The 144,179-nt window shown below is 37.8% G+C and overlaps 1 long non-coding RNA gene across 3 annotated transcripts; it reads right to left on the bottom strand.

Moving 5' to 3' along the window:
* Window positions 1-38,282: 38,282 nt before the first annotated feature.
* LOC120305496 lies at window positions 38,283-133,842 on the bottom strand. Of its 3 annotated transcripts, none has more exons than XR_005556056.1 (7): window positions 133,713-133,842; window positions 132,150-132,221; window positions 129,344-129,421; window positions 126,871-126,937; window positions 98,382-98,516; window positions 48,446-48,568; window positions 38,283-39,310 (listed from the first exon to the last, which is right to left on the bottom strand). It is a non-coding gene; the product is annotated as an uncharacterized LOC120305496 (long non-coding RNA). The 3 variants fall into 3 exon arrangements; XR_005556057.1 differs by lacking the exons at window positions 38,283-39,310; window positions 48,446-48,568 and adding exons at window positions 95,004-96,336; window positions 128,644-128,687; XR_005556055.1 differs by lacking the exons at window positions 38,283-39,310; window positions 48,446-48,568 and adding an exon at window positions 95,004-96,336.
* Window positions 133,843-144,179: the final 10,337 nt, after the last annotated feature.

Genomic DNA, 144,179 nt, shown 5'->3' with positions numbered 1-144,179 from the left:
CATCTTTCCATTTCAGGGAAATTGTTGCCAATTGCTTTCTTTCTTATGGGCAGATTTTAGGCTCCTTGTGTGTGTGTGTGTGTGTGTGTGTGTGTGTATACCATGCTCACACATACCTTCACATACAGTATATGTACACACTTCTATCATACTTAAAGTTTAAGCACCAGTTTGCACATATATGGAGGCACAGCAAGCAACTCTCTAAAAATGCCTTTCTTACATCCTCAACGGTTATTAGCTTTCCTAGTAATGAGTTCAAAATCCAATTATTTTAAAATTATCATTATTACTACTTTCCTTTCAGTATACTATCTAATTTTCCTTTCCTTCTTTTTAAAAATAAGTCCAGGTGAAACTCTTTTCTTCAAGTGACTGGAGAAATGATAAAATAGTGATGGTGGACTTGTTAAAAATATATCAGAGGGACACAGGGAAGGAAAAAACAGTAATAAAATATCGGCTGAATTTTGAACCAATAACTTCCTATTTACAAGTTACGTTTTGTGCTATCACAGCCTTCATAGCATTAATGGCAAGGACTGTTCTAGACTAGAGGATATTAGAAATACTGTGTGGTAACTACTGTATCAATTAAGAAAGTGTTTGTATCTCTGTGAAATAACCAATGAACTGTAGGCATTAGCTTGAAATGAAAGTAAAGGGCATCAGCTAAGGTAAATAAAAGCATTCAAAGTGAATATATAAGACGGAATAGAGTATTTTAAGCTTCAGCAGGAAAACACACCAAGAGGTCACATTTGCTATGGGATTGGACTGAGTCAGTGTGATGTCATCTGATCTTGTCTTCAAAAATGGTTGCTGGCCTGTTCTGTCAATGGGCCACCATGCCTGTGTAGATAAGCCTTTTGAGAGATACTGTGAGTATGGCTAGCTTAGTGTAAAAATATTAAGGTTGCAATGCAACAGTTATTTTTTAAAACTCAATTTGAGCTCTATCAAACTGAGACTTACTTTTGTACAGACTAAATCTTTAATCACGTCTCGGACACCACTAGTATTTTTTAAAATTACTGATGCAGTAAGATAGACCTTCATAGGGTTAATACCTACTGTAATTCATACTAATCTAATACAGAATTTGTGGAAGGGAATGATAGACTAAATATAGCTGCCTCTTTAAAAATCTCCCTGCAAAACAAGACAGGAAGTTAATTCTCTTATAAACTAGCTAAAGCTAAAACTATTATGTCATTGAAAAAAACAGAGCAATTAAATAGTTTCAACATGTTTTGTTAGTATTCCAAATTAATACCCTTCAATGTACTTGTAGAGATGCTATTGGTTTCCCAGTGTGCAAAATAAATAAATGCTACTCCTACTGTATGTAAAATCTAGCCAAGGTTTGCAAATCCTATTGATATTCAATGACAGTGCAATCAAGCTGCATTGAAATTGCCCTTTAAAATCATCTTAGTTTTAATTAGTGAATATTATGGCTGTCTCAACATGTTTCCCAAATACATGAATTGAACTATTCATTTTATAGGTTTACATAATGCACTGACTTGTAAATTCATCAAATAGATTGTATTTATATAATGTACTATGCCATAAAACCACCAATTTAGTTAAAATTAACCATGCTTAGCATTTTTCATGTGTACAGCCAGAGCCAAATAATCTGACAAAAACATTATGTGAACTCATTCTTTATGATCTTTTCTGGATCTTCATGTAGTTAATTCTGGACCCAGTTAGAGAGTTTTACCACCCATGAATTAATTTTGGTGTAAAATTATATTAATTGCTTTATGATTCTAGTAACCACAGAGTTCTATTCTAGTCTTGACCTGAATCTTTAAAATAATGTAAATCAAGTGTTGTTTCACTATAGTCAATAAAACTGCAGAAACATAAACAAATTGCATGTCTGGGGAAAAAATACAGATGTGGATGTATAAATTCAGGAGCATCCTGATTTTGATTTCAATGCCTGTTGCAAATATACAAGGAAAAAGAAAGTTGGCTGTGCTTTTGTTGCTATTGTTGCCAAGGTACATTTGGACTGATTTCCAAAATTTACCCTTTCATATTCAGTCTTTTAGAGCACTTACATAAGGCTGAGGCTAATTCAGGCTAATCATACGTAGCTTTGATTCCATCCTCCTAAATTATATTCTTAATTGGTTCTCTCACCAAACAGATAGTTCTAAAGGTTTATTATCTGCTTGCCTGAAATGGAGTAATGTAGAACAAGCAGGTGTTGAAGCCAACTGTGGTGAAGTCCAGGAGAACAGGACATTCGGAGGTGAGCTGTATGAGAAGAGTCTACGTTGAGAAGGAAACATATCTGCAATTTCTAGTTTAAAAAGAAATAACAGAAGCTGTTGTATTTTGCCCCCCTTATATGGGATTGAATAGCAACATGCCTACAAAATGCTTAAGGTATCTATTTTGTTCCTTATTTGTGAGGAAAGGAACAGGTAAAATCAATCTACTGAAACATCTATTAGAGGTGAAGGAGGTCTGGAAACCCCAAAGGTCTCCAGATGAAGGGACTTAGTGTTCAGCTAGCATGCCCATAGCCATTTGGCACATATTCTTCATGACTTTTTTTATCTATTTCATCTTTAATCAAGTTTCTCTAAAGGAACAGAACCATAATGTTAGTAGAGAAATACCAATGCATTTCATATAACCCTCATTTGACCCCACAAGGTAATAGAAAACAGCCTTTCCCACATTTAGTTAGTGTGCCATCTCTCTCTACCCCATAAATTATTTATTAACCACCATACTATTTGTGTTTTATTTCCTAACATCTTCTATTTCTCTTAGTTTTCTTTTTCTTTTTTGTCTAAAAAATTAACAGGATGGCTTCCTACTAGTAAATGCAAGATTGTTGTTAAAGATAAGACAACAGATTCCAATTTATACTTTATTCTTCTGGTTTCTCTATTCCTAAAACTGTTTCACGTTTTATAGACAACAAATATTTGAATCATTATCTGTTGCTTCCTTGAGATTTCAAGTTTAAATAGAAAATGGAAGCATGTTACACTGTTTCTCTTTTCTGCTAGGATTCTGTCCAATTTCCCATTCCTAATTTAGAGTACAAACTTAGAAAGCAACTCCAAACATTTACTGTGTTTGAAGGTCACGGAGCTATTGATTGATATCTAGTTATAAGTCTTGTTGTCCTAACACAAGGACTGGGTACAGCTCTTCCCCTCCCCTCCTATGTCTGGACGAAATCCAAAAATGTGAGGATCAAAGCATCTGGACTTATTGCTTTTATATTTGGCACACAAAGAGGCTGGCAGTCCCCAGTGTGGTCTTGGCTGAGCTCAAGTTGTTTTCTTTCTGTGATGTGAAACAGTTGAGACTCACAGGCTCTCCAACGCTTAAAGTGGACTGAATGAAAATGGGCTTTTAAACTTGCCAAGTGCAAGAAAGGGCGAGCCCCCACAATTTTTCAAAAACTGTAACCATGGCATATCTCTCTCTCACTTTTTCTCATTTTTAAAGAAAGTATTTTCTAAAATTTGGACTTAGGTAAGTTCTTCATTTCATAAATCTCAGGTTCCCTTTTGCCACAACTTGAGCCTGTCTGAATATTTGGATATTACGATAGATTTCTTGGAAACCTTCCATGTAACTCAGGAGCATGAACTTTTACAGTTGGGTTCCCCCCCCCCCCCCCGCAGAAGAGCACTGATGTCTGCAAAGAAGCTGAGATAACACAGCACCAGGTGGCTGCATGAAAGTAGAAATAATGTCGTACTTCTGGCATTTTTTTTTTGCCATTTTGCATCATTAACAGCTAATTTTGTGACAATATGCCACCAAATTACACTGGTGTGCTGTACTACCAAAAATATATCATGTTTCCAAAATTTAGTGGGCCAGGAAGGGACTTAAGACCCGAAAGTCATTAAGAATTGTATGTAATCCATAACTTATCCATTTTAAAAAGTATCTCAGGTTATCTCTGAGTTGATTCTAAATGAGGTTTATAGAGAATAGATCCTCCCTTTATTGGTACCACATTGTTGTTGTTGTTGTTGTTGTTAATTGCGAAGTCGTGTCCGACCCATCGCGACCCCATGGACAACGCTCCTCCAGGTCTTCCTGTCCTCTACCATCTTCTGGAGTCCATTTAAATTCACACCTACTGCTTCAGTGACTCCATCCAGCCATCTCATTTTCTGTCGTCCCCTTCTTCTATTGCCCTCAATCTTTCCCAGCATTAGGCTCTTCTCCAGTGAATCCTTCCTTCTCATTAGGTGGCCAAAGTACTTGAGTTTCAGCTTCAGGATCTGGCCTTCTAAAGAGCAGTCGGGGTTGATCACTTCTAGGACCGACCGGTTTGAACGCCTTGCAGTCCAAGGGACTCGCAGGAGTCTTCTCCAGCACCATAGTTCAAAGGCCTCAATTCTTTTGCGCTCAGCCTTTCTTATGGTCCAACTTTCACAGCCATACATTGCAACTGGGAAAACCATGGCCTGGACTATACGCACTTTTGTTGGCAGGGTGATGTCTCTGCTTTTTAGAATGCTGTCTAGATTTGCCATAGCTTTCCTCCCCAGGAGCAAGCGTCTTTTAATTTCTTGGCTGCAGTCCCCATCTGAGGTGATCTTGGAGCCCAGAAAAATAAAATCTGTCACTACCTCCATTTCTTCCCCATCTATTTGCCAGGAATTGAGAGGGCCGGATGCCATGATTTTGGTTTTCTTAATGTTGAGTTTCAAGCCAACTTTTGCACTCTCCTTCTTCACCCGCATCAAGAGGCTCTTTAGTTCCTCTTCACTTTCTGCCATTAGAGTGGTATCATCTGCATATCTTAGGTTGTTGATATTTCTCCCGGCAATCTTAATTCCAACTTTTGATTCATCTAGCCCTGCCTTTCTCATGATGTGCTCTGCATATAAGTTAAATAGGCAGGGCGACAGTATACAGCCTTGCCGGACTCCTTTTCCAATTTTGAACCAATCAGTGGTTCCGTGTTCGGTTCTCACTGTTGCTTCTTGACCCGCATATAGGTTTCTCAAGAGACAAATGAGATGGTCTGGTACTCCCATCTCTTTAAGAACTTGCCACAATTTGTTGTGATCCACACAATCAAAGGCTTTTGCATAGTCAATGAAGCAGAAGTAGATGTTTTTCTGGAACTCCCTAGCTTTCTCCATGATCCAGCGTATGTTGGCAATTTGATCTCTAGTTCCTCTGCCTCTTCGAAATCCTGCCTGTACTTCTGGTAGTTCTCGATCCACATACTGCTGGAGTCTAGCTTGTAGGATTTTAAGCATAACTTTACTAGCATGTGAAATGAGTGCAATGGTGCGATAGTTTGAACATTCTTTGCATTGCCTTTCTTTGGAATTGGAATGTAAACTGACCTTTTCCAATCCTGTGGCCACTGTTGAGTTTTCCAAATTTGCTGGCAAATTGAGTGTAGCACTTTTACTGCGTCTTTTAAGATTTTGAATAGCTCAGCTGGAATACTGTCACCTCCACTAGCTTTGTTGTTGCTCAGATTTTCTAAGGCCCATTTCACTTCACATTCTAGGATGTCTGGTTCGAGGTCAGTGACCATCTCATTGTGGTTATCTGGGATGTTAAGCTCATTCTTGTATAGTTCTTCTGTGTAGTTTTGCCATCTCTTCTTAATCTCTTCTGCCTCTGTTAGGTCTCTGCCATTTTGGTCCTTTATCATGCCCATCTTTGCATGAAACGTTCCCTTCATATCTCCAATTTTCTTGAAGAGATCTCTGGTCCTCCCTGTTCTGTTGTTTTCTTCTATTTCTTTGCACTGTTCATTTAAGAAGGCATTCTTATCTCTTCTAGCTACTCTCTGGAATTCTGCATATGAGCATCAAATGCCTCAGACAGCATGCAAATGGGAAAAATTTGCCTGCAGATACACTTCCACACTAGCACTGATTATATTGCCTAGTTTGGGTAATGAAACGTCTACAAGAAAACAAGCAAGTTCAGAGAGCACTCCTCATTTCAACCCTGATCTACGATTATTCTCCTTTATTGATCCTCCCTTTTGTATCATGAAAAATGAAAGCTTATTGAACAAGTATGATTTTAAAAACTCTAACTTAATGTGATGCACATTGACACACACACACACACACACACACACACACACACACACATAAATGCACATATACATTTAATAAATAGTGTGGGGGAAATGGGAGAATGCTACACATGCAACTTTTCTACATTCCAAACTTTGTGATCAGGCCTTATTACATTTATCTAGTGTGCATACTAGCAAAAGACATATACTAGCACAAGACAAATATATCACCCAAATCCTATGATCCACTTCCTAAGGTCAACATTTCAGTTGCAAGGGCATTTCTAAGACTTTTTTTAGTTCATCAGTAGCATTATAATTTCTCTGGTCCCCTAGGAGCTGCCTTTGGCTTGATCCTCCACATAAGAGATGAAAACATTTTGGATTGCTGCCTATTTCCTGTTTTGGAATTTGGGGGAAGAAAATCTGTACATTCTGAATCACAATTTTTTTTAAAAGAAGACTTTTATATTTGGCCAGGTGGGTAGTATCCAGGAATTAGTGTGTGATAGCTAAGTGAATAAAACATTGTAAAATCTACCTGAGAGGTGGCTGCATACATTTTAGTCAATCTGGAAACTAGTGCTGGTTTTATAGTGTGGCAATTAGAGCTATCAATCTTTCTATTGTATTTTGTTTTCTTTTGATATTTTCAACTAAAATAGTTGCACCACTACATTCTTTCCTTTTAAAATAGATTTGTAACAAATCTCAGTCAAGTGTTCACAACATGTCTCAGTATCAAGACATTTTTCAAGCAAAAGAACATTTTAATTATTTACTATTAAGCAAGCATATGTGCAATTGCCTTTTGGATTTGCCATTTCACACTATTTGGCATTTCATTTTTTCATTAACAGAAAGTTCACATATGGTTTCCATGTTTTCTGGTTGATGTTAAAGGTGGAACAACAGAAGGAAGCACTAATGAACCCACATAAAGTCTTTTAGTTAAGAAAACTCTGTTTTGATCTTAAAAAAAATAATTCAGATGGTACATTAAATAAATAGTTTCAATCATCTTGGGTATCAACCTCTAACAGGGGTTCTCAACCTTGGCAACTTTAAGACTTGTGGACTTCAACTCCCAGAATTCCTCAGCCAGCAAAGAGGAAATCTGGGAATTGAAGTCCACAAGTCTTAAAGTTGCCAAGGTTGAGAACCCCTGCCTAACATGTTATGAGAGAAGAGAATGCTAGAAATCCAGATAATGTTAAAATAAAGTTTCTTCTCCAATAAGATAATTTTGTCAATTTCCCTGTCTGGTTGTAGTGTGGCTGAAATCTCTTATATATCCATGAACATAATCTAAGATTATGGCAAAGGAAACACAAAAAGCTAATGTTATGAATGTTAGATATAATAAACTCAAGAGTTTATCTTGAAAGTTGGCATTGGATATTTAGAACACATTTGAGATGCTTTTAGGTGATATAGGTATTCCTTCACCACAAACTGAGATGAGAATTTCTCTTGCTAAGCACGCTGTTGTTAAGAGAGTTGTGCTCAATTGTATGACTTTTTCTGCTATGGCTCTTAAACGAATCACTGCAGTTGTTAAAGTGAATCTTAGACTGTGGGCTGGCAGGTATAGACCCACTATATGGACTATGGATGTCATGGTTCCGACAGATGAAACTCTTCAAAAGAACTTTGAGGCATTGTTTACCTTAAAGAATCTTTTATTCGAGAAACTAAGTATCAGCACTATATAGTTGAAACCAAAAATTAAATTCCCCTCCCCTGGATACAAAGTAACAAAGTACAATTCCCTCCTCCAATAAACCCTATCAGCTCTGGGCCCAATGTCCTTGGGTTCCCATGGCTAAGTTATTATTGTTATGACTAGCTGGACTCTCATCCCTATTCCCCCCCCCCCAGCATCAACTAATTCTAAAAGCAATAGAGAAAATGGCTGCATTTCCATCTAGTGGACCATGTTGTCAAACCAAGAACATCCGATGTTAGCAGCGTTGACATCAGAACTCGTTCATATCATACCGATATTTTGAGAATACAGTCAACTGAGCCGGAATGCTAGGAGATGTAAATCCAGCATATCTGGATTTGTGTTGGTCTTTGAGTGCACAGCATGTGAGATGTATCTGCTTGTATGTTGTTTTTACAGAGCTTTATTTAAAAAAATTTTTAAAAAAATTAGGTATCCTGCCTAACAACCAGAGTGTTTGAAGTGGATTGCTGGGGGGGGGGGGAGGAGGCAGTATTCCAGGAAGCAAAGAAACAATGCAATCTGTCAACACTTGAAAATCCATTACAGAATTCAAATAGGAAAACAGGTTATGGAAACATCAGCTTAAGACAAATGTTTCCATCAGTGGGACTCCATTTATTATATGTCTGAGTGGTTCCATGAACAACAAAAAGCCAAGTATAAGGAAGGCAATATGGATGTTCTCTTGAACTTCACTTGTTGCAACATCAGATATTTCATACTTTCTCTATTTTGAGCCACACCTCCAGTCTCCCTCTGCATTCTGGGGCTGATAGTTTTTCTTTGATCAAACTTCTGTCTCTTTTTCTTCTGGGATAAAGGCAATTTTGCACCCTTCCAGTTAATAAACAGATCTTGGCTTATTTCACTAACAATATTTTTTTCCTTGTAAAGAAAAAGAATTTTCTTCTTGTAAAGAAAAAAGAATTATTTTTTTGGCCTGGGATGATGTCTATTTAAATGTTACCTAATGTAGCAACTATTTTGCATTTTTCTTTTACCACAAATGAAATGTACCTTTGAGTTTCAGGAAAGAAAATAACAAACAAGCAAATGTAGTATACCCACTCTGTTTCTTTCTTCTAGTGCAGGGGTAGGCAACCTTGGCTCTTTTATGACTCGTGGACTTCAACTCCCAGAATTCCTGAGTTGAATTCATGGCTGGCTCAGAAATTCTGGGAGTTGAAGTCCACGAGTCATAAAAGAGCCAAGGTTGCCTACCCTTGTTCTAGTGGGTCTGGAAGAAAATAATATGACTTCAGAAACTGAAATCTAAGTCCATCCTCAGTGATTTATAGGTCAGAGTTCATAGTGTTTTTGTAGTATTTTTGGTCCAGGTTTAGTTCCCTGGTCAGTATAAAGAAGTTTGCAGAGAGAAGGTAATAGTGTTATGGTTGACTTTTTGCATGTAGATCTATGATCATCTGGAAAAGAATTAGACTGAAAAGTGTTTCCATTTCTGGCATGCTGTGATTTTTATTAAAATTAATTCTTCGTCACCTCATCAGCTTCTATGTGCAGCTTTACATGTGCATATTAATGGAAAGGTGTAGTTAACATTCCATCTTTCGGGGATATATATGTATTTCTTTTTTCCCCTCGTTTAGATTCCACCTACTGAATTCAAAGATGTTTTAGAAATATTCCAAACTGTTTTGTACAACTTGATTCATGATTCTGATTCAGAAAGTAATTTCTGTAGGCTGCCTGGACTCACACTATTTTAATTGGGTAGCCCTAGGTATTCCTGATCCACAGAGAAACTTCCAGAAAAGTGGAGATTATTTTATGATCCTTTGCTTTCAGGACCCAATATTTAGAATCATATGGCCAGCTATGTTAACATAGCTAAGGGTATGAATAAAGAATAACAGATGAGTTGGAAAGGACCTTGGAGGTCTTCTAGTCCAACCCCCTGCTCAAGCAGGAGACCCTATATTATTTCAGACAAATGGCTGTCCAATCTCTTAAAAGCCTCCAGTGATGGAGCAGCCACAACCTCTGTAGGCAAGTCATTTCACTGGTTAATTGTTCTGTCAGAAGATTTTCCTTAGTTCTAGGTTGCTTCTCTCCTTGATTAGTTTCCATCCTTCAGGTGTTTTGGAACAGGGCTTTTTAGCCAGTGGTACGTGTACCACCTGTGGTATATTGGCACCTGGCAGGTGGTACGCAACCCATCCTAGAAAAGTGGTAGCGAGGAAGGGGAATGAGCTGAACCAGTGGCAGCACTGCACAAGCCTGAGCGAGAAGTGGCTGGAGCTGCAGGGCTGTCAGGGCTCAGTGGAAGTGCCCGGATCAGTGCCAGGTTCCAGCTGAAGCTCAGCACTGATCCTGGCACTTCTGCTGAGCCCAGAAGAAGCATCGATCAGCTGGAATGTTGCAGCCTCTCCAGGGTCTTATGATTTACATTCAGATGCTTGGCAACTGATTCATATTTATGACGGTCACAGTGTCCCAGGGTCATGGGAAGTGACCCAAACCTGCTGCAACCACCCAGCAGATGGGGGGAATAAAAACCAAACACCCCCCCACCCCACCCCCGCTGCCAATCCTCAACAGAAATGTTCAAAACAATGAAAACCTCAGACAGGAGGAAGAGCACCGCTGGGTGGGCAGGCAGGTGTCTTGCTCGGCTGTGGCTTGGGGGGCACTTTTTTCAGTGCCATTGTAACTTCGAACAGTCACTAAGCGAACTGTTGTAAGTCAAGGACTACCTGCACTTCATCACTTTTTTCCTTTTTTGGAGGTGGTCATCAAGTTTTTGACACCTTGCTAGGCGACTGGTGGTACTCGGATGTTGCCATATCCTAAAAGTGGTACAATGGGTGAAAAGGTTGAAAAGCCCTGCTTTGGAGAATAGGTTGACCCCTTTGTTCCTTCTGACAGCCCCTCAAATATTGGAACAGCCAGTCCTCTAGAAATTTATGTAATAGCTTATCTCAAACCAACAAACCTAATAAAATTCATAGATTTCTAGGATTATGAGGATTTTCTCCTTCTCCATATCAACCATAATAAATCCCACATCTTTAGTCATGGAGTTTATTTATTTTATTTCAATCCTCAAATTTAGTATACTTCACATTATGAAAATGGCCCAAAATGCTGATATTGTCCAACAATTACAATCATATTATTCTAAATACTGCTGAATCACATAAGCTTCATGATGGATTTGCCTTTTATATATCAAAAAACCGTCATTTTCAATGAGAATATCTACAGTAACGCTTTCCTAAGTAGATAGTTTAAAATAGGCCACCTATCTGAGAAATATATACAACTTTTGTACTTAGAAATTATCATTATTCTCTACATTGCTCTAGAAGAAAAAGATTGCTATCGAATCATTTATTTAGTTGAAAATTAAATAAATAAGGGTGGGTTTTCTTGGGTTCATATATCTTCTTGTGGATAAAGCTCCTGAAATACATACTGAATCTTTTATTTATTTATTTTTTAAAAATCTTGAATTCATAGAAAAAATTGAGGCATCTATGATATTTCTCAGGTTTGTACTAATCACAAATCAGGCAATGACAGTTCATCAAGAATTAAAAAGCTGGAATGTTCACACAAGAGGCAGTTAATGCTCTCTTCTGATTGGCCAGTTGTATCTGTGAAGGCATCCAGCAGCCAATCTCTTCCAGAAGTAGCAAGATGTCTAACCCCACCTGACAATGATGATCAGCATAGTAAAAGCTCTGTTTGATCAAGCCAAAACCTTTCCTGGTAAGACAATTTAGAATAAACTCAGATATAGCTGAGATTTCAGTAGCATAATTTGGACTGCATCTAAAGGCATTAAGCTTGGCCAAAATAGAGGAACATCCCTTATAACTGCCTGGTCAGCCTGGAATTGTTGGATAAGGCATGTCTAGACATAAACAAATATGTTACAAAACGTGGTACAGTGAACTTTTTACACCATTTGGTGACCCTAGTCTGGACTCTCTTCCTCTTTTTCTTGTTTTGAAATTTTTTATCTTTTGAACGGAAAGACAGATTTATCTGTGACTGTGAATAGACTAGTGAAATGCAGAGTCCCAAAGTAGACATAAACTATATTAAAGATGGCTTGACAAGAGTTCAGATGCAAGCAAAGGAGAAAGGCGATGAACTCGGGACTGATGTTTTCTGAAGTAGCAAAAGGAGAAAAGGACATGAAGTCTTCTTTGTATTTATAGTTGTCAATTTCCCAGTGAGACAGTGCAAAAAGTGATGGATCGGTCAAGCTACCCTGAAAAAGTGGTGGATGGTTGGGCTCCTCTGGAACTATCCAGAGAAGTATTTGATCAGCTCTGTTTCCACTTTGGCAACGTCTTTTTGAGGTACGGTATCCAGAACTGCATTCAATTCTGAACTGTATTTACCCTTTAAATTTTGATATCAACACTATGATGATGCCAATTTTATTTTCCTTTTTAATTGTATTAAGGATTTCAGTTATTTATTATTGAATTTGTTTGCTGCCCATTTCATCACGAGGTGATTCTGGGCAGCTATAAAACTATAATTATAGTTTTAATTATATAACAAAATAATACAAACTAAACTTAGGAAAATAGAATGGAAAGAAAGAAAAAGGAAAGAAAGAAGGAAGGAAGGAAGGAAGGAAGGAAGGAAGGAAGTAAAGTATAAAGAAGTGACTTCCAACTTTCACTACAACAAATTTATTTATTTATTTATTTATGAGACTTATATACCGCTTTAAGTGCAAGCACTCTCTAAGCGGTGTACACCAGTAAGCAATGTGTGTATATATATATATATTGCCCCCAACAATCTGGGTCCTCATTTTACCTACCCCGGAAGAATGGAAGGTTGAGTCAACCTTGAGCCGGTGAGATTTGAACCGCTGACCTGCTGAACACAGTCAGCTAAAGTGGCCTGCAGTACTGCACTCTTAACTGCTGCGCCACCTCGGCTCCTTTAATAATTTAATAGCTCTTCCACCTCCTAATTAGGTTAAACAGATAACTTCCATTCTATATCCTGATATTTATCTATAGGCAAATCCAGTAAATTATCCTTTCCCAAATCATTCTCTTACAATCATCCTCTTCCAAATCATTCTGTACTTTAACTTGTTAGATACAATTTATTCGTATCTATCATTCTTTTATTAACATTGTTTAGACATAATCTATCCATAGAAGTGGACATCACTACTCATTGTGTTGATATTATAGTATACTAACCTCTGGCTCCATTACTCAAAAATCTACTTTAATATTTCTAGTGATATAATATTTTGTGACATTGTATAAGTCCCAATATTAACTGACATCAGGCATTTTTTTTCCTTCTGCTTAAAATCTTTACTACCCTCTAGTGTCCAGTTTCTAAAGTCATCTCTTACTGATCTTTGTTATGATTTGCAATAACCAGGATAGCCAAAATATATCTGTTTCCCAGAAGGTGTTTATTTTTGTATAGTTAATTCCAAAATCTTATAGTAAAAATAAATATTCCAAATTTATTTGGGAGCTTAAATCTATTTGTAACCCTCTTTAATCAAAATATTATTTAGCCTTGTGCTGTTTATTTCAAATTCTTTAGGTTCTTAAGCTTGTAGTTAGTCAATCAATGCTGCAGCACAGTATCTGGCCACGTGCGCCGTGATCTCTGCCTGCTCATCCTTAAGCAGCCATTGGAGATAGATGCTTTCCAAACGACCAGGATATCTATCCATTATGGGGAGGATATGGTTTTTCTGAATGGCTCTGTAGAAGGAACATCAAAGGAGTATGTGTCCAATGGTCTCCACCTCTCCTGAGCCACAGGAGCAGAGTCTTTCAGACAGTGGTGTCTTTTTGTACTTGCCGTACAAGATGGCCGATGGAAACACATGGCACCATGCAAGTGAGAATGCTTTCCGGTGGTTTACTGACTTCAATTGATTAAGATACATGGCAGGTGTAACCATGTATCTAATAGAATCTGGAGCCAGAAACAGCTTGTAGTTAGTTTACATTTAACAGAGAGAAAACATGCATTAAAATGAATTAAAGCAGATAAAATTGTCACTATTTATGGTAATATACCATTGTTTAAGTACATTAAACTTCTAGGTAGTAAGTGATAACAAATAAGATTGCCTCCCTTTACCCACTCCTCTGTGCCTAAGTGAATAATTAGTGGTCTCTATGCATTTTTAATTCTTACTGAGCAATTTTTAATTGAATATATTTGAAATCACCAACACTATGATGACAAAATATCAATGGCATACTGTCATATTCTCTCATGGACCTTCTAAGACAGTGGTTCTCAACCTGTGGGTCGGGACCCCATTTGGGGTCGAACGACCATTTCACGGGGATCGCCAAACAATGCAGTCCGCCAATTTTCCCCCCTTTTCCTTAGCTGTGATACTCCCTTTTATTCTATTGGCTTTTGAAAGCCAATAGAATAGACTCTCTTGAATAGAGTCTAATTCTATTGGCTTTCAAAAGCCAATAGGAATTGTCCAGGCTGTCTCTGCCCTGCTGAGCCCGCCAAAAGTCCCATTCTGCAAACGGTGCTGCACCAGTTGAATAGTCCTTGACTTATGACCGGTTGAGTAGTCTTCGACTTACGACCGGTTGGGGGTCACGGCATTAAAAAGGTTGAGAACCACTGTTCTAAGAGAAGGAGCATCTTCTTGATGCAGAATCTCGGGATTGTTTTTATATGAGACCTTTTTATAATTCAGTAACAAAGATGGAAATATTTCTACCAATTTGCATCTTTAAAAAAGCAAGTTGAGCTTTCCTTGACTGATAATAAGTCTGTGAATTTTTAAAATGCATGCTGCAGTTTTAAAACAAACAAACAAATAAACACCTACATGCCCATATAAATAAGTATTGGGAATGAGTGAGTGAATGAATGAATGAATGAATAAAAACGAATGAATGAATGAAAATCTGTCCTTAAAGTGAATAAATACAAAGAGAAAGCATAGTAGAAAATATTGTTCTAAATAGATGAAAAATTGAAAGCACCCTCCTTTGCCTGGAAATTGGCAAAAATGTAAGATGGTTTTGAATTTTATTGGTTCTTTTTGTGGTTTAATCACACAGTTTCAAAAAGGTTGCTTCAGAGTTTTCTTTCAATCTTGCAATAAAGCAGATGGCAGGAGGCATTTTTCCAAGTCTTTAAGGCAGCGCTTGCCATATGTGCTGGACTTAAATCACAATGCCCATAATCCCCAGCCAACAGGCTTTAGTCCAATGTATCTGCTGGACATTCATTTGGGGAAGGCTGACAGACTTTCCTAAATGAAAGTGAAGAAAACCCTCAGCCTCCCACATCTGTTACCATCATTCTCTTTTTCATATGTATTCTACAAATACATATTCTTAAAAGGAGGGAAAGAGATCTCCTTCACCTACACTAAAATGTCAAAATGATCAGGTAATTTGAAACCTCTTACTCTGGAAGGGACATGTGGAACCTTGCTCCAATTACCTTCTTGACTTATTTTCTTCAGCGCCAAGAAAACACAACTAGACTTTTAGTAACTCCTGGACTGAATCTGTGAAGCTTTTTCCTGCTCCTTTGGAGAAAACAAAGATCTTTGTATTCTTTTTTAAAATCAATCTCTGACAGTCAGAATTAACAAAAATGTGCACATAGAAAGAACAATATCATCATTACTAATCAACAATGAAAAATGTTGCCTGCAAGTCTAAATAGACCACAAGAATGTTGGAAGGAAGCAAGATTTGACTATAGTTTGTGGTGAAGAATGAGAATTTGCTTATGTTCTTATTTGGCTGGAAACAAAAACAAAATAGAAAGAATGTTGATGCTATATTAAGGCATCATGCTTAGCCTCATCTCCAAAAAGAGATGGAGGAAATCTCAGTGCTGATGTGACCAGTACTATGACTTACAGGCATAGTCAATTTTTAATAAGTACAACTTTAGACATGAAGTAAGAAGGCATGCAAGTTTATGACTAAATTGAGAACAAAGACCATAGAAGAACAGAGTTGGAAGGACCTTGCATGTCTTCTAGTCCAACTCCCCATCTGAGCTGGAGATCCTATACCATTTCAGATAAATGACTGTCATAAAAGTTTCCAACAATAGGGCACCCTCTACTTCTAAAGATAAGCCATTCCATTGATTGATTGTTTTCACTGTTAGAAAATTTCTCTTTAGTTTTAGGTTGCTTTTCTCCTTGACTAGTTTCCATCCATCAGATCAGATCAAAATCAGATCAGAACAAAAAAAGGCAAAATAGCAAGATAATGCTCAGGTATCTTTTATCCTAAGCTCCCAAATGAAGAAACTCAACTCAAAATTGCCACCCTTTTATTCAACTGGATAAACTTGGGGATGTATTTTAAAAAAAGAAACTCTTTTCTTCAATAGAGTCCTTTTTAAGGCTTGGTGAGGCTGGGATAAGGTGGCAGGTTTGGAAGATGAAAGGAGTGCTTCCAAACTATTTGAATGACCATTCTTCATTAAAAATGTGTGGACCAAATTTACAAGCAAGACTATATATGTTTTTTTTTTTTAAAAAAAGGTTGCAAGGACAGAGTGATAATTTAGAGGGGGCAATTAGAATTATCTGAAGAAACTCTGAAAGCTTTAACTGATAGATAATGCAGGATCTATCCTGGAGCTTCATCCACTCTGCTTTCACTACATTAGTTACCGGCAAATCAGTTCAAAGTTATGGTTATTTATTACCTTATACCTTACACAGCATATCCAGATAATCAAGAGGTTGTCTGGATCCAAACTGAATTTTCTTATCCTTTGAAAATCTATAGAGGGGCCCTTATCAGTGTCTCTTGGGGTGTAGTGAGTGGAATGTGGGTTAGAAGATAGATCTTCTTCATGATAGATCCCCATTATATTGTAACTCTTTGAGGTAGATAAGATCAAGAAACTGGCACAGCAATAAAGGATCCTTGGATAGGCCTCCCCTCTTTTTTCCTGGCATTCAAGTTGTTGAAAATGTTTGTTTGTTTTTTCTTTACGCAGAAATTTGGTACCTACGTGAAATATGGTGATAGAAAGGAAACATTTTGCAATTCTGTAATTGCATTTTGACTTTTAACTGAGACAACTGGGATGTTTCTGTTATGCTTTTTTTACATTGTTGTACACAATCCAGAAACTTGGAATGGTACAATGCGAATTTTTTAAAAACAATTTTAAAATAAGCAAATAAACAAGGAGGGAAGGCTCAAAGAGCTCATTCAAAAGTAAATCAAAACCAACAGCAGTTTTAACAGACAGACGTCACTTATTGATTTCACAGTGGTTCAGATTTTGTGATAAAATTATTGGCTCAGAATGAAAATAAAAATGCCCTCATGCACATTTTAAAAATAAATGCATATATTAAAAAAGTTTGCCTGAGAGGAAAAGATATTTACATACATTGTTTCAAAGTGACCACATGGTAATTGACATAAAAATAGACTTTGGTATTTATGATACTTTGTCAATTTTCTACAAGATGGCAATTGTTGATTCCAAGCTTTGCTTTTTATGTACATCATATGCGAAACATATAAAATCCATTTGTGAATGCAATAATGTCTTTATATTGATAATATTGCGTTGTTTGCGGGTGTTTGTATGTAGGTCTTTGGTTATTCGGGTTTTCTCCCACATAAAGTTGGAAGTGTCTTGGCGACGTTTCGACGAAGTCTCATTCGTCATCTTCAGGCTGGTGCTTTCGGCTTCGTGCTTCTAGGAGCAATGTGTGATTGTAGCTGTTTCCTCCTTTTAACTGCCAGTGGGGGTATGAACTGATTGGATGAGAGTTTGACTGTGTTCTGATTGGATGGAGGTGTGTTCTGATTGGTTACGAGCTTGGCTGTTCTCTGATTGGCTGGAGGGTTGGCTGTGTTCTGATTGGCTGGGGGGTTGGCTGAGCACAACAAAGCCCCCACCCAAACAGAACACTCCCCCAGCCAATCAGAGCACAGCCAACCCCCAGCCAATCAGAGCACAGCCAAGCTCCTAACCAATCAGAACACACCTCCATCCAATCAGAACACAGCCAAGCTCTCATCCAATCAGTTCATACCCCCACTGGCAGTTAAAAGGAGGAAACAGCTACAATCACACATTGCTCCTAGAAGCACGAAGCCGAAAGCACCAGCCTGAAGATGACGAATGAGACTTCGTCGAAACGTCGCCAAGACACTTCCAACTTTACGTGGGAGAAAACCCGAATAACCAAAGACCAACCCGAATAACCAAAGACCTATATATGTGGTAAGCACAGTCCCAGGTAATACATAGACTGGAAAAGAACATTTCTTCACAAAATGTTTGTGGCATTAGAAGTGAAATACATTATCATAAGGCAAATGAATATTCAAAAATATATTAAATTAATCAAATATGCTGAGCCATTCACATTATTTATGAGAAAATTACAAGCAATTTTCTAATTTATATGTTTTAACTCCACAATATGAAATTGATTTTTTTTTTCCTGGCTTTGCTTCCTGGTGATTTTGGCAGGCTTCAAATACGAAGTCTTATAATCATCAGCCTTCAAACCCGTTGCATGCTGTCTGTTAAATATTAGGTCTGGGTAGAGAAGTAACTTCATTTCACTTTGCTTTGTGAAGCAGCTTTACTGATGGAAAGCATTTCAGAAATTTACAGAGCTCCTTTAGCTGGGCATAATCTTACACATTTTACTCATATCCTTTCTCATTTGCTCCGTTTCCAGACTAAAAATTTATCTAAATTTCCAAGCTTTCTTCCATTCTTTTAATCATCTTAGCTCCTCTGAACCTAACTCCATATCTCACAAAGATATTTCCAAAAGGCAACTGAACTTTCTTGTTTTTTTTCCCCCTTGAAAACATTTCACTTCTCATCCAAGAAGCTTCTTCAATTCTGAATTGAAGAAGCTTCTTGGATTAAAAATGAAATGTTTTCAAGGAAAAAACAAGGAAATCTAGTTGCCTTTTGGAAAAGCACTTTTGGGACAGCCATGACCTGGATGACTGAGAATCTCTATAGACAACTCCACGATATTTTTGGGAGGCACAGCAAAGAAAACTATGGACAATATTCCAGATGTGATTGCATCATTGATTTACATTAGAACGTTTTGATATTGGCACTTCTGTTTTCAATACTATTTCTTATTATCCATAACACATTGTTAGAATTGTTTTACAATGGATACACATTGTGAACATTTTAAATGTTTCTGATTCAAAACAATTGTCCCCAATTTGAATTAGGCTATGCCAATTTCACTAGAACTTATATCACCATTCCAGAAATTTTCTATCTTTGTGGTAGATCCATTTTAAACATGGAACCTGGTGACACCAGCTTTAAGCTCAAATGTAGCCATTTTGAGTCCAGAACATTCCTTGTAACATTTTTCATAAATATTTTTTAGGCACCAATAAAGGAAAATATTTATAGCTCACGGTTGAAATGAGGTGCTTTCTGAGCTTGGCTGTTTTATTGCAGACATTTCACTACCCAAAGTAGGTAACATCACCGGTGCTACCATAGTAGTGAGGGGAGTTTGATATCAGTTCATAATCTAGTGGCGTGCCCTGTCAGTGTTGGTGAGAGTAGGGATTTTTAGATATTTTCCATTCCCTAGTTTTACTTTTGGAATTTGTGTTACAATAAATAGATTCTGAGAAAAAAATATGCATTCAATACATAACAATATGGACTAAATTGGTAGGTGAACACTGAATCCAAATTGCCTTCATCTTGAAGACTAGATTTAGGCAGAAATATTGTTATGAGTTTATGCCTTGTCACATCATTTTGCACTGTAACTGCTTTTGTGGCAATGATCACTCTCAGCAAACAAAAATGCTATTTGCAAATTATTCCAGAACTGAGCAGACTTCCTTGTTTCCTGCCCACTGGTAGAATGAATGAAGACTTAGATATTTTGCCTCCAGGTGTAGCTAAATATGTATTGTGCAAATGGACCATTTGTGAGAAATGTTCCCAAATGAATGAGAAGGCTGCCTTCTAATATTACAGTTTAATAATAACAGGCACCGTGCCACATAAATGGGCAAGTCATATGGTGTATTTGAGTATATATCTCCAATTCAGGGAATCTTATTGGAAGTCATTTTGGATTGGCTACTTATTGTTCCAAGCAATGCTAGAAACTGACGAGAGTCACTGTGTGCAATTCTAAGAGTTTCATCATTTTTGGTCTCATAGTAAGTGTTAGGTTTATCGAAATTTCTGGTTTCAGTTCAATGTGTTGGCAAAACATTCATTTTTATCACAGAATTCTAATCCAATTATGATACTGTAGTTTTAATTTCTCCTATCTTAACACGTCCTTCTTGATTTCATTCATTCTTCACAATTATTTTGGTATAATACACAATCCATATTAGTCATAATGATATTGAAGTATTTCATTTTTTTCATCAATGCCTTTAGTTAACACCTTTTAATTGTTAATTTTAAAGCCAGCTAACACCGCAAGGTCCTTTAATTTTTTTCATTAATATTTCTATTCCTCCAGAGAATCTGCCAAGATTATCACCAGGTCATCAGCAGTTGCAATTTATAAATCTACCCTTTAACCTTCACTCCAACTCTCATCTTGTATCTCTTTTCAGTACTTCCAAAGCATGAGGTGAATCTTAACAATCTTATTCCAACCAAATGCTAAGCAGATATCTATTTGTATATGTACTATGTCTAATAATTCCAAACACAAAAATCACACAATCAATAAAGCATTGCTCTGCCTTATTATTCTAATTCCTAGATGTCTGTCCAAGCCTTTGTTGATTTTACTGTGAGCATGTTAAATGAATCTTACCTTTTTTTCTTGCATTCCCTATCTTTCTCTTTTGCTCTCCTTGATTATAAGCCACACTGACTAGATTAACATAATATATTAAGCTAAAGATAAAATTATAAATGGCTTTGAAATTTTGGAGTACTAAAGGTAGGGAAAGTTTATCTCAGAGTAATCAGTTTAATCATTTTAGACTTTCTTAAAGTGAATCGAGTATCCCTGGATTTCTAAGAGATACTGTAAATCTTCAGTAGAAGTACAAATACAGCTAAATACTATGCTAGGCAAATAACATAGAGGCATATACTACTACCTGTTGGCAAACCCTTTGCTCATACATAAAATAACAATAACAATATACTAGAGTTGGAAGGGACCTTGGAGATCTAGTCCAACCCACTGCTCAAGCAGGAAACCCTATACCATTTCAGACAAACGGTTGCCCAGTCTCTTCTTAAAAACTTCCAGTGTTGGAGCATTCACAACTTCTGGAGACAGGTTATTCCATTGATTAATTGTTCTCACTGTCAGGAAATTTCGTCTTAGTTCTAGGTTGCTTCTCTCCTTGATGAGTTTCCATCCGTTGCTTCTTGTCCTGCCTTCAGGAGCTTTGGAGAATAGCTTGACTCCCTCATCTTTGTAGCAACCCCTGAGATATTGGGAAGACTGCTATCATGTCACCCCTCGTTATTCTCTTCATTAAACGAGACATACCCAATTCTAGCAACCGTTCTTTATATGTTTTAGCCTCCAGTCCCCTAATCATCTTTGTTGCTCTTGTTGCAAATATCTTGCAAGCAAGCTATGTTGTCCACTTTTATTACTAACAGGAAGCAGAAGAAAGAATAAACAAATTGGTGGCAAAATCTTGCTGAGCACTGAAGATGATCTTTTCTAAATTGCTCACAATTTTCTTAGCCAATCTTATTTTGGGGTGTAGGTGTAAAAGAAATTTAATGTTTGAAAAAAGAGAGGTTGGTGATAGTGTTGATTTTGGCATAACATTCTGATGGATGATAAGATTTCTTCTCATCATAACAACTGTTATGATGTATTTTTTCTATAATCCTGCGAAAACTGGAGTTTTCTTAAAATTATGATGATAAAAACATGAGATAGTTAGAGAAAACATTGAAGACCACTTGGAAATTTTAACAGGTCAAAAAACACATAGTAGATCCGGTGGTATTACTCCTATCCTGATGTCACTGCATTGGCTACCATTTTGCTTCTGGGCCTGATTCAAAGTGCCGCTTAATATTTTTTAAGCACTACATGGCTTGATACTCAATATCTTCAGGACCATCTTTTCCATCCAGTTTATTTATTTATTTATGAGACTTATATACCGCTTTAAGTGCAAGCACTCTCTAAGCGGTGTACACCAGTAAGCAATGTATATATATATATATATTTACATTGCCCGCAACAATCTGGGTCCTCATTTTACCTACCCCGGAAGGATGGAAGGCTGAGTCAACCTTGAGCCGGTGAGATTTGAACCGCTGACCTGCTGAACACAGTCAGCTAAAGTGGCCTGCAGTACTGCACTCTAACTGCTGCGCCACCTCGGCTCACCTCAGTTTTGGTCTGTTCTGTGTGATTGCTGAGGCAAAGGCTGCTAAGTAACCTCATCCTTTAAGAAGGGAAAGGGATTGACATCAAGATGTACTTGATGTACCTTTTCAGTAGCGTCTTTTGATTTGTGGAATAAGCTATCATTGAGGTAAGGAATCTCCCCAACCTTCTATCTTTTTAAAAAGGCTTTAAAAATGTAATTGTTCCATAGGAATTGTATGAATGAATGAATAAATAAATAAGGTACTGAAGCAAATGGATGGATGGATGGATAGATGGATGAATGAATGAAGACAGAGGTTAGAATGATTCAGTTTCCATCAAAAGAACATTTAATAAAAACCAATCTCCCAGAAAACCAGGATATTTAGACTAAGGCTAGTCCCTGATATCTAGTATCACATGTGGGGAGAATATGTCTATGGGGGAATAATTCAATTAACTGCAATGTGGAGTGCTATCTTTTAGACACTGGATTATCTCAGTTTTTAAAAGTTTGGTCTTGAACATTAGATGTTATATAAATGATTGTCAATATAGATGTTGTCAATTGAACAGCATTCTAAAATAGAATGTGAGATGTGCTATATTCAAATTGTACTTTATCAGAAAATAACGGCTGTAATTTGTATAGATCAGTAATGTAGAACAGTATTAAAGTACTTCAGAGCTCAATCTCTGCCTATCAGTTTTTGCTTCCCTTGGTGATCATCTTTTTAAGCCCTCAAGTTCCATTTAGGAAGAAACTTGTGGACTTTGGTAAGTCATCCAGAAACAAACTGAAGAAAATTCTTCTTTATCATAAGCTAAATTCATAAATATTGTCCTTGCCTGCCTTACAATTGTTAAAGATGAGGAATCTATCAAAGAAACAAGAGAAAGTAAGAGAATTTTAATTCAGTACCATAAATATAGTTAAATACTATACTCAAATTTAGACTTTTAAAGCTAAAGGGCTTTCTTAAACTTGGTGATCTTCCAATTCTTCAAAATATCCCCAGCCAACCATTTTGATTTCTCCCATATCCAGAATTTCCATTTCCTTCCCTCCATTCCCACATTTTTCTACCACACTTATGCTCCTTTTGTTGTGAGAAAATAATATAGTAAAAGTTGGAGCAGTGTGAATTTTGCAGGGTAATGCATTGATGAAGAGATGCAAATTTAGGTCAGAAGATTAAGGGCTTTCTTTCATCCATTTTTGATTCTTACCAAATGACATTTTACCAAGGTGCTTCAACATGCTACATGTTTGCACTTCTGTTCTTGTATTCATCTCAGTGCAATGCAGAAATATACCTATGCAATTTACCTGTGATTCTCCTTCACCACCTTCAGGAGATAAACAGGGATTCTTTTCATACTGAAGCTTTTGCAAAGTCTCTTCGGCTCTTGGGGAAGGAGTAAGAGGGTATAAATTACATGTTATCCCTGCTGGCAACTTCCAATCTTATGTTGCTTATTACTTAGGCAAACATAAACCTGCAGCCAATCAAAATAATATCCTTGGCAAGAAAGCTGGGCAAAGTTTAATAGCTCTGGTTCTTTAACATTAAAAAGATAAAAAAGGAATAATTCTGGCAGGGAAGAGCAGGGTATATTTAAAATTCTGATTGTTTTCCCAGGAGGTTGACATTGTAATTATTGAAGTCAGTCTAACCTAAAACATGTTGCTCTTTTCCCACATGTTAATATATAAATAGAGATCTATGCTCTCAAAGACAGTCAGATAGTGTAGTGGTTAAAGGTACCAGCCCAGAGACTAAGAGACTAGGATTCTAGTCCTGCCTTGGGAACAAAGCTATCTGGGTACTTTAGGCTTCTCTGTCTTTCATTTTTAGTCCTAGGAAGAAGGAAGCAAGCCAACAAAGATGATCAGGGGACTGGAAGCTAAAACATATAAAGAACGGTTGCTGGAATTGGGTATGTCTAGTTTAATGAAGAGAAGGACGAGGGAGGACATGATAGCAGTGTTCCAATATCTCAGGGGCTGCCACAAAGAAGAGGGAGTCAAGCTATTTTCCAGGGCACCTAAAGACAGGACAAGAAGCAACAGGTGGAAACTAAGCAAGGAGAGAAGCAACCTAGAACTAAGGAGAAACTTCCTGACAGTTAGAATAATTAACCAGTGGAACAACCTGCCTCCAGAAATGGTGAATGCTCCAACACTGGAGGTTTTTAAGAAGAGACTGGACAGCCATTTCCTGCCTGAGCAGGAGGTTGGACTAGATGACCTCCAAAGTCCCTTCCAACTTTACGTTGTTGTTGTTGTTGTTGTTGTTGTTGTTGTTGTTATTATTATTATTATTATTATTATTATTATTATTATAAACCACTTTCAGAAAAAGTTGCCTAGAAAATAGCCTGGACTTGTGCAGGTGGTCACAAGGACTTAAGATGACTTAAGAGCACTAGACACAAAAGTAAAAAAAAAGAAACACATGTGCCAAATCTGTTAGTTCTCCAGCTGGATGCCTCTCTGTTCCATTTGGATGTTTTCAATGGTCACTGAGCACAAAGGGTAAATGTTGTTCTCATTTTTTTTTCTTTGTACAGATCTATTCACCCAGTGATCTCTTCAAGATCTCCTCCTCATCCTTTTTGCTAGGCTCCCTTTCAAGAACGTTCATCTTCCTGCAAAAATATTGAAAAGGAACCCCATGGCAGCTTCCACTGATCTTTCTCAGCTTTCAAGTCATTTAAAGTTTCAAGAATGTGCTATGGGTGCTCTTGCAAATGGTTGCTGGAGTGGGGGAACACCTATCTACCAAATGGTTACTGAGGTCATAACTAATGACATTGATTTACCAGCTGCTATGTACTTTCTATTATTCTTGCTTATCTAGGGAGGTAGGCAAATACACAAAGCACAGGGATGTTGCTGCCCATCACTTCTATTTTTCTTAGAAAGTTTATGGAGCCTTCTTAGTGGCATGCCAGTTTTGTCTTTATCTTAATTTATTAAAGTCTTTTCCTTTCTTTCTTTTTAAATGTAAAATTCCAGAGGGCCAGAAAGCTCTCTGATTTTAAATTGACTGCTAAGTTGAAGATGATTTCCTCTGTTACTAGTTGTGCACACATATAGCTGGGTGTTTATTTGAATTCAGGATGATATAAGAGTTCATTTATATTCTACTACTTTATGCACATATGTATCTATTTTAAACATATAGGCTATCCTTTATAGCCACCATGGTAGGGGCAAGGATTGGAAATGGCACCCTTCAAGGCTCCAAGCATGCGCACAGCTAGATAATATTGCATCCTGGATTTAATGAGCTTGTCTCACTATTTTGTGAAAAAAAAAATACAACTATGAGTTACTGGAAAAATAACATTTTCTTATTTGTTGTGTTCTTGGTACTCTTTGATTATCATTAGTGGGAGAGCGTTATAATGTTACTTAGCCTGGTAATAGGAGAGCTTAGAACTCAACATTTCAATCTTGAGATACATATATTCGCTTCTACTGGAACATTCTTCCTTTTACAGGTATTAAGGCAATTTAAGAGCCATGGTGGCACAGTGGTTAGAATGCAATATTGCAGGCTAATTCTGCTGACTGCCAGCTGCCAGCAGTTTGGCAGTTCAATTCTCACCGGCTCAAGGTTGACTCAACCGTCCATCCTTCCGAGGTAGATAAAATGAAGACCCAGATTGTTGGGGGCAATAGGCTGACTTTGTAAACAGCTTAGAGGGAGCTGTAAAGCACTGTGAAGCAGTATATAAGTCCAAGTGCTATTGCTATGGCTATTTAAATAAAACCAATAAAAATAATGTTAGCCTTAGAACCTTTGAACCTCATGCTTCTATCATCTTCCATTCCCTTGGTGGTCATCTGAACCACCTGTATTATCCTTGATTTTGGCACAGAGGCCCTACCATAGGTGCACCAGTGAAAGTCAGGGTTACTTCTGGTAGACCTCCAACCCTAACTTTAGCCCTAGCCCTTGCCCTAACCCTGTATTCTGATGTCTCTCCTTTTTGCTATTGTTGCTTGTTCATTTGCACCAAGACAAAGATCAGGTGTGGATTTTGTCCTGAGGGACAGGTCTGACAGAGTGAGGGAGAAAAAGTAGTTCTGAAGGTACCTTGTCCAAGATCCTCACAACATAAATTTTAAATAAAATGAATGGGTTGCCTTTCAGCTAATATGCACATGTATACACATTATGCAAATATATTTTTTCAAGTGTCAAAATGACAGCTTTATGGTTTCATGAAACAAGAAGGTTGTATCATAGTTACAATGATGAATGAATATTATTTTTTCCACTTTTAAATCTAGAATAAGGCATCTGATTTTTTTTAAAAAAATAATTCTACATTTAGATTAATGAATATTAATCATAAATTAATATTCATAAATTACAGTACTCATGTGCAATTTTTAAAACTGACCTTTCAAAAATGTAGCCTAAAAGTTCCCATCGCTTTAATTAACTTAATTCTGAAAAGTAGAACAAAAATGTTTTTATATATTCAATTGTTCAACTTTACTGAGGATTTTTACCTGATGTTTTCTAGCACTAATGTTCAGAAATGTCAATATTACAAGAAAGAATAGAGAAATGAAAGAACTGTGAAAAGAAATGGCTGATTGCTTTTTCCTTAAGCACAAATAATTGCATACAAAATGTTTCTTCGTATATTTAAATATTTTTGTTATTCCTAAATAGTAATGATAACATCAGCAAAATGAAAATAATGAAAACAGTTTTAAATGTAAAACAATGTGTGATTTTTTTAAAAACAGTAACTTCTAACAAAATGGATACCCATACAACTTTACCAAAAAGTCACTGACCATTCAACCCACTACAGCACAATCAAACACATACCTGTACTATGGAAAAGGATAACACAGCATACACCAAAAACATATCAGAAACCACCTACAGACTATGACAATCTCATGGCATCACTGTAGCATACAAAACAACTAAAAACTTCTAAAGCATGTTAAATAAATTAAAAGACCCAGAAAAAAAAAGATGTTATCTACAATATACAGTGGAAGGAATGTAACAACCACTGTGTAGGAGAGACAGGCAAAAGACTAGCTAAACACATCATGAACACCAACTAATCAGAAGGCACAATGAAATGCCATAATCTCACAACACAAGGGCAGACTCTCCCATGGTTTCAACCAGGAAACTGTGAACATTCTACACCAAGATAAATCCCCCCCCCCCAAAAAAAACCTAGGAAATTCCTGGAAGCTTGGTATTCAGACAAATCAGCCATCAGTAGATACATAGGAATAAGCCACATTTACACACCATTCAAGGACAATAAAAATGCTGAAAAGGAAACATAAAGACCAGAAGACACCCTTTCCAGCAACCAACATCAATATAAGCAAAGATTAACATGAGACAATCAAACAAATAACAATACCCTAATCAGGAGACTACCAAGGAGAAAACTACACCACTGTAGTAATTTATCCTGCCACTACTGGCAAGATAAACTACTATATATAAACAGGGAACAAATCCCATACTTGATATTAAGAGACCACCAAGGACTTCACAGTTCAATACTGAACTACATATATTCTCTCCTTTTGGATTAACAATTGAAATTAAATACTGCTTGAGTAATTTTTTTTAAAAAACAAGGAACCTCACCATTAATTTGGATCCTTTTTCACAGCTGTAAAGAGTAACCCAAAGGAAAGGTGACCATTTTTGAAAATGGCAACTTTTCCATTGATTTCAGTAGAGCTGATGTATCATGGTGCTTAGGAAACAAGAATTAAATAGATTATTCCTGAAAAGAGATGCTCCTGTTAATAACAAGATGCTCACCATGGGCCAGAAATTAAACATAACAAGTAGAGGAACAGCTTTGGGATTTTAATTGGTTCAGATTAAGTTTTCAGGTTATTCTGAATTTGAGATTCAAAATTCCAGGTTTGGTCTATCAGGCTTTGGGCAGTAGCCTTGCATCTTTTTTCTTGTTTGTATAGCATATTCTGTAAGCATATCTTACAGTTTACAACTTACAGTATATATAAGCAAATTTACAAGTTTTCACTAAAAAATGATTTAACAAAGGCAGCTACAGGTGGCAGCTGTACTGTCAGAAGCTGCCCCCGTGTGGTAGACACTGGTATTTATTGCAGCAAAATGATTTGCTTTTCAGCAGTATAGAAAGACATGCCAATTTAAATCATTACTATTTGCTCAGAAAACAGTTATCATTTCCCTGTGGAAGTGGGCCTGGTTCAATAGCTAGAGACTGTAATATCTTAAAAAGGAATGTAAACATTATATTGTATTCGTTCATTAGTGGAATTTATGGCCGGACACTAGCTTAGCTACCTACAACACAGGGGTTGGTATGTTATGTTCACTGCTCTAGATAGAGCCAAGTAAATTCTGGCTTTTACATATTCATTTAAAAGGGGAAACGGTCATTGGAAAGCTTTGCTTGCTTTAGCAAGAGTTCACAGAGTTCGAGAATTCATCTAAATCCCCAATACAGCTTCTTATCCTTTTTGATAGGTTGCTCCAAGGAATCTAGCTGAAAATTCTTGCCCCATTTGAGGGGTAGGAGAACAGGAAGGAGAACAAGGTATTTTCCAAAGGTTAATCTCTCGAATTCCGACCTTTAATTCCAGCCCAAATCCGGAATATTGGCTAAAATTGTACCACCAATATACAACCATTTTGTTGCAAAATTTGTCTCATATGAGCTTTGATGCCAAATAAATAATAATAATAATAATAATAATAATAATAATAATTCAAGTATAAGCACCAATTCATTGCAAGAAACAAACCAACTAATGTACAGCACAGCTGCAGTTATAACAGAATACCTGGGATGCAAAATCAACAAAGAAGAAAAACAAACAAACAGTGCACCAGAAAAATGGAAGGTTAGACTAGAAAATAAGATCAGCAAGTTAAGATCACATGCAAGTAAGCTAGAACAGATGAAAGAAAAGAAGCTGAAGAACAAGAAGACCAAAGAATACCTAATCAAGAAATACCACTTAGAAACAAGGAAGATCAAGGAAGCACTGGAAATAATAAAGCAACAAATAACAGCTATAGCCAGGAAAATCAGTAGATATGAAGCTCGAATTGCAAACTATAGGCAGAACCTCCAATTTCAATCCAATCAGAAACGTTTCTACCAATCCATCAATGGAGAAACTGCAAGGAATCAGTCAGTACCTGACAAGGAAGAAACAGTGCAGTTCTGGAAGCAGATATGGGATAACCCAAAGAAATACAACAAGGATGCGGCTTGGTTAAAAGAGGTGGATGCAAATAAAACAGAAGTTGAAATGAAAGAACTAGTAATAACAACAAAAATGGTAGAAAAAAGAGCAAAGAAAATCAAAAATTGGTCAGCACCAGGTGAAGATGAACTGCATGGGTTTTGGTTGAAACATCTAACTGTTATACACCCACTCATTGCCAAGCAGTTCAACAATATACTACAAGGAGGAGAAATTGAAAAGTGGCTAACAACTGGGAAAACCTACCTAATAATGAAAAATCCAGCAAAAGGGGCAACACCAGGTAACTACAGGCCAATTACCTGCTTACCAACAACTTTCAAATTACTAACTGGTGTGGTAGCTGATGCAGTGCAACAGCATCTAGTTGAAAACAATCTCTTTCCACCTGAGCAGAAAGGAAACCGCCCCAATAGCAGAGGAACAAAAGATCAACTCCTAATAGACAAAATGATCTTGGAAAACTGCAAGAGAAGGAAGACCAACCTGAATGTGGCATGGATTGACTACAAAAAGGCATTTGACTCTCTGCCACATGATTGGATAATAAAGTGCCTAGAAATAACAGGAGTCAGTAGAAACATCAGAAAATTTGTGCAAAGATCGATGGCACAATGGAAGACACAGTTGCAGATCAATGGTGAGAAGCTGGGAGAGGTTAATATCAAGAGAGGAATATTTCAAGGAGATTCATTATCACCATTACTATTTGTTATTGCACTGTTTCCTCTGTCAACAATACTGAATAACTCAGGACATGGCTATCAAACATCAAAAACATCTGCCAGACTATCCCACCTCCTTTATATGGATGATCTGAAGCTGTATGGAAAAACATCATCTGAAATAGAATCGCTGCTCAACACTGTCCGTATATATAGCCAAGATATTGTAATGGAGTTTGGCTTGGACAAATGTGCCACACTTACTATCAAACAAGGAAAAATAGTGAAAACTGAAGGAATCAAGATGCCCCACGAAAATAACATTAAGAGTCTGGATGAGGAAGAGTACTACAAATACTTGGGTATCCTTCAAGCTGACAACATCAAGCACACTGAAGTCAAGAAAAAGATTAGAGGTGAATACATCAAGAGAGTGAAGAAGATCTTAAAATCCAAACTCAATGGAGGAAATACCATAAAGGCAATCAACACCTGGGCAATCCCAGTCATTAGGTACACAGCTGGAATAGTGGACTGGACTCAAGCAGAACTAAAAGCAATGGATAGGCAGACCAGAAAAATAATGACAATGAATCATGCCCTTCATCCACGCAGTGACATTGATAGACTTTATCTACCAAGGCAAATAGGTGGGCGTGGAATGCTACAAGTACATCAGATGGTTGAAGAAGAAAAAATGGCTTTGGAAGAATATCTGAAGAACAATGATGAAGATGCACTGAAATTAGTATATCAGGAAGGCTTACTAACTACTGGAGAGACCAAACTGGCCTCAAGAAAGACCAAATGAAGAACAGAATAGAGGCATGGGAAGACAAAGCACTACATGGCCGATACATGAAAAAAATAGCTGGGAAAGCAGATAACAATAAAACCTGGCAATGGCTAAGAGCAGGAAAATTGAAGAAAGAGACCGAGGGACTAATTCTGGCTGCACAAGACCAAGCCTTAAGGACAAATGCATACAAAGTCAAAATTGAGAAGACAGCAACAGACAGTAAGTGCCGCCTATGCAAAGAAGCTGAAGAAACAGTGGACCACTTGGTAAGCTGTTGCAAGAAGATTGCACAAACTGATTACAAGCAGCGGCATGACAAAGTAGCAACAATGGTGCATTGGAAGATCTGCAAAAAATATCATTTGCCTGTAAGCAAAAACTGGTGGGATCATAAAATAGAGAAAGTCATAGAAAATGATAAAATTAAACTGCTCTGGGACTTCAGAATTCAAACAGACAAGCACCTGCAACATAACACCCCAGACTTAACAATTGTCGATAAGAAAGACAAAAAAGTCTGGATAGTGGACGTGGCAGTGCCTGGAGACAGCAGAATAGAAGAGAAAGAACTGGAGAAGATAACAAAATACAAAGACCTACAAATAGAAATAGAAAGACTGTGGCAAAAGCAAGCAAGGGTAGTACCAATAGTCATAGGCTCCTTGGGTGCAATCCCAAAACAACTGGAGCACCACTTGAACACCATTGGCATTGACAAATTCGCTATTAGTCAATTGCAAAAGGCGGCCTTATTAGGAACTGCTTCCATCCTGCGACGATATCTGTAATACCATCAAACATCCACATCTGCCTATCCCAGGTCCTGGGTAAGGACTCGATAGGTAGACAAAATGCCAAATCCAGTCTGAACATCTGGCTGACTGTGCAATGATCGATAATAATAATAATAATAATAATAATAATAATAATAATAATAATAATAATAATAATAATAATAATAAAGTTGGAAGGGACCTTGGAGGTCATCAAGTCCAACCCCCTGCTCAGGAAAGCAACCCTATACCATTTCGGACAAATGGCTGTCCAGTTTCTTCTTAAAAACTTCCAGTGTTGGAGCATTCACCGCTTCTGGAAGCAGGTTGTTCCACTGGTTAATTGTTCTACCTGTCAAGAAGTTTCTCCTTAGTTCTGGGTTGCTTCTCTCCTTGATTAGTTTCCATCTGTTGCTTCTTGTCCTGCCTTCAGGCGCCTTGGAGAATAGCTTGACTCCCTCTTCTTTGTGGCAGCCCCTGAGATATTGGAACACTGCTATCATGTCCCCCCTCGTCCTTCTCTTCATTAAACTAGACATATCCAATTCCAGCAACTGTTCCTTATATGTTTTAGCCTCCAGTGCCCTAATCATCTTTGTTGCTCTTCTCTGTACTCTTTCTAGAGGTGAGTTTATCTACTCTTACAGTAGTGCTTCATATAACTTGAAATCTGTTTTTGCATAATCTCTACACCACTTGCATTCATTCATTCATTCATTCTTTTAAATATCAGAATTTAGGTCAAGCCATTTTCTTCATTTTAAAATGTTTGAAAGATTGAAAGATAGGTCTGAAAGAATTTGAAAGCTAGATCACAACTTGGTCCAAATGAATTAGGCTTCTTTGTTTTTTTAGGAAGCACTTTCCCTCCCCTTTTTAATATTACAAAACATGTGGTTTCTAGCTCATTCTGTTAGTGTGATTTCTACTCAGAATTGATAAATGTGTGACCTCTTGGGAAATAGATTAGATGAACCCTCAGTCTGTTAGAATATTACCTTTTATTGGACTGTGAATAGTGTACAAGTTGATAAACCCTTTAGAATAGATTGAAAGAGGACAATTAATTTGTATCTTTATTGATTATGTACAAATGACTAGCTATTCAGTGTCAAATAATGTTAATTGGTTTTTTTTCTCAGCTGAAGTTGTTGGTTGATCTAAAGCTGGAAATAAGGTTGTTGGTCCCAGTTATAGTTTGTCAAAACTTATTTCCATTAAGTATAATTTTGCTGTACTTTCAGAATGATGGTACAATTCAATAAAGCATTACACATCTCAGTCTAAGTTGTAGATATTTCTTTTTTAAAAAAAAAATCAAGCAAACAGGTATTTTCTTTTGGGGCCCTTTTGAGTCATTGCAATCCCAAACTTTATTCTCTTGCAAGAAGCTTTATGAAGATATATTTCCATCTGTGTCAAAAAAGCAATCTGGCCAATATAAGTAATATAAGGTGTCATATTCATAAATAGTTTGTACATAGATGAAAATAATTTTCTGCATTTAGATGTTGTTGTAGTGGATGGAACTGTGGTAGCATGGGGGTTAGGTTGCAGTATTGCAGGCAAAGTCTGCTGACAGTCTGGAGTTCAATCCTGAAGGGCTCAAGGTTGACTCAGCTTTCCATCCTTCTGAGGTCAGTAAAATGAGGACACAGATTGTTGGGGGCAACATGCTGACTCTGTAAACCGCTTAGAGAGCACTGTAAAGTACTGTGAAGCAGTATATAAGTCTAAGTCAGTGGTTCTCAACCTTTTTAATGCCGCGACCCCCAACCGGTCGTAAGTCGAGGACTACTCAACCAGTCGTAAGTCGAGGACTACTCAACTGGTGCAGCACCGTTTGCAGAATGGGACTTTTGGCGGGCTCAGCAGGGCAGAGACAGCCTGGACAATTCCTATTGGCTTTGAAAGCCAATAGAATTAGACTCTATTCAAGAGAGTCTATTCTATTGGCTTTCAAAAGCCAATAGAATAAAAGGGAGTAGCACAGTTAAGGAAAAGGGGAAAAAATGGTGGACTGCATTGTTTGGCGACCCCCGTGAAATGGTCATTCGACCCCAAATGGGGTCCCGACCCACAGGTTGAGAACCACTGGTCTAAGTGCTATTGCTATGTCTACATAAAGGCACAAATATTTTCCGTTTGCTGAAGTTCTGCTTCTGTTGAACAAGTAGCTTCTATTTTTTTTATGTAGCTTCATTAAACACAATTTAAACAATTTTTTGTGTAGCTACAGGGAAGGTATTTAAAAACAGATGTCTGAATAATTTCCCTTTGGTCAGTTTCTTTAGCAACTAAGTGCCAAGGAGCCTTCACTTCAAATTCTAATCTTTCTAATATGATTCATTCAGATGAGAAAATGTCCATTTGGAGGTTCTAAAAATGCAGGACTAACATTGGAAAAGACTGTTGAGCACAGATTAACCAAAAGGAAGCAAGACCAAATTATACATAAAATGAACAAGAAATAAAACATTTTCTGAGTTGCTAAATGGAGAATGTAGAGTCACATGAAGCGTGATATTTTTTTTTCAGTACAGTTCAAATTGAAATCAACAGCAGCTCTTATTTCCAAAGCTAAATACCATCTGGACGTATAAAATAGTTCATAGATTAATCCAAATATTCCCATTCTGGCAATCTTGAAAAAACATTCACTTTCTTCTAATTTTTTTCTTCCTTAAATTGAAGCTTTGGAAGGCCACCCAGGAAAATGTGTATATTTGGGCTTTGAGGCATACCCTGTAAGAGTTAATACTTATTATATACCAGATACTTCTATAATGCAATGCAGGTAGTCCTCAATTTACAACAGTTCATTTAGTGACCAAAGTTAAAACAGCACTGAAAAAGTGACATGACCATTTTTCATACTTATGACCATTGCAGCATCCCCAGGGTCATGTGATCAAAATTCAGACACTTGGCAACTGACTCATTTATGATAGTTGCGATGTCCCACAGGTCATGTGCTTCCTTTTTGCAACTTTCTTATAAGCAAAGTCAATGGGAAAGCCAGATTCACTTAACAACTGTGTTGCTAACTTAACACCTGCAGTGAAGGTGTTAGGAAAGGTCGTAAAATGGGGCAAAATTCACTTAACAAATGTTTCGCTTAGCAACAGAAATTTCAGGGCTCAGTTATGGTTGTAAGTTGTAAATAAAACATAAAACTTCAAAGTAAATTCAGATCTTGCCTAAGCAGGGAATTTGTCTTGCTTTGCAGAATTTTTATATTATATTTTTATATTGATTTTTTCCTTTTATTGTCATGTTATGAATTTGGAGACATTGTTTCACTTTAATTCAGATTTCAATGCAGTAGTATTTATGTACTTAGATTAAAATTATAAACATTTTATTCTTTAGAAATCCTAAAGCATTAGAGATAAAAAGAGAAAAATAAAAATAGTTTCTAAAAAGTATATAAATTTGTTTAATAATAAAATGAAATAAGTCTATCAGTATTAACTGAAATTCAAGATATCAGTATTACAGACATAAGGTTATTTGACTCTATCCAAAGTTTGTATAAGATTTTTAAAATGGTTTTGTATCATGAACTGATCCTTGGAAGTGGGATAATTTATATTAATAGATAGGTAGATAATATTGCAAAAGTGCACAAAAATGAATATTTGACTAGTGGGTAGTTCAAAATTTTAAGATCAATCGGCCCATTTTTGTTTCCAGAATCTTGTTTTCAGAAACACATGATTTTTGGATAGGCAGTTTTCTGTTTGAACATTCTGGTAAACATCGACTTATCCTCTGTAAGTTTTCTAATGCTATCTTACATTCACATTCTAAAGTAATTGGTGACGACTTTTGTTGCATATGATTCAATATACTGACAAATAATTTACAAGTGGAGATAACCAATTCCCCAATTTCACAACCATCTTCTACAGTTAGGGTTAGTTTTCACTGAGGCATTAAATCTGTGTTTGGGGTGTAATATAATTTCATATTATATTATATCTGAGATTTGAAATTTTTTTCTATCCTGCTCTATGGAGTAGAGAGTTGGTCTCTGACAGAAGGCCACCTGAAGAGACTAGAAGCATTTGAAATGTGGATTTACAGGCGGCTGTTATGTATAAGCTGGGTTGACAAGATCAGAAATGAGGAGGTGATAAGCCGCCTGGGAAAGCCAAGGGAAATCATCAAAACAATTAAAAAACGAAAGTTAGAATATTTCGGACATGTGATGTGACACCCAGAAAAATACGGCATACTCCATTTAATCCTCCAAGGAAAGATTGAAGGCAAACAGGGTCCAGGCAGAAGAACATCCTGGCTTCAAAATCTAAGGGACTGGTCTGGACAAAACTCAGCAGCACTTTTTTGGGCGGCTGCTGATAAAAACAGGATCGCCAACATGATCGCCAACGTCTGATAACGGATATGGCACAAGAAGATAATTTCAGAATCATATGCACAAAAGTCATCTTTATTTTCAACCTAAAAGAGATAGGTTTTCCATGACAGTGAAGCTGTTCTTAGCAGACACTGAAATACAGTAATTATGGAAATAGATCATGTGCAGATGAAAAGACATTGCTTTATACTTTTTGGGAATATCCAACCAACACATTGAAGTCTTTACGTCCTTGAACACATGTATTCCACCACCTACCATGAATCTACCTTTTTAGCTCTAAAGCAAAGCAGATAAAGAATTCCCTTCAAATGGACTTGCTGCAGCTCGAGGTAACTCTTCTCACAAGTATGTTCCAGCAAATGCTACTTTCCATATGTTACACTGGAACCCGTTACCACACTGACTTAGCTAAGAATACTTCAGGCCACAATACTTAAGTGTCAGGGGAAAAGAACCATAATATAAAGTTTTATTTTATAATAAGTGAAATAAATTAGGAATTTGTTTTTTTTTTAAGGCTTTTGCAGCCAACTTGTTTGGTTTAGGACAGGGGCAGGCAACCTTGGCTCTTTTATGACTGGTGGACTTCAACTCCCAGAATTCCTTTTATGACTGGTGGACTTCAACTCCCAGAATTCCTGAGCCAGCTGTGCTCAGGAATTCTAGGAGTTGAAGTCCACCAGTCATAAAAGAGCCAAGATTGCCTACCCTTAGTTTTGGATAAACACAGAAAACCTTTTTATCCTCTGTGTTATTAGATAACCAATTTTTAAAAACCCAATTAAGCATCACCACTGCTACATCTGGGAGAATTCTTTGGTCAAATGCAGACCCCTTACCTTTTGAATTAAGATATTATAAGATATATGCAGTGCAAACACCTTTAGGTTTGATTTTAATTTAAGTAATAACCCTATTTTCCTGTTCACAAACAGGTGAATTTTAGACATCTGTTTCAAAAATCTGCAAATTTGATTTTTCAGGAAAAAATAGTCTCACAAAGCTTGCTATAAATTCTCTTGCTTATTCTTCTTTTTTAAAATTAGCATTGCAGTGGTTTAATGAGTGCTTTGCCAGAGTTCAAATTAAAATAAATTCTTTTATCATTATAACTGTTACATGCTTGCAGCTGCTCATAGTTATGATCACAGAGGAACTGGGCCTAATTGAAAGTAAAAACACAAATAAAATTAATCCCATAGCAGCTTTTTAAACTCTGAAAGATATATCAGCATTTAGAAGGAAACAAAAGTGACTCTTACTTTCTTTTTTTTATTGAAATAAAATGACTTCTAACTTTCTTGCCTCTGGTGTAAAGAGGATAAAATTTCAGCCTCATTTTTTTTGAGGTTATCTTCACACTTGTGAGCCGGTAGTCTGTGTAGATTCCCTACAAAATACAGCTGGGAAAACTCTCTGGATTCCCATAATGTTACTCATTTGTACTATGCAATCCTCATTCGAAACACAAGAGATTAAAAAATTGGAATAGTTGGAATCACAAATACAGAACTGGGCAAAACAAGCTTGAGTTGCTTCCATTTCTTTCTACCATTTATAAGCATTAACTTGTGCGTTTTTTGTATTCCAAGGTGCTCCATTAAAAGCATGTCATGCCATTTTTCATTCTTGGTTGCAGATTTTGAGGAATAGATCTTTCTATTCAGGTCTACATTTTTAACACCATGTTAGTGGTGGAATAGAATAATAATAGAAGTGACCTTGGAGGTCTTCTAGTCCAATCCCCTTATATCATTTCAGACAAATAGTTGTCCAGTCTCTTTTTGAAAGCCTTCAGGGATGGAACACCCACAACTTCTGAAGGCAAACTATTCCATCGGTTGATTGCTCTTGTGATTAGGAAAATTCTCCTTAGTTCTAGGTTGCTTCTGTCCTTGGTTAGTTTCCAAGCATTCAAGCTGAATGGAATAGTAGATATGTAAAGAAACAGCCTGCTACCTGTGTCTGACTTCTATCTATTCAGCCAGGAGATCTGAAGGAAAGTGTACTTGTAAATGCAATTATGGTTCTCTATTGGATCATATAAAGAGTATATTTACACCATGAGCACATGGGTAGGGGTAAGGAATACTTTAAGTGTGTAACCAAATTCAGGTCCTGTTGTTTAGTCAGTGGCAAAGCATCATGACTGCCTCAGAAAGTGAGCAGGAGACAAGGGAGTCCTTAGAGATTGATAGACCCCAAGAGTCAAAATCAACAGCTAAAACAAGGGGAACCCAATCTAGTCATTATGGTTCTTGCAACCCCAGATTCCGCCCAAAACTCTCCTGAACATCATCCAAGTCTGAGTACCAAGACATGATGATAATAGACAGCTGGAAATCTGAAAGATCCAGAAGTATGAGACCAAAAGGAGAGGATTCTTAGATCTAATGAATTACTGCTATTACTGCTGATTATTCTTGACTGAAAAGATTCAATTTTAATTGAGCCAATGGAATCCAGATGGTTTAGAATGGAGCTTGGGTGGGTGGGAAAAAGGTGCTCATTTGGAAACAGCCCAGTGCCAGAAACAGCATCTTTATCCACTAATGGCTGTAATTTTTGACATAGTCCTTAAGACTCTTTGGAGCTGGGCTTGACTTGTACTCTGGCCTTACTCTTCTCTTAAACCAAACAGTCATAGCTGATAGCAGGCTGTCACAATTTTTCCCCCTCCATGTTTGGGATGCACTTAGATTCTAGCACGTACATCTACAGTATTTTAACTCCCTGGCTGCTTGGCTGAAGGAAAAGCTTAGCAAATCCTGGTTGCCTGCCAAACCTAGTGATTTCTCAGTGGCAACAACATACAGACATTCCCTTACTCCAGCTAATCCCAGTGACCCAAATGGTGTATCTATTTTAGGTTGCCTTCTCTCTCCCCCCTCCATATACACAGATCATCAGTCATGTTCTGAGACACATCTGCTACAAAAACAAAGGGTTTCTTAAGGAGTTCATGTCAAGGTGGGTTTGTGGTTTGATTTGTTTTGCTTTGCCTTTTAAATATGTAAGGTCAAAATGAATAATGCATTGAATGGTAAAGTGTATTCTACCATTCTGGGATTATCAGATATCTTCATTTTACGTTTTAGATCTGAAAGTATAAACAATATAATGAGAACAGCAACAACAAAATCACTTTTTCCAAATCTTTATCAATATGACACATCCCCAGTTATGAGCAAAGATGTTTTCCAGTAACTGGATCACTGTGAAGTGTTACTCGACACTGGTGTTGACAGTTTTCCCCAAACCTCCCTTGAGTGGAATCTAAAATAAAGAGAATAAATACATGTAGGTGTGTGTGTGTTATATGCAAACTCTACTGTTCCAGGAATAGTTCAGCAGCTTTCATGTTCAGTCATTTGAACCTGAAGCCATTTATGATGTTCTAAATATGGTGACCGGGACGAAATATGGTCCAGAAGGAAACAAGTGTTTTGGATCAATACCTATGTGTGTGTGTGTACATATGAATTAAAAACTGACCAAATTTTTTTTATTAGGATGGATGTAGCATTGATGATATAAATTATTTCCTTTCTTCAGAAACTATGTGGAATAACCAGACATTTCTGAACATAATGAATCTTCAGCATATAGTAATTAGCTCTGTCACAATCTGATACTAATAAAGTGTAATAATGATATCATATAATGCATAATAATGAAGTATAATAATGATGATAATGATGTTGAGAGTTTGGAAAGAGTTCAGAGGAGAGCAACAAAAATGTTTAGGGACCTAGAAGCTAAAATATACGAAGAATGATTGCAGGAACTGGGGATGTCTAGTCTAGTGAAAAGAAGGACCAGGGCTGACATGATAGCAATCTTCCGATACTTGAAGGGCTGCCACAAGGAAGAGGGGGCCAACATATTTACTAAAGCACCTGTAGGCAGGATGAGAAACAATGGATGGAAACTAACCAAGGAGAGAAGCAACCTAGAAGTAAGAAGAAACTTCCTAACAGAGAGAACAATTAACATGTGGAACAAATTGTCTTCAGAAGTTGTGAGTACCCTGCCACTGGAGGCTTTTAAGAACAGAATGGATAGCCATTTTTCAGAAATAGTAGAAGTGTCCTGTGACTAATTGGACTAATCATTAGATCAGGGCTTTTCAACCTTTTCACCCATTGTACCACTTTTAGGATATGGCAACATCCGAGTACCACCAGTCGTCTAGCAAAGTGTCAAAAACTTGATGACCAAAAAAGAAAAAAGGGAAAAAAGTGATGAAGTACAGGTAGTCCTCGACTTACAACGGTTCGCTTAGTGACTGTTCGAAGTTACAATGGCACTGAAAAAAGTGCCCCCCAAGCCACAGCCAAGCAAGACACCTGCCCGCCCGCCCGGCGGTGCTCTTCCTCCTGTCCGAGGTTTTCATTGTTGTGAGCATTTCTGTTGAGGATTGGCAGCGGGGGTGGGGTGGGGGTGTTTTGTTTTTATTCCCATCTGCTGGGTGGTTGCAGCAGGTTTTGGTCACTTCACAAGACCCTGGGACACTGTGAACGTCATAAATATGAATCAGTTGCCAAGCATATGAATGTAAATCACAAGACCCTGGAGATGCTGCAACATTCCAGCTGATTGGTGCTTCTTCAGGGCTCAGTAGAAGTACCAGGATCAGTGCTGCTTTCCAGCTGATCGGTGCTTCTTCTGGGCTCAGCAGAAGTGCCAGGATCAGTGCTGAGCTGCAGCTGGAGCCTGGTGCTGATCCTGCTCTTCCACTGAGCTCTGACAGCCCTGCTGCTCCAGCCATCTCTCGCTCAGGCTTGTGCAATGCTGCCACCAGTTCAGCTCCCCCACTACCACTTTTCTAGGATGGTCGCGTACCACCTGCCGAGTGCCAATGTACCACAGGTGGTACCCGTACCACTGGTTGAAAAGCCTTGCACTAGATGACCTCCAGGGTCCCTTCCAATCCTATTACTGTTACTTAGATATGTGGAATTATACTATCTGTAATCCCTATATGACATGGCCTATGGTCATGATACTTACCGATTATGGAAAATGTATTCCCAAAATACCTAGAGGGCACCAGATAGGAAAAGATTATTTCACTTGTTGTTCTATTAGGAATAGGACATGTCTTTACTCTTCCTAACCTTTCTTGCACCCAATGTCTAAGAAACCTGGAGGGCTGAGCCTGCATCCAGTTGCTGCATATACGGTGGTAATAAAGAACATAAAATCCAGAAAGACAGGCTAAGAAGTGAAATCATTTTGCATTCTCATGACTTTTGCAATACGTAAATACTGTTAAAGCTGAAATGCCTAAAGAATCAGTCTAACCTGTATTCAGTCTTATCTAAGCCATCTGTGATCACAGCTGCTCCCAACTATAGATAGAAATGCTATCCTTGAAACCACGAAGCTGAAAATCTGATGCTGGAACTAGATCAGAAGTCTTCAAAGACTGGAAAGCACTCTTGGACTTATTGTTTGAAACAGAAAGAAATGAAATTTTAACTCTGGGATTTGATGATTAGATTTGTTTATTGATTCTAGAAGTATTGTATATTGTAATTTAATTTAGTTCAAAAGGTCGCTGGATTTTATGTTTGCATCTGTACCAAAGAAACTTGGAAGGTTGTTTTTTTTTTTTGTAGCTCCTTTCCTTATTGACCGCATACCCATGTTTGCTTTTTCCCTTTCCCTTTTCTTTCCCCTAGTTTTTATTTATTTATTTACTTTTTAATACCCCTTCTGGAATGCAATAAAAATTCAAAATAAACATTTAAAAGTGAAAGCTTCTAAGAGAGGACAGGTGGAATAGCAACTAGTTCAGTATTTCACAAATTTTGAACGTACTTCCTTGTATTTTGGACCTACTGATTTACACAATGCTGTGGATTAATCCCTTTGCTAGGATTAAAAAAAAAATTCATAACCAGTCTCAATTGAAAAGAAGGAAGATAATTCTTAGGTTCCTTTATGCAATTTAAAAAATAATGGAATCCATTCTACTCTATGCCCAACCTGGGAAATCAATATAAGAATTGTCTGGGTAGAACCTCTGTTCCCAAAAACAGAGAAACAGTATGGAGCTGATCCTGGTCCATGAATTCTCCAGGGATCGCTAAACCCATCAGATTAGACTGAAATGGTTCCCTCTTAAAAGATAATTTCATTCCCCTAAATGTAGCATAAATATTCCATGGGCATTTAAAATACCTAAATGTGCTTCCTACGTGTTTAGGACTTCATGCACAGCCACACTAGGCATTTTTTTTCATTTTTCGGTCTGTAAAATCATCTCTGCAATTTAGAAAAGAAGAAGAAATATTTGAAAACTTGGAAAAGAGGAAAAACTGTAAATACTCTTAAACTGGTTTCATTAAAAAAAATTCTCTATTCATGCACGTACATAAGCAAAGTCCAGCAACCAAACTGAATTCATTTATTATTATTCACATTTACATAGCCAACCATTTCCCCAAAGGTGACCTTGTGACCAGTGTATAACAACAAATTGGTGTTTATTCTTTCTCTCTCCCTCTCTCTCTCTCAGTCTTCCTTTTATGTTCAGCCCAGAAAAAATGATTTTTGTATTCTGCAAGTTCTTGCACGCATATCTTAGAAACCTTGCTTTTCTGGGGAAAGAGTGAATCACTCCAGCATCCTTTTTATCATCTACCAAGCGGATAGAACACACCCTCAATATAATGACCTCATTTGGCTTGTCTTTCGAAGAATGTCTCTCCTACCCACCTCATTTCCTTTATGGTCATTCGCTGGCTTTTGTTTAAATAGCTGGCTACTTACTCTACATCAGATACCAGATTCTGGGTTTTTTCCCCTCCAATTCCACAGGCTATTTTCTATTATTTTGGCAAAATGTGTGGATTTTTTTTTCCAATAGAAACTGACCCACTTTTATTCTCCAGCTGGAATTGGCTGGTGGAGTTTGTGTAATCCTTCCTCTTACTAGTGGAGGTAAACTCTTGTATTTATTTACATTTTGCCAGAAGCAGTGCTCACTGATGCTACTTGTTTGTGATGACATATACAGATCTCTGTTGTTTAATACAACTTTATGCCTTTATGCTACTTATTTTCCCAAAAGAGTTTGGCTGAAGCTGGTGAGACTGGTTTGCATACAGCTTGGCTGTTTGCCAAGACTGAGCATTTCAATCTCCAATTGCTAGTTATCTAATAAAGACATTTTCTAATTTAACAGTTTCCTGTATCTGTATTATTTTTCTTTTCTGGGAACTGCAAGAATGGCAGCCAAGTCTCTAAGTCATTTCCTGAATTCTGACTTCTGGTCTGGATTAGTCTTGCCATGACCAACAGTTCCTAAATCCCTTTAAGGTAGTAGCTTGTAGCTTTACCAAAATTATTCACTGTTTTGCGAAACCAAATTAAATCAAGCCCACAGAGCCCTTTTGAAATATCCCTATTATCTCCCCTCTAAGAGCAGAAGCACATTAAATGCTGCCTACAGCGAAGAGATTCTCCTTTAGTTAATACCGAGTATGTTCCTAGCAAGACTGCAGAACTTTTGAGAGTTCCCCACTTTGAGTAGAGATAAAATGGGCATTGAATGTAATTAAGAAGAAGCTACCTAATTTGCTTGCTTATTTATTTGACTTATATAAGTACCCCTCTTGTATACAAGAGGGTTACTTTACTTTACAAACAATAAAAACAGTAACAATCCTAAAAGCCATTGCAAAAAGGTCTCAATCTTTAAGTCCTTCATGGCATTGGTGCAGGTTATCTGAGGAACCATCTCACCCCAATGGGATTGGCTGCCCCACCTTGCCAGTAGAAGGTATTAGTCAAGGAATTCTGGCTGGTGGCGTCCAGGAGAAGAGCCCTTTCTGCCATGGCTTCTGCCCTCTGAAACATTGTGCCCTCTGAAGTGACATCTGCATCCACCATTTGGTCTTCTGAAGACCTGGCTCTGCTTACTAGTCTGGAGCTGAAAGGGAGCAGGTCATTTGGGAGGTGGTTAATGGACTAAGATAAGATCTCTTCCCTTTCCTTATGCATCTTCCCTTCCATCTTTGTCAATTTTAATAAATTATTCTTTTCATATTTATTCTTTTAATGATTTATCTTGTTTTTATTGATTGTAAACTGCCTAGAGTCACCTCTAGATGAAATGGGCAGTATACGAATTTAAATAAATGAATATATATATGTATATATCTTTAATGGTTGTAAAAATATGAATCCCGGGCATATTTATTCAATGATGCAATCTTCGATCTCCAGGAAGAGTTGGATCAGCAAGGGGATAAAAAGAACTTTCCCACCCCCTAAGCCCCACTCTGAGGACGCTGTCAGAGGACCAGTGAAAGCTAAGTTGTTTTAACTTTGTATATAACTGTTTTTATTGTTTTAAATATTGTTTTAACAATAAATAACTGGATTATACTCTTCCCGGAGATCGAAGATTGCATCATTTAATTCGTCATCTTCAGGCTGGTGTTTTCAGCTTCGTGCTTCGAGGACGAATGAGACTTCTTTGAAACGTCGCCAAGACACTTCCAATTTGACGCAGGAGAAAACCCGAATAACCAAAGACCTACATACAAACACCCACGAAAACCTCAGAAATACACACACACACACACACACACACACCCTCCTGGAATCTTCCAAAACAACATACAAATACATATTCATAATCACCTTTACTGGACTCCATCCACACCCTACCCAAGGCTTGTGGGAAAAGCCAAGTCAACAAGGCTGCTGCAAAGGTAGGGGCCACTACTGAGAAGGCATGCTGCCTGGATCGTGCTAGATGGCAACATTTAAGGGAAGGGACCTGGAGGATGCTCACTATTGGACCTGGTAGAATAGGGAGAATTTTTGGGTAGAGGCAGTCTTATGAATAACCTGGTCCTGGCCTAATCAGGACTTTTAAAATGATAATCAGCACTCTGATTACACCAGGAAAGAAACTGGAAGCCTGTGCACTCATACAAGAGTGATATTGTCAAGTACAGAAAATCAGAAGCCACGGTGGTTCAACTGAATATAGGTTTATTGCATGCAAACGCTCTTTACGAGAGTCTGAATAGTCAAAACAAATTGGTGGTAGATAAGAGTCAACAAAATTGAAAGTGGGCTGGACTTAGATCTCTGGTGGGGGTGAAGGGACTCAAGGCTGATGGCTTGACTGATTTCTCCCTTGGGCTCAGCCTCGTCATCTATAGATATAACATTAGTGAATCATTGAAAACCCAAAACTCTACCCACTACTGCATTCTGAATTAGCTGTAATTTCTGTATGGTCTTCAAGGAGAAGAGCACATTATAGAAAACCAGCTGGAATGTGAGCAGGTTGTGACTGACTGTCAGCAAACTCTTCTTGTCCAGGAATGGATACAATTGGACCATAAGGTAAATCTTTGCAAAAGCCTTCTAGCCACATATGCTACCTACTCCTTGAGGAGAAGCTGTGAGTCCAGAGAGATCCAGCCAGCTCCACTATGGAAGAACAAACCTAGCAAAAGACTGAGATGATACCTTGACACAGCCAGGGAGATCAAAGACTCAGAGACACTCCTTCTTGCTAGTGTCAAATTAAAGCTGGTTCCTCCTCTTTGAAACTTTTATAGCCTTCAAGAACTGGGCCAAGAACATGATAACCCCACTTTGTCTGCCGGGGGTGGACATACCTAGCTAAATATCATCAGCATATTTTTCAATACTGTGTAGTTTTAGTCTCCAGCATGAAGATATTTCTGGAGCCCAGGTGCTCTGAAGATACACACAGAAACATCTATAGAGCAATAGGAGGGGAGAGGGAGGGGGTTCCATGACCTGCAAGAACTTGAATGTGTTTCACAAGGACTAAGATGGAAATAAAAACTTTTGAACATACTGGCTTTAAATTCAGAATCTCCCATGCTATCCATTTTGCTTGATGCTGCCCTTCTTCTTTTACTGGGTATACATCACTACTGTTTGCAAACAGTCCATGAAAGAAGTGGCTGGCTGCCATTTCTTCATGGCCACTTGAATTTTCTATCTTCTTACGTGTATCTACTCTAAATTCAAGTTTTTTTTCCTGTCCCTCAAATACCTGCAAACGTTTTCCTAAGAAACCCGTATTTTCTGAATGAAATGAAAGCAGGGAGAGCTTGAAAACCAGAGTTTCTAACTTATTTATTTCCATGAGAGCAATTATAATGAGTACATCCCTCCTATCTTGCTTTCCAAGCTGCAGATCATATTTGCCTGCATGATGTGTCCCCAAGAGGTTTGCTTAATCAAAGTGGCATCCGTGCATATCTATTTAGAAGTAATTTCCTCACGTACAATTTATAAATTTCGAGTTAGAGTCAGAAACAAGTATAGAAATAAGCTAAATATAGAAATTGGTAGATCACAAGCTGAACATGAGCCAACAGTGTGTAGGGGAAGGAAGGAAGGAATGAAGGAAGGAAGGGAGGGAGGGAGGGAGAGAGAGAGGGAAGAAGAGAGGATTGTATATTGGAATATTATTCCATATTTTAAGGATTATATTGACAAGCTGGAACATGTCCAATGGAGATCAATCAAGAAAGAAAAACCTATGAGAAATATTTTAAAATATTTGTATATTTATATTTAAATATTAGCTCACAGGACAGAAAACTGAGGTGCCTTCAAGTATCTGAGAGGCTGACATGTAGAAACTGGGTAAACTTGTTCAGTATTGTAAGACAGAAAATGCATTTAAATTATAAGAAAGGAGACTTCAGTTAGACCTTAGAATAATTAGAATTATGTCCAACCAATAAGAAGAGAAGAGTCTGTCTTGGGAGATAGTATTGGTCTTTTGATTTTTGGAGGTGTTCAGAAGATGGATGGTCATCAGCCAGGAACGATTTTGTAATGGATTCTTGCCCTTGGTAGGAATAATTTCCAAGATACCATCAATACATAAAAATTGATGATATGATCTTTAGGCTGGGAAATAAACCCTTCCCTTTGGAAGAATTTGCATGCAGTATTGCAATGAACAGGGAATACCACGGAAAATAGCAATTTCCTAGTTAATTTTCCCTCCATATTGTAACACCTAATTCAATTTATCTGTGTGCTGATATAATTAAGTATACTTCCTCACATCAGTGAGGAGAGAAAAGCGAGTCATTTTCAGGGTTCTTTGTAATGTAAAAAAATCTCCTCCTCCTCCTCCTCTCAATATGCCTTTCATCTGGGTATGTCTCAGTAATATAATGAAGTCTGTTATTCAGTTCAGCAGATTTAGACGTTGAGTTTTCTTTTTTCTTTTTAATTATAGTGTATCAGGCATATGTCCCTGCACTGATTTATAGGCAAATAAAGCCATTCTTATTGTGCGGCTATCTGCTTCCTTAGATCCTGCCAAGACACTATTTCAATTCTTCACTCCAAAATGTGAAAACATGAAAGCTCAGTTGCTCTTGGCAGCTAAAAGCTTCTGTTTACCAGCCAGCTACACCTTTTATGGATAACTTCTTGGGCTGCTTTCCCCCACTTTTGTGGTATTGTAAGTACAGCGATTGTTGCCAAGAAGGGTTTCCAACCATATCCAACCACATGCTAGCTACACTCTGTCCAACTAAAGTTCTTTGGAGGAGTCTCTGTATATTGAGCCTATTTCTTAGCAACACTTCTGCTCAGTTCATGACAGTTCATGAGCCCAATTGTTAATTTTTATTTTATTTTATCAGCCCCAACAAGCAAGAATATAGGGCTCCTGTTCTTGGATTCTTCTCTGGCCAAATAACAATGAGCCAAATAAAAATTGATATCTGAAGCTGTCTTAGACAGAATTAGGCAATTGATCTATCCAGTTTAATATTCTCTTGTCTGAATTTTACTTAAACACTTCCATGCAAATAATTACTCACATCTTGAGAAAAAGCAGGAAGAAAGTTTTTGGGAAGGAAGCAGAAGGACTGTTCTTTATCATCATTTCTTCCCCCCCACCCGGGGAAATAGATGCTGGACCCCCATCACTGAAATATAATTGGGGGGGGATAATAGTAGTAGTAGTAGTAGTAGTAGTAGTAGTAGTAGTAATAGTAGTAAAGTTCGAGGGGACTTTGGAGGTCATCTAGTCTAACCCCCTGCTCAGGCAGGAAACCTTATACGATTTCGGACAAATGGCTGTCCCGTCTCTTCTTAAAAACTTCCAGTGCTGGAGCATTCACCGCTTCTAGAGGCAGGTTGTTCCACTGGTTAATTGTTCTAACTGTCAGAAAGTTTCTCCTTAGTTCTAGGTTGCTTCTCTCCTTGGTTAGTTTCTTGTATGAATCTTGTATGAAGAAAAAGAAAGAAAATAAGAAAAATAATAAAGGGAAGAATATCTGAAAAACACACACAGATAAAGCAGATAACAAAAAGGGTTAGGGTTAGGGTTGAATACATTTCCTGACAGTGAAAACAATCCAATCTGCTTACCTCCAGAAGTTGTGGGTGCTCCATCACTGGAGGTTTTCAAAATGGACAGCCATTTCTCTCGAATGGTGTAGCATCTCTTAAAGAAGATCTCCAAGATTCCTTCCAATGCTATTATGCTATGTTCTATGAAGAAAGTAATATGTCCTTTGGGAGTGGGGCGGCTTATAAATTTTAAAAATAAAATAAATAAATAACTGTCCAAAGCAGGATAATTTAAGACTGGTCATTTGGTCCTAAAGTGAGAACTCTGATTTGATTTATTCATTGATCCATTTGTTTGTCTTCCTGACTGTGCTAGAGGTATTCTCAGGACTCTTCTTCAATACTAAAGTTCAAAAGCATCAATACGCTTCCTATCCAACTTTCACTTCCACAGAGCTTCATAAGGCATACCATAGCCATGATTCTCATTTTTCTAAGTATAGAAATATCACTGCATTTGAATATATTTTTCAAGGCCTTCATAGCTAACTACTGCTCCTCCCTCCCTCCCTCCCTCCCTCCCTCCCTTCCTTCCTTCCTTCTTTCCTCTCTACTTCCTTCCTAAAATTTATAGCCTGCCTATCTTACCTCAAGGTAACTCTGGGTGGTTTACAATCATCCTTTTTGTAAATTATGTTTCTCAAATTGTTGGCCTAACCTCTTGGACTAAAATTAAAATAAGCAGAAAACAGCAGCAGCTGCACCAGTTTGCAGGAGACCTTCTGGAACCAGACAAGGTTTAATACAAAGTGGCTGCATTGATACAAATTGCTTAATGACTTTACCCTTGGCTTCATATTCCTTTGCAAGATTGCCAAAAGAAGGTAAAGGAAGTTTGCTTTCTTCAATTTGGATGCAACAACTGAGCAACAGGGAGCAAAGGCCAAGGAAAAGGAAAGCAAATGAATGTTAAGTTTACAAAATGTGGAGGCTATAAATAGAGGACCAGTGAAAATGCAAAGCTTTAAATAAAAAAGGCAATAGTTATTTTCCTGTTTTGTAGCTATAGCCACTTATGTTTCTCCTCTGTTGCTACGTTTGTTCCATTTAACAAATTATTTCATTTAAAGGAGGTTGAAAAGAGTGATCATTTAGGAGCCTTTCTTCAATTGATCCTCGGGTTATTCTCTGCTCTTTAAGTTAGGATAGAAATTTATTTTAATTTCATTATTCCTATGAACGCTGTGCAAATAACAAATGCCAGCTTTTAAAAAAAGAGTTCTGATTTATTGTCCCTTCCAACACTGGATGCTGGAAATCATGTTGATTTTAATTCTTGAAGGATTAGAGAAATTGGGTAAGAGGGGTGAGCTGCTTAAGACTCAGATTTAAAGATCCTATGGCTCCCCTGCCCCTCCCCACTGCAGTCACATGATTGCATTTTGGGTGCTTGGCAACCGGCCTGCATTTATGGCCATTTGCAGCATTCCACAGTCACCTGACTATGATTAGCCAGCACGGCTAAAAGTCAGAGATGGTGGTGGGTATCCTTAACTACTGAATGGCTATGAAACATGATCAGAAGTACCTCCATTTCTTATGCATTCATTTAAATAATTTAAGATGGAGTTTGGCCATCAATACTCCCCAACCAGTTGGCAGATCAATAAAAGTAAGATTCACATTCACAGTCTTTGCTAAGACAACAAAGGCTGGCTTTGTTTTATTAAAACCACAGAATTCTGAGAATTGGTTCTAACCAATCAACCAGATATCAGGGAAGTTGATGAAACAAGAACATCACTTAAGAAGGTCACAATGGGTTCCCATAATAATCTGGCAGGCACCCACACCTGCCAGTGTGATGGTGGCATTCTTCATTCTTTCTGGAGCACTGACATACTTGGTTACAGTTCTCTCCATATGTGCCTGGCGGACAAGATGTGGGAGAGGAAATGTAAACCAATGAATTACATTTGTCTTGATAAACATAGTGTTCAAACAAAGGAATGGGCAGACTTTATTCAATAAGACCACTGCTTGCAGAAGAATGTTATCCTTTGGGACTTTGGATTTATTACTTTTGTTTTGGGATTACTTTGTGGTTTGATTTTGTTCTGTTCAGTCAATTTGTGCCCAACTGTCAAGGGCCAGTTGCAATTTTCTTGTCACTTAAAGAAAGTCATAGGTTGATGTCAAGGAAAATCAACTAAAATAATAAACTGAAGAGGGTCTGTCTGCGTACACATGGTGATTCTGTCCTCCTCCAATGCCTTCAAGCATCAAGGCAGCCTCCAATGTTGAGGCAGTTTATTTTTCAGTTCTTTTTCTGCCTTGGAGACCCATAATAAAACTTACGGTTTAGAGAGTATTTGCTGCTCACCAGCATAAGTACAGGCATATATTAAAGTGTTTGTTTTCACAACACAGAATAATATGCTATCGAAAATCTATTCATAGTTTTACTGTAGCATTAGAGAAATGCTTCACTGGAATAATCTGTGGCCTGATAAAACCTGCCCCCAAAATTCATTTATAATGTTTATTGTGACAGAACAAAAGCAGTGCCCAGCTGGATTGGACCCCTGGCCATTTAGTCCACCAGTCTGTTGTCACAGTGGCCAATCAACTGCACAATGAAGCCCACTAGTCTCCCAGCAGATGGCCTTAAGAGGATGTTACACTTCCATTAAGGCTAATAGACCTTGATTCTCATGACTTTCATGAATTGGTCCAACCCTTTCTGAAGCCAGCCAAGTTGGTAGGCAGCACAACAGGTAGCATATTCCAAATCTGAATTACATGTTATGTAAACAAAATATTTTCTTTATCTGTCCTGATTCTTTGAGATTCAAATTGATTGGGTGACCTCTAGTTCTAATTTTTTTTAAAGGGGGGGGGGAATAGCTTTTTCTTGTCCATTTAATCCACACTATACATAGTTTTTACATCTCAATCACATCCCTTCTCATTTATCTCCTTTCTAGACTAAAAATCTCCAAATTTCTCAATATTTCTCATAAGAAAGTTGCACCAATCTCTAATATTTGTCTAGTTCCACTGTATCCTTTTTGTGGTGCAGCATAAGAATCGTACATAATATTCCAAATATTGTCTGGAATTTACTATTGTTATATATTCTCAAGGAGAGAAGCAACCTAGAACTAAGGAGAAACTTCCTGACAGTGAGAACAATTAATCAGTGGAACAGCCTGCCTCCAGAAGCAGTAAATGCTCCAACACTGGAAGTTTTTAAGAAGAGACTGGACAGCCATTTGTCCGAAATGGTGTAGGGTTTCCTGCCTGAGCAGGGGGTTGGACTAGATGACCTCCAAGGTCCCTTCCAACTTTACTACTATTACTATTACTAAAAGTGTTATAATACTGGCACTTCTATTTTCTGATTTTTTTCACAGGAGATGCACACTAATGTTGGCACCTTCATTGAACTGTTTCCTATCACTCCAAGATCTCTTTCCTCATCAGTCACTACCAGCTCTGATTCTTTTAGTTTGTATGAATACAGGTAGTCCTTGACTTACAATTCATTTAATGACTGTTCAAAGTTACAATGACACTGAAAAAAGTGACATGGCCATTTTTTACACTTACAACTATTACGGCATCTCCATGATCACGTGATCAAAATGCAGTTGCTTGGAAACTGACTAGTATTTATGAGGATTGCAGTGTCCCAGGCTCATATGATTACCTTTTGCAATCTTCTGACAAGCAAAGTCAACGGGGAACCAAATTCATTTTACAACCTTGTTATTAACTTAACAATTGCAATGATTCGCTTAACACTTGTGGCAAGAAAGGTTGTGAAATGGGGCAAAATTCACTTAACAAACATCTCAGCAACAGAAATTTTGGGCTCAATTACACTCACAAGTCAAGGACTACCGGTAGTTAGGATTTTTGGCATCAGCATGCATCACTTTACACTTGTTGACTCTGAATGACATCTGCTATTTTGACACCACCTTCCTAATGTTCATACATGTATAATAATCATATTAGCAATCTTATTAAAAATAAAATGCACATTAACATGCTGATTAACTTAATTTTAAACAAAGTTGCAATTTAAAGGAAATCAAATTGGGATTTTGAGTCAGTTTTGGGCACTTTTCTATCATGGTCCCACCCAGCTGGGAGACACATAGTTCTTAGCAGATCAAAGACCAGGTGTGTTCCTAAGCTTAGAAGAAGTTGTATGTGCGTGCATTAATTGATTCCATCTGTTAAAAAAAATCCAATGATGATGCAGGTAATGGTGTAAAAGATCTATCAGTAATAGCACATTCAAATATAGAAATCTTTGCTTAATGATGCAGCCAAGAAACAATGGATATACAGATGTGAGCCAGTGTTTTGCCAGAATTAATGTTGCACATATGTGTCTACAATAACAGTAGGAAGGAATACGTGCTTCAAACACTGTGGGGTTTTCACATAATAAATGCAAAAATGAGACTGAGGTACACAATGACCATTGATTTTTCCCTAGCTAAGTATGTTTTCATTGATCAAAAAACCCTCTCCACCTTTCATATGTGCAGTTCTTCTGACTTCAATGCCAGTTGCTAGAGAGTGAACCAGACATCCTTGCCATGCAAAGCATATGTGCTATCATTGACTTCTGCGTTTTCCTAGAAAAATAGGAAGATGCCCTAAATTGGTTAATTTAGCTTAGAATTGCTACTTAGTTGAATCTAAGTGATAGGAAGCAGCTATCTTGTTTCAGGCAACATTTTTCCCAGCTCTACATGTAGACTAGTGGCAGCAAAACATTTCATATGCAATATATCTGCTCTACCAATATATACTATGGTCTTTTCTTATTGTAGAAAATTAGACTACCAGTCCATCTTTGGGTTCAAAGAACAGCCTATTTGAATACCATGTGGACATGTTAGAGAATTAATTTGGGTCCTGTTGTAGTCAAAGCATATACTCTAGTACAATGCCCCCCAACCTTTGGGGTACCAGAGACCGGTTTCAGGAGAGAGATTTTTCCCTGGTCTGGAGGGAGCGTGGTTTCGCATACTGTCTGCATCCCAACGATGGGGCTTCACTTTTCACGGCCTGGTTTATGGCATGCCGTGGACCAGTGCTGGTCCATGCACCAGGGGCTGGGGACCCCTGCTCTAGTAGCATGGCCCAAGAAATCCAGTAAAATCAGAATAAAAATAACTACAAAGAATTAAAACCCATTGTATAATATACTAGAGCTAATTAACTGGAATGGCAGCACCAGCATGGCTGGCTGGGAAATTCTGGGAGCTGAAGTCCACGTATTTTAAAGTTGTTAAGATTGAGAAATACTGTAGACTGCATGGTTCCAAAGTAACCAAGTAATAGTAGTAATAGTAGTAAAGTTGGAAGGGACCTTGGAGGTCATCTAGTCCAACCCCCTGCTCGGGCAGGAAACCATACACCATTTCGGACAAATGGCTGTCCAGTCTCTTCTTAAAAACTTCCAGTGTTGGAGCATTTACTGCTTCTGGAGGCAAGCTGTTCCACTGATTAATTGTTCTCACTGTCAGGAAGTTTCTCCTTAGTTCTAGGTTGCTTCTCTCCTGGATGAGTTTCCACCCGTTGCTTCTTGTCCTGCCTTCAGGTGCTTTGGAAAATAGCTTAATTCCCTCTTCTTTATGGCAGACCCTGAGATATTGGAATACTGCTATCATGTCCCCCCTTGTCCTTCTCTTCGTTAAACTAGACATACCCAATTCTAGCAACCGTTCCTTATATGTTTCAGCCTCCAGTCCCCTAATCATCTTTGTTGCTCTTCTCTGTACTCTTTCTAGAGTCTCAACATCTTTTTTACATCGTGTGACCAAAACTGGATGCAGTATTCCAAGTGTGGCCTTACCAAGGCATTGAAGAGTGGTATTAATACTTCACGTGATCTTGATTCTATCCCTCTGTTAATGCAGCCTAGCACTGTGTTGGCCTTTTGGCAGCTGCAGCACACTGCTGGCTCATATTTAGGTGATTGTCTACTAGGACTCCAAGGTCCCTCTCACAGTTACTACTATTGAGCATGGTGCCACCGATGCTGTACTTGTGCATTTGGTTTTTCTTGCCTAAATGTAGAACCTTGCTTTTTTTCACCATTGAATTTCATTTTGTTAGTTAGTGCCCAGTGTTCAAGTCTGTCCAGATCCTTCTGTATCTGAAGCCTGTCTTCTGGAGTGTTGGCTATTCCTGCCAGCTTGGTGTCATCTGCAAATTTGATGAGTTCCCCATCTATCCCTTCATCCAAATCGTTGATGAAGATGTTGAAGAGTACTGGGCCCAGAACAGAGCTGAAGTACTGAAGTACTGAACTTGACTTAACAACACTTTAATTTTTCATGGGATTGGAAGAAAGCACAGAGGAACAGATGTACATGACACATTAAACAATGTTTTTATGACAACCCTCTCCCTTGTTATAACCCTAATTCTGGGGCCACATAGCTAACCCTGCTCCATATAATGTTTGCCATAGAAGACAGGCAAGGAAATAGGAGAAAAATAAACAAAAACAAAATATTATATTTTGGAAATATGTGATTCAGAGAATACAATGTTGAGCCAAAAGACTGGATACACTTTCATTGTAGGGAAATGTGTAAGTCTTATGAAATTTGCCACCTTCACCAATATGGTGCTTTTCAGATGTCTTTGTTCATGCTGGCTAAGAATTATGGAATTATGGTCCAACACATTAAAAAAGTATTAAAGTGTGGAAAATTGGAATAAACTTTAAAAGTTTGGGCAAAGGAGATTTTTGTAAAATTAGGAGGGTATTTTTCTCCTGCATGTTTTTCTGTTGTGGATAGATGGCTTAGAGATTGACACAAGTACATATTATAATATCTAATTAACTCTGATAAATTATTACTACTTGCTGATGCTGTAGTAATAGGTATTTAAAACAGTCAAATTTATGGAGAATATGATCAATGGAGATTTTTTAAGTGTGGTAGATAATAGACTTTAATGTTTTTTGAAGCACAGTATCTTTGAATTCCACATATTGGAGATCAAAAAAGGAATACTACGTGTCAGTGTAGAAATGTACATTGCAAGTAAACACAATTTTTTTCTGTGTCTTATAACTAGAAATATTTTGAAAAAGTAAGTCCACCAACTCAGAAAATCAGTGATTTCAAAAGTTGTTATTTCTGAAAAGTGACCCTAGTATCTTTACAGAATACTGTTCATTTCTATAAGTAGCTCATATGCAATAGTGAAAAACCGCATATAACCATGATTAGGAAATCATAAGTTTATGAGAACCAGCATCATGGTTAGGATGTCAGATTAAGTCTCGGGAAATCCAGGTTCAGGTCATCCATAGTCATGAAAACTCACAGGATGATTTTGAGCCCAACCTAGTCCACAAAGCAGTTCTTTCAGAGAAAAACTCATCTATGTATCTTGTCTTGAGCTTCTCAAGCTAATGTGGTATATGTATGTATGAAGATAGAAAGATAGATAGATAGATAGATAGATAGATAGATAGATAGGTAGGTAGGTAGGTAGGTAGGTAGGTAGGTAGATAGATAGATAGATAGATAGATTTGCTCTATTTGTGCCCATCAACCCTCATTTATTGCAAAGAGCCATAATTTTGAGGCACCAAATATTTTTTCAAATTCATGGATTCTCATAGCCCTCTAAAAGCTGTCACTCAATCATTAACTGTATCAGGAATATTCATATCAACTGTATTTAATTAATTTAATTTGGTTTAAATTAAATTAAAAGTGAAATGAACATTCAATTTTCTTCTCAGTCCATCTATTTTCTTCTAGTTTATCTACATCTCCTGGCCTCAGTCCTTCCCCATCTGCCACTCGAAGACCAAATCTTTAAGCCATGTCCCCCAAAAGATTGCACACCCTGTTAAATTGAAAAGTTAATGATTATGGGATTTCATTCAATTTAATTCATTGATGTGTTAGAAAAATATCACTCAATTTGGTTACAGAAAGCAGGAGATAGCTTAAAAGGAACTTATGCTTGTCATATTGTTTTCTTCTCCAACCCTTTTTACAGTGACACATCCCAGACCAGTGATGGAAAGATGGTTACAATCACAGTGTTTTTTCCTACCCTTCTCCAAAGGAGCCAGCTGGACAAGCTGAGAGAAGAATCAGACATACAACACAAGTCTCCCCACTAAAGAAGTAGGGCAGAATAATTAATTTGAATGCAATCCTTCAAACACTTCAACCAAAAAGCCAATATTTATTAAGAGAGAAGATATGGCTTTCTGAATGCTTTCACATGCCGAAGATCTGAATATGTAATTCAAAATGTCTGTGTGCCATAAGGTTAAAAGTATACATTGGTGAATAATGACAGCCCAACATTTGCTGAATGTAGGCATTCACGTAGGAATTAATTTGGGAAATGCCTGAAATCTTGCCACATGCTCATCTAAAGGCTCATAATCCTAATGAGGTGTTTTACAGATCTCTCAGGTTGGGGAAGCTTTTCACCGCCTGCCAACGTACACACAAATACACACGTATGCTAGTGTTACAAGTAATTGCCCGCAAATTACTCTTGCCCACAGATGTGCATAGAGTATACATTTTCTGGAGCCATGTCCCTATCATCACCCCGAAGATTGAAGACGGCAGAGATTGGACTGGAAAGCAGACACCACTGCAATCTTAGAACCTCGATTGCTTATTTCCCTCCAGCCTCTTGAACTCTCAACTGGCTCATACCTGCTCATACTGATTTCTGCTGTTAAGGACATTTCCTGGCTGTCCAAGAAGGAAAAGATTGTTCTGACTTTTCAATTTATTTTTGGCTAGGCAGGATAGCTGTACCACTGGCACAGGCCTTCTTTAGCCATCATTTTTGCTTCGGGGCCAAACAAGAGGAGAAATTAATTTTCCCCGATCGCAAGAAATATGTGTAGTTGTTTGCCATGCAAATAGCAGCACAGACAAACCTGAATAGCCTTGGTGAGATGGGAGGAGACAGATTAACCCTTGCACTCTTGCCTGTGGTCTTCATTAGCAATGGGCAATTCATTTGAAACTGCTTTAATTTTTTTTTTTTTGACCTTCCTGGAGTCAAAGGCGAGGAACATGGTTGATTACATGTCTTCACTGCTGTGACAAAAAACTTTTGCCCTATTTGGAGGAGGAGAGGCGGGGGGAATGAAATGAGAAACCTAAAACTTATAGGGGCTTCAGATCCTCAGATTGTTGTTTAAGCTGCTTTCTCCCACTCCCACCCAGTGGGAAATCAACTGTGGAACAGGGTTAAAAGATGAAATAGGTGCCTTAAATTCAAGGCTTTAGGTTTCGACTCCTGCTAAACCCCAAACCCAAACACCTAAATCCAAAGGAGCCTGCCAACAGCGTCCTGCTTGTCAAAACTCTCTGCAGCTTTTTTCCCATGAAATTCAGACACACTAGAACACATATGTAACAAAAAGTATGCAAATTTCACAATGAAATAGGAAGTTTATGCTTTCCTGAAGCTATCATGTCATCTTCTCTTGAACATGGTTCTTCCGTGCCGGCCACATTAACTCCATTTTTGCTTTCTCATTTTTTGGTATGGTGGATCAGCTAAAAATCATCAGGCAAGTGCTTCTTCTTCTGCAAGCTTTGGCTAACATTATCCTTGAGTTGAAAAATGTTTTTGTTTTATTTGAGGTACAGTATTGTATGAGTGATGCTGCCTCATTAGCCTTTGGCCCAATTCTCAAATCCATTTTTTTCAAAGAAAAATCATATCGGTGTCAGAAGCTACCTTATACTATAGTGGTCAGATCGCTGATTCATTTATTTAGCCTGTTCTTCTATTCTGACAGATTCCCCAGAACAGGAAGAAATTTCTCTATTACCTCTAACTTGATTCTTTTAAAATTGGAATTGCAAAGAATTAAACTCAAGATCTTCTAGGAAACCATATACTCTAGTTCTCAATTACTCCAGGTTTTATTCTGTCATTTTGGGGCTGCAACAGAATTATTTCAGTAAAAGAATACTCAGTAAGAATTTTTTTTAAAAAGCTTCTTGTATGGCAACTACCATTTCTTGTCATTCAAAGATAAAGAGTGTTGGAGATTTATGACTTCACTATAAATATGAGCTATATCACTGGATTATGTTTTTCTATCCTTTGATGCTTAGAATGAAACTCAAGAGTCCCTCTGTTAGTTCTGTGCAAGGTAGCAGTGTTAATTTAACATTGTTGCAAATGCCAATCTATTCTAATAGCATTTTATGTAATGCATAACACATCACATGTAACTAATCGTTCTTCTGCTAAGCAGAATTACCTACTTGATTTCCAATGGTTGGTGATTTCTCTATTGTCACTTTTGAGGGTTTTTCTTAAGTGTCCACTTACTTGAATGTCAATTTCAGCATTATCAGGGAGATTAAAAACCTGTTATACAAACAACTGTGTTCATCATTTGATTATGACACTGAATCTTTTCCAAAATCTAATTCTTGCAAATTTCAACGAAGAAATGAAATCTATGTAGATGAAATCTTTTTTTTTTAACCCTAACATCTAGATCTGGTCATACCATACAAAATTCCTGACGTGGCAGAACATGGCATATCAAATTATAGGTGGAGGATGAATGACAGATATTGTGTTAATAAATGAAAGTATCTGGTAATTCATCAGAGTAAAACATGCTGACTTTAGTTCCTGACATGTGAGTTCCTCATCTTGAAAAGTAAGGATACCAACAAATTGGGTTTGATTCCTGCTGTCTGTATAGGTCCACCCATGTAGTTTTCTTAAAAACAGCAAAATGGTTTGGTATTCCTCTTCTATAGGATTTTTTTTCTACTTCTCAGACTAGTCTATACCCCAGAGATTCCTTTGTGGCTGCTCATCATTAACATCAATTCACATCAACATTAACTAGGCCTGATCTTATTACTTAGCATCTGAACTCACTCAAGGTCAATCAGATGATGCCACCTGTTGAGGCTTCTTGCTCTCTCATGCAATCAGAAAGACAATTTGGAAAGACATGCCTTCATAATTCAATAATATTGTTCAGTGGAAGAATTTATGTAACTATAAAATCCTAGTTTTGGTGATGTGTATTTTGTTTTGTTTTTAAGAAATTGAATAACCACTCAACTGCATTATCACCCAGCTGCATTCTGATGAGGATCCAGATCTGCTGGGGAGACTACATTTAAATTCACTAGAATCTTCCAGACAATCAAGTCCACTTCATCCTGGGGTCATAGGTACATTCCAAAAGCATAGCCAAAAAGTGCTCCATTTTGATAGACGCAGCTCCAACCTCAGTCCATAAGTTTCCCTGACAAGACAGGGAGAAAGAAAGAGAGAAAAATGGACCACAAAGACTGATCACATGGTATCAAAGGGTACATAAAATCCCTTTGAAAGAAAAACAAAGAAAAGAAATGGATTTGGAAGCAACCATCTTTTCAACTCACACTCATGTGTTTGTATATTGATCATGACTGACAGAACAACTTGGGCCCACAAATATGTATGATCATAACACAATGTGAATGGCTTTCTTTGTTTTTTAAAAATAGAAATGGAATCATTTGCATGATAGATCAACCATCTTTTTGCATGTCAGAATGTCTCTTATTATAAACAGCCTCAGTAAATCTGATGGACAGTTTATTTGCTGCCAGATTTTTTTAAAAAAAGTATGCAAACTCAGTCTTCTTTCCTTTGGCAGAGTGATTCTAAAACAAAACAAGCCAAAATTTTACTAGGCTTGATCTTAAAAGGAAAGAACAAAACAGACATGAAAAAGTGTCATTTCTATGCTTCAATCCCTTCGCTATACTTCTCACTCATTTATTTCTCTGTGCAGAGACACAGGACAGATTTGCACCAAGAATATTAAAACTTTTTGTTCCAAAGAAAACCCTTTAACATTTAATTTCCTTTCTGATCCTCAGTTGCTGATCTGGGTAACTCAGTTTGAAAAGTCCTGAGTAGGTCTGGTAGGTTTTCTCTGATTTCTGACTCTTCAATCAACATCACTGCTAGATCAAAAGAAAATTCATTTTCCCTCAAAGGTGCTTGGGTCAGTGGCTTGAAAGAAAAGGATGAATATGGCAATGGTTTTGAAAAGAGCTAATCTCCTTCAAGGATCTGAATGCACCCTGGAGAGAGATCATAAACCCTGATTTCAAGTTTGCATTTTTATTTCATATTTACTTGAGTTATTCTATCTTTCTTCATCATGTCCTTTGGTCTGCTTCAAATTCTGCCATCACAAGTGCAGAATAAGAGTTGCTCTTACAAAGAGTTAAACAGGTATCTTTAGTACCCTTTAAAATAGGTGTGGGCAATGATAGGCCCTTTATGACCTGTGGACTTCAACTCCCAGAATTCCTGAGCCAGCCATAAAGGTGCCATAGTTGCCCACTCCTGCTTAAAAGTCTACAGGAAAAAAGCTGTTTCTACAGAGAATGAGGAAGAAATGGATTTCTGGTTTATTTTGATCAGGATTCAGTCTTGAAATCAACTGTTTCAGTTCTGGAACTTGTTTTAAGTGCTAGTTTTCCAACTACAAAACACCATCACTCTACTAATGGAACCATCACACTGAGAGTGCTGAAGTCTTTTCAGCCAGAAGGCAGCTGGCTAACAACAGAAAACATGATGCCTTAAAGCAGTCTTTCTCAGCCTTAGCAATTTTAACTTATGTGGACTTTAATTTTCAGAATTCGTCACAGACATGCTGGCTGGAGAATTCTGGGAGTTGATATCCACACATCCTGATGTGAGTTTGAAAAACAGCACTCTAGAGAAGTATTTTTTTACCAGTATCTTAAAGACGCGTGGACCACACATTTTATTGTTGCTGAATTTGAAAAACACTGCGCTAGAGAACTGCTGTTGTTCAATGAACCCTCTCTCAAACTTTTAAAGGATGTCAGAAGGATGTTTAAATGCAAAAAGGCCAAACAAAACATTCTAGCCTTATAAGGATTCAGTATTCAATAGTCACAAAATGGCTATTCATTGGGAAAATAAAAAAATAGACTGAAAAAGAAATGGAAGGAAAGAGAGTATGGCAAGAAATGGAAGGGAAGTTGAGCATGAGAGATGAGATGCTTGATCCCTTTTTGCTCTTTTTTCTGATGTAAATCTTGCTGAGGTGGTAGGATGGGAATAAAGTAAAAATGAAGAAAGATAGGAAAATTGTATCAATTGACTGGTTGCCAAGCAGGAAAACATAGTTCAAAGGGAAAATATAGAGGAACAAAAGATAAAATGAAAAGGTTTTAAGTATCTCTGTTCCTCCATCTTCCTTGAACAATGGGACAAAAGAATTTTATTTATTGACTTACTATTATACCTTTTCATTCAAGGGAATATCAAAATGGCTCACCAAGTTGAAAAGGAAAAGATAACTCAGCAAATCTAAACATAAATTAAAATGATCTGTTCAGATTAAAAGCCTGGAGAAAGAATGGCATTGACATGGATTTCCTAAATATGGTAGGGTGGGCAAACTCTACTCCTAACGTAATATAAGATTACGTGATATAAGAGAAGTCCTCTTCCATTTCTGTTTGCCAGACTGGGAAGAGGCATCTTAGTCTGAGCCTCTTCTGTAGGCCTTAATGGCTGGGCAGGTATCTAATCAGAGTGGGCTTAGACATCTCGACTATATTGCAATGTGAAGATGTGGTTTCTGCCAAATCTGTCCAGATCAGGTAGTTTTAGCTAGAGTAGCCATAATTATGCAGACATATACTCCACCATAGCTATTATCTGTATATCTAGTGAAACCTGGAGATTAAAACCCACTCCCCATCTGTGAAGTGATTTTTTTAAAGAGTTATTGCAACTCCATTCAAAGCAGACTAAACTCTGAGTCCACTTTTTTTAATTTACCAGCAAGAATTCCATTTCTGTAGATTATAGTCTAGTTTGTTTCCCTTCTTTTAACCCATTCCCCAATTTAAGCAATATTCAAGAGTACTGATGGGTTCCTTGGCTTCACTTTTGGACAAAATGCAGGAAACTTCAGGTTCATGCATTCCACCCCGTTTTTTTTATTTTAAATTAATCACAGGTGGTCGTGATGTCCAAATCTATCACCTACAGTTTATGAAACTGGTTTGCTTCAAGAAATCACTGTGAAGATTAAGCACAATTTAGGTTTCAGGCATAGCATTAATTTTCTTTTGAAACAAAAAACAGACTTTTTTGTGTTTGCATCATAGAAGAGGGGGATGAGCATATCCAGTCACAGCTTGCAAAGCTTTTGTATTACACACAGAAACAAAAGGACATAGACTATCATGCTTTTCACGGGTCGGATAATTCACCACCTGGTCATAATGCAAATTAGAGATTGCAAATAGGAGAACATGGTTTATAGAAGCCTTGCAGAATAAATTAATATTGTTTGGTTAGGACATATTTTGAATGGTTTATAGCAATTTATTGGTGTTGGGTTGATGCATATCTTCATAGACCAAGTTCAGAGAAAAGCTTACAGCAATATTGCAATGTTACCTACTATTGTTTTAACCTCTATGTTCCTAGTACAGCAAAAATCTAGAGGAGCAGCAGATGGCAGTAAAGAGGAAAGTTTTTTGGATTCCTTTTCTGCCATCTATTGGTTATCAAAATTTCTGAGTCCCAGATCTGGGGTAAAATTCAAGAAAGGCAAAGCTAGTGGCTAATATTGGTGAATGTTTTTTTTTAAAAAAAAATTGGCATGGGGAATGGAAAAAGTGATAGGCTCACTTTAAAAAATGTTTTGGTTTTTTATGTCAAAATTTGAATAGGGAATGCTCCACTTAAAGACAAGATATACTGCAATATTTCATTTACCAGTCCCAACATAATGCAATAGAAGTTCACTTTAGACACAATGCCAGGCATACTTTAGTCACTTCACAGTTCACATTTCCATCACCCATTAGAGGCAGATTCTGTATTCAGAGATACAGATTCTAGATGTGCAGAAGTCTGTACACTTAAAATTGAAAAATTAGCCTCTTAGTAACAGTTTACAGATCAGAAGTAGACTTTATGAAACCAGTATCAACCATTTCCGCTTGATTATTCCAGTCTCATAATGGCAATTCACCATATAAAATGAATGCCACAACTTCATAGCACCTCCAATGTTCCTAGTTTAGCCATTAGCTGGAATGGATGAGGAGAAACCTTGGGACCATTAAGACGTATCATGTGCATGAGTTTCTAGCAATCATAGGGGAGCTTAGAAGTCCAAAAAGGGAATAGCTGTTCTCAGTTCTCCTAAGATGCAGACATGAGTGCCATCTATTGCTTTGGGAAACGAATTAGACCCTGTTTTTAACCTCTTGGGCTCTTCAATATAAGGAAATGCAGCTTACTAGCAATCCTCATAAATGTTGCAACCACTGCAATCAAACTCCCCCTACAGGCTGAAGCCCTCTGCCTGCTAAGAGAACAAAAGGGGCCTCATATATTTTATTCTGGTTGTTGACAAGTTCTCTGCAGATGGTCTGCATCTTCCGTTATCAATAATGTTGAAAAGCTTTTCCATTCATGCCAAGTGGCCTCCCTAAGCCGGCGGCTTTTAATAGCATTAAAACTTAGAGCAAATCAATTTCTATCTCAATTACGCGCCAGTCTTGTGTTCCCCTCTAAACCTTTTACTTCTCTCTTAGGAGAAGATCTCTCCATCACTGTATACCGCAAGGCCTGAATATAAATACAATATCACTGTGTGCTGCCAGAAGACCTGGAAGCAAGCCATCACTTGACCATTTTAATAGCAACCTTTGGAAGAAACCAGCAGTGTCACCCATGTATTACAAGGCATTACTGGCCGGTCTTAAAATCAAAGCAGTGATTCATTGTTTGGCTAAGAGGAAAAAGGGGCTACTTTTTCTGCATTGTTGTTTGACCTTATCCCTTTAACTTGAAGGCAAAAGAAGTTGTGAAGGCTGCTGCACCTTAGCTATTGCCAGAAATAAATCAAATGTGGTACAGAAAGCTTTAAAGGTCCCATTGCACAAGGACAAATGATACCTTTTGGATGCAAGTTCAGTATACTTTAGCGGGCAGATGAAGGAGACAAGCAAGCTAAAGATTAAGAGCTCTGCTTCTTAATTAAACCTAACATGCAGAATCAAAGTACCTACAGTTGTTGATTGAGTTTCTTTTTTTATTTTTTATTTTAATAAAGAGTTTGCATAGATCAGTCAAGCACTAAGTTGATAGATTGCTACCTGCACAGATGTTTGGAAAGTCAGAGCAAATGGTCTGTAACCAAAAAACAAAACAAAACCAAAAAAACTATCAGGCCTGATACAGTAACACCCTGGACTCTTCACTGGAAGAACAATAGTCCCATATTTCACTAAACCTATAAATCCTTATAATTAAGCTATGGTAAATGATGAATACATTTAATAAATTGCTCTTAACCATTGAGAGACAGTTTGGTATAGTGGTAAAAGGCACCAGGCTGGAAACTGGAAGGCTCTGAGTTCTAGACCTGCCCAAGATAAGGAGTCAGCTGAATGACACTGAACTAGTCTTGTATTCCCAGCCAAGGAAGAGGAAGGCAGGGGTAAACCATTGCTGCAAATGATGCCAAGACAACTAACTGCATTGTCTCATCAGGCAGAAGTCAACAATTGAATCTAACAACCCTAGTATCTGCAACTTCATGTCAAGAGTGTTCAAATGTTTTGGCTAAGACAGTAACAAAATAAATTTTAAAATACCCCAAGTTATTAGGTCAGAAGTTTTCTGGCCTTCAGTATTATGATAATAGTCAGACGTTTAGGTTGGATCTGACATTTTTATTTATCAAGCGTTTCCCAAAGACTTGGGATAGGCAGATGATGTTAAAGATATTGTTTTTTTTTTATTAAAGAGTTTTATAAATTTTACAGAAAATAAAAGACAATACAAAAACAAAAAACAACATATACAAATAAAAAACAAACATTACCCAACAAAACCCCCCTTCCCCCACCCCTACCCAAACCCCCCTTCCCCCCCCAGGGCCTCCCAGAGCAGAATATAGGCTTAATTAAAAAAAAGTTAAAAAAATTTATATTTATAAAAAAAGAATATAAAATAGAATATATATATATATATATAAAGTTAAAAATTATGAAAAAACTATATAGTATTTTTATATCAAATTTAAATTGTATGAATTTTATCCATTTATCCCAAACAGCAAGAAATTTCTCTTGCGTTTGTCCCTTTAAGAAAGCCGAAATCTTTGCCATTTCCGCCAAATGAGACACTTTAAGAAACCATTCCTGCAATGTAGGCAAAGATTCCTTCTTCCAATATTGTCCTACTAACAGCCTCACAGCTGTAATCAAGTTTAACATCAATATAACCTCCTTTGTATCACAATCAATAACTATACCTAACAAAAATAATTGTGGAGTAAATTTTACCCTCCTTTTAAAAATTCTCTGGATATTCCACCATATCTTAATCCAGAATGCTTTTATCTCTCTGCACGACCACCAAATATGATAATAAGTAGCGTCCATACGTTAAAGATATTGTTATAGGATGTAAACTATTCCAAGTAAAGCTGCCATTTACAATTGACTGATGGTGATTTTGTCAAAGATATTCAAGTAGATGTTTTGGGACTGCACCCAAGATACTTACCACTATTGGTATTATCTTTGTTTTCTTTTGCCACAATTGTTCCATTTCTATTTTCAAGTCTTTGTATTTTGTTATCTTCTCCAATTCCTTCTCTTATAGTCTCTTCTGTCCAGGGCAGCTGCAAGTGCCTGTGACAGTCACATGAGTGGGAGTGAGTGAGCCCATACAACACTCACACAAGTGGGACCACAAGCCCCTGCGATGCTCATGAGTGGAGTTGCAAGCCCTTGTGATGCTCATGTGAAGGTGGCCGAGAGTGCCTGCGATGGTCACGTGAGTGGGGCTGCGAGTGCCTGTGACCCTCACATGAGTGGGCTGTATGCGCATGCGCATCAGCCAGCCACTCGTGCAGCTCAGTTGCAGATAGGTCATGGACCGGTAGTGGGCTGCAGTGCACAGGTTGGGGACCTCTGAGATACAGGGAAGTAACCATTCAATAGAGGAATTTGCATATAATTGTATTTATATTTAAACTGGATTGGAGACAATATTATTATTGATTTAACTGGGCTTAAACTCAGTGAGAGTAAGAGTTTTAGCTGACAACCTTGATGTTATCAATTGTTTGTAACTCCGGAAAGCCAGCCACATTTACTCCTATTACCCTTTGCATATCTTCACAGACCCTCACTTTTTCTTTCCCCGCTTTTCTTAATTTCTTAATTTCTGCTGAGTTCCTAGCAAAACAAAACAATAGCAAATTCTCTACAATGCGCTTTCTCTGAAAGTGGGAAAACTATCTATTTCCAACTCATCCTAATTTTCTTATGGTATTATATTTGTTACATCTGTAGTTTAAATATTCCAGTATTCAGTCCCCAAAGCTTGAGTGATAACCATTTATTTATCACAATTTTCCTCGGTTTTTCTAGTATTTTCCGGCAAATGCAGGGTCCATGTTTTTGGATCAGCTGAGTGCTGATCCATTGATTGCAACAAGAATTGATCAACTGGCATGTCATCCAGGCCTCATGTCATGAGTTAAGAGAGAGGGACTGGTCCAAAGTCACCCAACTGTCTTTCATATCTAAGGCAGGATTAGAATTTATGCAATCTCCTTGGTTTCTAGCCTGGAGCCTTAACCGCTAGTAGCTAGATCAAATTGGCTACTATAAATTTACATGCCGTAAATAAATACACCTTAATTTTATAAGATCATTTGGTTTTGCACTAAGGCTATGGTTTTATAGAAGGTGTTGAAATGTTTTTATCCTTGAAGCCAGAGCTGAAGAACCCCTGGGCACAAAACCATCTTGAGTTCCCACCATATGTGTTTAACCACAGGCAGAACTGCACACAAAATAGAACTGTGATACTTATATTATGATGAACTTGTCTGTGGATGTCAGTCCTTAGAGTAGCTCACACAGGAAACCAAGGCCATGACTCCTAATGTCACCTTTACTGTAAGGCTACCGTAACATAATCTTGAAAATCTGAAAGCATTTCCCTGCATTTACTTTCCAAAGAACTAGGGAAGGTCCCTTCTAAGATCCCCACCCCTCCTTTGGACTCAGATTTCATTTATCAGATGGTTTTCTAGGTTGTGGCTCTTCCTCCTGTCTCCCAAGGTTATTCTCACAGGTATTATACTTGGAAACCTCTAACAATGTAACCCTTTCCTAGCTTTTCACACAAGACAGGCTCAGATATTCATTGTTCACATCTTTACATGAGAGTAATGCTTGTTTTGACATGGAGGAGGAGACAGATTTGCCCCAGCTTCTGCCTCTTCAGTAGAGGAGGTTTTGTTCCTTTGAAAACTAGAGGCTGAACTCCAGGAGTGTCAAGCAACCACTTGTGCACCGGAACGGGAGCACCCAGAATTGGTTGAAAAATGGGTGGCTATGTAAATGTTTCAAACAAACAAACAAACAAACAAACAAACAATCATATATACATACATGACAACACAGAGGAAGCAACACTTAATCTTCTCTTTAATGTTGCAATCGTTTTTATTCCTCTGCAGAATTTAAAGGTTGCCATCAATTTGAACTCAACCTGCAGAAAATCTGCACTATAATACTTATCTCTTCAAAATGACCTGCTGGACTTTTTTAAAATTTATTTTTCTATTATTTATTATCTTTTTTAAAATTTTATTCATTTGCATCTGTTAGATCCCCAGACTGGGTTAGCTTTATAATCTCTTTTCTGATACTGATTAACTGCATTTTAAAACTGAAGCTAAAAGGATTTTTTTCCCTATCTATATTTTTTTCTTTCCATAAAGTTTAATTTTGTTTCTTCCCTATGAGATTGGCTTATCTTTTAATAGACTAGCACCTCTATTCACATCTCTTGAAATTATAAGTCCATAAAGTGACACTATAACATTTATTTCATTGTTATCTTTTTGTCCATCAGGAAAGCACTAGAATATGGGTTGGGTAGAGGAGATCAAGGCATCAGATTTCAATTCAGAATAGAGCTGGAAGGGACCTTGGAGGTCTTCTAGTCCAACCCCCTGCTCAAGCAGGAGACCCTATACCATCTCAGACAAATGGCTGTCCAATCTCTTCTTAAAAACCTCCAGTCCTGGAGCAGCCATAACTTCTGAAGACAAGCCATTCCACTTGTTATTTGCTCTCACTATTAGGAAGTGGTTGTGGTGAGAACTACCCAACCCTACTACTTGGGGTTTTAGGAAACCAGGCTATGAAGAGTATGTAGACTAGAAGGCTTCTAGGAGATAAGATTTGAGATCTTCACCCTTCTACTTCATGGTGTGCTATCACAATGGCATATACAGAAACACTATATATGCCCTACTTGCAAGATATCCTACTAAGAGTTTAAATTAATCATTGCAGCATTTCAAACGTGTATGTATTTTTCAGATTGTGACTCTTAATATGTAATAAATTGTTCAGTACTTGTGGAATTTGTGGAGACATCATTCCTTCTTCATACATAAAAATAACAGGAGCAGTTCTGTTAACTTGTCCAGTCTTGCCTAACTGTCCACATTTATGTGGAAGACTTCAGGCAAATCTTACGGCATTGAGAAAAATAAAATGGTAAAAGTGCCTGATAGATTAGCAATTCTATATATGCATATAGGTAGCCAGAATCTCTGAATTCCTTTTTAACAAATACTTTACTCAGGATGTCTATTATCAGGCATTGTGCTTCATGTTTTAAAAATGTGTTCCTAAAACAATCTAGTTTTATATCATTTAATTTGTTATCGTGCTATTTTGTTCTGTTGCTTAGATCTGGGAATACTAATTAAGCAAGTTCACGAGGAGAATATATGGACTGTATGAAAACCTTATTCAGTTTAAGTAATTCATGAAAACCATAAAGATTACTATTAGCCTTGATGGCAATGTGATGACCTTTGAAGGCCATCTGTTGGGAGACTAGTGGGCTTCCTTGAGCAGTTGGTTGGCCACTGTGAGAATAGATTGCTGGATTAGATGGGTCAGGCGTCTGATCCAGCAGATGTATTGCTTACATTCTTCTGTGAGGGTGTTAGAAAATAGCCATCCTGATTACTAAAAGTTCTTTGAATGCTGGGCTGTTTCCATAAGTTATATTCCTGGTGATCCCATCATACAGTGGCTCAAAAATAAATAATTGTACCAGGGGAATATATGTGTTTTTCAAGTGCTCTCCTATCAGGAGCTGATTTACATACCACATGGATGTGATGATGAACTAAATATAGGAGAAAGCACTGACAGTTAACATATGGACATCATTTCAACTAGACCATCATATGTTAATTGGAATTATCACAACCTGGCAAATCAAGTCTTGCTATCATTTTTCTTTAAAAAAAATGAGGATAGTCTCTGGCTTTAAGCCAACCAAGACCTGCATGCATACATGCCCAATAGTACATACACATCAACATTTATTTGCTTATTGTCTTAACAACCCTTGACAGCAAGTTGCAAATTATAATGGACTCTGAAGGTTCAGTAGAGGATGTATTATGCAGACAGTGCCTTGATAAATCCCCTGCAACTGTTCAAGTGATGTTCTTAAAGCTGGATCTATGCTATATATGCTGTATTGGTAGTTCAGCTTAGACAGAACTTTCTTTTAGAAAGTTCCCCTTGGTCTACTTCCTACTACAGAAAAAGTCATTGAGACATTCCAGCAATATGATTATAGGCAGCTCAGTTTGTGCACTGAGACACAGCTGGGGACAATTAAGGCAAAAAAGCCATCTGGACAAGCTAGAGATGGAAAAATGAAAAGAATGTGATTTGTGTATAGATGTGTATATTGCGCATACATAAACCTGGCTAGTGGCAGAACAGGAGTGGAGGTAAAAGAGGGATCAGCCTAGAATCCCTACATAGCCACAATCAAACTAAGTCCAACCTTCTTTAAATTCCCTGGACCCTTAGCTAACTCCAAGGAAGTGCTAACACTTAATTGAGAAGATTTCTGTTATAGGCTGTTTAGCAATAAATCAGCTAACTGGACCTTCACATGTGGAACTGCTTTTACATGCCTGACACTCCACTTCAATTGATACAAATACTGTGCATGCTAGGAATTCCCTTGATTATCTACCTGTTCAATAATACACACAAATTATTCATATAAAATAAAATGCTAGTCCTTCATAGAAATGATGTTCAAAAATATACTTTCCTGCCACAACAGGCTGGCTAATCATGGAAACCTGGGGCTAATCAACAACAGTTGAGTTGTAAATTGTGAAGTTTCTATTTCATCAACTGTAAGACTCAGTGTAGGTACACTGTGTGTCAAAATGGGCAGGAGGATGGGCATGAATTCAAGCCAAACACTTTTGTACAGGTGTGATTTGTCAATACATGTAGAAAAAGAGCCTGCACTGTGATCCTGCACCCATCATCTTGCCCGTTTTGACCCTCCTCATAGGTGCTGCTGGTCAGTGTCTTTTTCTTTCTATGAAGGCTAGTAACGAACAAAGTCTTATAACATTTATGCTCTTGTGGAAATAGTAGCACTGCAGAAAATGTTTTATTTTGTTCAATTCTTTCAACAGAAGAAATCATATATTTAGTCCAACCTTGTCAGGGAAATTGGGCTAATCTGATTCCCAGGCAATGGCAATTCACTTCTGTCCTGTTGTGAAGAAAACTACATGGAGATATCGTGGGGAGTCAGTCTTGATTTGAGGGCACCAATGTTTTGTGTCTGTGTCAGAATTTATATCTGCTACTACTCAAAGCTGTAATAAAAAGACATACAAATGTGTCTGGGGATTTCAGATTCTTTTGAAATGTTTATCGTCTGTTTGTTTCTTTCCAATCATTTTTGTACATAAAAACTATTCACTGTAGGTTTGGGATGTCCTAGAATTGGATAGTCAAAAAATGTATCATCCAACAAATCATTTTTCCTGGGAAAAATAAAAGTAAAGAGAAGAGAACAACCAGGAGGAGATGGGTAGACTCAGCAGCAATGGATACACTGTTAATTTGATAAACCAGGTTGAGGACAGATCATTATGGAGAAAATATTATGTGGTTGCTAAGAGTTGACACCATTCTGACTTCACATATCAATCAGTCAATCATTCAATCAATCATTATGCATGTATCATATTGTATCTCCTTCCCTTCTCCCTTTTAATAATAGAGCTCTCATGTATGGTACTATTCCATAAAGTAATTCATTGGGATTACATTAACATACTCAATAACTCAAGAGATAGCAGGGATTCTTCTACCAACCAATAGAGGAATGAAGAGAAGAAGGGTTGGGTATTGGAGGATGCAGATTGGAGAATACATTTGGGGAAATAGAACACAAAAAATCTTCACCCTATGTTTGTACTCTCATTATTGTAATTGGTTATGATGGTTAGCCTCCCACGATGACAGCAACTGGACAGGAAGAGAGGTCTCCACTGAATTTAAGATCCTGGATTACAGGGTTGTAAAAAGAAAAAAAAATAGGTTTCTCTCAACATCTCAAAGATAACATACCTTCCTTGAATCAGAGTTTGATAGAAACCAGAGAAGGAAGCTTATTTGTCATTTGAAATATGATTTTTCTCAATGTTCATTCTGAACATGGACTAAGAGAACCTCAAAGTCCTCCATGCTCAATAGCCAATAGTTCCCAATTATTCCTTGGATAGACATCAATTGAGTCAATCTAATTATCAGGTTGACTGGTCTTAATGCTGTATCTGATTTTAATTTATAATGTCATCTCGAATCAAACCTGACTGTGGCCTTATGGTAATTTGACTGATTTTGTCTCTTCCTGATTACATTCCCAAAAGGAAGATAGGGGTCTCTCTCTGTCTATGTGTGTGCATGCACATGTGTTTGTATTTCTATTCTGCTGCTTGATCCATTTGCATCCCAGGCCTTTTTCATTAGATCTGTATGCATGCACACCAACACATTTTTTTTAATCTAGAGAGAAAGATGCAGATATCATTGTAACTCTGCAGTTCTGCCTCTGTTCCAGTAAGGGAAAAGAGTTCCAGTTTTAGAAACTTCTTTAGAAGGAAGCTTCTAAAGATATGTGTTCTTCTGAAGTGGCAGGAAGAAATTGGGAGAAATATAGCATCCCTGGGCTAAGTGCAGCATAAATGACAAGGATTCTTTTTCTTAATGAGATCCTAGAAAAGCAACATGCATTGCTGGCATTTCAGTGAGTGTGCACAATACATTCTTGGCCTATTCATGATCCTCACTTTCCTCTGCATCACAACCAAAAGTCATTATTGCAGCGGCAATTACAAGACATATTGTATTGTTGAAATTTATGTTTTACAAAATTATAAAATGGGCAGTGTAAGCTACCTATGAATACTGCCACAAATTTCCCCCATGCCAACAGTTGCAGAACGGTCTCTTTCTATATCTTTAGTAAATTTTTAGTGGACAGTCTTAGCCATTTAGTCTTTGTCTATGATTAAATCTTGCTCTTGAGACACAAATAAGTTACAGCTTTTTTAATTTCAATAGGAGCATTATGGTACTAACATTGTCTGAATGAACCTTTTTTTGCTTTCAGCTTGACTGTATTTTATTTTGCCCATCATTGAAACTATGTTTCCACAAGATGGCAGCATACGCCCACAAAGATATGATGGTTGCCACATAGCATATAGAATAAGGACACACACTCCTCTGTCCTATCTTAAAAAACGAATAAAATAAGTTTGCATAGCAAACTGATTTAGTGCAGAACACACTGGCTTTAACAGTACACCAATAAGAAACCCTTTCCTGCAAGGCATTCACTTAAAGATGGATTATCTCTTTAAGTGTGCTTTTCTCCCTCTATCCAGCAGTGCACAGAAAGCAATGGATTAGCAAACAGGAACATGATTCTAAACCATCTCATTTAAGAATTTATATCTTGCCTTTCCAGCAGCAAATTGCTGTCAAAGGAGCTAACAGCCAAAAGAGTGAAATAAAAACAAAATTAAGCAAAACAAGCAGCAATAGAAATAAATAGAACAGAATAGTGCCTTTTAACTTGGGGGAATATCCCTGTTTCAGGGCGCCGGCTAGTCAAATTCTATGTTTATATCACAAAACCTCAGTGAGTTCCAGAGGATGCCTACTATAGATTCTTAATAAATTCTTGAAATTTCCAATATAAATGACCACAATCCATGCTTTTCACGACTAGGGTGAGGTTTGTTATAGAATAGGTTATCTATTTCCTTGAACGTTATAGCAGAGTTCTCAACAATTTGCAAGGAGTAAAATAGGGTTCTGAATATGGCTCTTGAGGGGAGAAATGGAAAGAAAATAGATGCAAATAAACAGGCAAAGATGCAAACCAGAGTAAATGGATTCTCGCACTTGATTTGATCAAATCCCATCACACCCATTCATCCGCCTACCCACCTATTTGCCTACCTACCTAATTTTCATCCTCTGATTTAAGAATAGCAAGCAAACATGACCTCACTATGTTTCAGAGAAATTTGTCTTTCATTACTAGACTTTTGATTGACCTTTTTTAAGCTTCTTTAGAATCTATTACAAAAATATTCTTCCTTTAAACACTTCCAAAGCTGAAGCTGCAATCCCACAAACATTTGCAATAGAATAAGACCCATTAAATTAAATGGAAATTATCTTTGGGAAATATATATTATAGGATCAAACTGCTAGTCTCAAGTAAAACAAAATCCTGAATTGTAAACTATTCAATCAGCTCAGTTTGTACAAGTTAAACATTGGAAAATCAGCCCAAGTTACAGCTAAATAAGATTAGAAAGTTTTATACCTCTGCAATAACTTTACCCTTACCAGTTAGGCATTTTCTATGAAGCATAGGTTAGTTGCAAGCTGTAGAATTTTATCTTCTTTTCCAGCTTACTATTCTCTCTTTACTCTGTAACATTAATTGTAGTTAATGAATACTGTCCATCAGCACTGATATTAAGTGTTACTAATTCCCACCTAGGTAGGATTAAAAGATTAAAGAAGAATGTTAGTTTAGCAGAGAAAAAAACTCAGGTGCTATAATTAACTTCCGACACAGTTGGGTAGATGAAATTTATTCCATGGAAGAAAAATACGCATTCTCCTGTCCTACATTTCTGCATTTCTTTAACCATGACTGAAAGCCAGGATCTGCTTATCTGGATTTTCCAAGCATATATTTGGCTGGTAAATTACGTAAGTCTGATGTTTTGACCAATACAATCATTATATCATGCTTAAAATCAGCAGATTGCATCACTGTTAATAAATCCATAATTCCAACATTTAGAGGGAGGGAGTGGCAGGAAGATAAGATAGATAAGCTAAAGAAAAGCTAAAGATAGGATAAAGATTAAGATAAGATAAAGATCCTTTTTCTCAACAAAGGTTCCTGTTCAGCCAGGTGCAAAAATGCAGGCTCCACTCACATAATCACATGTTTATTTTACCACTGGCAATTACATTTACATTTATGATCAACAGTTTCTTTGGAATCTTGCATAGACAAAATTACACAGGGGCTAAAATGAAGTATAGATCTGCAAACATTTCTGGAAATTCTCCAATTGTATAAACTACCACTTGTTCTCATACTGTAGAAGATAATATGTGTGTGTGTGTGTGTGTGTGTGTGTGTGTGTGTGTGTAACATTGCAATGTGTGGATGCTGTCATTATATTTATCTTTCAAATTTATATAGCCATTCACTTCACAGATTTTAACATAAAGAATCTGAAAGTTGGTGTATGATAAATTTTTAAGTTTACATTTTGGGAATTGGTACTGGGAGGAGAGCAAAATGCCTTTAAGCAAGGAAGACAAATTAGGGGATTCCACCAAAATACCTTAAAAATAGTTTATCCTCCGTGAGCTGCACTGGCTGCCTATTGGTCTTCGGGTCCAATTCAAGGTGTTGGTCATTACCTTTAAAGCCCTATATGGCTCAGGGCCAGTGTCAGAATCCAATTATATTTCATCTTTAAATTATCAAATATAGAAACTCCCAATTCTGCCTTCTCTGGATTCTGCCATAAGAGGGAGAGAAGGGGGAGAGCAAAGGGGCTTTATGGCCCTCACTTCCTTCTTTACACTTCAAAGAGCTGAATGTGTGTTTATTGTAACCTCTAAGCGTTAACATATCAAAGAAGGGTAATTGCCTTTCATGTAGTATCTGAAGTCTCCATCCAGACGGAAGAAAGAAGAAAGGAGGTGGAATTGTGATACTTGAAACCATCACTGGAAGGGGGGTTGATTGGGTGGGACTACTGGGGAACCCCTTAAAACCTTGAATGGGAGAGCTTGGACCCCAAGTCCTGTCTAGCATGCCTGCAACCATTTTCTCTTAATAAAGGATTCCTGTTGGAAGAACTATTCCAAGAGTTCTGTCTTCTTAAGATGCAAAGTGGGGTGGGTCCTTACATTTGCGAGACTGCCTACTACCTCATAGTTCCCTACGTCCGGTTAGATCCCACAGGCTGGGCCTCCTTCAGGCCGTCGGCCAAGCAGTGCCATTTGGTGGGGCTGTGGAGGAGGGCCTTCTCTGTGATGGCGCCCACGCTTTGGAACCAGCAACCCCCGGAGATTAGGACCGCTCCCACCCTGTTGGTCTTCCGTAAGCTACTTTAGACCTGGCTTTTCCGGCAGGCCTGGGGTTTATAAAACCTGACCTCTGGATGACTGTCTTTGCATTGTTTGTTTTGTTATGTTTTATGTGTTTTTTATTGTTAGCCGCCCAGAGTCCTTCAGGAGTGGGGCGGCTTATAAATTTTAAAAATAAAAATAAATAAAATAAATAAATTTGTCTATGGATTACACAATCCTAGTCTAGTGAAACCACAAAGATTGATACACTCATTCATTATGTGCTATCAAGTCAGTGTCAACTCCTAGAAACCACATGGGTGGATATTCCTCTATGATACTCTGTCCCTAACCTGGTCCTACAGCAGACATGTCAAACTCGCGATGTCACGTAACATCGCATGACGTATCGGCACTTTTTTACCATTGCCGGCAATGGGGTGGGCGCGGTTTCTGCATGACACGTCTGGCCCGCAGGCCGGCAGTTTGACACCCCTGTCCTAAAGGTTTTCCAACACCCATCAGAACTCTGACTGAATCCATCAACTTTTCTGCTGGTCTTATTTTTATTTTCTTTCCTTCCTTTGACTGGTAATTTGTGCCTCAAGTTGATTTGTTCAATGTTCATTTGTTTGCTTTCTTGATTGTTCATGGGATTCAAGTTCAAAAGTTTTAATACTCTTTTTGTTCTGTTTCTTCAAACTCTACACCAGCATTCTAGCACTTGTCTAATGCAGTTGTAAAATATAACAAACACTATGGTAAAACTAAGCAGGTCTTTCTTGTTTGACGTAGAAGTAATCTGTAGCATCCCAAATGTTCTGGACTCCAAGTTCCATTGTCTCAATCTACATAACCAACAGTAATGATTGTGGGATCTGTAGCTCAACAATGGCTGGAGGATCACAAGTTCCTTGACCAACTATAAAAAATTAGCATCTTCCAACCACTGTGAAGATTGATACAGAGTACTAAAAACAATGAGTACCAAACACATTTTTCCCATAAGGAAATAATGTAAATAAATTTAATGTGTTTGCAAACCAAAGATAATGCACATTGTCTTTACATGAGAAATAAACCTAAAAATTAATAAATAGGTTATATAAAATAAAAACTTCACTTTCTTGTACCGATGAGAAAAAAGTGCAAAAATGTACAAAATGACCACAGAAGCAAAAATAATTTTGCAAGAGAATGTGCAAAGGGCAGGGACTACTGCATGATCTTTTGTTTCAGCTGAAACGGGTAGTGAGTCACAAGGCAACCAACACCGACAAGTTCTAGCTTACGTATCGAGTACCAAACAAACAATTTTCTCATCAAAATGTGTCACATACCAAATTTGGTGAGTTTCAAAGCAGCCGAGTACCAAGGTATGTTTTTTTAAAAAAAGCTTTTGTGATAAATCATTCTTTCTGATTTCACGGTCTCCATGTTTTTATTCAATAGCTGAATAAAACAATCAATAGTTGACTGTTGTTGGATTAGACCCATGGGAAATTAAGAAAAAAAAAATCCCTTTCTACTCATACTCCAGAGTCTACTGGAATGAGCAGCCCTGGCCAATTTAATAAAATAAAATACTCCCACTGGGGTATTGAATTGGAATTAAAATCAGACTGAAAATGGGGTGGCGGGACAGCAGAATTGTTCTGCCTGAAAAGGCTTTTCACCTGCAATAGCTGATGCATCATGACAGAGTTACGTTCTGCACCTTATATCAGTGATTTGACATTTAGATAATTAAGAATTATTGCTAGTTGGGCTGTATAAACCTATGAATATACTATTCACTATACTATATACTATTTCAAAAGTGGTAAGATTAGCAATGAGAAAAGAAAAAACTCAACAAAGTTTAATTGCTTAAGCAGTTGCTGAACTAGTACTTCAGAATTTCGATTCTGGCCAGTGAGATAGAAAGAACTGGTGCCGATAATGGAGGTTTTGGCTTTCACTGCTTACTGCCATAGCCAATCCAAGTTGAGGAACATATGCATAGACCAATGATGGGGTTACATGGATCGCTGCTGTTACAGCTGCATTGCAGTACACATTTTTTTTTCCATGGTAACCAGCAGGGAATGCTGAAATGAGATAAGCAGACAGCACTTGTCACTTAGATCTATTAATTCAAACAAAACCATCTGCTTCAGAGAAGAGAGAACAACTCTCATACAAGCCACTCCTTAATGGCTTGCTGTGTGTGAGGAGACCTGAAACATCATGTAACTCAGCACCGAGGCACCCAAACATTACTCTTAGGCAGGTGGCACAGAAATGACACATCTGTACAAATAACTGTTTAAAATCATGATGGTGCACTGCTAAGGGAAGACTACCTTACTGGCTTCTGAGTATGATTTACGCCGGGGGTCTTCAAACTTGGCCCTTTTATGACTTGTGGACTTCAACTTCCAGAATTCCTCAGTCCACAAGTCATAAAAGGGCTAAGTTTGAAGACTCCTGATTTACAGTGTGCATTTCCAAAAGTTGGGGCATTAGTTTTCAACTGCCTTCTTCACTGCTGCATGTAAAAGAATAGTTATAGCAATGCAGGGACTTGTACTGTGTAGTGAAAAATATTGTAGCTCGGAAAGAAGCGTAGAATAGGATAGAATAGAATTAAACCCTCTGAGGTTAAATATGCATTTGACTTAGGAAAGCTGCACATCCGTAGAAGGAGAAGAACTTTTGTAGCTGAACAACAGTAGTAAGGAAAGGAGAACCAATCTTTTCCCCTTTTGGAGCTGTTTTCTTGGGACAAAAGACACAATTCAGGAGAAAAGCAAAGGTGCTTGTGTTCACACAATGGCAAGCTTAGCCCAAGAATGACATGGAAAAATTCAGCCCCAGAGTTCAGTTCTTTATTTGCTTACACACAATAGACAGAATCTTGTCAGACTAAACTCTTACTACTCTTATCTAAATGGTTATACATTGGGAAATTCTAGGGAGTGGCTATCCGAACTCTCTTCCCTCTGTCTCCTATCCAGCTTCAGCCTGTGCTGTTTCTTCTCTCCCACCCCCTCCTTCCTGGGAACTCCAAGTCCTCCACCATAGGCATCATCTCTCATGCCCAAGTTGCTGAACTTATGAACTGAGTTAATCCAATGTCTGGGTATACACCATACAATGAACAAAAACAGAACTCAAATTAATTCTCTGGCTGCATTTATAATCTTCCCATCATGGAGGACATTGAGAGGCATACAACCAATACAAACCTAGCCAAAGACAAAAATAAATAAATAAAAATCTCACTAACATCACAATAAAAAGATCATCTATAACAAGTGTCCAAAGCAACAATAATTACCTTCAAAATGGTAAGCATGATTCAGCTAACAAAGGCTCGTGCATATGGAAAGGGCTCTTATCTGCCTGCCTGCCTGCCTGCCTGCCTGCCTGCCTGCCTGCCTGCCTGCCTGCCTGCCTGCCTGCCTGCCTGCCTATCTATCTATCTATCTATCTATCTATCTATCTATCTATCTATCTATCTATCTATCTATCTATCTATCTAGTGTTCAGCAGGTCAGCGGTTCAAATCTCACCGGCTCAAGGTTGACTCAGCCTTCCATCCTTCCGGGGTAGGTAAAATGAGGACCCAGATTGTTGGGGGCAATGTAAATATATATATACATTGCTTACTGGTGTACACCGCTTAGAGAGTGCTTACACTTAAAGCGGTATATAAGTCTCATAAATAAATAAATAAATAAATAATCTATCTAATCTATCTAATCTATCTAATCTATCTATCTATCTTATACTGAACTCCCCAAAGAAAAATTAAAACTATATAAAAATAATACTGAAACTATTAAAGCCATACACAGTTAAAAGAAAATTTGGTGCCAAGTAAAGTTTTCAACATGCCTCCTATCCCAGTGTTTGAGGGTCTTCAGTATTTTATGAAAGGCTAGGAGGATAGAGGCTTGCTGAACTTTAACAAAATACACTAAATCATAAAGTCACCCAACAAAGTGGATCCACACAGCACTGACAGACAGACTTCTTTACTTCCTCTTATATCATTTCAGATGTCAAGAAAGACAGAAAGACAAATACCCAAAATATTAACTTTAGCATTTATGTGAATGCATCTGCTGGATTGTGTGAATACAAGCAAAGAAAATATTAATAGAATTATGATTTCTGGAAACTGTGACTTTATACAATGCTTTTTTACTTTTGTATGGTGATTTAAGATATCAAATTCAGGTCAGCTACTGGTCTTTACAATTTGAATCATTTGTGGGGAAGAGAGTATATAATCCCCATATAAAATCTTTAAAAAGATTAATTTCTCCTCTGCTTCTTTCTAAGGGTAGTAAATTGTCTTCCAGCCTCCTGATTTATGTAGTTGGCTATTCAGCTTTTATTATAAAGTTTGGAAATATATTTATTTTTGGTACAAAATTCCCCTCTCTCCACAAGCACAGATACACTTGGAAACAGATATATTAAGGAAGAAAGGAGGATTTATTTCCCGTTAACTGATACTTCCAATCAGCAATTAAACAAATGCTGATCTTTTCTCTCAAGGTTACCGAGCTAAGCTTCCAGAAAATATAACATCTTTTAAGCATATTTATCAGAGAGACAATCCCATCATTTTTCCTCATATAATGAATTCTCCAAGCTTAGCAGTCATTGGGCAAAGAAGTATTTTCTCTGAACCTGTCAATAATTATCACTGTCCCAATGAAATTTTATCAATGTTTGTAAAAATTTTTCTGTTGAGTATTTGAAGGAATCTGCTTGGAAATGGAGATTAAGATGAATCATATACTTAAAATTCTCTTCTAGTATTTGTAGAACTATGACTCCTGAACCTGGGAATAATTTAAATCCATCATTTTAAATCACACAGACCTTTTAAATTATGGTTCCTAACCTATTGGATAATTGTCTTTGTTAGCTGGAACGTAAGACTAAGCTGAAGAATTCTGATTTTTTTTTCTTACCCCCCCCCCCGCAAATCATTATTTTTTTTTCATTCACTTTCCCCCCCCCCTTAAATATTTATGGCTTTGGCATTTTTTCCAAAAAATATAAGGACAACTGCCTTTTGGTTGACCAGCTGCTCCAAAATAACGCCACTCTGAGAGGAAAGCAATGTTTAGGTATAAGTAAAAGTGGTTTCCAGCCCATTATGTAAGAACGTACGCATTAATTGTCTTTTACATTTTCTGAATATTTCTTTGGTAAGTTTCAAAATGCACTTGCAAATACACATTTTGACGAAAAGAATTTTTGAATGATGTAGCACCATTTCTAGGAATACCCCTCCCCTTCCCCAAGAATGTAGTATTTGATTATTCCCAGGGACAATCCATTCTTTAGAGCAAGAGTCTAAAACATGCAGTTTCAAGATCACATACAGCCTTCAAGCTCCATAGTTATGGCTTGGCAACTTTAAGACTCGTGGACTTAAGTCCCAGCATGGCTGGCTGAGGAATTCTGGGAGCTGAAGTCCATAAATCTTAAAATTGCCAAGCTTGACACCCTGGTCTAAAGAACCCTTTTTATCAGTATTGCTTACAATTAATGGCCTGCTATGATGAGACAGAAACCATTGGAAAAATCTATGTCAAGTAATATAGAAAGCAAACGAACAGGGAGTCTATTTTTTTAAAAAAAATATAACCTTCCATCCAAAAACCTCTAAAGAATTTAGGGAAGAGATTGAAAATCTTGACTTTGGCACCTATCTGATACACCCGTGCTTGCACTGCAACATTACTCTCCCCTCTGCAACTCTTGAACTATCTTTGTCACAAAAAGGTTAGTCGTGTCTATTCAAAATAATAATGATGAAAACTGGAAGAAATATACTGTAAATTCAGTGCAATTGAGCTTGACATCAAAATTTGTTCCTTTTGTACCTCTTGCTTACTTCACAATCAGATTTCATTTGAATTAAATCTGGATAGATTTTGATGTCAATCATATATGATGTAGCAGATATGTTTCAGTGTGAAGGAGATGCTTCTTTAAGGAGATATCTGCTATTTGCTGGCAGTACAAATACATGCCTTAAAAATAATCCATGAAAGCTTGTTACCTGAATAATTGCACAAATCCTTCAAACATCAAAAGAAATTTTAAATTGAATAATTTTCCTCAGCTTTGCATCTGCCAGTTCTTCCGAGACTTCAGCTCATCCGAGACTATTTGAAGGACAGAGGGTTGAGGCAGAACAATTTAATGGACTATTAAAAGACAATCTTTCAAAGTAAGCTTGTGCAAACTGATCAGATAATGGCACACTTTTCTTCCATTTTAAGTGAATATTCTTAACGTCCAGAAGTTTAATCTGTATGGTATTTTTATGACTGTTTTCTAAAATTAGGCTGTAAGCTGTTTTGAATTGTTAAAGAAAAAAAAATGAAGAAATAAACCCCTTTCAAATATCAAACCGCTGTTTGACAGAATATTTTCCAAAGGCTGAAATATCCCTCTGGGGCTTTAACTTCCCTAACTAGAACATTTAGTGACTAGACTTACTTAGGTGTCAGAAATAACTATACAATCTTGGGTCACACAAACAGGCATCACATATTTTGCAACAACATCAGCCATGTGTACACTTGCATATCCCATTGTAGTACTTTTCAAAATGTCCTTTGAGGCACCCTGCCATGCTGCAGATAGAAGAATGAAGATTTTTTTGGCATGAAAAATGATTTATTATAAAGGCCAATTCATTGAGCAAAACTATATGTGTAGGAGACTTACATATATGTATGTATTCAGATTCATGTCTACAGTTTTTCAGAATACAGTATATAGTTATAGTAGTATTTGGCCATAAATGTGCAGAATTTTTTACTTTTCAGCAAGTCATTGAGAAATTTATGATTTTTTTTTGTTGGCATGCCTGATTTAAAGAATGTGCTTGAATTATAGAAGGCATTGGTGAATACAGAGGGTGTCTGCTGAAGAAGCAAATCAAAACTATATAATTCTTATTTCATCAGAGAAATTTCCATTAATTCCTGGTAGACAAGGACAATGCAGAGGCTGTCATGTGCTCCAAAATGTTTCCTTGGCACAAGCTGTAAGACAAATGAGCAAGAGTCTTCTGACTGCATAAATCATGAAGAAAAACTATACTTCAATTATGATGCTGACATAGGGCAGAGATATGATGGAGCATCTTGAATGCCTACAGCCTGGATATTTGACATCAGACTCCAAGGCAAAAAGGCACAGAAGGGCCCCTGCTGTCAGTACAGGTAGTCCTCGACTTATGACAACAATTGAGTCCAAAATTTCTGTTGCTATGTGAGACATTTGTTAAGTGAATTTTGCCCCATTTTACTACCTTTCTTGCCTCAGTTGTTAGGTGAATCACTGCAGTTGATAAGTTAGTAACCAAGTTATTAAATAAATCTGGCTTCCTCATTGACTTTGCTTGTCAGAAGGTCGCAAAAGGTAAATCACATGATCTTGGGACACAGCAACAGTCATAAATATGAACCAGTTGCCAAGCATCTTAATTTTGATCACATGATCATGGAAAGTTTGTAACTGTGAAAAATGGCCATAAGTCACTTTTTTCACTGCTGTTGCAACTTTGAACAGTCACTAAATGAACTGTTGTAACTACCTGTAGTTCCTCAAACCAGTGTGACTCCAGGAAAAATGTTGCTTCAAACCCCTTCCTAACTTTGTGTACAAATCCATTAAACTTGCCTGGATGTTGAGTTATCCCAGTATTATTAGCATATGGCATTGTTACAGCAGTCAGTAGACCACAATGCTATTGCACAGTAAGAATTTGGCTTGCTAAGGTACCAGCTCTTTTACAGGAAATGCTTGCCCGCTTCTCAAGGTGAGCCATAGGATGACAAGCTGGCTTCGCACTAAAGAGAAAGACAAGAAGCTTTTCCTGCAGTATCACCCAAGGCTCTATTCCTTCCCAGAACTGCCTCACAAATGGGTGCTGCAACCCAGAAGGCTCAGAGCCATCAGGAATCTGACTGATTATGCAAAGCTCCAGCTTGTCTCCCCACCGAAATGGTACCTATTTATCTACTTATACAGAACATATTTTCAAACTGCTAGGCTGGCAGAAGCTGAGGCAAGTGTTGGGAGCTCACCCTACCACACAGTAGGGCTCAAACCACTGGAGCTGAGTTACCAACTCTTGTTGAGTAAGGGTTCAGCTCAATTAATTTTCAAAGTGATAATACATAAGATAACTTAAGAACCTTAAAAACATTGTCAGAACCTTGTCAAAACATTGTCCTTTATACATGACAGTCCATCCTTGGAACCGTCACTGCTATTGCTATTGCCATTATAGTTTGCTGTATTTATACAACTGGAACAATTTATGCTACAGTCATTTACAAAACTGTTCTCCGGGGAAGCTGAAATGTAGATCCATGTATGTCAACATGGTTTTAACTGCCAATTCCTAAATGTATGTTGTATAAACTGTATGTACATTATTGCAATTCACCTGTAAAACATGCAATAAACTAGTCTGGGCTATAATAATAATATTAATTGATTAGCCATTAGGCTATATTAGAATATAAAATACAAAACACATATGTTAGAAAACAATATAAAAAGATATACCGTATATGCCGGCGTATAAGGCGACTTCTGTGAGCGCTAAAATCGGCGCCAAAGACGGGGGTCGTCTTATACGCCGAGTCGTCTTATACGCCGGAAATACTGGTAGTTTCTGGCGTATAAGATGACATTCTAGGAATGCGGCTCAGCGATAAAGATGGGGTCGTCTTATACGCCGGGTCGCCTTGTACGCCGGCATTTACGGTAAGTAAAAAAAATGCAAATCATTATTTCTGTGCCTCTCCTACAGATCTGCATATGGTTTGAAGGACAACATAGAAAGCTTTTTTAAAATATTGCAATTATTATTTTTTAAAAAGTGGGACTGAGAAGAGAGATCAAAGCCCAGGGTCATTACAGAATACATTTGTATTAAAAGACAATAGTGTGCGTTTCTTCTCTACTATTTCTTTAAATCTTCCTTTCAGTCTTCATCCAGCCTTAGCTTATCTTTACCTTTTGGGGGGGGGGGGCAACACATTGAGAAGGCTTCATTTTTTTCAAAGTATCAAACTGCAAACATTTCTCCATTTTTGTTTCTCTAAAAGGCATATGGAGCTTATGTGGAGCTCAGAGACATCCTAAAGAATAATGATGCTAAAAGCATTCCAGATTTGAATTGAATTCAGATTATTTAGTTATTTTAAAAAATGCAGAAGGCCAATTTTGAAAGGATCAAGAGATTGACTATTTTTGTCCTGCTGCCTCACTGATTAAAAGGCTTTTTTGGACACTTCCATATCTTCTGAAGCTGAAAATCTTTTTTTAAAAAGAAAATCTCATCAGCTTTATTTCCAAGTGTGACATCTTCACAAATAAATTCTTGCTGATCATCACAGAAGGAATCCAGTAAAGTGTTGAATAGAATAACAAAGTTGGAAGGGAAACCCTATACCATTTCAGACAAATGGTTGTCCGATCTCTTCTTAAAAACTTTCAGTGTTGGAGCATTTACAACTTCTGGAGGTTTAATTGTTCTAACTGTCAGGAAACTTCTTCTTATTTCTAGGCTGCTTCTCTCCTTGACTAATTTCCATCCATTGCTTCTTGTCCTGCCTTTAGATGCTTTGGAGAATAGCTTGATTTCCTCTTCTTTGTGGTAACACCTGAATATTGGAAGACTGCTATTATGTCACCCTAGTCCTTCTCTTCATTAAACTAGACATAACCAGTTCCTTATATGTTTTAGCCTCCAGTCCCCTGATCATCTTTGTTGTTCTTCTCTGCACTCTTTCTAGAGTCTCAACATCTTTTTTACATCATGGTGACCAAAACTGGATGCAGTATTCCAAGTGTGTCCTTACCAAGGCATTATAAAGTGACATTAATACTCCATGTGATCTTGATTCTATCCCTCTGTTAATGCAGCCTATTAATATTGAAACAAAGAGGCTAAGATGGTCTTCTTAAGTGAAGATTGGAAATCTTGGCATCTCTTTCTTCTCTGTATCCAGTGTATCTTCATCTGCTGCATTTAGAAAGGCAATTTTCTCATTTTCTTCTGTAAGTATTATGTTCTTCTTGTACAGGTATCTCATCCAATCAAAACTGTGTCAACAGAGATGTAAGAAGCACCCTCTCTCTGCTGGCTTAAATTTGATTGAAGCTTCCCAGCATGGACAACAACCGATGAGAGCAAAATGAGCAAGATGGCAGATGGAGCATTATGATGTCAGTCATGTCATTTTTTCATGCACATGGCATACATAAGAGATGGAGCTTGCATCACACACTCTATGCCAATTTTATGAACATAAGAACAGGAGCTGTACCCTGCTGGGCCAGACCCCCGCCCCATCTACTCAAGCAATCTGTTCTCACAGTGGGCAATCAACTGCACAAGGAAGCCCATTAGTCTTCCAGCAGATGGCCTTCAAAGCCAGTCAAGGCTAATAGCTATTGATCTTCAATAATCTCTCATGGTGCTTTCCAGACCCTCTGTACTCTATATAAGTCAGTGAAGGATCTGTATTACACATTAAGAGTGAAGCCACTTCATTGAACTGACTGCCCTTTTTATACCTTCACATTGCCTTTTCCTCTGCCCTTTCTTTGGCTTAACAGAAACCATGACTTCTATAAATTGACCTGATCTCTTTTTCAAGTCATTCAAGCTGGTAGCCAGCACCACAATTCATGGTAGTGAATTCCAAATTTGTGTTACATGTATGTTTCTCTGTGTGTTTTGTCTGCAAAACTGAGTCCATATCCCCTATCTTGTAAAGGGAAACAATTGGCTTGGATTGTATTTCCTGTAGAGTGATTTTAATTTTTCTCATCCTAATCTGCTTCCATAATTCTATGGAACAGAATGTGCAGAGAAAATTGGAAGTCATGTTAGCTTAAAGTTGAAATGTTACATAAAAAACCCTATTATGATGATGATTCAAAGAGCAACTATTACTTTATAAATCCACTTTGTGATGAACGTCGATTCATAAGCTATCTTGTAAAAAGGACGGGCAAAACCCCACCCATACTTTGAAACAGAATCTTCTCAAATATTCCTAGGGAATGATTCCACATTTTATAAAGGGTGGTTTGGGGGTTATTTTGACAAGTGTACATACCACTAGATTTTTGCCTTTGCTGGAATTCTGTGTACATGTCCTAAAACTGCTGATCCGTGTAGGATAAAACAAGGCCAAAAGGGGGGGGGGGGGAAACCAAACACTCTATATTGAGGGCAGTTGATTGGTTATCTGAAAGATGATAAGCTAGTGCTGAATGTGCAAAATTCCTGGAACAAAACAACAAGAAAAGAAGAAGGTTAGTGTGGCAATTAACCTTGAAATGGGTGCTAACATTATTAGGGAATATACTCAACACGAGGAAAGCATAATCAATGAACTGAGGTTAGAGGCCAGAATAGAATTGATTAATGTAGGATATTGGAAACAGCAATTTAGCTTTTCTTGCAAATGTCACAAAAAGGATGGTAGGCAGTATTCTAGTTCATATCCATGTTCCTGGCTCATCGCTCCCTAGGAAATTTGACAGTTCTCTTTCAGTGTAATCTTTCCTGGCCCTCTCATGTCTCCTTGTGCAATGACACACCCACAAAGGAACCAATATTGCATTTTTTAAAAATTATTCCACTTCTCTGCTTTAAAAGCATTCAGGTCGTTTTAATGGTACTATAAGGGAGAAAGAAAGCTCACTTTTGCTGTCTTTTTTTCTCACTTCCAGTCCTGAATGAATTCTGACAATTATCTGTTTGCTAACAAATATTTGTTTGACCTAATAAGGTATATAAAATACCTAGAGCAGTGATGGCAAACCTTTTAGAGACCGAGTGCCCAAACTGCAACCCAAAACCCACTTATGTATCATCGTGTGCCGGGTGGGCGTGGCCCATTGGGTGGGCGTGGCTGCAGTGGTAACAGTAGACTGGGCGGGACTAAAAAGTTTAATCAATCAATTCCAACTTTGCGAGATCTTTTTTTTCCCACAAGAAGTTGAAATTGATTGATTTTTTTTTTTTTTTTTGCACATGGTGGTGGAGGCCTAAAGCAAAAAGGTTTTATAAAACCTTTTATAAAACCAGCTGAAGGCCTAGGACTGGGGCGACGGCTTGCGTGCCCACAGAAAGGGTTCTGTGTGCCACCTGTGGTACACGTGCCATAGGTTCGCCACCACGGACCTAGTGTATTCTGGACATGCTATATTAATACTATCTGTTTAGCTGATTTGTGATTTACAGAGTAGAAAAGAGAAGAAGGAAAAGAATGTGTAAGTCTCCTATTGTGTTCGTTAAAAATATGCTTGCTCTACAATACTTTTGCCCCAAACCACCTAAGATGTTTAAAAAAACTATAAATAGAAAAGTTAGAGGACGTATTATAATCAAGCATAGAAATTTCACAGTGGGATATCCTAGCACCCATTCCAGGACTTGCAGATACACATATATCTTACAATGCCTGAAGAATGAATGAAAACCTAACCTAAGCATAAGCCTAAATCTAATTCTTCTTGGTGGTTGTTTAATTATAGTACAGGTTGTAATCTAGCCTCCTCATCACAGTGGCCTATTATGATGGTCATTAAATGGATTGGTCATATGACTGACCGGATTTTATGGCCTTTTTGTGGGAGTTGCTAAGCAAATGCAGCCATTGTAAAAGAAATACTCAGGTCGTTAAGTGAACCAAAGTTTCACTATGGACATAGTTTGCCAAAAATGGAAGTACCATAAATGCTAGCTTTTGGCAAAAAGATGGTTTCGGCCTTAAATGCAGCCTGGTTGCTGAGTGCTCGAAGTTTAGTCCCCAGACTGGGTGTGTGTGTGTGCCCTAGCCTGCATAGTAGAATGGGCCTCCATAAGTGTGCAAGTTGCAAAGATGACAGCAGGAAAATTTTACTTTCAGACTACCAAGACTCTTTGTAAGTAGCTTTATAATAAAACAGAATTAGTTTATCTAGTTGTTTTCTCTTGTCTAACAGGTTGCCAGGTATCTTTGCCTGTAATAACTTTCCTAATCTGATCTTGGAACTGCTTTGGTATTTCTCCTGAAAATTCTGATTCAGTCAGCAACCCAAGAATTTCAGAAAACAACTGTTTGTGAGGGGCACTATTTGTGAGGTTAAGCTTGAGGTATCAGTTAGTGTCTTAGAGTCTCCAAAAGAAGCTTTTTATATATATTTATGTATCTATGCTATGTATATTTATTGATTGGTTGGTATTTTTAAAAACCCCTTTTCCAACAATTGGAATATAAAGACAACTCATGTATACAAATCTGTTTTCAAAGCTGAGCCCAATAGTTTTGTTTTCATGCAAAGCTGGCACAGAATGCATTCTTGTTTTTGAACAAAAATGAGATGTAGATCTGTTTTTGCTTCAGAAACTGATACAGATTAACTTAGGTGGGAAGTGACTGCTGTGAAGAGGAACAACTGAGAGAAACATGTGCCATCTGGAGAGGAACAGTGAAAAGAGACAAAGAGAGAGACATGAAAGTCCTACTGGTCTGCCTGCCTTCAGCCCACAATCTGTGCAGGTTGTGACTCTAGTCTCAGAACTTGGCTGAGAAGACTAGCATATGGAGAAGCTGGCACACAAATCAAAATCACTAACTAAGAGGCCTTGTGCTCTTATTTCCCATCTGTGTCCTTTTGTTTCAAAACTGGTTTCCATCTTCAATTTTGTCCAATCACAAGAAAGCTCCATGCTTAAACCTGTGAATCTGCCATCAGCATTCATAGTTTAGTAAGGTCTTGAGGGCAAATTTCCTTTGTTACAGAAGTGGACTCAGTGTACAGACTTGGTTAGCCTGTGGAAAGAAAATTGAGCCCTCCATACACACATTTTTCCTTCTGGATTAAAATCAGCAAGGTACTTAACTGCAAAGATGCCTCTTCCTGGAAATCTGGCTAAGTACGTTTTCTTAGACTTCCTAGGGGGTGCACTTTTGTGTATTTTCAAAGAACTCTTTTTTATATAAAGGACTATTGAGATTTAATATGGCCACCTTCAACAGCTGATTTTTGTGCACTGAGGTGTTAGAATAAATTTCACCTCTGATTCAAGCAACTGATTGTGTTCTTTATTCCCGGCTCAGAAACCAACCCGGTGATGATGTATTTCCAATATACACACACTGTTTCCTTATTTCTGTTGATCTCCTGGATTAAATAAAGGCTGTTACTACAATTTTGTGCCTTTACCATCAGGCAAAAGTATCAAAGGAAAATGACAAAAAATGATCTATGGACAAGACTGGTTAATTTGCTGTTCCAAAGCAGATTTGTGGCAATCTGCTTAATTTCTGGGAAAAAAAGCATATCAGACCCTAGGTAATTAAACAAATAAGTTATCAGAAAAACAAACAGAATGAACGAGTAAAAGAAAAAGGAATGTCAGAGCTATAAGGAATCTACTTTTGGCTCTGGGCTTCTTGTCAGGAAGGAACAATAAGCCTGAAAGAATACTGGAAAGACTTCAGGAGAGAAAAAAAAATGTTCTCCTTTTTTACATCAAGGGAGGTAGAAGTAGAGTGGATAAAAACTGGCGGTGCTTGGCATCACCACTTTCTGTATTCTCACTTAATTTGCTAAGTCACAATTCCTTCTTCCCAAATGTTATAGTAGTCAATGAGGAAAAAGCAAATTATAATGCAAAACCCACAATCTCCATCAGGGAAATATACAATTCATCAAATCATCTATGCAGGTCTTCTATTCCATGTTCAAGAGGAAATCCTGATTACAAGTAGCTTTTGAAGCATGAAAAATTATAGTTCTACTTTTTTCTGCATTGATAAGATCCCGCCTCTCTGCAGGTTTGGCACAAGGCTTTAAAAGATTCAGAGAAACTGGAACAGGTTTGTGGGAGGGCAAAATAGATGAATCAGGAGACTAGAAATTCTGTCTATAAAAACAAAATGAAGAGAGTGGGAATTTTAACCTTGAGAAGAGAAGGAAGAAGGGTCTATGACAACATTTTTCAAATAGGGTGTCAGCATCACCACCAGATGGATCTGTAGCTGGCTGACCGGCCGTACTCAGCGTGTGGTCCTCAATGGAACCGCATCTACATGGAGGGAAGTATGTAGTGGGGTGCCCCAGGGCTCTGTTTTCTTTAAATTATATTCTGTTTTTTTCTTTTTATGATCCTGTAATCCCTTTTATTGGGACGGAGCCGAGGTGACTAAATGGAGCTGAGCATTTACTGGCCAGATGCCCTTCCTGATGCCTACATGGAATTTACAGCAGATATTTTCTCTTTATGTTCTGATAGAGAAACATTTGTCACTGCCTAGGATTGAACTCTCAACCTTTTGAGTGGGAGGTGAGCGTCTTCACCTCTAGGCCACCTGTTGGCCCTATATTTCTATTCTGTGATTCTATATTATTTATGTGATTTCTTACTTCACTGAGGAGGATCCAGATGACAGCTGAAATGGATCACAAAAGTCCTTAAAACTACCGTATATGCCGGCGTATAAGGCGACTTCTGCGAGCGCTAAAATCGGCGCCAAAGACGGGGGTCGTCTTATACACCGAGTCGTCTTATACGCCGGAAATACTGGTAGTTTCCGGCGTATAAGATGACATTCTAGGAATGCGGCTCGGCGATAAAGACGGGGTCGTCTTATACGCCGGGTCGCCTTGTACGCCGGCATTTACGGTATGTATGTAAGCAGCTGCTCCATATCATACGTCTCCCTTTAATATAATTTTTCACAATGAAAGCTGTGCCATGGATAACATCAGCATGGTTTTTGCACATTTGTAGATGAATACAGCAATGTAGTGGGGCAAAAAGGTATTTATAATCTATAGGTATTGATTTTTATGACTTTTTATTTTAGGAAGGCAACAGAGAAGCATAATTTAATATCCATCCATGCTGTGGCCTGGATGGATATTATTACTACAAAGTCAGAAACATGTTCCCAGAAACGTTGGTCCAGTCATTTTCTGCAAGAAAAGCCATCCATTCTCCACCACAGGAACAAGTGATCTAGGAGTTGCAAGAGACAGACACTGCTTTTTTGCAGCCCAAAAAAAGGACTTTCCAAAAAAGTGACAAAGCAGTAGGAATGTGCACTGCTGGTTTTGCTATTGTTAGGATTATATTAATATTTTAAATCTCAAAATAGGCATAAATCATTAAAACAGTTTTCTGATACCCTATTTTTGAAAAGATGGAAAAAATAGAATCTGAAAAATTCTTCTACTTCCTTCTTACTTGATATACATCTTTGTTATACAGAAAAATAGACCATCTTTAATCATGTTTGTCAATGACCACTGGTGGATTCAAGATGGGGGTGGTGCTATTGTCTTAGTTCTTGTTGATCTCTTACCAACCACTCAGCAATCGCAACTATCAATCATGATATCCTTCTGGACTGATTGTAGTTTCTAGGAATGGGGTTTCCATGGTTGGTTGCAGTCAGTGTTGCTATAGAGGAGAGGTTGAATCTGCTGCCTCCGATTTGTGGGGTGCCACATGGCTTGATGTTCCTTTTTCTCCTATTTAACATTTGCATGAGGTTAGTGGGTGAAATTATCAGCCAATGCAATGTATTATCAGTCAGCAGAAATGACAAGGATTCCCAGATTCATACCAGATTAATCCGGTATGTCAAATGTGCATTTTTCTGGAGTTTCTTCTCATAATCACTAAACCTTAGTAACCTCATGTGTGGAACACTGCAATATATTGTACTTGTGGTTCATTAATCAACTCTTCAAAGTTACAACAGTACTGAAAAAAAGTGATTTATAACCAGTCCTTGTGTCAACTTTGAAAATGAGCATGGCTGCAGCCATCTTCCTTATTCATTTGCAGTTGACACATTGAAAGAAGGGAGAGGGTGTTGCCAGGTGCTTCACTAATCAAAATAAATCTTTGTCCCATGGGAACCAAGGTCATTGGCTGCTCCCGAGACTACAGGCTAGGCATTTTGTGAAAAGCCTGCCAAGATGTATTGGGGAATGTAGTTGCTTGCATAGCCTTAGGGGTGGGATTTCTTAACTTTGTATTGGGCAATTGTTACGTGTCTTTAGACTTGGTTTCACTTTTGACATGCTGATACTTTGTAACTAATAAACATGTTCTTTGAGGAATTTCCAAGCCTCAGAGTTCTGCTTTATTTGTCTCTGTCTGTCGGAACCATGACACCTTGCACTTACAACCATTGCAGCATCTTTATGGTCATGGGATCAAAATTTGGGCCAGCATGTATTTATGATAGTTGCAACATCTGGGGTCATGGGCTCACCATTTGTGACCTTTCCAACTGGCTTCTGACAAGCACATTCAATACAGTCTTGGACTTCAACTACTTTAGTTATTTCCATTGTAAAAAACAGATCTTCGAACTAGGAGTAAGTAATCCACGATCTTTAGCTCACTTTTCAGTCATGGGTTAGTTAGAAAAGAGGAGGGAAAATGTGTAACCTACTGGTATGATTTTATTTGTTTGTGTAACAATGGCATATTCGAGATGTAAATGGATGGAAGTGTTTTGTTTTAGAATCAGAACTCTGAACATATGCATTGGGTAACTCTAGGAAAGTACAAATACATATTTATGCCTTTTATTTTGAAAATAAATGAGCAGCACTGTTGGGCTTCAGGCTTTAGTGTCCATGGTCTAGACAACAGATTTCCAGATGTTTCACCAATGATGTGGCTAGCATCTTCAGAGACAATGCAGACTACAGGAAATTGAGCAAGGAGTGACTGGGCTTCTGTCTTTGTAGTCAGTTGTCCCAAGTGCTGATTGGTCTTTAGTTGAGCTAGTTTCCAACTAGTAGAGATTGGTGAGGGATGGTCCTGCTTCTGAAGATGCCAGCCACAGCTGTTGGCAAAATATCAGAAAATCTATTGTGGAGACCATGTTCACCAAATGCTGAAGCCCAATTTTGCCCAATAGATACTGGCCATGAAAGTCTGTATCAATATAAGCAGTAAGACTTTTTTCACTTTGTGAAATACAGGAAATAAAATATCTGAATTCATGCTTGGAAATATCAAGCAGTTCAACCTCAATGTCTTAACAAAATTGGAACACTGCACCCAATTTTGATTGCATCCAGTTTTGATTGCCACAAAATAAAAAAGATGTTGAGATTCTAGAAAGAGTGCAGGGAAGACAAAGATGATTAGGGGATTAGAGACTAAATCATATGAAGAATGGTTGCAGGAATTGGTAGTTTATATCTAAGGAGCTGCCACAAAGAAGAGGGAGTCAATCTATTTTCCAAAGCACCTGAAGGACAAGAAGAAATGGATGGAAACTAATCAAGAAGAGAACCAACCTAGAACTAAGAAGATTTTCCTGACAGCTGGAACAATTAATCAGTAGAACGACTTGGCATCAGAAGTTGTGAGTGCTCCCATCACTGGAGTCTTTAAAGAACAGATTGGACAACTATTTGTCTGAAATGGTATAGGGTTTCCCCTGGAGCAGGGAGTTGGACTAGAAGACCTGCAAGGTCCCTTACAACACTGTTATTCTGTTTTGTTAAAACCAGGTCTTTAATCATTATCTGCAAAAAAGGGGTCCTCTGGATATTAAAGAGGAAGCAAAAACAAAATAAAAATCCTGAAAGGTATCAAGGTAAAATAAAGTCCAGATCTGCCAGGAATTTGTCATCCATCAGTCCTAAAGGAGATCAACCCTGACTGCTCTTTAGAAGGCCAGATCCTGAAGTTGAAACTCAAATACTTTGGTCACCTAATGAGATGGAAGAACTCACTGGAGAAGAGCCTAATGCTGGGAAAAATTGAGAGCAATAGAAGAATGGGATGACAGAGAATGAGGTGGCTGGATGGAGTCACTGAAGCAGTAGGCGTGAGCTTACATGGACTCCAGAAGATCGTAGAGGACAGGAAGGCCTGGAGGAACGTTGTCCATGGGGTCGCGATGGGTCGGACACGACTTCGCAACTAACAACAACAAATTTCATTTATCCTTAGTACAGAATGAAGAAATATTAGAGTAAATTTCCCAGAGCTTCCTCCTATTTTGTATCAAAGTTTGATGATTTGTCACTGAAGTTTGCTGATGTGTCTTGCTAGTAAAATTCAGCAGGCATGGTTTCCAGACAATTTAACAAGTTATGTAAGGCAATGATATTTTAAAAGCTTTTGATGTCATACAGCTAAATATATTGCAGAGAGTTACATGGATTCTTATTTTACATGCTTTGGGTTTTGACCAGAGTTTTTAGGTGCACTTTTTATTTACTAATGTTTTTCAATTTATGTATTGTTTAGTATATTTTATATAGTAATTTTATAATAATAGTGCTAGTTGTATCTGGATTGTATCCATTTTATCACTATTTTGTTATTTGTATGCTCTTGTACATTTTTTTTAAAATAGCTCCTTAATTTTGGCAAGTTGGCCTTCAGCAGGATATTGAACCTGTTCACTTCTGACTTATGATAATACTGCTTTCCACCGGCACTGTGCTCGACTGCAGGATTACACATTTGGGCAAAGGAGCCCAAGATATTCATACAGCAATGTGGACACTTGGCTATTCATTTTGCGCACTCAGCGTCAACTTTCCAAACAGCTGAGCTTGGCACAGAATCCTGCACAATCTCTAAAGGGTTTGAGAATCTTCTTTAGTTTCATTGCTGTCTAAATTTTACAGCTGGGCTTTGCGGGCAAGCTCCCAAGATCAGGAAAGCTGAATTTCAGGGCAATTCAGGTGCTGTTAGCTGTTGGCTTCAAGGAATGGCTGTAAAGCATCCAAAGGAACTTCATTTTCTCCAGAGCACTGAATCCATGTAAGCAAAGCATGATAGCAATCACCAGTTTACCCCAAGCTGGACAGATTGCTCACTTAGCTGCTCACCTCAAGGAGACACAGGTGAATCACAAGGTGAAAACCCATTAAACTGCTTGATTTTAATCAGAATATTGAACAGTCTTGGTCAGAGTTAGCTTCCTGGCAAATCTTGAGACATTTTGGACAGGGACTTTCCCCAACTCTCTACAGATGTCAGGAGTCCTATTTACATTCAGGGCATATACTGTGTGCTGATTTTTGGGCTCTTTAAAGAGGTGTGTGTGTGTCTTTGGTGCTCCCTGAAGTTGGTTGTTTTCTTGCAGATGTTTCATTACCCAGACTAGGTAATATCATCAGGGCACTAAGGACTGCTCATTTCAACCCTCAACTACAAATATTCTTCTTTATTAGTCTTCAAAGTCTGCTCTCCATTAGTGCACAAGGCCTCTATGGTGGCTGCAGAGAAAAGGAAACAATCTGTGATCACTGTGGAAATCAACTGGATCACCAGAGGACAGACAGTATATTTGCTTCCTCCCCTTCACACACTCTACTTTGCTAAAGAATAGCATCCTGCATTTCCATGGTGGCTGAGCAGAAGGTGACTTTTTTTTCTTTTCCTGTAGCCAATATTGAAATGTAGGTCATGCTTAAGGAAGATAGGCTAGTTATTTTTGCAGATTATTAATAAAGCCAAATGAATATCTGAAGCATTTCATTCCTATGACCAGCTCTTCTTTGAAACTCACAGCCGAAGACTTTTTGAGATACCTGAATCAAGCTTTCACTACTTGCTTGGCAAGCTACAGATAAAACAAACTATGATTCTTGGTAATTGTGGTTCATAAAGCATACTTTATGATATATTTTAATGCCTGCATGTCTTCAAAAAGTTCTCACCCATTGTCTTGCATTGTACTACCTTAAGTAAAAAAAGTTTTTCTTTAGTTGCCTACCTCCCTTTACTTGCCCATGACATTCTGCTGAAAAATATGATATCTGTAATAACAAGCACATTTTGCAAACTAACTATCATTCTGACAGATTTGTGAGCACCCACTCTTTCTACTTATATTAGATTTCCTCTGGAATTAAAGACCAAGAAAGCTACAGAATTCATTACGCAAGTGAACAATTCTGTACTTTTATTGCCCAATAATTAAGAAATTACAAGACAAGACTCTCTCACATAGAGAGGGCAGGGTATTTACAGATATAAATACCCTGCCCTCTGTAAACATAATCCATAAACATGCCTGGATCTGGTGATGTCTTCCACAATGCTTACAATCTAAAAAAGTCCCCTTGAGTGACAGATTCAATCCCATTTGACACTGATCCCAAACTGGTTTCCAGTCTACTGTTGGTTTTGTATTCATGTTGCTGTTTTGGCAACAAATAAAAGCTATGAATTAAAGAGCAAGAAAGAAAGACTGAATGTGCAAGCCTTAATGATATTCCCTGATTCCCTGCAGTGCTGACTTATTTTTCTCAATATTCTGCAGGGATCTGACACAGATATTTCCATGTGCCTTTTTTCCCTGCCAGCAGTCCAAATGGATGACTCCTGCTTTGATCACTTCTTTTGCAACTTGACAAACAAAATTGCTGAAATGTGCCTGGCAAACCATGACCGGCTCTTAATGACCAGAGAACCCCACTGAGTGCTTATGAAAACAGCAACGGTAAAGGACTGCTCAAAGTCTTTGCAGATTTTACTCCAAGTTAAAGAAAGAAGATGGATGGGAAGGGGGGGGGAGGGAGAAAGAAGGGAAGGGAGGAAGGGGCTTGAAAATGTTGAATAGCTAAGAACATAGGTATTGTTTGCCATAAGAGATCTACCTGTCCTGGTAAAGGCTAAAGACTTCTGATAGTGTTGGGCAAGTTGTCCCAAATGCTAAATGCATTTTTTTGAAATTGTAATATCTATGCAGTTCCATTACTTTTAGAGCAGGGGTTCCCAACCCCCAGTCCGTGGACCGGTACCAGGCCACAGCATGCCAGCAACCTGTACGCACAGACAAGCAAAGCCCCATCCATGGAAAAACCGTTCTCCCCAGAACCGGTCCCTGGTGCCCAAAAGGTTGGGGACTTCTGTTTTAGAGGGAATAATTTTGGTTCTCACCTAGTGGGCTAGTGAGCAAACAAAGGCACCCCAATGAAGAAACAGACAAAAAACAAGTCTTCCCTCTTGTGATATTTTCTAGGTACTTTGGATCAAATTGCCAGGATCCCTATCTTTCTGGTATACTGAGAAAGTTTTGGAAAGAGATCCCCCTATAGTTTTAAGGCCTGGTTCTCGGTCATGCCTATTTGTGTGATACTATATTGTACAATCCTATCATTATATTTAGGACAAGGTATCAAGAAGAGGGGGTTGACCTACAGTATTCTCCAAAGCACCTGAGGGTAGGACATGAAGTAATGGGTGGAAAGATCCAACCTAGAACTAAAGAGAAATTTCCTGGCAGCGAGAAAAATTAATTAGTGGAATGGCTTACCTCTGGAAGTTGTGTGTGTCCCATCCCTGGGGATTTTCAAAAGGGATTGTCCAGAATGGTTTATGGTTTTCTACTTGAGCAGGAGGTTGGACTAGGAGGCCTCCAAGGTCCCTTCCAATTCTCTTATTCTGTATTCTGTAAAATGTGTAGTAAATAATTCCAATATATCAGAATTGTAATTTGAAAGTCAAATCAAATTCCAGGTTTTCTGTATAAGCACATTTTAAATCCTAGCTTCAGCTACTCTTAATTGCTTAACCTTTTATTAAGAAGGCGCTCCTTCACTATAATCCACGTATTTTCTGTTTTTACATTATAGCTTATCTTTTTACAAATACACAATGAGGAAGACTGCACTGCAGCATTCTCTTAGAAATAAAATTACATTGTCATAAAATTTAATAATTAGAAACTCTAGATATACCACAAAATATTCATGCTGTGAAAATAATGCTGCAGTATATAATATCCATGCAAAAAGTAAAAACACTGCCACTTTTTCATTATGAAAATAATCTCCATTTCTTCTTTGAAGTTTCTGTAAGCACTGTTAAAGAATTTATGTTGAAATTATTTTTAAAAAGAAGAGCAAAGATGAATGAATCAGTGGGGCAATTCATCACTTCTGTCCTAATGATTCCTAACATAACACTTTCAGTTCTCCTGATCAGCACAACTACGATTATTTTTTGCAGGTTTCTGTTGTGACAACTTTATCTCTTTGTGTTAGATCCCATCAGTATATATATGAAATTAAGATTATTTACTTCAAATATCATTTAGTACTTATATATGGGTGTGTCCTTTCAAAACTCCACAATATTTATTTATTCAATTCATATGCTGCCCATCTCACTCAGAGTAATTTTATAATACAAAAAAGCAGGAATATAAAAACATTAAAAATGTAAAAATTAACATATCTTTACTTGCAGTGTTTTACAAATCCTAGTACATGTCCTTTTATAGCTTTCTATCTTAGTTATCTATAGCATTCAGAATATTGATTGCAAAGCTGATTATAATTTTATAAGTCTCTACCAGGTTTTAATTCCTGTACTTTGTAATGTTATTAATTTTATTTAGCCTATCAATGTATTTAAAAAAATGCTTATAGAGTGACTGTTATTAGTTTTATGTTGATTCATGTCAAATGCAAACCAGAATAATTCTATGAATAGGCCAAAGCAGTTATTTATCATTGATCACCTATGTTACAAGAATCTCATCAGACTGGTTGCATTCCCTTGAAAATCAGCAGATACTTCCCTAATTCGGTCTGTGACATTTCCTCTCCTGGAGTGACTCCATACTGGACTGCCTCTTAACTCCTCACTTTCCTTGTCTAATATTTTTCGGTGATACAATGGGAGGGATCCTTGAATGTGATACTGTTCAAAAACATTCTGAAAACCTGGGACAATAATCTGTCTAAGCATGCAAAATATTAAAATGTCCTTAGAATGTTTCATAACTCAGAAGTAGAACATGATGAGATTTTATGATTTATATAAATAAAATCCCAATTTCAATACCTGGTTTGTTAATCTAAAGGATATCAGATTAAGAATGATTCACTTAAGAGCTTAGAAAACAGCACGTTGTCAAAGATAATAGTTCTGGCAGCAGGAGAATGACTTGACTCAAAAATGGCAACTTCATGTGTCCACACAGAACTATTGCCCATTTTAATTATTCATCTTCAGCTTTTATGATGTTATCTGAGCACATTCATCATATTAGTTTAAAGGATTCAGCATTCTTCCTGCCAGCAAACTACTAACGAAGAGATACCTTAATTTACACCTTGACTTTTTATTAATATCTTATGAAAAAAAGATCACATGGTGCTTAGCAGAAGATGCAATGAGAGCCTTAGCTTGGTTAGACTGCAAAAGTTTGCTCTCTGCTGGATCAATGCAAATGCAAATGAAAGCAGAAAGTGTAATCATCAAAGCTTTCACTGCTAATGGGAGCTAATAATAATTGACTGGAAGAAGGACAATCATTCTTTTTAAGGAAGGAGGTTAACAAAGTAATCCAATTATCTGGCCTAATCTATCACTTCCTCTTCACTCTTTTTGTTACAATATCTCCAGCAAGTTTCTCCCATTATTCTTTTCTCTTTTCCTGTGTCCATATCTAACCTTTCTATTTCTATCTCTTGACTATCATGCCCCATATCATTGTCTTTCCTCTCCACTATATAACCTACCTCACCTCTTCTCTTCTGCCTTCTTCCTAGAGTAGTGGTGGCAGCACTCAGAGCCCTCTCTGTGGGCACACGCACCATGCCCCAGAGATGGCAACCGTCCCTCTTCAACCAGCCGCCCGCTAACTCGCCGAGGTCCACATGGCTGGATGCATCCCAGCACCCATGCGCTCGCTGGCCTCTGTGTGCAGGGGCTGATGGTGTGAGGCAGCAGCCGCCCTGGCCCCTGCCTTGCCCTGTCCTGCAACAATGGCTCCCCCACCCTGCCTTGCCTTGCCTCACTCTGCAGGACGAGTCTCCTGCCCGCTGCCCCACCTGACAGAGACCCCCTGGATTTCCCCCAACTCTGCCCGGCCCCCACAGGTGTCCCTCTCCATGAACAACATCGAGGTGATCACGCCCACCTTGGCCACACCCAGTCTGCCATGAGCACCAAAGCCACGCCCACTTAGTGGGCCACGCCCACCTGGCACCCGGCAAAAAATAAGTGGGTTTTGGGTTGCAGTTTGGGCACTCGGTCTCTAAAAGGTTCGCCATCACTGTTCTAGAGTGTCCAAACATCACACTGTTTCCTCATAACAGAATAACGGAGTCGGAAGGGACCTTGGGGGTCTTCTAGTTCAACACTCTGCTGAAGCAGGAAACCCTATACCAGACAAATGGTTGTCCAATCTCTTTTTAAAAATCTCCTGGAGGCAGTACAATCTCTTTTTAGTCTGGAGGCAAGTCATTCCACTGGGCTTCCCTAACCCTTTCATTTAACATGACTTCACTCTTCCACTTTCAGATCTTTTTCCATGTCCAAACACCCGATTGTCTACTGCTGGTTCCGCCATCTTAAAATCAAGGCAGAATAAATACTCTCATCTGATGGTGGGTAATCTGCATTCATTTATTGGTGGCAAAACCATGCAGAAAATCCTATCAACTAGACCAATTACACTCTTCTAGTTAGAGAGCCAGTTTGCACCAAGACACTCTGAGTTCTAGTCTCGCCTTAGCCAAAAAGCCAGCTAGGTGACTTTGAGCCAGTCGCTTTTCCTCAGCTCTAGGAAGAAGATAATGACAAACCACCTCCAAAAATCCTGCCAAAACATCTGTCAGGAGTTAAGACAAACTTGAAGGTACAAAAATAGCAACATACTTTGCAGGAGATGATTTGAGAGAATTTCTCTTTTATTCCACTCACCTGCATATATTACAATTGTAGTTTCATTACTGGGAACAAATCAGGTTGCTGCATTTTTAAAATTAATGAGGAAAAAAAAAAAAAAAGAACCTGGACCGTGCAAGACAACCTTTCCATTTTCTTTCTGCGCTAATAACTTTGAAAGCAATTTTCACTCCTCCCCTTTAATGCTCTTTCCCCTTTTAATTTTTCCCACCTTTCACTAATGGGACAAATTAAATGGTTTAGTGTTGCACTTCTAATGACACAAGGACAGAAATTAATGGGCCTCAAGCTGGGACTCCAGCAGCAAGAACCTTACTTTCTGCCTCTGAATATATAAGTAATACAATTAAATAAGCAGCTTTGTACTCCTTTGATATTTACAAACAGGTTTCCCGGGTAGGCCCCTCCCAAGTGTCAGGAGAGAGAACGTTCTAAAGAACAGGCACCACTTTTTTACATCTAGGTATAAACTTGAAGCAGATTACAGAATGAAATAGTAAAGGAAGACAATGCTAACTACCAAAAAAGCCCCCATAATATCTAGGAATAATGCAGCTCCCTTTTTTTCTTTCTTTCATGCACAAACACAAAAATCATGAAATCAATCCTGTGATTTTTTTTATTTTTGCTTTAAGAACCCACATTGTTCTACTGCATTAAACGAAATGATGGGTTTTATATAAATGTACAATATATATATATATATATATATTGCAGATGTGTCTGTAGGAAGTAATTAGTCCTGGATTGTTGGAGAGATAGTTTCAACTGGACATCTAATGTCTAAGCAATGCACACACAAACGCACCCAGAGAAAAAGAGAGAGAGACAAACAGACAGACGATAAGCTAATTAATTTCCCCACCAATTAAATATAATTTGAATATGGAGTGGGGCAGAATTCATGTAGTAACTGAAGAGATAGAGGGGCTAATTCTGGCTTCACAAGGCCAAGCCTTAAGAATACAAAGCATACAAAGCAACAAATGACAGTAGCAGGCAAGAAATGCTGCCTCTGCAAAGAAGAAACAGTGGACAACCCAGTTAGCTGCTGCAAGAAAATCGAACAGATTGACTATAAACAATAGTGTGACAAAGTAGCAACAATGGTCCATTGGAAAATCTGCAAGAAATACCAGTTGCCTGCAAGCAGAACTGGTGGGACCATAAAATAGACAACATAATAGAAAATGAAGAAGCTAAATTGCTCTGGGACTCCAGAATTCAAACAGCCACATAACATCCCAGACTTAACAATGGTCAATAAAAAAGATATAAAAGTCTGGATATTGCACGTGACAGTACCTGGAGAGATAGAACTGGGGAAAATCAGAAAATACAAAGACCTGTAGAATGACTATGGCAAAGGAAAGCCATGTTCTGTTCTGTTCTGTTGTTCTGTTCTGTTCTCCCCTCCCCTCCTCTCCCCTTCCCGTCCCTCTCTTCTGGGTACAATCCCAAAATAATGCAGCACCACTTGAATATCATTGGCATTTACTAAATCTCCATTAGTCAATCACAAAAGGCAGCTTTATTTGGAACAGTTTACATCTTGTGATGATACTTTTAATATCATTAAACAACAACATCTGCCTATCCCAGGTCCTTGGGAAGGACTTGATAGGTAGATAAAAGTGCCAAATCCAGTTTGGCTGACTCCATGATAGGCAATAATAAATTTCTATTTTTTCTCTTCTCATCTCCCTTGAGAATATGTACAGTATCATTAGATTAAATGTGATCTTGCAATCATCTTCTGGTGTCGTTTTTGACCTATATACAAGATCTTTGGCTCTCTTAGTTTAACTGAAACTTAAATTTTCCATCTTTATATTTACAATAATCCATATATAGAAAATCTGAGGGTTTTTACTTTTTATTAATATACTTGAAATATACAGCAATTATTAACATGGCAATCCTTCTCAATTAAAATATCAACTCTTAAATATTCATTTTTACAATATATCTTGCCCTTAAACTCACTGGGATTTTTAACAGTTTATTCATATTAATTTTAACATGAGATACACAGTTTGAAAAATTTACACCTCTAAATGAAGAACTTTTTTCTTGGAATAATTCCAAGATAATTAAAGAAGTTAAACACCAAATGAAGCCCCAGTTTTTACATATTTCCACAGATACTTGAGAACTAATAAGAAATTTATGAGATTTATTCCAGTTAACTGTTATTTTGCCAAAATGTTGTACCTCAGCAATACAGTTTAATGAACAATATTCATAATTATCAATGACATAATATATAATCGGTATACAATAATAATTTCAGTTTAGCTATGGTTGTTTTTATCTGTAGAATGCTTTTTTATTGCTTGGAAAGACAGACAAATTAAATATAAGAGTATACAGAGATATCCTTGGCAATTTCCACATCATTATAACCAGATACGTCTTTAGCAAGAATTAAAAGTAGTTGTCAAATTAACTTTGATGAGCAAAAGCACTTCACTATTCAGAAATATTTATCATCTATAAATATACCAGGAACATTTCTGTTTGGCAGGATTAAGTTTCAGGTTTTTTAGCACCTATCAAATCCATTATCAGGTATGTGACAATTTTAAATAGTTATCATTTAAACCAATGAGGCATGAAATGCTTCTTGGTATCTATTTACAATTTTTCATATGTCACAAAATCTTATTAGAGGAGACAAATCAACTAATTCAAGTTTGGCTATTTATTTTAAGCTCAGTGTATAGGAAGAACAAACAAAATTATTTATTTGGATCAGAAGTCAAGGGGAACTGCCTATGACAGCGGTTCTCAACCTATGGGTCGCGACCCCATTTGGGGTCGATCGACCATTTTTCGGGGGTCGCCAAAGGCGGCAATCCGCCATTTTCTCCCCTCCGGGGCCGCCCTCGCGCATGCGCACCGCGCATGGGGCTGCCGCCGCGCATGCGCACTGCACATGGGGGCTGCCACCGCGCATGCGCGCCACGCATGGGAGCCGCCGCTGCGCATGCGCATAACGTTTGTGTGACAGGGGTCGCCGTCACACAAACGTTGAGAACCGCTGGCCTATGAGATCATTTGGTGCACAGATATCTGAGTATTTCTCTGTTTAGACTTCGCATTATATGTCAAAGTTGGAATTACAAATTATGTGCATCTCACAGGCCTAATGTCAAAAACATCCCATTACCAAGTTCTCACCCATAAAGTGTAGGAATTGACACCTCCTGACAATGCAATTTCACCTCCTTGTGAACTGCTTTGATCCTAGTTAGCTAATTATGTGGAGTGGAGGCAGAAAAATCTACACAATGATGACATCTTACAGTGGGAACAGAACATAGGATTGCAGATGAAAACAGAACATAGCATCAGATCCAGGACAAGACCTTATTACAGAAATGAGACATTAGGAGCAGCAGTTCTATCAAGTACACAGTTCCTATTTCAAGCTATAATAGAATACGTAAAACCAGTTTGATCCTTAGTCTCAGCTTTGTTTTGTGGTTATTGCTGTTTTTACTGGTTGGTGGGAGAGAGGATAAGTTTTTCTTCCAACCATTTTATAACATCTAAAATTATTTCTGGACTATTATTGGATAATGGAAAGACAAAATTACATTGTAGGAGTTGGCTAAGGTGATTTTTCTGCCCTTGAACTTGGAAAAATTAGAATAACAGAGTTGGAAGGAACCTTGGATATCTTCTAATCCAATCACCAACTCAAGCAGGAAACTCTATACCAGTGGTTCTCAACCTTTCTAATGCCGTGACCCCATAATACAGTTCCCCGTGTTGTGGTGACCCCCAGGGGTGTGGCCAAGTGGGTGTGGCCACCAATAAGAGGGAGTAGGACAACTAGGGAAAAGGGGGAAATTGGCGGACAGCGTGGTTTGGCGACCCCCGTGAAATGGTCATTCGACCCCAAATGGGGTCCCGACCCACAGGTTGAGAACCACTACTCTATACCATTTTAGACAAATGGTTGTCCAATCTCTTCTTAAAGCCACCGTGACAAAGCACCCACAACTTCTGGAGGCAAGTTGGTCCTCTGATTAATTGTTCTGTCAGGAAATTTCTCCTTAGTTCTAGGTTGCTTCTCTCCTTGATTAGTTTGCATCCATTGCTTCTTGTCCAGCCTTCAGGTGCATTGGAGAATAGGTTGACCCCCTCTACTTTGTGGCAGTTTCTTAGATATTAGGACATTGCTGTCATGTCACCCCTAGTCTTTTTTTAAAAATTAAACTAGACATACCCAATTCCTGCAACTGTTTTTCATATGTTTTAGCTTTCAGTCTTCTAAATCCTAGGCTTGTATGCTTATGTTGCAGCAATGTAAAAGTTCCCTTGTGTGTTGCCCAATGTACAGATGAGTAGGATGGTCCTTCTGAAAAAAAGGACCAGGATGTGGTCAATCAAAGGCAAATTCTTCCAATCCTGAAAGAATTTAATGAGTTCTAATCTGTATCTTTAGTTTAAAGAATCTGCAACAGTTTTGCTTAGCAAAACTCTTCTGAACCATTTTATTTATAAGATTTTTATCCCAATTCTATTATTTTATAGGTAATTCAAGGAACTGATTAGAGGAAGAAGATGTAAAAAAATTCATAGAATGTTCATATTCTTGTTTTCCATGTTGAGGCACAGAATATTCAGGACATCAGGTCATTCATCTAGAACAGTGGTTCTCAACCTGTGGATCGGGACCCCATTTGGGGTCAAACGACCATTTCATGGGGGTCACCAAACAATGCAGTCCGCCATTTTTTTCTCCTTTTTCTTAGCTGTGCTACTCCCTTTTATTCTATTGGCTTTTGAAAGCCAATAGAATAGACTCTCTTGAATAGAATCTAATTCTATTGGCTTTCAAAAGCCAATAGGAATTGTCCAGGCTGTCTCTGCCCTGCTGAGCCCGCCAAAAGTCCCATTCTGCAAACGGTGCTGCACCAGTTGAGTAGTCCTCGATTTACGACAGGTTGAGTAGTCCTTGACTTACAACCGGTTGGGGGTCGCGGCATTAAAAAGGTTGAGAACCACTGATCTAGAACTACAAAATGGTTAAAATCACCTGCTATATTAGATAATTATCAAGTTCAGCTAAGCAGCTTTTGCAAATAGTGGGTCCTTTCTAGGTTGCTAAGTTGAATGTACCTTTGTGTAGCATTCATTATGTTTCTTCTTGCTTTTTCCAAAAGAGCACAGCATTTTGTCTACTGACGGTGCACAAATGAGTCAGCAGGATCATCTCTGCATTGTGTTTTTTTAACAATCCTATCCTACTATTCAATACATCTCTCCATGTAGTTGCCCAGAAAGATGAAATTAGCAAGCAAACTAATGAAATAGATTAAAACTATCACTACTATTAAATGTGTATAGAAATGACAGAATGTAAAAAGTATTACCCTGATGTAAAAAAAAAAGCCATAAACATCTTGTGTGGCATTAATCAGATCTATTTCCATTTAGATTAGATTAGTTTGCTTAATTTACAGTGTTGAGGAAAGTCTTCTGATCTGTGGCAGAGCAGAAACATTTGTTTTGCATGCAGACAGATTCAGTTTTGAGGTTTTGAGATACAGGATGTTTAAGTAGGACTCAGGAAACTCTCAAACCTGAAGAGTCATTGCCAATCAATACAGAGACCACCAAACTAAGTGCTGCAAGGTAATTTCATAGGTTCCTATGAAGATTATTCTTTTGAGCAAGGATGGACCACTCATGCAAGTAGGGACCATTACTCTAGTATCCACCATCAAGGACATCTCAATGGTAATGCTGGAATTAATAGTACCCAGATTGCAAGAATGTTATTTTCTTGATTTCTTAAAAAGAAGGGTGCAAGGTGTCACGCTTTGAGAGGCAGTCCAGATAAGAAGCACACCCAGATGAACTCATACTACTTTGCTATAAAATAAGGTTACATTAACAGGATTTTGAAAGACTGAAAGCATTTTGCATCTCCTCCCCAAAAGTAGAAAGGATTCTTTCTGAAAGATTTCACAGGCTTTTCCATCACCTGAGATTGAGCAGCCTCTTTGCTAGGCTGGAGATCTTCCCCCTTTCTCCCGAGGTCACTGCCATGTACAATTACACAAGGTAGGTTCCTTACGCTATTTTAGCCTACCCAATTCCTTAACTAACTCCCCAAAAATGCCTTTAAAAAGGGAGGGGAGATTGGATATCTTAACCCCCCCTCCACAAGACCTTAAAACTCTGCACATTCTGGTAATTTCACTAGGTTAGCAGATACGCTACTGCACTGGTTCTCAACCTGTGGGTCGGGACCCCATTTGGAGTCGAACGGCCATTTCATGGGGGTCGCCAAACAATGCAGTCCACCATTTTTTTCCCCCTTTTCCTTAGCTGTGCTACTCCCTTTTATTCTATTGGCTTTTGAAAGCCAATAGAATAGACTCTCTTGAATAGAGTCTAATTCTATTGGCTTTCAAAAGCCAATAGGAATTGTCCAGGCTGTCTCTGCCCTGCTGAGCCCGCCAAAAGTCCCATTCTGCAAATGGTGCTGCACCAGTTGAGTAGTCCTCGACTTACGACCGGTTGAGTAGTCCTCAACTTACGACTGGTTGGGGGTCGCAACATTAAAAAGGTTGAGAACCACTGTGCTTCTGTAACCAAGAACTTTTTCCTCAAGAAAACCTATTGGTTTTAGATGAAGAGATTTCTGTGCTGCAAGGTTCCATGGATGAACTATATTTTACTCTCTCCTGTTGCTTTGATTACATGCTTTGTTCTTAGAGGTTTTAATTTTACTTCTGGCTGTTTTATTGCAATGTAATGGTTTACTGTGGTTACAAATATTGTGGGCTTGTGATTATTAAAATATATTTTAGATGTAATTCTATTAAGAACTGAATGAAGCCTCTGATGTAAAGAAAGATGGACTATAAATCTAAAAATAAGAGAAATAAACAGAATATTTTACATTAGGAAATGCTACTGCTCATTTAAAAAGCACCTTCATTTGCATCTTATAGGTGCCATTTGACACCAATCATCAAACTGTCAAATTTATTCTTCTTGGGAATAGGAGGAGGATGTATGAACTTTCCATAGAGAGTAAATTCAGCAACTATATAATTAAAATGTCCCATTCCCCAAAGAACGAGCAGCCAAGCCAACATCTCATAAATATAACTTCATACACAACAACTTTAATTTGGCATCTCTCACACCTTATGTATTGTGAAGAGCAGGGGCGGTTGCACAGAAGTTGTTTTAAGAACAATATAACAAAGTCAGAACAAAACTGACAAGTCTTCAGATGACTCGATAATGTGCTATTTTCAATCTTATTTTTTTAAAACAAGCAATACACTTTGTTTTTCTTCCACAACCAGTATTAATAGCCTTTCTCTCCCCTCCTCTTTGCATTTATTGGTCTCTTGGTCTATAAATCAGGGATTTTCAAAACTGGTGGTTCTTTAACCCTTCAATATGATACACATACTTTTATATGTATCATTTTAAGGGGTTATAGTGTCACTAGGTTTCATGTGAACCCACTCAGATAACACCAATGATTTCTGAGGAATTATTCTAGGATTATGGAAAAAAGCAAATATGCCATTTATTTTTAATAATTGTATTTGAATCTATAATCACTGGCCTTCAAACATTCCTTGATTATAACTCTTAGCAGCCCCCAGCCAGTCTACTAAGGGTAAGGTGTGCTAAACATGGGAGTTTAGCACCATCAAAAGAGCCGGATTGTCTGCTGCATGCTAACCATCTTTTACAGAGAAGTTTTAGTTTATAAAGAAGATATATTTATTCTTGCCCTCCCAACTACCTTGGGTCAGGTTTTGAGCCTGCTGCTACTAAAGAGAGTGGATGCAGGATCTGTCTCATTCCTCCAGTTGTTTGACAGGCATCCTAGCCAAGTGGTTATGACTTTGTTTTTTTTCCTGGAACCACCTGTCCCCACCCATGAGCATGCTTGTTCACCTAAGAAAAAATAGCCAAGCCAACATTTCATAAATAAAAGCTGCTCCAAAGTTTTTTTTTTCTTTTCTCCCAATGATCTTCTTTTTTCTTACCAGAAAATGTAAATGAAATTATTTTGGGTCCATTGATTGCCTTAGATATTTTTGTGGTTGCAACCTACCATCCCAAATCTCCTAAAGTTGCCAAAGTTGCTACTATCATCCCAAAATCTCATAAAATATATAAAGAATTGACATCACACAGGACTCATGATAGAAATTGTCAATTTTGCAACATTTTGACATTCTCAAATAAAATAGCATAAAACAATTACAGGTAGTCCTCAACTTACAACCACAACTGAGCCCAACATTTCTGTTGTTAAGTGCGACCCTGAACCCAATTATTATGTATGCTTCCCACAAATTCTTTGATTTCAAAAATTGGGAAGGAGCAGCAGTTTGTTTTATTCACCATATTATTTTTAGAAGAGCAAGAAACCTCTTCTGTTTTCTAACAATTCTATCTTTCCCAATCAATATATTCTAAATTTATACACCAGACTAAAATGATAAAAAGGTTAAAAATAAGTAGTTAAACCTGGCACTGGAGGCAAAAAATAACCCACTCTCAAGTTTAAAACCAAAGCCTTTGCTTTTGCTGTTTATTCACAAAATAATATTTTTTCTTTCATTTTGTTTCTATGTATTTTTCTTCTAATCATAATCAACCTTATGCATAGAAGAAAAGGAATAGGGAGAAGAAAACGCTTGAAAGAAAATAACTTTTACTCTTAATGAAAGCTGTTTTGCCTACTCATTATTAAAACTGTGCATGTGACTCTTGTCTATCAATGATAAACACCAAAAATTATTTGCATTAATTTGAGAACTTGAATGTTGGTCCTTCTGAATCAATACTTTCTTCAAACATGCTGGATTACAGAGTTGCACATTCCATTTTGTACAGGCAAACCATCTGGAATCATTTTGCATTAGCAGATGTTCTTTGAAATGTAAATTAAAAAAAAACATTATCTAAGTTCCCTTATATTAGAAAATCATATAAGTGCCTGTATTTAAGTTTTGATACTTATTATATCAAATCAATCAGAGAAAAGACATTTCCTTTGGAATACTGAACTACTCTGAACAAATCAAGCCAGTTTTATATTTGAAAACATAAGTGATTGTGGGGTTTTGTGTTTGTTTTGAAGGGGAATATAATGGTATACCAAGCCTCCATTCCTAACTGCAACATTCTATAAATTATTGAATTGGTTTAGCAGAGGCATTACTGAACTGAATTAGAATTGCACTGGCAAAGTTTTTGAGTGATTTGACAACTCAGATTTCTGAACCTCAAGAATCAGGAAGCCTTGTTTTATGTATATATTCATGCTTAATGTTATCTGTATTTACTGCAAAAATGCACATGGAATGCAGTGCTTTCAAAAGAAAATTCTCTACAATTATATATATATATATGTATGTATGTATGTATACAGAGAGAGGGGGGGGTAGATAGATGGATAGGTAGATAGGTGGATAGATGGATAGATGGATAGATAGATAGATAGATAGATAGATAGATAGATAGATAGATGGATGAATAGATAGATAGATAGATAGATAGATAGATAGATAGATAGATAGATAGATAGATAGATAGAGCGAGCCATGGTGACACAGTGGTTAGAATGCAGGCTAACTCACTGCTCACTCCAGGCTCAAGGTTAACTCAGCCTTCCATCCTTCCAAAATCAGTAAAATGAGGACCCAGATTGTTGTGAGCAATAGGCTGACTCTGTAAACTGCTTAGAGAGAGCTGTAGCTCAAAGTGCAATTGCAATCTCCTGGTTTTAGCCTCATGCCTTAACTGCTATACTAAACTAGCTGTCTACAATATTAGGTTAAGTGATATAATTACATCAGACTTGATTTTCCCGGTTTTGTATTTTCCAAGTTTATTGGACTTCAATTGTCAGACTTAAGCAAAAGACATGTTGATTGGATTAAGATGGGGAACTCAGGGCTAATGCATAAGGTCACCAGGTTATGGAAGGCAATATAAAATAGAATGAACATACTGTTTTGAACATAAAATGAACATGACCTACTTCATTCTTTGAAATTTGGGATGGGGAGATAACTTACCTTCTGCTCATTCTGAAATGACAGTTAAGTTGATTATTTTATATCTGGTGGCTCTTAATAGGTGAGGCTGATCTGAGCCTCAGGAGCTGTGCTATAATTTAGATTGGATATTGTCTAATTTTCTAGATTCCTAGGAATAGTAGCATTGCTATTCTGGAGAAGGCAAATGAAGTGTATTTTGTTTTCTTTACATGACATCTTGAAATTAAAATTTACCACTTTTATTAGATATTTCATAACAGGCTACTTCAACAAATCAACAGAGATTTCCTTCTCAACATTTGTTTGTTATATTTAGTAAAATGCATTGTTTCTAATTTAAATTGTCCATTTAATTTTTTAAAAGATCAAAAGCAGACATGGGTAAAGGGAAACTACATCAGAATATGGACATTTACAAATAGCAAATAAGCCAATAAAGTAGTTAGTATATAATAAAAATGAAGGCCACCACAATTCTGTCACTCAGTTCTGAGTTTTCTCCTGTCATCTTGGCAAGAAAGGAAAAGAATAGCAGAAGGTAAAAATCAAGGCTTGGGATGGCCCAGTCTAACGATTTAACCAAATCTAAGTAAACTAGCGATGAAGGCTGACTTCAATCCATTAAAGTAGAGGAATTCCGAAATGACAATTTTTATTTAATAACAAATTGGGATGCTTTTATTAATATATAAAGAAATACAGTAATTCCTTATGGTACCTCTGTATTACTTCCTTTTTCCTTAAATAATTATATACTGTATATACTATATATGTTTATTTCTTCTCTGGTACTTATTAGCCTTTAGGTAAAATTGCATTTTTAAATTTTTATATAATCTGACATTCCTTCCTGCATATACTAACTGTGCATCGATGAATACAGGTCCTGGAAGATGTAACTCAGCATTATTTAAATTAATTTATAGAAAGAAGTCATATTTCAAATTTATTCATGCACCCATCCATCATATTTATATTTCCTGCTCATTTTAAGAGAAAATAAAGCATTTGGAGAAGCCAAATCCAAGTTTATAAGATGTTTTTGTGTTCTATTGTTTTTGCTGTAACTAATGCAAACTCTATATTCTTTCTGTACAAGTACAATATTTGCAACCCAATCATTAATCCATTCTTTGAATAGATTTTTCTTAAAAATGTTACATGCACAACTTGTTTCAATCTGGATTGATAAGGAATTTATTATATTATTTTATTATCCATACTATAATGCAGGGGTCTTCAAACTTGGCCCTTTTTGACTTGTGGATTTCAACTCCCAGAATTCCTCGGCCAGCGTACCTGGCTGAGGAATTCTGGGAGTTGAAGTCCACAAGTCATAAAAGGCCAAGTTTGAAGACCCCTGCTATAATGTATCTGCTCATATCTTCAGTTTTGTTGAGATGGATTGCATCTATCCCATCAATTGAATCCCAGTGCCCATTGTTTGAGCTATGCCTGCAGAAAGTATTGCCCAAAAGGCAAACAATGACTGCAGTCTTTAATTATTTTTCTGAAAAATTCTTTCTACATCTTGCATCCAATTCTTCCAAAAGCCAATTAATAGTTCCCATTTCTAAAATTCAGAAATTATTAACTGATATTTTCATGACTTCATAGTTTATATTTAAAAAAAAAACTGGTGAGAAAGACAATCTCTTTGATCTTGTAACATGATCGACTTGACGTCTTTTGGAAATCATTCCTTTTATTCATTTAGACTAGAGTCATATGATTAATATGTATTAGAAATCCTTATACAGCTTTAGGTTCCTGGGGTATGTCAAACACATGCTTATACCTTAATCTGTTTGCTGCATTAAGTGTGCTTCAACACTTTGAAGCTGGAGAGATAAGTACCATATGCATTTCCCTGTGCATTGCATCCTTTCCTCTTTAACTTCAATGTGATGCCAACTCTCATCTCAATCAATCTCAGCATAAAATATTGCTATTCTATTTTCAGCACAGCAAGCACGAACAGAACAAAACAAGCTTCTCTTTGAAGTCTGCAGGGAACAAGTTAATTTTGGCTGTAATATAAACACACACAGACAGAGATGCAAGCACACCAGTGGCTGTATTTAAGTTTTAAAAGAGCAAGTGCTACATGTGATTATATGTGACCTAGGACTTCAGTATCTTTCTCTCAGCAGATGATGATGAGATGAAAATAGAGTTACAGAGGGGAAAAAAAGCCGAAGAACATTTCTGATCTTTTGAACCTTTCTGTATTTCAACAACAGCAAAGGCAGATGGGAGCTCAGTAGGGACTGTCCACAGTTCAGCAATTTTCTTTCCCACTGTGTTATTACACAGTAGGCAGGCTATGCAAGAGAGGTAAACTAATGCAAATGTTTTCCTAAAGAGAGCAGCAGTTGAAAGCAATGTGTGTATTGCGTTTTTGTTGCCATATATTGAACAATCAAGAATCTGCTGCTGTTCTCAACGGTGAGAAAGGTAAGGTTCTACATTTAGGTAACAAAAACCAAATGCACAAATTTAGAATTGGTGGTACCTGGCTCTGTAGTAGTAGTAGTAGTAGTAGTAGTAGTAGTAATAGTAGTAGTAGTAGTAGTACTAGCTGCAAGAGGGATCTTGCAGTCCTAGTGGACAATTACTTAAATATGAATCAGCAGCTGCCAAAAAGGCCAATGCAGTACCACCTTATAATGCCTCGGTAAGACCACACTTGGAATAGTGCATCCAGTTTTGGTCACCACAATATAAAAAAGATGTTGAGACTCTGGAAAGATTGCTGAGAAGAACAATAGGGATGATTAGGGGACTGGCTCCTAAAATATATGAAGAAAGGTTGCAGGAATTGGGTATGTCTGATCTAGTGAAAAGAAGGACTTGAGTGACATGATAGCAATGTTCCAGTATTTGAGGGGGTGTCACAAAGAAGAGAGAGTTAACCTATTCTTCAAAGCACCTGAAGGCAGAACAAAAAGCAATGGGTGGAAACTAATCAAGGAGAGAACCAACCTGGAACTGAGGAGAAATGTCCTTAGAAATTAATCATTGGAACAAGTTGCCTCCAGATGTTGTGGGTGCTCCAACACTGGAGATTTTAAAGAAGAGATTGGACAACTATTTGTCTGAAATGATGTGGGGTTTTCTACCGGAGCAGAGGGACTAGAAGACCTCCAAGGCCCCTTGCAACTCTGTTATTCTCAGCTCTCTCATTCATGCCAACAAACTATAAAATGTGTAGTTATCGTGGCTCTTATGTATAAAAGCCACTTCTCCAAATCCACCTAAATAACAGAATCTGGTGTAAATGGTGGGTTATGTAACTCCAAAGGCAACAGTATGGCTATCCGCCAGTCACAATTGACCATTAACTTTGATTACACTTCTGATTAAAAGTAATAGTTACTGAGAAACTGGTGCATTGTAAAGCCACATCAAGGACAACTCTTTTTTTTTTGTTGTTGGCAGAAATGACTTTGAACCCCTTATAGACTGAGAAGCAGGCTTAACAACCACAAAAATTGGAAGATGAGCTTCAGTGGTAGTGTATTGTGGGTTGAGCAGATTAATCATCTTGACCCATTCAGTCTCGATTCTACTCTGTAACCAAAGTGATTATGAATTCTCTTGACTCCTTTTTCACGAACGTTTTTAAAAGTTTTTTTAAGTTCATTAAAAGTTTTTGAAAAAAAAAAAAACATTTCTCTAACTGGTGTGAACTCAAATGGCTGCTCGGATGACTCATGTGTAATTTAGAGCATGCTAATTTCTACTAATACACTGAACAATAAACTGTAATTTATACATTCCTAATTGCCCATTAGACACCGGTGGTCTTTTTAGAAACTGTATCTACAATGGCTGAAATGCTTAAATGGCTTTCGCTGAAGTAGCCCAATTGATTACAGTAGGATGTATTCAGAATCAATGAACAGAAAGGGCAGTAACACAAAAACCTCCCACTGCATTTTTCCCAATTTTAAAATGAATTTCCATTTATTTTTTTTCAATTGCAAAGTGTAGTCCTATAATTGCACAGATAATAGCCCAGCTGATTATCTCCATTTGTCAATGGTAACAAACCTTCCTTTTCAAACAAACAAATTATTGCCACTAAGGGAAGTAGAAACATTTGTTCGTGTTCTCCACAACTTACATTTAAAAACACCATCTGTAAATGTAGAAATTGGCTAATATAATTATTATAGAAATTTCTCAAAATCTTCCTTGGCAAACAATGCTATTCTTGTAATTAAGCACAGCAAGACAAACATTATTTTTTTATCCCTTTATTATTTTTATAAATAACTCAAGGGAGCGAACATACCTATTTTCTTCTCCTATTTTCCCTCAGAACAATAACTTTGAGAGATGAACTGGGCTGAGACGGGGTGACAGGCCTAAATAAGTGTTGGCAAAAATAAAGGAAATACTCATGAGGATTTAGCTGCATAAATAACACGCTTTCATGGGCCAAGTCACATAGGTATTTTTGGAGATCCAACATTAAGAATTTAAAAATAATTTTATAAAGAGATTTTTTAAGAAAAAAATTACAGGTATTTAGCAACACAAAAACATTAGCTTTAGAGATTTCTTTAACATCTTAATATTACTGACTTTGAGAAATGGAGAAAAGGGAAGCAAACGTGTTCATTTTTCTTATTATAATATGTTATAATGTGATGTGAAGTAATGATTCTCAAACTATGGTCTGTGTAAGTCCATCAAGAGGTTTGCCACACTCTCAAAGCCCTCACTGCCAATTACTGCTAGTCCTCATTTAACGACTGGTTGTTAGCAATTGTTCAAAGTTACAATGGAATCTCTCCCAAAAGATACTTACAACCAGGTTCTGGAGTTTTGATGGCTACATGTATAAACACACCCACACACCCGCACACCCAATTGTGCTTGGAGCTGTTGGCTTGCATTTATGGCTTTTTGCAATACCCTGTGGCCATATGACTGCAATTTTTGGCATTTTTTTACCTGTTTCTGGCATTTACTTCTGGTTTGTGCTAAAAAAATGGCCACTTTGGGGAAAAATGGATTTGTTTAACAGCTGTTGCTTTCTCTTACCAACCTCTACGAAAAACTTTGATGTAGTCACATGGTGATCCACATAATGACCGCCAGAATCTAGGACCATAATTCTAGGCTCAATCATAGTCATAAATTGAATTAGAAAGATACAAGTTTGTTCTTTGTTTTTGCCTCTTGCCATTCAACTGGTTCATAAAAATGTATCTCTGGCTAAAAATTGCTTCACTGACATTTATCTGTGACAATATAAGTTGCAGTGTACAAAACTGACAATAGTGAGATGATCTATATGTGCCACGCTAAGTAGAACACTGATTTTGCACAAACAACTGCAAAAGGAAAATGTGAACATGAGTTAGAGTAATGAATACATTGTTTAAACACAAGATTATATTAAGCCAGAGAACCATTTTCAGAGTTTAAGTTCACATATCTTAAAGTTGCCAAGTCAGAAAAACGCTGGTCTAAATGAACTGTTCACTAGCAAACAGGCAGCTAGCTATAACCTAAAGTAACTGGAAGCAAAATGTTGTTCATGGCATATAGGATTTGGAAGTAGATAATCAGAAGCTGCTAGAAAAAAAATAGCAATTCAGCTGCCCCAGTTTGTAGCAAATAATCTCCTACTGCTTTTATGTTATTGTCTGTTTTATTAATATTTTCTGTTTTATTTTCTGGATTCCTTTTTTTACTGCTTGTAAGCAATTTTATGTTGTCAGCCTTTGGTTGCAATAACTGACTTAGTTTCTTGGTTTGCAATTATTTACTTATTATTAACCACATGCTAGGGATTTTCCAGGGAGTCTTTCTATCCTTGGATGGTTCGTGTTGAGTCCCTCGCGGAAGGCAAGACACGAGAAGCAGTTGTAGTTCTCAGTTTTCTTTATTCTGTGTTCAGCTCACAAGCAGATGGCTTCAGCAGCTCCCAAAACCTCCCAGCTTCTTATATAGGCATTTCCCGGGTCAATGCGATACTTTTCCCGCGCCAGCACCCGCGCATGCGCACGGCGCTGGCGACAGCCTGTCTGGTCCCGGGCAGCTTTGCACCTGCCCGGGACTGCCTGCAAACGCCCCGAGCCGTTTGCAAGGCTCGGGACATAACACCCCTTTCCCCCGGGCTAAAACTACTACCAACATATAATCATTTATTTTATGCAGTGTTCTGCTTCTCAGTGCTCCTATCGTTACCTGGCTTTTGTTTAGCCAGCAATGTTATGTAATCCTCTAAGTATTTAGGAGACTTCCTTGCTCTCTGTGACCTTCTCAGCTCTGGGTTTCTGACAGGTGTTCCCTGACTGAGGGATGACAAGAGCCTGTTCCCCTTATCATGCCTTGGTGCCTTCGAAGGACTTTGCCCCGATGCCTGGCCTGCTTGCTCGCCCACCGGGCTCGTCAGGCCAGGGCTTCTGTCACCTTGTGACCTGGTTGACCTGCCTAGCTGTAGGCCCTCGGGCCCCTTGAAGTGATAGCCACTGCTGGGCGTCTCTATAGAACCTCCTAGGTCCGTCCAAGACCTGTCAGGAGGCTGTCCAATCCCTAAGCCCCGTTCTGTGTCCGGGCTCGTGTGGGTCTCTGTACCTTCCCAAAACTCAGTTACTCCCTGATTTGGGCTAGAGGTGTTGCGGTCGGGACATGGTTCCTCGACCACCACCCTGTAAGTTTGACCCCCTGTAGGATTAGGGGTAAGGTCAGGCCAACTCTGGGGATTGTGTGCCAGCTCTCTTGCGGGGAATGATTTGTTGGGATGCTCCCGGGTATCCTCCGTGACTGGAGTGTTGTGTGATGTGTGTGGAAAGTGAGTATGCCCCCGGGGTGACTCCCTGGCTGGAGTAGGCGTGAGTGCCTGTTGTGTGGGTAAGCTCCATGAATTCCTTTTCGGAGCACTTGCGGAAGCTTGAAATGGGCCGTCAGTGGCTCCATCAGTGGAGATGGGCAGCAACTCGTGCCCTTCCCTTTGCTCCAAAGGGTCCCCCTCCCCCCCTGGAAAAGACCCAGGAGTCTCAGCTGGAAGATGCCGCCTAGGGCGGAGTTGGTCGATGTGCCTGCGCAGGACACGACCGTTGTCCAGGGCTACCTCGTAGGATAGAGGACCCGTGACCCTGGAAACAGAAGTGGGGACCCATGTATGACCAGGCCCGTAATTGCGAGTCCAGACCGGGGCACCCTCAAGTAGTTGTCTAGGTGCCCTAGGATGTGAGGTAGATGAAGGCAATCTGTCCGGATGCAACCGGTCAAGTTTAGTAGTAAGTTGACGCCCCCAACGAAGTTCAGCTGGGCTTCTCCCTGTAGAAGTGGACGGTGTGGTGCGATGCACCACTTGTCCCACCACATACATCGGACAAACCAACAGAAGAATAAGTGCACGCATTAAAGAACATAAGAACTCAGTCAAAAAAGAGGAACCAACATCTTCCCTGGTCCAACACCTTAAAGCTACAGGACATGAAATTGACTTTAAAAATACCAGAACCATTGCCAAAAGTGAACATTTTAATAACAGAATAATCAGAGAAGCCATCGAGATAGAAAAACGCCCACACAGCATGAACAAGCGAGATGATACCTCCCGCCTACCAGCCATTTGGAAACCCGCCCTCATTGACAAACGACTCCCTAACACAAAAAATGATACCAGACCCACACTCACAAAAACCACACAGGATGTCACCACCAAACATCCACGCAAAAAACAAACCCAAAGCCACACTGACTATGAGGCACGACCACAAACCAGAAGCCAGACCACAGCTGCATCATTAGCCACTTTAAACCCCCCCAATCCATACATGAAGCAAACTGACACCCTCCATGAAGAGGAAGCACGACCACGAACGCGAAGCCAAGGAATGGCAGGGCAGCCCAAAATCTTGAATCCCTCTGCAACTCAGACTAACCTGAGCACAACCAAACAGAACACTCCCCCAGCCAATCAGAGCACAGCCAACCCCCCAGCCAATCAGAGCACAGCCAACCCCCCAGCCAATCAGAGCACAGCCAAGCCCCTAACCAATCAGAACACACCTCCACCCAATCAGAACACAGCCAAGCTCCCACCCAATCAGTTCATACCTCCACTGGCAGTTAAAAGGAAGAAACAGCCAAGACCACACACTGCTGCTCGAGGCACGAAGCTGAAAGCACCAGCCTGAAGATGACGAATGGGACTTCGTCGAAACGTTGCCAAGACACTTCCAATTTTACGCGGGAGAAAACCCGAACAACCAAAGACCTACATATATATATATGTATATATGTATAGGTGTGTGTGTGTGTGTGTTTGTTTGCAAGTGCACCCGCAGTAAAAAATAACAACAAAGGTTATCTTAGCTTATCCAGCTAGGACCTTTTTTAGCTTGGAAAACTATTGTGAATATAATAGATAAACAATAGACAGATACTCCTTATAAAAGGATGCTTAATAAAAAGTGTCCACGAAAAGACAAGATGGAGAGACAAGATCAGCAAATGTTGCGGATCCAGTTGGCAAAAGAAAACTCAGGATCATATTGGTTGGAAACATGCGGAAGAGGCCTTCATTCTGCAGTGGATAGACAATGGCTAAAATGATGATGATGGCTCCTTATAAAAATAACATGGCAAATATGGAGGAAAAAATCATTCCGTCTCATTCTATAATACAGCTAGACTTTTTTTTAAATGTATATGAAGCAACCTGTTGAAAAACAAGGTGCAGATGTTAAAATGAAGTCAAAGTGTTTTTAAACCAGGCATGCTGGCTGAGGAATTCTGGGAATTGAACTCCACAAGTCGTAAAAGGGCCAAGTTTGAAGACCCCTGTTTTAAACAGTATTTTGGTTTTTCAGAAAAAAAGGTAATTTGTCTGTGGTGAGAGAATAAAAGATAGATTGTAAAAAAATTCAAATTGAAAATGCTTTGTTTGAGCCTACCAGAAGAGTTCCAACCAGTGCCAGTTGTATTGAAAGTGCTCTTCACTCAAAACATTTGTTTCAAGACATATAGAAATGGAGATGATTTGACTTAGAACATTCCCTACATTCTAAGATGTAACTCACACTTTTGGCTTTTCGACACTTTTTGTTGCATGCAAAGCAGCCCTAGCATTCTTTGATCACATATCGGTTCAACAGAGACATCTTTAAGATTGTCTCCTCTTACTGCTAAAAAAAACTTTTCTAATTTTCAAGCTCAATTAATTAGCAATTTGTAGCCTCTTACACCTTTAATTAATCTGTATTCAGCTGAAATAACTTCCCTTCCATTTTGATATTGATATAATTGTATTTATATATTGGGTTTGACATTCACATTCACTGACCAGGCACTTTCTCCCTGAAGGTTAAAGACAGCTTGTGTGATTGGTTCCATTAGATATGGAAATGGCCCACAATAAATTAGTGGTCTCTTGAAGTGCTTGCAAGTCTATGAATTTAATTCAATAAACACTTTGATATGAAGTCTGTGATGTTTAGTCAGTGTGTTATTATTTCCATTTTTGATAATTGGTGAAACCTACATTTTCATGTTTTCAGACTTTAAGTGGATTTTGGTCAATCCCAACACCAGCTTACTATACAGGTAGTCCTCTACTTACAACTGTATTTGAGCCTAGATGTACAGTCATAAATAATGTAGGTTGTTACATCGGTTTCATATGACAGACCTGATTTTACAACTTTTTTTGTGGCAGTTGTTAAGAGAACCCATTACCTGCAATGTTTTTTTTTTTTACTGGAAACCAGAAAACATATTTTAATTTACAGGAATATAAGACTTCCAATAATCAGTAAAACAAGATCCCTTTTAGCAACAAGTAAACACATGTTATCAATTTCTCGATTCAGAAAAAAGCAATGAAATAAATTGGAAATGACAACTCACTGGAGTGAATTAATATTGGGGTCATGAACTTTCCAGCTAATTTGAGAACAGTGAACATTGGAAAATGGTATCTTTCAGCCTTTCTGTTCATCTTTAAAATCAGCATATATACATGCATACTCATCACATTAGTTCTTTGGTTTTCAGCAATGTGACATAAAGTAACAAAAAAGGAGTACAACAAGAGCAAGCAAATTTAATTAAAGATATGAGTTGTTTACACCAACACCATTCACTACAACCACACAACTGAAACCTTTTTGGTTTTCAGTTTTCACATCTTTCTTCTTTTTGTGTAGTTAAGTCATTTCCATGTACTTGGTTTTGTATCTAGTTTATTTGTCATTTATCCGCTCTTCGGCCCATCTTTTCTTGTTTCACTACACACATCTTCAGCAGTCCATTCACATCACTTCAACTTAGCAGCTTTCAATGTATCAGCCACTATGCAGGACAGACTGTCAGAATACTAACACAGAACATCCATGAACACCAACTAGTAGTCAGAAGATACAATGAAAACTCCTTAATCTCACAATACATGAACAGACTCAACTGCAGTTTCAACTGGGAAATTGTGTGCATCCTAGACCAAGCTAAAACCCCAAAATGCTAGGGAATTACTGGAAGCTTGGCATTCAAACAAATCAGCCATCAATAGATATGTAGAAATGAACCAAATTTACACACCATTCAAAAGATACACTAAAAAAGCAGGAATCTTCCAATCACCAGGCAAAGAGTTTTCACATGTTTCCATTCTGCCAGGAAGAAAAATATGCACCAGGATAGATTGCCTACAGAAATAAATTGCTTTATTTCTTCTCCATGCTCACAGAATGGAGAGACTGGCAAGGAAGGGATTACAAGAGAGTAAGTAGGCACACAATGGGGAATATACTTGCTATATTTATTTGTGGGTTTCTGAATCACCCACTTTTTCAACTTTCTCATTCCAGGGTATCCATTTGTTTTAAAAAAATATTTTCTCTTGGATGGCATCCATTCAAATGTTGCTCATTTTTCCTCCAAAAACACTATTATTCTTCCATCACCCATCAGTGGAATGTAACATACAACTATAATCAGCCTATGAATTTTACTTCACAATCTTCCTTATTGTCATTATAAGATGGACTCAAAGATCTTGACTTTCAACACATATCATAGCTTTGGCCAATCAAGGTTTTCCAAGACAACTTTTTACTAAGCTAGAGAAGGAGTAGATCAGATTACTAGCCTCAGTCATACTCCTGCTAATGGCAAGGTAAAATAATCCTGATGCATTTTTGACACTAACCCACAAATGCCAAGATCACCAGTTTTAACTAAAGAATGCACACACTGCTTCACAAGCTAGGATTTCTAAGCTAGAGATCGCCATACAAGCTAAGAAACTGTTGCTCATGTCCTATCAATTGAGAGATAAATGCTATGTACTGCCACACGCAAAATATCTAAAAATTAAACTAAAAATCAGATTGGGGATAGTAGTATTTTGAACTTCTATATTTTATTAGTGTCACCTTAAAAAGGAGAAAAAGTTCAAATATTCATTATGATGTAAATCAGTCATATGAAGATATTTATCCTAAATATATAATCCTACACATGGAGAGATTTTTTTCTCTTTATGTATAGGATTGTGCTGCAAATTTAACATATACCATTCATTATAAGTTGCTATTTATAGTCATTCTATGATAAGAGAAGCAGACAAAACTAGGTCATTTAGAGGGTGAGGGATTGAGAACTGTGACAGACAAGTAAATGAAAAAAACAATGCTTGGTGATGGTTTAAAAACACTAACATATCTTGCTCTTTACAAAAATATATTGAAGATCTTGGTTTTTAAAATGACTTAACTTTTTTCACATTTTAATTTTTTCTTTTTTAAAAAATTGGACTCTACCCATCCTGTTGATCCACAAAAGACATCTAAAAATGTAGGGACAGTCCCTACAACTCAACTATGAACATCTTTTTGGTATTTAAAGATTGCACTTAATTTTGCGGAGAGGGGAGGAACACAATGAGCAAAGTAAAGCTGTATCATATGCATGAGTTCTTCTCTTTCTGGTTTTGTTTTTAAGTGTGTTTTGGCTGTTCCAAGGCTCATGCAATACTTATGCTTGTTTTCCACCTCAAAATGACAGGAAAATATACCTGCATTTCCAACTGTCAAGCTTTATTAAGCATGCTCCATTCAAAAAGGTGTGGAGGCAAAAACAGCTATTTTGCAATATAGCCTTTACATCTCTGGGGGGTTTCCAAATAAGAAAGCTCTACTTCCTTTAATTTCTAGGCACTAGATTAGGGCAAGGGTCCTCAAACTTGGCCAACTTTAAGACTTGTTGACTTCAACTCCCAGAATTCCACAAGTCTTAAAGTGGCCAAGTTTGAGGACCCCTGGATTAGGGTGACCAGGAATTGAATTCCAGGTTCCCTCCTTGGTCTCATCTTTCCTTCAGTCACATCATGTGCAAAATGTAAAGGACCCAAAAAATTCCATACACTGAAACATACTACTTGAATAATAATTAAGAAATCTTGCTTCCATTGAAATAAATTAGAAAACCCATATGCATTGCAGTTCCAATACTATTAGAAGACACATGTGCACAATTACTTAGATATTAAATAAATCAGAAACACTACTTTCCCATTTATGTTTTTTTAAAAATCTGATTAGCTTTGTTTCCAAAACTGAATAGAAATCTGTAGTTAAGTGGCATGTTGTTATTGTTGTTCTTTCTAGCCAGTCTTGATTCTTGGTTATACTATATATGGATTAGTCCCTGAAGTTTTCTTATGAGGAGTTTGGAAGAATGGGGAAAGAATGACTGGTTCAAAGTTGCTGGCTTCCATTCCTAAGGCAAGATTAAAATTTGAATTTCTCTGTTCCTAATCCAGTGTTTTAACCAGTAGACTGAACTAAGAATTTAGTTACTGAAATTGTGACTAGTGACTGAAAACTCAACTGTTCCTTGATCTTTCATCCCAGCATTTCTGATAATTCTCAGTAACCTTTTCAATGAACATACACTAGTCATGATTTGCTTGAAAGTGTACTGCCTCTTTTGCTTTATTTCATCACCATATTTTTATTACATTAGAGGTTTCCAAGTTCAAGCATTCACTAACATATAATTATCCCACTAAATAATATGAATGTGAATTTAAATCCAAAAGTAAAGGTTTAAGTTTTCATTCAATGAAAATATCTAACTGGGTATCAATCTGAATTAAATGTTAGTTTGTCTCATATCTGTGCACGTGTCTTCAAGCAGCAGGGTGTAGAAATTAAAACTGTTAAAACATAGCAGCTGCAGAATTACTTTTGAAATGCTAATCATTTCCCTTGAGTATTCTGATCCAGCTGTGCATTATTTAACTAAATAGGGGCTCATTGCACTTCTGGAATTTATTTCCAGATGTAGGGAATGTTCATTCCAGAAAAATGAGATAATTAATGCTATACAGTAAATAGGTCCTTCTATCCTGCCTCATCATCATGGTGCACCAGGAATGTATGTCAAGAGCATATACTCCCAAGCAGGGTCACCTAAGGTGCAAAAGACTTCTCAACTGACCAACTAAACTGGACACAGCAAATAGGAAGACTCAGGAGGATGATCACTTTACTGACAATAGCAAAGACATCAATTCATGCTGTGGGGAAGACAAAAAACAATCCTGTATTTTACCAGAAAATTACATGGATAGACAAGACAAAGTGAGTGATGATACAGTGTCCGAGAGTGGGCCCCTCAGATTGGATAGCACTTAACATGCTACTGGGGAAGTAGCTGAAGTGGTTTCAGAATATACTTTATGACATGGCTAAATTAAACCCTTCAGAAGTCTTCCAAAATTGTAAAGACAAAAATTACAGTGGGAACATAGTATATAACAAGCATAAAGATGGAAAAGCTCAACACAGCATCTTTATGCTTGCTACTTGAAATATGAAGCAAATCAATTACACGATAATGTCTTAGGCATCAGCAAATTGAAATGGACTGCAATTGAATACTTTCAGTCAGAAAATCAAAAAAACTGAAAAACTATTACTGATGATTCAAAAGCCAAAGACGATGCAGTGTAGCTTTTATAATGACGAAGGATATACCATTGGTAATAATTGGATACAAAACTCTCAAAGACTGAATATTGTAAGACTTTTTGGACAACCCTTTAATATGACATTTTTACTCCAGCCACTGATGCAGAAGAAGGGGACGTTGCTGACTGAATTCAACAATTTGATTTATGTTAGAATCCTAGTGATACAATGGTTAAAGTACAGTATTGCAGGAAAACTCTGCCCACAGCCTGGAGTTCAATCCTGATGGGGCTCAAGATTGACTCAACCTTCCATCCTTCTGAGGTCAGTAAAATGAGGACTATCCTTCTGAGGTCAGTAAAATGAGGACCCAGTTGTTGGGGAAAATATGTAAATAATAGTTACATAATAGTTACTCCTCCCCTCTGGGAGGAGGTTTCAAAGTATTTCTAGCAGAACTACCTGATTCTGTAATAGCTTTGTTCCATATGCCATCCATCTGATAAACTCGTAAGATTTGTTTTTCTCGCCATGCACCTGTATACATAATCCGAACTAGACTGTGTTGTTTCTCTGTGTCACACAATATATGTGGGCATATGCATAATTCTGTATTTATTTATTTATTTTTGTCATATTTATGTAGTGTATATCAGAGGTGGTGACTCTTTGAGAGCTGTATGCAAGGAAATTTTATTTTAATGTATGCCGATTAGTGTACATTCAAAGTGGCAATAAAGTTATTATTCCACTCCACTCCATTCCATTCCATTCTATTCACTGTAAAGCACCCAGAGAGTGCAGTAAGGCACTATGGGGCAGTATATAAGTCTAAATGCTATTGCTATTGTTCATTGCTAATACAATCTTCAAGTATCTAAACAAACAATGCGTACGTAACAGGGACATCACCAGACTGAGTATGCAGAAATTAAATTGACCATATTATTAATACAAAGAAGTGGAAGAGCTTAGTTATACAATGAAAGTTTTGCCAGGGCTAACCATGGAACAAACCATGAACTGCTTAGGTGGAAATTCAAGTCAAGCTAAAATAGAAGAAGACTTCATATGATTTTGGACAAATACTCACCGCTTTCAAAGAGAACATCAGGAATTTTTCTGAAGTCCTGAACCCCATGGACAGGGAACCAAAGGAACTGTGGAGTGAAATTTTTAAAAAGTATTAATGATGAATATGAAAAGAGATGTCCAAGTCCCCAAAAACATAAGAAGGCAAACTAGATGTCAGAACAACTTGTGGAAATTGCCTAGAAGGCAGGCCACGAAAGACCAAGATTTCAAGAAGGACCTAACAAAAGTATTTTTTAAAAAGGTGTTAGAAGACACAAGAGCCAGTATTACAATTTCATCTGTAATAACACTGAAGATGGAAAAGGGCACAGAAAAATAAGGATAGCCTTCTAAAAGATCTCTATGCTCAGAAGGAGGTAACAACCTCAAATTAGTTTGCTAAAGCAGGGTTTTTCAACCTTTTCACCCACTGTACCACTTTTAGGATATGACAACATGCGAGTACCACTAGTCGCCTAGCAAGGTGTCAAAAACTTGACGACCCAAAAAAAAAGGAAAAAAGTGATAAACTACAGGTAGTCCTGTCTTACAACAGTTCGCTTAGTGACTGTTCAAAGTTACAATGGCACTGAAAAAAGTGCCCCCCCAAGCCACAGCCGAGCAAGACAACTGCCTGCCACCCGGCAGCGCTCTTCCTCCTGTCCAAGGTTTTCATCGTTGTGAGCATTTCTGTTGAGGATTGGCTGTGGGCGTGGGGTGGGGGTGTTTGGTTTTTATTCCCCCCATCTGCCGGGTGGTTGCAGCAGGTTTTGGTCACTTTACATGAGCCTGGAACACTGTGACCGTCATAAATATGAATCAGTTGCCAAGCATCTGAATGTGAATCACAAGACCCTGGAGAGGCTGCAACATTCCAGCTGATTGGTGCTTCTTCTGGGCTCAGCAGAAGCGCCAGGATCAATGCCGAGTTCCAGCTGGAGCCTGGTGCTGATCCTGGCGCTTCTGCTGAGCCCTGACAGCCCTGCAGCTCCAGCCATCTCTCGCTCAGGTTTGTGCGGTGCTGCCACCATTTCAGCTCATTCCCCTCCCCCGCTACCACTTTTCTAGGATGGTCGCATACCACCTGCCAGGTGTCAATGTACCACAGGTGGTACCCATACCACTGGTTGAAAAGCCCTGTGCTAAAAAATTCCATAGATCAAACGAATATGGAAGGCGTATAATAAAATTCTGTACAGTAAATATGTCAACATCCAGGATATCTCAACAGGAATTCCATATTTTCTAAGAACCTCTGGTAATTACCAAGTTTTAAGGTTAGTCACATAAGCAATGGCTTCCTACGCAAGAGGAAGATGGACTCTGAACTCTGAAGAAGCAGTCAATTCATTCTCTGAAGAACAATCAATCCAGACTATTCATTCAAGTAATAAATGATCAGGTTCAAATAATCATATTCCTGACACATTATGATGAGACCTAGCTTCAAATGTTCCTAAAAATGGGAGGGGAAGGGAGGGAAGGGAAGGACCAACAGCAAGAAGATAGACTCAATTATAGTACCGATGAGTGTGCCATTGGAAGATGAAGAAATAGGATGGGAACGGATCATCCCCGAGATATTCTATGTAGTTGCTAAGAGTTGACACTGATTTGATAATACATAAACAGATTACTTTGAACAGAAAAAGCTTCTCAAACTATACAGGTATTCCCAAGTCTCATTTTAAAATGTATATTGTACTTCATGGCTGATACAAAGAATTGAGAGCAGTAGAGTTTGGTAGTATACAAAAGCTTAGATTTGCTTAGATTAGCACATCTTCTTCACCTTAATAAAGCTGGAACCAAGGCTCTGTAAATAAAGTCATGGAGCTGTGAAATGAAAATAAAAATTAATATTGTTCTTTAAAGAAAACGTCAACCATGATGGGTTTTATATGTGTTTAAAATAGATTTTGCATTGGAGCAGGCATAATCATAGCATCTTGTTTGTTGTTGTTTTTTTGTTGTTGTTCTGGGAAAGATATTGATGCAGGGGCCTTGTGACAAGCAAGATGAAGAAAATATGCAAACTAGGATTATATATCATGACTATACCTCAGGTTTACTGACCTGTGTCCAATATTGTTGCTTAATCAAATCATTTATCTACAATATACTGTATGGAACTTGGTAAATCTATATATATGCAAATGCCTCTCATATTACTAAGCTAGTTAATGGTGAGCTAGACTGTAGATATATAACTAGCTTAAAAACTCTATGCCCATCAATAGGTTTTTATCAAAGAGGTAGGAGATACTGAGAGCAGTGTCAAGATTCAAGCCCAATATACTATGCTTTTCAGTATTTTATACATATATTTATTAATGAGGTAATGGAAATGCTTATTTGATTTGACAATGACATAAACCTGGTGAGAAAATTTATCTAAAATGACAGAAATAAATTTCAAAGAATGATAATAACAGAATTTAACTCACTTAGAAAAAAACAGATCATATGCCCATGGACAGAATTAGGGTTACCTGGCTTGGCAGTAGTACTTGTGAAAAAGATCTGGGAATAGTAGTTGATTACAAGTGATGATTCAACAATGTGGTGTACTGCAAAGGAAGTTAATACTTATTTTAGGCATTAACAATAACAGCAACAACAAAAATACAGGTTCTACATCAAATCAACATTCCATTTTATTCTAGTTGGATTAAAATCTCTTTGTGTAATGTCCATTTCTGGACAATGCACTTTTGAGAAAAATTCAGAGAAGGGCAGTGACGGTGAAGTAGAAATTAAGTCATATAAAGAGAGATTCAAAGATCTAGAAATGTTTGCTTTAGAGAAAAGGGGAGATGTGAGCGCTGTCTACAAATATCTGAAAGTGTGTCACCCAGAAGATCAAGACCTATTTGGTATCATTACAGAGGATATGACACAGATTAATACATTTTAGTTAGAAGAAAAAAAAGTTTTTAATTGAAAGTTAGGAAAGAAATTCAAACAATACGAGCAGTTCAACAGTGGAATCAATTACTCAGAAAGCTGTCTAACTTTTGCTAGAATTGACAAAGCAGAGACTGGACAGTTTACTGTTTGGATGCTTCAGTTTGGATTACTTTGCCCTCCAGATTCAGTAGCCCAAGTATTATATGTTACATAGTTGTTGTTTTTTCTTCTTCCACACAATTCATGTTAAGTATCCCTCATTCAAGTAACTAATTTAAAAAGTTGTACAGTACAGCAGTCAGGACAGAGCCCTGTGGCCCTCCGCTCAATACTTTCCTCCAAGTTAAAATGTGGTCCAACTAATGGACCTGGTTTGGATGTAGTCATTCAGTCAACTGTGAGACCATCTAACAGTTGTGTCATCTAGTCAGTGGTGGGATTTAGCTAGTTCACACCACTTCAGCAGAAACATGGCTAATTTTTTGTTGCCCAGGCCCAGAATGGACTTCCGGGTAGCGGCATCCACACAGAGAATCGGTTGTTCCCATATTTGAATCCCATCACTGCATCTAGTCCATATTTTACCACTTTGTTAAGGGAATAACACAAGTTACACATTATGCCGTTGAACTACTTTGCTAAGATTTGAGTAAACTGTTCTGATCTCCTAAGCTAGTAGGAATAGAAAAACTGGCTTTAATATACTGTCAAGGAAAGAATAGAACAACTGGCTTTAATATACTTAAAAAATTTACATTATCAAAGTGGAAAGTATGACAAGTTGGCTATCTGAAAATGAACCTTTGTTAGAAGTCCTTCAAATCTCCCTTAATAAGGAGATTGAGTACCTGTCAATTTGGAAGTGAATTGCACCCATACCTCAGAAATATGTATTAAGTGGGTTCCCTAGATTAACATTTGTTAATTTATTTTTTTTAAAGACTTCCAAGCAGCTTAACCAGGAATGAACATATTCAAGAGCTTCCAATTTCATGTCTGGTATCAGTTGAAAAAGGGTGATGGAATGCCAAAAAGGGTTTAGGAATTTAGCATTTCATTTTCAAGAGCAGGAAAGTGCTTCAGAGCATAATGGAACATAAATGAAACATTTGTCTGCAATTCATTTCCCACACACATCTGGTGGGAGATACTTGGTTTAAGAAGTGTTGACATGCTCTTTGTACTCATTATGGTTTGGAAATATTAAACTAGGGTTTCATGCCTAGCTAGCATCCTGTTAAGGGGTGCAAGTATTTAGATAGCAAAATATTGTAACATTACCATACAGTTCAGCTATTAGAAGTGTGGAAAAGAAATCAAAATGTTCCCTGCCATTCAATCTTCCCTTATTCCTCAAGGTCCAACCTCACAATCATTTCCAGGGTAAAAGGTGAGAAATTACACAACAAAAGATAACAAACTTGACAAAGAGGTTGAAATTAGTCAAAGGTAGCAGCCTATTCAGGTAAACATTCCTTTTAGGATACCAGAGATTTCACTCATTAATAAACAAAAGGTCCCTTCCTCTATGTGACTACCATTCCTATCCACAAAATGTTAAATAAATGGAAAAAAACCCCACAAGTTCAGCCAGGGTGCCTAACCAATGAGTGCCCCCTTTTGGCCATGCAGCTAATTGCATTTTCCAATAATTGCTGGGAGAAACAAAATAAAGGTATGTCTATAAAAGTAACCACATCAAAACTGTAACTTTGTAGCTATCTTTGATTGCCCTAACTGTCTATCTTGCTATGATTGTCTATCATGCTCTCCCATAAACCTCTCCTCTGTTTCCAGCAATTTGCCCTCTGTACTTGGAAAGCCAGGCCTGGAATTTTCTTCTAAGAACTATCTTCCAAAAGGTTTTCCTAGTTGTGTGGTTAAAGCATATCATTCTAAAGCCCTAAGAACCAGAACTATATTCTTTATGGGAAACCACCAATGATCGTGGGAAGCCCCAAGACGAATGGACTTTTCCCCCTGTGCTTGAAATTCACAAATCAACATTTGCAATCACAAATTTAGGTCTGATACTAATAGCCTTTTACCTCCCCAAACACCCTTCGCAAAGCAATAAATGGCATCATGATGGATAAATATTTATAGTTAATGAAATAACTGATGTCTGGAGGATGTATGGATTGACTTGGTTTAGTGAGCTAGAAAAATGTTAAGGATTCATTAATAAGAGGGATGAAAAACACAGTGACAACCATGCAGCATAAGAATATCAAGTCAACATCAACCATGTTAACAGCAGGCAATGTTAACAAGGCTTCTGGCTTACTTCCCCCATTTTTTGATGTGTGAATTGTATAAAGCCAATCAAATGAAAATCACACAAGAACGGAATGGAAAACCTCAATTAAAGGTAAAGAAAATGCTCACACTTTCCTCATTCTTGCAGTGTGACAGCAATAGCAGCTGGTAGGCTTCCGAAGGAGTTAACTCATCAGCTTCCTGCCAGGGCAAAAAGAGTGGGGGGTAAAATTTAATTGCAGCAAGCATTCACACTACAATGCACCTAACCTATTAAAACTACTTGGAAACAAAAGGGCTTGCCTGAGTGGAATCCTGAGTCAAGACAGACAAAGCTTAAGGTTGCACAGTTGAAAAGAAATTCATTTGACCTTGAGATGTTCTGATTGAAAGCAAACGGTTATAAGAAAATGATTGTCATAGCAGTTTTAAGGTAGATTTTGGTGTACATGAATGTTCTAATTCTGAACAGCAGTACATTTACAACACAAATAGAAAGTCTGAATTATAAACATTATAAGAACAGCTGATATATTCCAGAATTCTGTTTAGCAGCATCAAGTGATAAAACTTTTTAACTTTATTGCAGATTGAAAATGTGCATTTTATAATAGACTATTTGTCACATCCACCCTCCTTTCTGTGATCCATCATGAAGGTGTGTCCATCACTGGAGGTTTTTTAGAAGAGATTAAGGGGGGGCTGAGATAAGGAGGCACTGCCTTTTAACTGCAGTAAAAACACTGTGCTAGAGGGTCAGTCTATTCTCCAAAGCACCTGAAGGCAGGACAAGAAGCAATGGATAGAAACTAATCAAGAAGATAACCAACCTAAAACTAAACATAAATTTTTTGACAGAATTAATCAGTGGAACAACTTGTCTTCAGAAGTTGTGGGTTCTCCAACACTGGAGGTTTTTAGGAAGAGATTGGGTAACCATTTGTCTGAAATGGTATAGGGTTCCCTGCCTGAACAGGGGGTTGGACTAGAAGACCCCCCCAATGTTCCTTCCGACTTTGTTATTTCAGGAAAGAAAGTGAAATGCCAAAATAGTACTTCATGGAAAATTTTAAGGAGAACAATAGCACATTCAAGGAAAGTCCCTTTCTTTGTGTCAAAACACTGGCAAGAATCTTCAGAAACACAGGCTCTTGAGTCTTACTATCTTATTTGCCTTTTTCTCATGACCTCTTGGGTAGCGAAACATCAGATGCTTGCTAAACTAAAGAAAGCGAATATATGTTAGCTGCTAGCTGCAAGAGATCCATCTCCATCCATTTTCTTCTATGACTAGAGTTACGCAAACCTAGCATACACATTTGTAGCCCCCTTTTTTCAAATATTACAATGTAAAAGAAATTTTAATCGACATATTTATTTGTTCGTTGAATTATTTTGCCACCTATCTTGCCGTGGGGCTTCTCTAGGAGGCTTACAATAATAAAAAGGAAGAAAAATGAAAAGGCATATAAACAGAAGTAAAATAATAGAACAATAGAGTAAACAACGACAAAGGAACACAATGAGAATAAATACATCAGTAAGATAATCAAAAAGATGGATGGGTAGAGAGCAGAGAGCAAAGGGGAGGTAAGAGTCTGCCATTAATCCAGCAGCCATCTCCAGTGTGGAACTTCCCCCTTGGGTCCTTAGGCTCTGGCTGAAGGATAGGAGGTTTGGAGCAGATCCTACCTTACAAGATAAGGAGTTCCAAAATGTGGGTGCTGCAGCAGAGATCTTCTTCTGGATCCTGATAGATGGGGGTTCTTTGACCAACAGGATCTGAAGCAGGCCCTCTCTGCCTGAGTAGGACAGGCTTTCTCTGGAAACAGATTTAGGGATTTTACTCTTAGAGGAATCCATAGCAGAATATATACTAACGAAAGAAATATCATATAATCATTCTAGAAAGCGCCGAAAAAACAAGTGCCACAGAACATATGCTGAGTGTTTTAGAGGTTAATCAAGATAAAAATATTTCATGTCCATCTCACATTTACTCAAATAAATGCATTTCCATCTGCCTCATGCATATTTGTTTAGATTTGTAAAAACTTTATTTTGCCATGTTTTAAAACATACTACCAGAGGGACTAGTAGGCCAAAAGAAATCTTAAGAGAGTTGCAAATCTCTACTTGCAACATTTCTTTTGTAATTACATAGATTTTCTTGCCTATGGGGAAGGTATCTCAGTGTAACCTTCTGCCATGTAAAAATCTCCAGGCAAGCACCTGCAGAGTCCGAGATTTTTTCTTAAACTGCCAAATGAATAAACTGGGGTTCATCCCAACAATGTTTGCATGGACTAAGACAGTGTTTCTCAACCTTGACAATTTTAAGGCATGTGGACTTCAACTCCCAGAATTCCACAGCCAGCAGTGCTGGCTGTGGAATTCTGGGAGTTGAAGTCCACATGCCTTAAAATTGTCAAGGTTGAGAAACACTGGACTAAGAGATGCAGAATCAAATCATTTCTAAGGACAATACCAAGGGTGGCCTTTGTTATTATAGAACTGTCCACTTTTTAATTTTTTTGTTATACAAATTCAAATTTCTGAGAATCTGACCAGCAATTGTATCAACTTTACATAGAGAATTGGGACTGTAAAAATTCAAACGTGTTTCTTCCAGGAAATAATAAGGTACAATCATTCCTTTCTTCCTTAAATCATACCAGATAGAGAATAACAATCTCTCTGCTAACGGAGCAAGTGCTAATAAATGAAAGACAAATCACAAGCAGTTGATGATTCTATTAAAAAGCATAATAACATCAAGTTACAAAATCTGATCAGTGGCACAGCAATCTCTACAATATAATGAGATGCTCCATCATCTCCTGAAACTAACCAGAACATAGCTTTAAAAATAAAATATTGCAATATTGATTGATTGTAAGAAAACTCCCTCACACCATTGACATTACATGCCATGTTTATAATTAGCTACCTCATGGCAATTGTTCCACAGCAAGCATCAGGTTTCATGGGTAATATCTCAGAATCCCTTATTTTTGCTTGGTCAGTAGCAGCAACTAATTTACTCCAAATTGACAGTTTGGATTAAATTAGAGCTATAGGCAAAATGAAGATTGCAAAGGACAATGAGCTGCTTTGCAGATACAGCAAGCTGTTAGGCTAAGAAATGTTTGCTAGCAAATGAAAGACACAAAGAAATTTTTAAGACTTTAACTTAATTAGGACAATTTCCTTAAAGGGTAATCAGCTCATAACTGAAAGTGAAACTTCAAAAGTGATTTCAGCAAAAAATCTTTGCCCAAGATCCTGACGAAGTATTTTCCAAGAGATTTGCATATGGATATTTGTCCCTATGTCTTTAGCTGGAGAATATAATGCCTATTCCAAGTAGTCAAGCTTCAAAGCAACAGTTTTATTAGTGAGTTGACAAAATGCTACATACTCTTGAGTACTATAAAAACCACTGCATTGTGCTGTTAAAGAAAGCCAATTCTGTCTTTACATTATATTGTTGAATTTACAAAGATCATACGTAGAGAAGATATGCAACTTACCCTTCAAAACAAAACAAATGTACAAAAAAACCAACAATTACTGCATGTTCTGTACTATTTCCACAAATTTAAATCTATGGGAAGTTAGCACACAATCTCCTTTCTCCATCTGGCACACCAAATTCAGTGTTTTTGATGTAGATTAGAGAAACAGCATTGCTCCCATTTTTAAATCATAAACAGTGGCTCCACCTAGGGTTTTGATGAGAAGTGATATAAAGATAGGGTTTTATCATTGTCATAATCATCCTTAGACCATTATAGTCCAGAATTTTGTCATACAGTGGCCAAATAGAAGTTCTGCTCTGAAATAGAAATATCCCAATTTCCCAGCAACCTACTTCCTTTACATTTATGGGTAATTATTGGGATTATTCTTTATAAATTAATAAAACAGCAATTATGTTCATTAGTATAAAGACTGGCCAATATTAAAGAGAGGACATAAGTGTAAAAGTTTAAAATCCCTTAACAAAAAAGTTGGATTCACCCCTCACATGGTTTGTTCTAACCATGATGTGTCTAAGAAACCACAGGGGCATAGTTCATACAATATACTAATCCAAAACAAAGCAAACTATGATTTGCCTTGATTTAGGAACCCAGACAAGTAAGTGATTGGGTTCCTACATCATGCTTAGCCAGATAATGACTGGATATATTCGCACAACATACTGAGTTTGGTTAGCATTAAATCCTTTTGATGTTTCCCTATTATGGTTTTAGGTTTTTTTACTGGCTTAATGTACTGTGCAAACCCATATGATTACTTTATGCTATGATTCAGTGAATCTAGAAAATCAGTTAATTCAATAATCAGGTTAAGTATATTGTGTGAACTTAGAACTCATGTTTCCACTCAGTACTATGCAATATTATTTTATATAATCTCTGGTCAGGATCAGGGCACTCTTCCTATTCATTATCACTCAAGGGTTCAAGTAATCTTACTCTCTTGAAAAATGTCCTGACAGGAAGCAAGTTTGCCAAATTGCATCTTACCAAAATTCAATGTTTTCCAATCATGAAAGCCATTTAAACTGACACTGCAGGCATTACAGAAAATAAATGGGATGTCCATTCTCTCGGAGTATTGTCTAGAAATAAATTTTCCAATCTTTTGTATTCAAGGCAGACACTTTTAAAAACTGCTTGACAGTAAAGTGTGAACTCAATGACTTTGGAAAAAAAGTATATATGTTTAATATAAAGAGAAATTCTCTCTGGTTTGTCCTTTTTGAACACTCTTTGTTTTTGGATCCAAACACCATAGATTCTCTACAAAATTATGAAGAATTTTGGGTCTTTACCTACAGCTGAGAAACAGGCTGTAACCCCAGGCTGAATTAATGCAAATAAAGATCACTAACCTAAAGCATAAGGAATTTCAACAACAATTTAAGCAAAATTTCCATTTTTGCCTTAATTAATTATTTCAATAATGTATTTTTATCATAATTTAATTTGTGGCATATATTTAAACCTCAACAAAGGTGAGTACCTGGCTTTCTTGAAAGCTATCAAGGTCAGTCCTGGTTAGTACTTGGAATAAAGGCCACAAGGAATCAAATTAGGAAATCATATAAACCTGGAAGACAATAGCAAGTTATTTCCATTCTGTCCATTATGTCAGCATCAGTAAATGTCAATTTTAGACTTTACTTGACTTTTCTTTTGATAGACGCTGGAAATTGCCAATGAGTCATAATCTGAAACACTTGCTGTACAGCTATTCATTAGATTAAGTTTAATTCCCCCCTATTTTCCAACCAGTCCAATACATTGGGGAAGTCAATGATGCTAGGAATGGTTAGTGGATTGAGAAGATGGGGCAAACAAAGAACCCGCTGGTTTGATACCATCAAAGCTGATAAAAAGATGAACATCCAAGAAGCTATGCTTGATAGGGTAGCACTTGCCTATAAAGTTGTCAAGTGTCTGAATGGTTAAAACTGTTTTCCAACCAACCAAAAATACCTGCTGAATTTATCTTAATTTTGCATCAGGTGACAGGATCTAATCAATGAATTCAAGAGGCTACATAGCATTGGCCCCAGTTAGTATTTGGATAGGCAACTACCAAAAATACCAAGAGTGTAAACTAAAACTGGAAAGTTGGAAAGAATATCCTGGAAGAAGGCAATGGCAAACCACTTCATTTGGTCTCCAAAAAGACTAATACTGATATGTCTATGGAGTTACCAGAAGTTAAGTGTGATTGGAAGAACGGACTTTACTCCCACGGCACTCAAGCCAACAGAGATTTTCGAATGTACATATGCAAAATATATACACTTTCTAGATGTTTTGTAGCTACCCCCTAACAATACCTACATATGTGTGTCAAAAGTAGCAGGCATGGTATGGAGAAGTCCTGTCCCTTTTGAACATATGCATTTGTTTAAAAATCAATACGGCAAGGAATGGGTTGCAATGTCACACACACTATCTTGGAGATTTAACACCTTCCAAAAATGTCCCTGATGACTATGCAAAACATTGCTTATTTTCATCAGATGGATAGCCAGTGTCTATGTTTACCATATGAGAAGCACGTTGTTTGTTTAGATTAAACAAGTCCATTTTGTCATTTTGTGCACAAAGCTGTGATGAATATTGCACTCAACTCTTCATTCTCCTTTTTCAAAACTTTTCCTTCCAGCAAACTGTAATTTGCCATTTGATTCAGAAGGCACAAAACTGTAAAACTCACAATTTATTCACAAATCTGGAATCAACCCAATAAATCGCCATTACCAAATTCTAAAATGATTCTTACTCATTTAAAACTACAATTGTTGTTTTCAAAGCTCTGTTTTGGAAGACAATAAACATTAACTTAGAATAAAAGACATTTTTGAGAAGAAAAAAAGCAGATTTCAGAAAAGCTTATACGACTGCAAACTGAAAACTTCAGCACCCTAGTGATTTTTTTTATATAAAACTACAATATATGGCTTTTGTTTCAGTGATTAGATGCATCAAATTAACCCATTTTGTGATCCATAATAAGCTGACTTTAGTGAATGTCATAGCTTACCAGGCTTGTAATAAACCTTTTATATGAAATAAGCTTGAATAAAGCATGCACATTCTCAGTGTAATAAGAGATAAAGTCAGCCTACAATAACTTCAAGAATATTGACTTTTAGCTACTGTCCAACCAGTGGTGGGATTCAGCAGGTTCGCACCACTTCAGCAGAACCGGTAGCTAATTTTTTGTTGCCCAGGCCCAGAATGGACTTCAGGAAGTAGCATCCACACAGAGAACCAGTTGTTCACATATTTGAATCCCACCACTGTGTCCAACCCACAGTAACAGATAGGTTCATGATTCAACTGAGTCCCATTAAAAAACCTCAACATTTCTATTTATTTTGACATATTCTTCAAAATTTTTGAACCCAAGTAAGACCGAATGGCTATGGATACATGGGGCTTCAGGATCCAGCAGTTTAACATCTTTAGTTCTGAATAGTGTTGCACTGTCCAAACAGACCCCATGTGCAACTTGAGGTTCTCCTAGACTTGTGACTCCTGCTTAAAGAAAAAGTGGCAGTTGTGGTGAGTAGAGCTTTTGCACAACTTCCTGCTGTGCACCCATTCCTGGATCTTGAATCTCTGCACTCAAGTCATTCATACCCTTGTCATCTCACATTTGGACTACTGCAATGACCTCCCCATGGGACTGTCCTTGAAGAGTATTTGGAAGCTGCAGATGGTGCAGAATGTAGCCACAAGGACAATTTTGGAGATCCTTAGGATGGCCCATGTGATACTGCTGTTGTGTGAGCTGCACTGGTTGCCAATTTGCTTCTGGGTCCAATTCAACGTGTTGGTTGTCACCTTTAAAGCCCTTTATGGCATGAGTCCAGGCTAACCTGAGGAATCGTCTCACCCCAATGAAATTGGCTTGTCCCACTTGGTCCAGCAGAAGGAATATGTAGTCAACTGCGTTGGTCAAGGACTTCCATTTGATACGGTCCAGGAAAATGTCCTTTTCTGCCATGCTCCTGCCATCTAGAACATGATGCCCCTGAAAGTGAAATCCACTCCCATCCTCTTTCAAAAGGGCTTCAAAGAGTTATGGCAATTTTTTTTACAGCTAGCAAATAAAGATACAGTAAAATAAAATAAAAAATATTTATCACATTTTTTAAACTTCCCATCTCCCCACAGAGGGACATAATAGTGAAAAAATGAGAGGGCAAACAAATATAGCAAATTAATTCTATAATCCCTTCAAACAGATTACATTTGGGGTAAAAACAATGGTTCTAAAAAGAAAAAAAGCAAGTAAAGAAACTCAGATATTTTTGAACTGGAGAGTGATAGATTAATTTCTCTAGGAAAGACATTTCATTGAAGGAAAGCCATACCAAAAAAGATTTTTCCCCAGTTGTCCACTGCTTAAGTGTGGATGGTATGTGGTTTAATATGATGGTCAAAAATAAAGATGACAGATGACGAAAAAAAACACCTGATTCATGTACTGACATTTAAAATCCAGAACAGTTTTGCGTACAACCAGACTTACAAAGCAAAATGCAATCACGTGCATGTTTCTTCCTAGGCAATGGGAGATCCTTCGTGAGCATCTAATACCCATCCATCCATCTTTCTCTTGGCGTCCAACATATCTCCAGACCACATAGACGCCAGCTACCTGATATTAATGTTGCCTAGGCCCTAGATCAGTGGTGGCGAACTTATGGCACGGGTGCCAGAGGCGGCACTCAGAGTCCTCTCTGTCGGCACACATGCCATTTCCCCAGCCTTGCCTCCCCCCGCGACCCCCTCCTCTCCAGCAGCCCCCCTGAAGGAGACTCGTTCTCGAGCATGGCCCACACAGAGCAGCGCAACCAAGGACATGGCAGCCAGGCAGTGTAGACAAGACTCTGCCCTCACACCCCATCATGCAGTTGATGCTGCAGGGCGCAGGCAGAGGGTGTGGCCGCCATAGCGCTGCTGGGCTGCCTGGGCGATCTGCAGTGGGCCCTGGAGGCAGTGAGTGGTCCTGTGGGCAGACAGGGCAGAGGATGGGGGGCAGAGCGGGGGCGGGGCAGGGGGTGGAGTGGGGCGGGGCTAGTTTTTGGCCACTCGGCCTCTAAAAGGTTCGCCATCACTGCCCTAGATGAACCTCTATCAACCTGTTTTTAGCCTGATAAGGATGAAGTGAAGGAGAAAATTGAAAGGGAATAATTGCAAAAAGAAGGTGGTAGTTACCGAGAGCTATGTAATGATTAGACTTTTTTCACCTTCTAAAAGGTAAACTGGACAGACAGAAAAGTATGCCTAAGCTTAGAGAGAATCCATTCTGTAAACAAGTATCAGTGGTGGTGTGTATTGACATTTCAGGGTTGTGATTTTGGTACTTCAAGCTGTGGTTTCAAACTCAATTATTATTTAAGTCCTTTTGAATTATATGTAGACGAATAACTGAAGTATTTTGCACACTGAACAACCAAAGGACAGCTAGACAGGTGATTGTAACATTGCAAATAAGATCAGCAAATCTCTCTTTTGACAGAGATATTGGGTTTGCGTGGCTTAATGAATTTAGGCTACTTGGATATTCAATCCTATAATTAGTGAATTTTTATATATCATAGTTCAAAGCAAAACAACAATTTGTGATTTAAACATTCATTAAGTTTCATTGCAAACCATCCTTGCAATACCCACATCATTGTGCTTTGTAAAAACACTGAGGCATCATAAAAGCCCTATGGACAATGTTAGAAAATAAAAATGGTTGGTTCTTACAGCCCATTGCTTTGTTTAGATAGAAGAACAGATCTTTATCCAGAAAAAATGATACAATCAGCTACAGTGAAAAGGAGGAGTGAAGTAGGGATAATATTTCACCACTTTGCTTTCTGGTAGTAGTAGTAGTAGTAAAGTTGGAAGGGATCTTGGAGGTCATCTAGTCCAACCCACTGCTCAGGCAGGTAACTCTCTACCATTTCGGACAAATGGGTGTCCAATCTCTTCTTAAAAACTTCCAGTGTTGGAGCATTCACCGCTTCTGGAGGCAGGTTGTTCCACTGGTTAATTGTTCTAACTGTCAGGAAGTTTCTCCTTAGTTCTAGGTTGCTTCTCTCCTTGATTAGTTTTCACCCGTTGCTTCTTGTCCTGCCTTCAGGAGCTTTGGAGAATAGCTTGACTCTCTCTTCTTTGTGGCAGCCCCTGAGATATTGGAACACTGCTATCATGTCCCCCCTCGTCCTTCTCTTCATTAAACTAGACATATCCAATTATGATATCGTATGGTATGGTAAATGATTACATTATTCCTTTGCATTTTGTGACACACATATTCCTCACCACAAAGAAGCTCCAAACAGAAATGATTCTCCTTTTCTACCCAGAAACACAAGTCAAAGGTTTTCATTCCAATTATCTTTTGTATATTCTGAATAAAGTACGTCCAGAATTCAACTTATCAATTGGCCATGCTTTTAGAGAAATCACTATAGATTGAAAATTGGATTATTATCAGTCATAAATGTATGTGTTCTATGTATAAACACAAGAGTATCCTTCAGTGGCTATTGGCAATATTTAACTACCCAAGCTTTTTCTGCACGAGCTAGTATAAAGGCCACATATAAAACTATCTCATCCTAAATCTCAGAATTTGCAATACACCTATATTCCTGGAAAGGTTTCATATTTTTCATCTCTTCTGCCTTGTATACAGTGCTCAGGGTTGAATGGTAGGAAGACCTAATAATCTAGTAATCACCATTTGTGCTTGCTTGAAAGGAAAGCAACAAAACATAGAGCAGAGCAAGCTGTTCTGTACTTTGGATTCTTCCACAGGGACCATGGGAAAAGGCTGGCTTTGAAGGGACGTCATTCTGTGCAGACCAACTGAGAAACATAATTGATTCTGAAGTAGGAATGGACAAATCTGTCAATTTCCATTTCTCATTTTAGCTTATCAAGTTTAATTCCTCCCATTCAGCATGTTTGCAACTTAAAGCAAAAAGTTACAATTTTTTTTTCATGTCAACGGTTTCTTTTTTAGGATTTTCTTTTTCTCTTACACATGGAAAAAGTAAGTGCAGAAAAAGAAAAATTGTAAAGCACTGAAAAAACTAATCAGGAAGGAAAACCTATGAAAATCACTTCATTTAAAAAGCTGTGGTTCCAAAAAAAAGTTAATAAAACTGGAATCAAGCAAATCTCTTCTAGGAAGACTTTTCCTAAAGAATGTGTCAACTCTGCAATGAACCTGGCTGAAGCCATCTTGCTTGTTTTCAGTTGCCACAAGACTGGGGGGAGGAATGGGAAGTTTTATACTAGCCTAAACAATTCTCTGTCCCGTGGGAACCAAAGTTGTTTCTGTTCTCTTAGCTGGGGGAAGGGGAGGTTGAACCTAATGATAGAAAGCCTGCCAAACTGGGAAATGTAGTTGATTACATAGGCTATGCATAGGGAGTTTAACTTTGTAATATTGTTACTTTTTTTGAGGGAACTTTAGTCTTGGCTTCACTTTTGACCGTGCCAATACTTTGTAACCAATAAACAAGTTCTTAGAGGAAAACTCAAGCCTCAGAGTTCTGCTTTAATTGGTCTCATCTATTGAAACCATGACAGTATGAGTCAATCCACAAGTATCCCAATGCCAAATCTCAATATATAAAGATCAGAATATCAGACCACTATCTCAGGAAACAGACAGTAATGTATAGGAATATATGTTCTTATATTCTTATCAACTATATATGTAAAGCTGGAAATGAATTTTCCCTTAAACAGTCATGAAAAGGGATAAGTGGCATTTTGAGCTATCTTTCTTAGCGGCAATTCCATTTTCTCTACCAATTTTTCATTTAACCCAGTTTTCTTTTTCTTGCTGGTATCATTTTTCTTTTATGAATCAGTTTATATTTCAAAATGAATTGGATTTGCCAATTGGTATGATATCTACCATGGCAAGCATATCCATTATTAAGCCTTAACTTCAAAGGCAAAGATAAAAGCCTTGAGCTATGCTGACACCTTGAATCTAATGCTAAATACAATACTCTGTTCAGTGGGAAGAACTTGGATACAGTACAATGTTATAGGTGTAGTTTGAGGTTATGAGTCATGTAACTGAAATGAGAGGCCACATAAATTTAATAAATAAATCAATAAATTAGGAAGAAATGGATTTACCAACATTATGAGCTTTATAAAGTACAAAAAAAATAACTGTTTGAACTGAACTGTAATCTAAACTTGGAAGGTCAGTTGAAATGATATATGACTGGCACAGACTGATCTAACAGTTGCACCTAGGTAGTATTTTTGCAGCAACATTTGCAATTACCTAAACATTCCATCACAGTGACATACAGTGCAATAATTCAAGTGGAGGATATAAAACTATTATTTTTATTACATATTGCATATACCAGGCTGTCATCATCTGGTTAAACTTATTATTGATATTTTCCCTAATGAAGTGATATAGCCATCTGAATTTATATCAGGGACCCAATAGTGGGATTCAACCAGTTCGTACCACTTCGGCAGAACTGGTAGCTAATTTTTTGTTGCCCAGGCCCAGAATGGACTTCTGGAAGCAGCATCCACACAGAGAACTGGTGGTTCACATATTTGAATCCCACCA

This window comes from Crotalus tigris, unplaced genomic scaffold, assembly GCF_016545835.1.
Source record: "Crotalus tigris isolate CLP2741 ecotype Arizona unplaced genomic scaffold, ASM1654583v1 scf7180000017549.6302385, whole genome shotgun sequence".
NCBI lineage: Eukaryota > Metazoa > Chordata > Lepidosauria > Squamata > Viperidae > Crotalus > Crotalus tigris.
This window is presented reverse-complemented; position numbering and strand designations above follow the sequence as displayed.